Source organism: Lampetra planeri, chromosome 45, assembly GCF_965212315.1.
Source record: "Lampetra planeri chromosome 45, kcLamPlan1.2.h2, whole genome shotgun sequence".
Taxonomy (NCBI): domain Eukaryota; kingdom Metazoa; phylum Chordata; class Hyperoartia; order Petromyzontiformes; family Petromyzontidae; genus Lampetra; species Lampetra planeri.
In genome coordinates, this window is record NC_136151.1 from 2,758,926 (window position 1) to 2,878,324 (window position 119,399).

Below are 119,399 nucleotides of genomic sequence, written 5' to 3' on the forward strand. Positions count from 1 at the left end.
TTTAAATTTCGTCAGAGCCGAGCGGAAGCGGAAACTGGCCACCGCCGGAAGAGGCGGGGCTTACGCGCTGTGAATGTTTTTTTTTAAGATGCATTCTGTTACGAGACTTTTCGCGCAAGGTCCTTTTTTTGTTTCATTTAGCGTGACTATTAATACGTAAACACCGTCGTTAATTAATATTGCACATTAATTATTCATTATTTGCTCACTCGAAGCCACGACCGGAACCGGAAGTGATAAATAATTAATTAACACCGGCGCCCAAGATGGCGACGGCCGATCGAACGCCTCCCGCCAAGAGGCGGCGCCTCGAAGCGGCGGCGGACGACGACGGCGACGAGGAGGAGCAGACGACGACGCGGGAGGCGAGCGGGGAGGAGCAGCGACTGCCGAGCGTGGCGGCTGCGACGGCTGCCGTCGTCTCCTCGATTGGTGGGGGTCTCCCCTCTGCGTTTCCCCTGCCCCCTCCCCCCCCCATGTCGCACCCCTCGCCTCTCTTTGGCCTCCTCCTCATTGGTTGGCCGCTCGTCACGTGGGGCGTTCAAACCGGCCAATCGCGATGGCGGCACACGACTTGGGTTGCGCGAATGAAGGGGGTGGCCATGTTGGGTAAGGGTTGAAATGACGCATGCACGCGCCAGGTCTCTGGCTGGTGACGTCACCTCCCCTACCAACATGGAGGCTGTGCCCCCCTTACTAACATGGAGGCCGTAGTGGTATACCAGGTTGCATTCAGAATCAGAATATTTTATATTTATCCTGGAGAAATACGATTAACTATGAGGCTCTTATTCTTGGTTGTTTCGGTAAAGTCACGTAGAAGGGAAATAATAAAAATAAAACAATTTCTCACGACGTTTCGACTGCAACACAAGAAATCATCAGGTGTGAAAATCACAGGAAGAAAATTTTAAAAAAGTGGCGTTTTTTTTCTTAAAGATGTTCCGGACAGTTACGGGCACACGGGGGTCAGACATTTACAACAACAAGCAATAGAAGACAAACAGGATAGGGGCGCAAAGCAGAGGAAAGGTAAACAAATCACAACAAATATTAACGTATAATAGATAAAGTGTATAAGCACAACTTAAGGGACCGTCCATAAATGACGTCACGCACCTGGGGGGGGGGGGGGTCAGACATTTGTGACGATGTGTGACGAGGGGGGGGTTGAGAAATTAACAACACGTTCTACTTAATTAAATATACTTTTTAATAAATGTTTTCTACAACATCAGAGTGCAGCGCCACATTAAATACGCACTACAATGACAATAGTTTAAAGCGATTTGAAGCATGTGTGTTTTTTTTGGGGGGGGGGCAGAGCTTTGTGACGTCATATTTGAGGGGGTGGTCTGACTTTTTGTGACGCCGTGTGACGATGGGAGGAGGGGTAAAAAATCGTCCAAAATCACGTGATGTTATTTATGGACGCCCCGAACGCGTGGTGACGGTTCTAAATATGGACGAGAAAAACTGGAGTACCACGGAGAAAAAAAAACACGCAGTGACCACCATGAGAGAGAGACGACGCGGACTCAAAATATACAGCAGCAGCAGGCATCGTCGGGATTGAACCCACGACCTCCTGTATATCAGGCGAGGTAGTTAACATCTCCGAGCCACCGTGATGATGAGAGATAGAGACGCAAACTCCAAATATGCACAATATAGGTTTTGTTTGTGGGTTTGATCGCGTAAATATAAAGGTGCCGCTAAACCCGCCACCACCTGACACGGCCAACTAGTAAGGCTTGTCACGCAAACAGAATATGCCAACTCCTTACTAGTACAAAAAATATACAGCAGGCATCAGGGTTAGTATTGAACCCACTACCTCCGGTATACCAGGCGAGGTAGTTAACATCTCCTAGCCATCGTGATGATGATGATAGAGACACGCAAACTCCAAATATACAGCAGGCATCGTCATGGTTGGACCCGAACCTACGACCTCCTGTACACCAGGAAAGGTTGTTAACATCTCTGAGCCACCGTAGTGCCCCATCCAAGAGGTCCCCGGACGCCAGGTTCTTTTCACAGTAGCTAATACTAACTCAGTGGGATTTACCCCGTGTCTCCCCCTCCTCCCCCTGCATCTCCTCCGTTCCACGTGTCCAGTTTGTCTGGAGAAATCTGTCCCTGGTGTCTCTGCGAGACACGTGAAGAAAGAGGAGGAAGAGGAGAGACAGAGACACAGGGATGGTGGAGATGGTGCTGGTGGACGAGGTGGACCTGGAGGAGAAGATGGTGGAGGAGGAGGTGGACCTGGAGGAGGAGACGATGGTGGAGGAGGTGGAGCTGTAAAAGTTGGACCTGGTGGAGGCGGACCTGAAGGAGAAGATAGTGGTGGAAATGGAGGAGTTGGAGGAGCGCCTGTAAAAGTTGGAGGTGGAGCTGGGCCACTACCTCTGTGTGCGGCTGCCGCCGCAGCTGCTTCCCCCACCACCGCCTCCTCCGCCTCCTCATCATCGCTGTGGCAGAGGCTGCTGCTGCTACGGCTTCTGTCTGAGTCGGAGGCGGCCTCCCGTAGGCGCCGGCGGAAGGAGGTGGCACTGATGAGGAGGACGAGGAGGAGGACGAGGAGGAGGATAGCGGACGGGGGGGGCATCGACGCTGTCGTCGAGCTGCTGAGGAACGCCAAGAGGGTCGTGGTGCTCACGGGAGCCGGGGTGAGGGATGGAGACAGAGTGGTGGAGAGAAAGGGGGGAGAGAGATGGGTAAGGAGATAGGAAGACATGAGAGATGGAAAGAGATGGGAGAGAGATGGGGATATGTGGATGGAGAGAGATTGGGGGATGTGGATGGATAGAGAGATGGGGAGAGAGAAGGGGCGAGAGATGGGGAGAGAGATGGGGAGAGATGGGGAGAGATGGGAAGAGATGGGAAGAGATGGGAGAGAGATGGGGGGATGTGGATGGAGAGAGATTGGGGGATGTGGATGGATAGAGAGATGGAGAGAGAGATGGGAAGAGATGGGGAGAGAGATGGGGAAGGAGGAGATGGGGAGAGATGGGAAGAGAGGAAGTGATGGAGAGAGATGAGAGAGTTGTGGTGCTCACTTGAGCTGGGGTCAGTGATGGAGATCGGGAGAGAGATGGAGGGAGTAGGTGGGGAGAAAGATGGATAGAGAGATGGGGGGAGAAAGATGGGGGAGAATGGGAGAAATTGGGGAAAGAGAGGGAGATGGGGAGATTGATGATTTTTCCCTGGGATCCTATGTTTTTTGCCTCCGCATGTCCAGTTTAGTTTGTAGAGCGCATGTAGTTGAGGCAAATCTACAATTAATCTTTGAGCTACGGGTAACAGGTGGGAGACCTTATGAAAGGAATCGTATCGGGAAATTGTAGAATAATTGTAGACTGAAAGAAGAGAATGAACAGAATACGGGAGATGCCATTGTTCGAGACCGTGTCGGGGTGTGTTGTGTGTGATGGCTGAGGTGGCAGTGGCGGTGAGATTGATGGCTTTCTGGCCGGCCATCGAGCAAAGATGGTGGTCGCCGCATCGTAATCATCGCGCGGCGCTTTCAAATTCGCTTCTGCGGACGTCTGGAACGCTCTTCCCTTCCTATAATAGGAAGCCACTGCTGCCAATTTTAAATCATCATCTCGATTGACAAACGAATTTCTTTAGAACTGCTGCTTGTTGTTGTTTAGTTTGTTGTCCTTCCCTCTGCACCTCGGATTAGCACGGTTGGCTACGTACGGTGTGAAGGAAGTTCTACATACACACTAATTTACACAACAATATACACTACTATACACTACACTACTATATACTGCACTACTATACAGTTCACTACTATACACGACACTATTATACACAAAACTACTATACACTACCTCTGATTAGCATAGTTGGCTACTTCGACATACATACGTACAAGTCTTTTGCTGCTGGGCAGCAATAAACTCTCCCTCCCTCCCCCCTCTCCCTCCTGTCCCACCACTCTCCCCAGGTCTCAGTCTCGTGTGGCATCCCGGATTTCCGGTCTCCCGGCTCCGGCCTTTTCTCCCGGATTCACGCCGAGTTCCCAGACCTGCGTGACCCTCAGGCTCTCTTCGACCTCCAGCACTTCACCTCCGATCCGCGACCTTTCTACAAGTTTGCCAGGGTCAGAGTTCACGGGGGAGCGGTGGCGCTAGCTGTGTGTGGAAGTCTCTGTGTGAGAGGGATGGAGTGAGTGTGTGAGTGAGTGTTTGAGCACTTTAGTTGATTCTCGCCATGCCTCTCTGTTTTTCTCAGTCTCCCTGTCTCTCTCCCCACATATCTCTCCCCCCATGTCTCTCTCCCCGTGTGTCCCTCTCTCTCCCCATGTCTTCTTGTCTCTCCTTGTGTCTTCGCAAGTGTCTCTCCCCCCACGTGTCTCACCCCGTGTATCTCCCCCCATGTCTCTCTCCACGTGTCTCTCCCCCCGTGTGACTCCCCCCGTGTCTCTCTCTCTCCGTGTCTTTCTCATTGTCTCTTTCTCTCCTTCTCTCCCTATGTGTCGCTCCCCCCACGTGTCTCACCCCGTGTATCTCCCCCCATGTCTCTCTACGCGTGTCTCTCTCTCCGCGTGTCTCTCCCCCCGTGTGACTCCCCCCGTGTCTCTCTCTCTCCGTGTCTTTCTCATTGTCTCTTTCTCTCCCTGTATGTCGCTCCCCCCACGTGTCTCACCCCGTGTATCTCCCCCCATGTCTCTCTCCGCGTGTCTCTCCCCCCGTGTCTCTCCCCCCATGTGACTCCCCCCGTGTCTCTCTCTCTCCGTGTCTTTCTCATTGTCTCTTCTCTCCCTGTGTGTCGCTCCTCACACGTCTCTCTCTCTCACAGGAGATGTTTCCCGGGCGCTTTTCTCCCTCCCTGAGTCACCGTTTCGTCGCACAGTTGGAGAAAGAGGGGCAACTGCTAAGGAACTACAGCCAGAACATCGACGGCCTGGAGACGCAGGCCGGGGTGACGCGGGTGATTCAGTGCCATGGTGAGAGACACAGGGAGAGTGACACGGGGAGAGAGACACGGGGAGAGAGACACGGGGAGAGAGACACGGGGAGAGAGACACGGGGAGAGCGACACGGGGAGAGAGACACGGGGAGAGAGACACGGGGAGAGAGACACGGGGAGAGAGACACGGGGAGAGAGACACGGGGAGAGAGACACGGGGAGAGAGACACGGGGAGAGAGACACGGGGAGAGAGACACGGGGAGAGAGACACGGGGAGAGAGACACGGGGAGAGCGACACGGGGAGAGAGACACGGGGAGAGAGACACGGGGAGAGTGACACGGGGAGAGAGACACGGGGAGAGAGACACGGGGAGAGAGACACGGGGAGAGAGACACGGGGAGAGAGACACGGGGAGAGAGACACGGGGAGAGCGACACGGGGAGAGAGACACGGAGAGAGAGACACGGGGAGAGTGACACGGGGAGAGAGACACGGGGAGAGAGACACGGGGAGAGAGACACGGGGAGAGAGACACGGGGAGAGAGACACGGGGAGAGAGACACGGGGAGAGAGTCACGGGGAGAGAGACACGGGGAGAGAGACACGGGGAGAGAGACACGGGGAGAGAGACACGCGGAGAGAGGCACGGGGAGATGCACGGGGAGAGAGACACGGGGAGAGAGACACGGGGAGAGAGTACACGGGGAGAGAGGCACGGGGAGAGAGGCACGGGGAGAGAGACACGGGGAGAGAGACACGGGGAGAGAGACACGGGGAGAGAGACACGGGGAGAGAGACACGGGGAGAGAGACACGGGGAGAGTGACACGGGGAGAGAGACACGGGGAGAGAGACACGGGGAGAGAGACACGGGGAGAGAGACACGGGGAGAGAGACACGGGGAGAGAGTCACGGGGAGAGAGACACGGGGAGAGAGACACGGGGAGAGAGACACGGGGAGAGAGACACGAGGAGAGAGACACGCGGAGAGAGGCACGGGGGGAGATGCACGGGGAGAGAGACACGGGGAGAGAGACACGGGGAGAGAGTACACGGGGAGAGAGGCACGGGGAGAGAGACACGGGGAGAGAGACACGGGGAGAGAGACACGGGGAGAGAGACACGGGGAGAGAGACACGTTGAGAGAGACACGGGGAGAGAGACACGGGGAGAGAGACACGGGGAGAGAGACACGGGGAGAGAGACACGCGGAGAGAGGCACGGGGGGAGATGCACGGGGAGAGAGACACGGGGAGAGAGACACGGGGAGAGAGTACACGGGGAGAGACGCACGGGGAGAGAGGCACGGGGAGAGAGACACTGGGAGAGAGACACGGGGAGAGAGACACGGGGAGAGAGACACGGGGAGAGAGGCACGGGGAGAGAGACACGGGGAGAGAGACACGGGGAGAGAGACACGGGGAGAGAGACACGGGGAGAGAGACACGGGGAGAGAGACACGGGGAGAGAGACACGGGGAGAGAGACACGGGGAGAGAGACACGAGGAGAGAGGCACGGGGGGAGATGCACGGGGAGAGAGACACGGGGAGAGAGACACGGGGAGAGAGTACACGGGGAGAGACGCACGGGGAGAGAGGCACGGGGAGAGAGACACTGGGAGAGAGACACGGGGAGAGAGACACGGGGAGAGAGACACGGGGAGAGAGGCACGGGGAGAGAGACACGGGGAGAGAGACACGGGGAGAGAGACACGGGGAGAGAGACACGGGGAGAGAGACACGGGGAGAGAGACACGGGGAGAGAGACACGGGGAGAGAGACACGGGGAGAGAGACACGAGGAGAGAGACACGGGGGGAGATGCACGGGGAGAGAGACACGGGGAGAGAGACACGGGGAGAGAGACACGGGGAGAGAGACACGGGGAGAGCGACACGGGGAGAGAGACACGGGGAGAGAGACACGGGGAGAGAGACACGTTGAGAGAGACACGGGGAGAGAGACACGGGGAGAGAGACACGGGGAGAGAGACACGGGGAGAGAGACACGGGGAGAGAGGCACGGGGAGAGAGGCACGGGGAGAGAGGCACGGGGGGAGATGCACGGGGAGATAGACACGGGGAGAGAGTACACGGGGAGAGAGGCACGGGGAGAGAGGCACGGGGGGAGATGCACGGGGAGATAGACACGGGGAGAGAGACACGGGGAGAGAGTACACGGGGAGAGAGGCACGGGGAGAGAGGCACGGGGAGAGAGGCACGGGGAGAGAGGCACGGGGAGAGAGACACGGGGAGAGAGACACGGGGAGAGAGACACGGGGAGAGAGACACGGGGAGAGAGACACGGGGAGAGAGACACGTTGAGAGAGACACGTTGAGAGAGACACGTTGAGAGAGACACGGGGAGAGAGACACGGGGAGAGAGACACGGGGAGAGAGACACGGGGAGAGAGACACGGGGAGAGAGACACGGGGAGAGAGACACGGGGAGAGAGACACGGGGAGAGAGATACGGGGAGAGAGACACGGGGAGAGAGACACGGGGAGAGAGACACGGGGAGAGAGACACGGGGAGAGAGACACGGGGAGAGAGACACGGGGAGAGAGACACGGGGAGAGAGACACGGGGAGAGAGACACGGGGAGAGAGACACGGGGAGAGAGACACAGAGGGACACGGGGAGAGAGACACGGGGAGAGAGACACAGAGGGACACGGGGAGAGAGACACGGGGAGAGAGACACGGGGAGAGAGACACGGGGAGAGAGACACGGGGAGAGAGACAGGGGGAGAGTGACACGGGGAGAGTGACACGGGGAGAGAGACACGGGGAGAGAGACACGGGGAGAGAGACACGGGGAGAGAGACACGGGGAGAGAGACACGGAGAGAGAGACACGGGGAGAGAGACACGGGGAGAGAGACACGGGGAGAGAGACACGGGGAGAGAGACACGGGGAGAGAGACACGGGGAGAGAGAAACAGAGGGACACGGGGAGAGAGACACGGGGAGAGAGACACGGGGAGAGAGACACGGGGAGAGAGACACGGGGAGAGTGACAGGGGGAGAGTGACACGGGGAGAGAGACACGGGGAGAGAGACACGGGGAGAGAGACACGGGGAGAGAGACACGGGGAGAGAGACACGGGGAGAGAGACACGGGGAGAGAGACACGGGGAGAGAGACACTGGGAGAGAGACCCTGGGAGAGAGACACTGGGAGAGAGACACGGGGAGAGAGACACGGGGAGAGAGACACGGGGAGAGAGACACGGGGAGAGTGACAGGGGGAGAGTGACACGGGGAGAGAGACACGGGGAGAGAGACACGGGGAGAGAGACACGGGGAGAGAGACACGGGGAGAGAGACACGGGGAGAGAGACACGGGGAGAGAGACACGGGGAGAGAGACACTGGGAGAGAGACCCTGGGAGAGAGACACTGGGAGAGAGACACGGGGAGAGAGACACGGGGAGAGAGACACTGGGAGAGAGACCCTGGGAGAGAGACACTGGGAGAGAGACACGGGGAGAGAGACACTGGGAGAGAGACCCTGGGAGAGAGACACTGGGAGAGAGACACTGGGAGAGAGACACGGGGAGAGAGACACGGGGAGAGAGACACGGGGAGAGAGGGAGAGACCCGGGGAGACAGAGTTATGGGGAGAGGGACATGGAGAGAGAGACACGGGGAGAAATAAACACGGCGACATGGGCCGATTGGAGAGAAAGGCTAACTTTGTGTTTTACTGTCTCCGTGTCACTCCGTGTCTCCTTGTCTCCCCATGTCCTTGTGTCTCCCCGTGTCTCCATGTCTCCCCGTGTCTCCATGTCTCCCCATGTCCGTGTGTCTCTCCGTGTCTCCTCCGTGTGCCTCAGGCTCGTTTGACTGGGCCTCGTGTCTGGTTTGTGGACACAAAGTGTCAAGCGACGACATCCGCGACGACGTGGAGAGACAGGTGGGGGGGGGGACAAGGGGGGGGGGTTTGGGGGGGGACACTGGGGGTAGTTTGGGGGGGGGGGGGTACGGAGGGGAGTCGCTGCGATTTACTCGTCACGATAATTAACGATTTTGGCAGTCCCTGTTGTGTTTACGACTCCACTCCTCAATCACCAGAAGCCCCCCATCCCTCCACCCCCCCCCATTCCTCAGACTCCCATCCCCCATCAATCATTCATCCACGTACGGTCAGTGAAGGAGCGTTGCGCCAAACGTGTGACCTCTTGCGACAGCGTCCTATTAACTTTAAACATTTTTTTTATTTTACAAGGTAAGGCCCCACTGAAATGATAGCTCAAACAAGTGGCTGATATCATCATCATGTTGAAATTTATTGCAGCAGCCAAACACTTTAAACGCGTAGGGACATTGATTCTAAATGTCTCCCTGCCCTCCCCCCCATCTGTGTCTCCGTCTCCCCATGCCCCCCCCACTCCATGTCTGTCCCCCCCCCCCCATTCCGTGTCTCTGCCTCCCCCCGTGCCTCCCACTCGGTATCTCTGTCTCTCCACGCGCTCCCCCACTCCGTGAGGTCTCTCTCCCCGCTCCGTGTCTCTGTCTCCCCCCGTGCCTCCCACTACTCTGTGTCTCCTCAGCGGGTCCCCTTGTGCCCCGTGTGCCCCCCATCCGAGCGGGGGGCCGTGCTCAAGCCCGGGGTGATTTTCTTCGGGGAGAATCTTCCCCCCCAATTCCACCGAGCAGTTCGGAGCGACCGCGAGAGCGGCGCCGACCTCCTGCTCACCATGGGCTCCTCACTGAGAGTGAGGCCTGTGGCTCTCATACCCAGTGAGGCTTGCACAGATACTCACTCGCACAGACTCACAGATACAGACTCGCTCAGAGACTCACTCAGAGACTCACTCAGAGATTCACTCAGTCACACAGAGACTCGGACAGATACTCGGACAGATACTCGAACAGAGACTCACACAGACTCACAGACTTAATCAGAAATCAGAGACTCACAAAGAGACTCACTCAGAGGCTCGCACAGAGAGGCTCACACTTACGCACAGACTCATTCACACAGAGACTCACACAGAGGCTCACTTGCATAGAGACTTGCGCAGAGACTCACTAACACAGATACTCACTCACACAGAGACTCATATATTGACTCGCACATTGACTCACGCAGAGACTCGCGCAAAGACTCACGCAGAGACTCACGCAGAGATTCAATCAGTCACACACAGACTCGGACAGCGACTTACGCAGAGATTCACTCACACAGACTCTCAAACAGATGCACAAAGAGACTCCGTCAGTCACGAAGACTCATTTGCATAGAGACTCACACAGACTCATTCAGTCACACAAAGACTCAAGCAGAGACTCACCCAGAGACTCACTCAGAGACTCAGTCACGCCGAGACTCACTCAGTCACGCAGAGACTCAAGCAGAGACTCACGCAGAGACTCACTCACACAGAGACTCACTCAGTTACGCTGAGACTCGCGCAGAGTCTCAGAGGCGACTCACTCAGAGACTCACAGACTCACACCTCACAGACTCACACCACAGAGACTCCCGCAGAGACTCACGCAGAGACTCACTCAGTCACACAGAGACTCGCTCAGTCACGGAGAGACTCGCATTCTCACACAGAGATTCACACAGAGACTCACGCAGAGACTCACGCAGAGACTCACTCACTCAGAGACTCACTCAGTCACGGAGAGGCTCACACAGAGACTCACTCAGTCACGGAGAGACTCGCACAGAGACTCACTCAGACAGAAACTCACACAGAGACTCTTCCCCTTCTCCCCACCCCCCCCACCCCTCGTTCCAGGCTGGCTGGCCCCCTGCGTGCCCCGCGTGCTCATTAACCGCGAGCCTCTCCCCCATTTTGGGGCCACCCCCTTCGACGTGGAGCTGCTAGGGGATTGTGACGCCGTGGTGGGGGAGCTCTGCCTGCGTCTGGGGGGTGCCTGGGCCCGGCTCTGCCCCCCCGGGGCGCAGACGCTTTGGCAACGGACGCACGTGGGTGGGGGGAAGCGGCGGGGCAAAGAAGCGCGGGTGGGGGGAGGGCAAGCGAGGGGGGAGGCCGCGGGAGAAGCGGCGGGAGCGGGGAAAGAATTGAGGGGGGGAACGAGGCGGGGTGGAGACGCGAGGGGGGGAGAAGCGATGGAAGCAAATGGCGAAGCGAGGGAATCAAGGGGAGAAGCGAGGGAATCGAGGGGAGCAGAAGCGAGAGAATCGATGGGAGAAGCAAGGGGTGAAACTCGAGACTCAATGAAAGGAGCGACAGAAGCGAGGGGAGAAGCGACAGAATCGAGGGGAGGAGCGACGGAATCGATTGGAGGAGCGACGGAATCGAGGGGAGGAGCGACGGAATCGAGGGGAGGAGCGACGGAATCGATTGGAGGAGCGACGGAATCGAGGGGAGAAGCGACAGAATCGAGGGGAGGAGCGACAGAATCGAGGGGAGAAGCGAGGACCGAAGAAGCGGACACAAGGGGAGGAGCAGTGGAAGCGTACAGAGAAGCGAGAGAAGCGAGAGAATTGGCAGAAGCGAAGAGGAATGCGAGAGAGGGAGCAACAGAAGCATGGCGAGATGCCATAGAAACACGGAGGAAAGCAACCGAAGCAGAGGGAGAAGCAAGGGGGGAGGTGCGTAGGGAAGCGATGGAAGCATACAGAGAAGCCAGGATAGCGAGAGAAGCGATGGCAGCGCGGAGGAGAGTGGGGGGAGGAGTGGGACGAGCAGGAGACACAAGGGGAGGATCAGTGACAGGAGAAGCAGGGGGGGAAGCAGGGGGAGAAGCAGGGGGAGAAGCAAGTGGAGAAGGAGAAGCAAGGGGGGAAGCAGGGGGAGAAGCAGGAAAAGCAAGGGGAGAAGCAGGGGGAGAAGCAGGAAAAGAAGAAGGAGAAGCAGGAGCAGCAAGGGGAGAAGCAAGGGGAGAAGCAGGGGGAGAAGCAGGAGCAGCAAGGGGAGAAGCAGGGGGAGAAGCAGGAGCAGCAAGGGGAGAAGCAAGGGGAGAAGCAGGAGCAGCAAGGGGAGAAGCAGGGGGAGAAGCAAGGGGAGAAGCAGGAGCAGCAAGGGGAGAAGCAGGAGCAGCAAGGGGAGAAGCAGGAAAAGCAGGGGGAGAAGCAAGGGGAGAAGCAGGGGGAGAAGCAGGGGGAGAAGCAGGGGGAGAGGTAAGGGGAGAAGCAGGGGGAGAGGTAAGGGGAGAAGCAGGGGGAGAGGTAGGGGGAGAAGCAGGGGGAGAAGCAGGGGGAGAAGCAGGGGGAGAAGCAGGGGGAGAAGCAGGGGGAGAAGCAGGGGGAGAAGCAGGCGAAGCAAGGGGAGAGGCAGTGGGAGAAGCAGGCGGAGAAGCAAGAGAAGAAGCAGGGGGAGAAGCAGGAGCAGCAAGGGGAGAAGCAAGGGGAGAAGCAGGGGGAGAGGCAAGGGGAGAAGCAGGGGGAGAAGCAGAAGCAGGAGGTGAAGCAGGGAGAGAAGCAGGAAAAGCAAGGGGAGAAGCAGGAGAAGCAGGGGGAGAAGGAGAAGCAGGAGAAGCAAGGGTGGTGAAGGCCGCGAGGAGTGCGATGTTGGAAGCGGCGATGGAAGCGACGGAGGAAGCAATGGCCGAGGCCGGGGCGAGGGAAGCGGCGGCCATGATGAGCCGGAGACGGTGGAGGAGGAGAAGGAGGAGTGGGGGTGGTGCTGCCGCCCCGGTGCATTGTGGGAAGAGGGGACAAGGGTCAGAGGCTCACGGGAAAGGGGCGGCCGTGCTGGGAGGGGGGCGCCCCCAGCCCGCTGCATTCTGGGAGGCCGATACGAGAGAGCCAATCGGCAAGCAGCTCAAAGGTACCATCATCGACACAGTCCACCCCGGTCTGATTTTGGTGTGTCTGAGTTGCCGGTCGGTGGTGCTGTGGTGGTTGACTGTCGGTGATGGTGGTTGACTGTCAGTGACGCTGTGGTGGTGGTGGTGATGATGGTGATGGTTGACTGTCGGTGACGCTGTGGTGGTGGTGATGATGGTTGACTGTCGGTGATGCTGTGGTGGTGTTGGTGATGATGGTGGTGGTTGACTGTCGGTGACGCTGTGGTGGTTGTGGTGATGATGGTGATGGTTGACTGTCGGTGACGCTGTGGTGGTGATGATGGTGGTGGTTGACTGTCGGTGACGCTGTGGTGGTCGTGGTGATGATGGTGATGATTGACTGTCGGTGACGCTGTGGTGGTCGTGGTTGCTGGTCAGTAACTCTGTAGTTGTGGTGTATGGATGTGTGTATGTGTGTATATGTTGAACTTTTTTTGCACCGTACATAGCCAACTGTGCTAATTTGAGGTGCGGTGTTGGTGGTGATGCTGTGATGGTGGTGTTGGTTGCCGGCCAGTAACGCTGTGGTGGCTGTGAGCACTGCCATTGGAGGGAGGCCGACATCCTTCGAAGGGCTGGTGACCCCCGCCACCTTCAACTCAATCACTGCTGAACTCACAGAGAAAAGATCCAAACTAAGCCTGTGCCAGAGGCCGCGGGCCAAACCCAATTTGGCGGAGCCAGGAGAACAATCACCCCACTTCCTTCTCTGGGTTCGTCCACAAACAAGAGGAAACTACTGAGGGTGGCCACTTGGAATGAGAATCTATATTTATGCTGGAGGAATGCGATGAGCTTTACAGCTCCGTTTCCCAGATGCCCAATTGGAGCGGGTTAGAATGTTTCAACAACAAACAATAGAGAAACACGATGGAAGCCTAGAAAAAGGTAAACAAATCAATTAAACTGAAATTTAACTGTTTTCATCATTGGTTCTTTGGGTAAAGTCACGTCTGTAGAAAAATTATTTTGAGAGAAAAAAATTGTGATCTATTATTTTTCTACCCACGTGACTTTCCCAAAAGAACAAAAGAGTATGGATTCCTGCAGTCACGAAAGCTTCAAATCAAGATTGTTTTCATATTACCTGGCAAAGTCCACTGAGCGATTAACTGCAGAGGAAAGGCTGCTGCTATTCAGGAGCTAGTCCAGTACCGACTGGATCTCTGTGGAATGCAGGAGGGTCCGGTGGACTGGTTCTGGCTGTAGTCACCATGGCGTTGGACAGTCCTCCATTCGGAGCAGGAGACTGCTAAACAACAGGGAGTGGGTCTTCTGAACAAAAGAATGAAGGGGACGTGGAAGCGTGGCAGTGAGGTGTGGGAAGCTGTGAGCCCCAGGCTACTGTGGACTCTCCTCCCCATTAATGGAAGGTGAGGAATGGTGGTGGTAGTTGCTTATGCCCCCCACTGAAGATGAACATCAGTGGATGGATGCAGGCAAGGATACCTTCTATGACCTCTGAGTGGGTCATAACGCAGGCATCTGGGCTGGAGTGACTGGAGTGAAAGTATGGGCCAGATCAGCTCAATAACAACAGTAGGCCTATATAGTGACAGAAAAGCAGATGCGGATTGCTGAGGAAATTAAATCTGCCTCAGCTCACGGTCACAAATCACTTTTTAATGCACCTATCGGCATCCTTAAGGGATAGAATGGTCAACCGATCTCTGACCCCCAGGAACAGGTTTGCAGGTTTTCTGATCATTTCTGTGAGGTCTTTTCTGTGAGGTCTTGGCTGAGGGGAAATCCCTCATCCCAGATAACATCTTGGGGAAAGGAAGGGTTGACCCTGCTAGGACTGCCATGGCTCAAATATTGGAGGAAGTAAACAAACCCTGTGAGTGTTTGTCGAGGTGCCATCTGTTGAGGAAGTACAGAAAGCGGTCCAGAGTCTGAGACCAGGAAAAGCACTGGGCAGAGATGATCGCCCAAGAAAACTGCTGAGGGAGCCTGGCGTTTGCAGACTGCCCTATATTACATCATTACAACTGGCTGGACAGGTTCCTCAGGATTGCAAAGATGCCCTGTTGGACCCCTATTTAAGAAGGGGAACTGCACGGACTGTTACAACTACACGGGCATGGCAAGGATTATTCAACATCGCCTTGCCACCCCCCGCCCCCACTGGCTCTGCCAGTGGGTAAGACAGGGATGTCTTCTGGCTCCTACATTATTTTATATTTGTTTCGACCACGTGGTTCGAGAAGTTTTCTATGGCTGCACCGGAGGAATTTCCATCTGGTACAGATACAATGGGAGGCTGATCGATGCCCGGGTCTGGTCACGGGGTGGCTCCCTATTGGTCAACCATGTCATGTTTGCTGTTGATCTGGTGATTGCTGTTCACTCGGAGGAGGAGTTGCTGCTGAACCTAGAGCGTGCCACTAAGAGGTGGAGCCTTACCATGAGCCCGCCAAAAACTAAGCTCCTGCCTGGGTAATTTTTGTCATAAAACACTTCATGCGCTAAATTCCTGATGAGTAATGGGGCAGTTGTGGAGAGAGTCACGGAGTTGGGCAGTGTGTTTATGACCAGACTCCGAATCAGCTGAGCGGCAATATCTTTTTATTTAGCTGCGTAATGCTCCGTGGAAACTACCCGGTCTGTCGCTCCACACGAAGCTCTGGATTTTATTGGCCTCAGTTATGCCCTCCCGTCTCTATGCTTGCAAAATGTGGATCCCTCTGAAGGAGAAACATATAGCCTGGCCTGCCTCTGATCCTTCCTGGGTTGGATGCTGATTACGATTGTGGTTATGTTGCTGATAATTGTGGTGGTGATGATGATGGTGATGTGTATGATGTGATGATGAGGGGAGCTGTAGTGTAGCTGCACTACGAACCCGGCAACCCGAGTTTGATTCCCCCAGGTGGAATCGGCCTCAAATGAGCACCTGGTGTGGTGTGTAAACATCACCACTGGGGAGAGAACGGTGGCTGGGTGTGGTACTGGCACTCCACCCCCATCGTGCATATGCCACAGTTCCGGCCTTCATACGTGCTACTCGCTAACGGCATTTGCCCCTACAGTCTGTTAAGGGGATCTTTACTCGTTGGTTCTTTTGGTAAAGTCACGTATAAAGAGTAAATAATATATTAAATACTAGCATACGACGTTTCGATTGCAACACAAGCAATCATCATCAGGTATAAATGAAATAGAAACACAAATCTAGTATACTTAGAAATGTAATGTAATACAACAGAGAGTCGGATACCATAACAGTCAACACCCTACCTGGTTGATTATGTTCTTCATGAGAATGCAAATTTAATTTATTATTTTCTCTTTATTACGTAACTTTACCAAAAGAACCAAAGAGTAATTCCTGCAGTCACGAAAGCTCCAAATTAAGGGGATCTTTGTTTGATGTGATATGATGGTGGTGGTGATGATGATTGCTTTAGCAGTGCCATCTCTTTAACATCACCTCTTCCCCTCCCCTCTTCCAAACCTCACACCATCTCTTCACCCCACCTATTCCCTCCACCTTGTCACCCCCCTTTTCCCCACACAGAAGACGAGTTCCTCTTCATCCCTCCGAGTCGCTTCATTTTCCACGGTGCTCAGGTTTACGACGAAGACGTTGAGAATTCAGCCACGTCGTCGTCATCATCATCATCACGATCATCATCACCATCTTCATCAACATCTTCCTCTCCATCTTCATCATCGCCGTCATCGCCATCGTCGTCATCGCCATCCTCAACCTCTCCAGCATCACCGCAGGCTGACATTGATGAGGTGGACCTGAGCAACTACATCTTCTCCTTGGACGAAGAGGTGGACGGGGACGACGACGACGAGGAGGGTAGTGGTGGTGAAGGTGGCAGTGATGATGAAGGGCAGGAGAGGGATCCCGAACATCGTCCCGAAGATAACGGAGCCAGCGGTGGCGGTGATGATGATGATGCTTAGATCGTTTGACCTTGAATTGACAAGGTGGACGAGGTGGTGGTTGGTGTGTGGGGAGGTGGAGGGGTGGGTAGGGAGGAGATGGAGGGGTGAGGGAATGGGTGGGTGGAGAGGTGGAGGGGTGTTGGCAGTTTTTTTTGGCAGATTCTCGATGGAGCCACCATCCTTTCCATCACAAATACTACCAACGCGACGAAAGAACCCCGTGTAGCCTGGAAAACACTCTGTATGCGAGCGCCTATGAAGGCTGGCACTGTGCACACGAGGGGGTGAGTGGCCAGCACCACGCCCGGCCGCCTATGTCTCCCTAGTGCCGATGTTTTCACACTGGATCAGGCACTCATTTTGAGGCCGAGTCGGCTTAGGGGAGGCCCAGGGCCGTTTCAGATAATCGCGATCACTGGTGTTGGTGGCCGTGAGTGGGCTTCGAACCCGGGTCTCTGCCGGGTTCGTAGTGCGGTGCATTTACCGCTGTACCGCCATCACCAAAACCATTACCGTAAGCATCGTCATCGTCACCACCACCACAATTACTACCGCGCGGAGTGTATGAGTGACGCCTTGTTCTGCCAGCAGTGTTTATTTTTGTACAATCAGCAAAAATCGCGATCCAATAAAAAAAAAACTCCACCCTGAACGCTGCTCCACTGTGTTGTCCACCTCCAATGTCGTCACTCAGCCACCGAGTACTCAAAGAGTCTATGTGAGTCTGTGGGTCTCAATGAGCGTCTATGGGTCTCAGTGAGTCTCTGGGTCTCTATACGAGTCTATAGGTGTCTTGATTCTGTAGGTCTCTTGGAGTATATATGTCTCTGAGAGCATATGCGTCTCTGAGTCTGAGAGTCTGTAGGTCTGATTATATGGGTTTCTAAGTGAGTCTATGGGTCTCTGCGAGTATGTAGGTCTCTGATTATATCGGTCTCTGAGTCTGGGTCTCTGGGTATATCTGCGACTCTGTGGGTCTCTATGTGAGTCTGGGTCTCTGAGAGTTTTAGGGGGTCAGGGTTGGACTTAGGGGATCAGGGTGTATAGCATCAGGAACTCAGCCAATACAATTCCTTGCTCTCATCACACGTACACAAATATGAAGACAAAGACCCCCCTAATAGACTTGGCGCAAGTTCTGTTAGCGAGCAACTATGAAGGCCGACACGGCACACGAGGGGTTGGTCGCCAACACTACGCCCGGCCGCCTTTGTCTCCTCAGTGGTGAATGTTTACACACCACACCCAGTACTCATTTGAGACTGAGTCGACTTAGGTGGAGGCCCATGATCATTTCAGATAATCGCTATCACTGGTGTTGGTGGCCGTGAGCAGGAATCGAACTTGGTTCGCTGGGTTCGTAGCACTGTGTAGCGCTAACCCGCTACACTATCGCTCGCACGTACACAACAGCAACAACAACTGACATTCGCCACTAGGTGGCGGTGATGTCACCGCGGCACTTGTGTCATGCTATGTGCCCTTTAAGGCCACGTGAATTGTTGAAGGCCCGCTAGCAACTTGCTGTGTTCCAACGAACGTATGCACGCGTATAAAAGGTAACCCCCCCCCCCCCAGGTAGCCCACACAGGCTGCGAGGGGGTGGGGGTAAGTGCCATTCTCAGGGTGGGGAAATTTCATAAACGGAGTCCATCTCTTGAACCCCCTTGTCGTTGCGACCCCCGTGGGGTTGTGGAGGAAATAGTGCGCTCTTCGGACGCCTGGGCCCATCGGCCGAGGGGCCTTGATTCTGGATATTGCAACCCGTAGATCCAGGGCCTTGGCCCTCGCGAGATGGACCTCCGAAGCCTGCAACTTCTGTGCCCGGACCTCGCAACGGTGGAAGATGAGAAGCTGGGGATCTGTAACCTTGAGCTGCAGGAGATGGAGCCCTCAATCCTGGAAGACCCCCTTGTTGCGGTGGAATTCGGAGTGGCAGCGCTCCCGATCGCAGAGGTTTGGAAGCCGAATCTGGGACCTGTCGAAGCCCGTGGCCTGGAGCTCTCGCCGGCGGAGGAGGCTGGGACTTTGAGGCCGCGGATCCCAGAGGTTGATCAGCCTCAGGTTTGGGTGGAAGTGGCGGCAGCTGCAGCTGCTGCTGTAACCCTGTGCTGTGGTCGTGTCGCTTGACTCGGGGGGCTGCTACTGGTTGGAAGTCCTGGGGGGAGGATGAGGAGGTTTCAGGCTTCAAGCCCTGAACTCCACGATTTGGGAGGACGGTGGCACTGCCCGGTCTGTACGGGAGGATGTCGTCGTAGTTATCGTCATCCTCATTCACCTGCCGCTGATCTGGGTTCACATAGTCCTCGTCTGATGGGTCCATGTAGTCACTCGTTGGCGAAACCTGAAGAGGGGGGTGGAGGTGGAGGGGGTGAGAAAGAAATGTATAGAATCGATGTCACCATACGTTCAAGAATATTTGGCCGCTGCTGTACATTTCTTCGCGACGATTTCAGCCACGTGCTTGAGCTGCTGTCGTTTGTGATGGTGGCCAGGTGGCTTCTGAAGAAGAGCTACACAGCTCAGTGGACCTTACCTGGTAAAATAAAAATTAATTAGTTTATTTTAGTTTCATGTCAGGAGGAGAAGCCTGTGGGGGAGCTTTGTACGTGGCTTAGTGTGTGGTGCTCTCTCACCGTAACACTATTTATTTTGAATGTAACATCACCTCCACTCAAGGGGGATATCAAAACATTGTACACTGAAATGAAATGCAAAGACAATAAAATTACGTTCAAGTAAAAGCCAATGAGAAAATAGTGAGTGTCGCACTCCCTCCTAAACACACACTGATAAGGGAAATAAAAAAAAACATAATAAAATAATTCTCACGACGTTTCGGCCACAACGCAAGCAGCCGTCCTCAGGTGAAGAACAGGTCTGTCGGGAAGACAGCGTCTGAATGTCTTCCCGGCAGACCTGTTCCTCACCTGAGGACGGCTGCTTGCGTTGTGACCGAAACGTCGTGAGAATTATTTTATGTAATTTTTATTATTATTATTTTATTATTTCCCTTCTACGTGACTTTACCGAAAGAACCAAGAAGATGAATCCCTGCAGTCACGAAAGCTTTAAATCGAAATTTAACACACTGATAACTCGTTCGTGTGCCGGATCACAACCGGCGAGGCATTCCAGATCCTTTGGGCAACACTTGAGAAGGCGTGACACCCCCCCCCCCCAGCGTCGAGCGCAAGAGCCGAGGCTGGGGGAGAGGAGGTCCTGCTCTGCAGAGCGTAGTGGATAAACCCCGGTCGCATGGGGCCGTCCATAAATGACGTCACGCGGGTTTGGACGATTTTTGACCCCCTCTCCCCTCGTCACACGGCATCACAAAAAGTCAGACCCCCCCTCAAATATGACGTCACAAAGCTCTGCCCCCCCCCCCCCAAAAAAAACATGCTTCAAACCGCTTTAAACTATTGTCATTGTAGTGCGTATTTAATGTGGCGCTGCACTCTGATGTAGGAGAAAACATTTATTAACATGTCTATTTAATTAAGTAGAACGTGTCTATATTTAGAGTTGCGCATTTCCATGTGACGTCACATTTCTCAACCCCCCCCTCGTCACACATCGTCACAAATGTCTGACCCCCCCCTAGGTGCATGACGTCATTTATGGACGGCCCCTATGACAGATCAGCCGGGTCCGCAGGTACATTTTTCCAAGAACATGCAGAGCTTCATAGACCACCTGGGAACCGCTGCTCTGTGTCCTTGCGACGTATCTGACTTTTTCGTGGGTCGCCTCTTGTCCTTCCTCCTCCTGTAGGAAGTGGGGGGGGGTGGAAATGTTAAGCTACAGCAAATAGGATACAGCCTGGCAGCCTGGCCTCCCATTGCCAGGCTGGGGTGGTGGAGGTGGTGGTGGATAGTTGAGTTTGTGGCTGACTGCGTGATTGGTAATGCATGCATGTATGTGTGTTGAACGTCTTTGGCACCGTACGTAGATATACGCAGTTCTAAAGAAATTAGTTTTCACTCGAGATGTAAAAGTGAATAGCTCCAGTGGCTTTCTAATATCGGAAGGAAGAGCGTTCCAGACGGCCGGGTGAGTGGGCGGGTGAGTGTGTGACTCTCACAGGAGGGGGCTTGGAGGTTGTGCGTGCACACCGGCCACGCAGGAGAAGATAGCAGAGCACGGAGCTCACAGCCAGCAGTGGCAGCCCCAATCCAAGGCCCAGACCCAGGCCCAGCGGCAGCAGCTGGAGGCCACACAGACTTAGCACTGAGACACACAAACTCAACACTGCACCATAGACTCAACATTGAGACCCATATACTCAACACTGCCCATGGATTCTACACTGAGACCCATATACTCAACACTGCCCATGGATTCTCCACTGCCTATATACTCAACACTGCCACTCATAGATTCAATCCTGCCCGTAGACTCAACACTGTGTGTACCATAGACTCAACACTGAGACCCATGGACTCAACACTGCTCATATATTCAACACTGCCCATCGACTCAACACTGAGACCCATACACTCAACACTACACCCAGAGCACTGACCGATGTACAGCTGTTGCTGCTGTTGGCAGGGGCCACGTAAGCGGTTGGGGTGTGCGAATCTGTAGGGGCAGAGGTCCAATTGGTGGAGTTGGCCGTGTACCAGGACGGAGAGAAGGTGGAGGCGCCTCCAGGGCAGATTTTGGCCTGTGGGGAGAGAAAGTGATGCACCCACTCATTCACCCACCCACCCACTCACTCACCCACTCACCCACTCACTCACCCACTCACCCACTCACTCACCCACTCACCCACCCACTCACTCACTCACTCACTCACCCACTCACTCACCCACACAATCACTAACTCACCCACCCACTCACATGCTCACCCACCCACTCACATGCTCACCCACTCAATCACCCACTCACTCACACACTCACCCACTCAATCACTAACTCACCCACCCACTCACATGCTCACCCACTCACTCACACACCCACCCACTCAATCACTAACCCACTTATCCACTCACCCATTCACTCACTCACCCACTCAGTCACTGTCTCACCCACCAAATCACCCACTCACAAACTCACCCATTTAATCACCCACTCACCCACTCAATCACTGACTCACCCACCCACTCAATCACGCAACTTTCCCACCTATGCAGTTGCACACATACCCATTATCTCACCCACTCCACCACCCACTCACTCATACACCTACCCATACACCCACCCACGCACGCACGCACTCACTGACTCACTCACCAATTATTTCACCCACTTACTCACCTACTCACTCACCCACTCACTCACCTACTCACATACTCACCCATTCACTCACCCACCCACTCACACACCCACTCATCCACATACTCACCCAACCATCCACTGACCCACCCACTCACACACCCATTCACTCACTCACCCACTCACTCGCTTACCCACCCACTAACCCACTGACTCACTTACCCACCCACCCACTCACCTACCCACCGACTGACCCAACCACCCACTCACTCACCCACACACCCACTTACTCAACCAACAACAAAAAAAATAATTTGCCACTAAGTGGAGGTTCCGTCACGAGAGTGCTTGTGCCCAGATATGTGCAATTTGAGACAACGTGAAGTTTAATAGACTCGCTGGCAGGTCACGGTATTGAGTTAGTTGAGATGACTGGCTGATGCACCACCTGTGCCAACTTTCTGCGTTTTAGCTTCCCGGTGCTCCGCTCGTTGTTGTGAGCGTCACTCCTCTGCCCTCCGTTGTTGCTGGAGGGCGCCTGTCTACAACTGCCCAATAGTGTCCTTCACAAGCTTCCTCTATAGAGAGTGATCTTGACACCGCTGGTACCAGTCATTTGGAAGTCCACTCAGCTCCACACCCTCCTGTATAGCGTTAGACCATCTTTTCTCCAGTCCGTGTCACCCACGCACTCACTCACTCACTCACCCACTCACTCACCCACCCATCCACCCACCCACATATGCATTTATCCTGTCACATCATTACCAATGTGTTGATCATAACCACCACCACCATCATCTTCATCTTCACCATTGTCAGAGCTCTGGTGGTGATGAACAACATCATTATCATCACTATCATCATTAACATCATCATCAACATCATCATCAATATCACTATCATCATTAACATCATAAACATCATCATCAACATAATCTATATCATCATCAACATCATCATCAGAACCAGATAAAGTCCGCTACTGCTATGCAATATTCCTAGACCTGTCAAAAGCCTTTGATATTGTTAACCATGATATTCTACCCACGGTCAAATGAAACGTTCATACGGTACAATAAACTGGTTTGAGAGTTACCTATCAGGCCATTCTCAAAAGGTACAGAGTTTTGGCATTGTTATGCTCGTCTCGGGCAAATCTCTATACGAAGTCAAACAAAATCTCCCACACGATTTCTACTTAATGCAATGTAAATTGTCATCACGACCATTGCTCCTGAATTAACGGGGGCAATTGAATCCCAAAAATAAACTCCAAGATCGTGCTCCTTCAAACCAAAATCCGGTTTCATTGCCTCTCCCCTATTACAGATATCATACACCACATCATTGAACAAACGGAGTGCTTCAAATACTTGGGTTTACTGAATAAAATCTTACATGGCTTCCCAATGTTGTCACATCTAAAAAAAAATAGGGTTTTTATACAGAAACAAATACTGTACAGTTTTCCCATTCGATTGCACCTGCAAATTGTGGAAGCTGTCATTCTCCCACTGATTGACTACTGTGACACTGCTTACCAATCAGCTACGAATGAATTACTAAGCAGACTAAACCCACTTTGATCATTATGATCTTCGATGTTCACTGGATGTGCCATACAGGACCCACTAATGTGACCTTTACTTAAAATCCAATCTCATATCACTTGATGGAACAAGAATTCTACATTGGTTCCTGTTAATCCATAAAATCCTTCTCGGCAAATCTGCGCTATATACTTAGCTAATTCATTAACCCCATTGTCAAACCGAAGACTTACATCTACAGTGAGGGAAATAAGTATTTGATCCCCTGCTGATTTTGTACGTTCGCCCACTGACAAATAAATGATCAGTCTATGATTTTAATGGTAGGTTTATTTGAACAGTGAGAGACAGAATAACAACAACAAAATCCAGAAAAAACGCATGTCAAAAATGTTATAAATTGATTTGCATTTTAATGAGGGAAATAAGTATTTGACCCCCTCGCAATCAGAAAGATATCTGGCTCCCAGGTGTCTTTTATACAGGTAACGAGCTGAGATTAGGAGCACACTCTTAAAAGGAGTGCTCCTAATCTCAGCTTGTTACCTGTGTAGGACTTGGAATATGGCGCGCCACGCGTTCTCTTGCGCTGTTGCTATGCAAGAGAGCAGTGTACAGTGGGGGGGTATTTGAGGACGATGTTGTTGTTGCTGAGGCATGAGGGAGATGCCGTTAAGTGGCATAACAGGTGTTAAGGGTAACCGGGGATACAGGCCGGTGATTGGTTAAGAGGGTGAGTGCTTAATGACTGGCGTTGCCCAGGCGGGAATAACAAGGCCACGTGAGGCTGGGGGCCTGGGGGGCGAGGGGTAAAGCGGGGGGTGAGATAATTAATATAGGGACTAATTGGTGCGGGGATAAAAGGGACAGCGTAACAGAGAGACGGGAGTCTTGGTCGGAGTCTTGGTGGGAGCTGGAGCGACGGGGAGCTGGAGTGATGGTGCCCGGGGAAGAGAGGAGCAGGAGTAAGTAGGGAGATACGATAAGGGGAACAGTGATAGATAGAGCAGAGCAGAGGTGGGACAAAGTCATTGTTATGCAAGTCCAAGTCGAGTCGCAAGTCATCAAATTCATGACTCGAGTCTGACTCGAGTCCAAGTCACATGACTCGAGTCCACACCTCTGGAGCAGAGAGTATGGTAACGGTGATAGAAGAGCAGAGAGTACGGTAACAGTGATAGAGAGAGCAGAGAGTACGGTAACAATGATAGAGAGGACAGAGTAGGGTAGCAGTAGATAGAGAACACGGTGTGCGGTGACAGTGGTAGCCATGCATCTGTAGGGTAGCAGCGGAGTATACGGACCTTGGGAGAGACGGAGAGAGAGCGGAGCGGAATCGCGGAGCGAGCGAACGGAGCAGGGAGTGTCGTTAAGGACGGACGGTGGAACGGAGCGAACGGAGAGACACGGAGCGGTGACGATGAGGAGGTGAACTCTAAGTGTGAATAAACGGAATGGAAAGACATCTGGAGTAAGAGTCCTACACCTGTATAAAAGACACCTGTTCACAGAAGCAATAAATCAATCAGATTCCAAACTCTCCACCATGGCCAAGACAAAAGAGCTCTCCAAGGATGTCGGGGACAAGATTGTAGACCTACACAAGACTGGAATGGGCTACAAGACCATCGCCAAGCAGCTTGGTGAGAAGGTGACAACAGTTGGTGCGATTATTCGCAAATGGAAGAAACACAAAAGAACTGTCAATCTCCCTCGGCCTGGGGCTCCATGCAAGATCTCACCTCGTGGAGTTGCAATGATCATGAGAACAGTGATAAATCAACCCAAAACTACACGGGAGGATCTTGTCAATGATCTCAAGGCAGCTGGGACCATAGTCACCAAGAAAACAGTTTGTAACACGCTACGCCGTGAAGGACTGAAATCCTGCAGTGCCCGCAAGGTCCTGCTCAAGAAAGCACATATACATGCCCGTCTGAAGTTTGCCAATGAACATCTGAATGATTCAGAGGACAACTGGGTGAAAGTGTTGTGGTCAGATGAGACCAAAATGGAGCTCTTTGGTATCAACTCAACTCGCCGTGTTTGGAGGAGGAGGAATGCTGCCTATGACCCCAAGAACACCATCCCCACCGTCAAACATGGAGGTGGAAACATTATGCTTTGGGGGTGTTTTTCTGCTAAGGGGACAGGACAACTTCACCGCATCAAAGGGGCGATGGACGGGGCAATGTACCGTCAAATCTTGGGTGAGAACCTCCTTCCCTCAGCCAGGGCATTGAAAATGGGTCGTGGATGGGTATTCCAGCATGACAATGACCCAAAACACACGGCCAGGGCAACAAAGGAGTGGCTCAAGAAGAAGCACATTAAGGTCCTGGAGTGGCCTAGCCAGTCTCCAGACCTTAATCCCATAGAAAATATGTGGAGGGAGCTGAAGGTTCGAGTTGCCAAACGTCAGCCTCGAAACCTTAATGACTTGGAGAAGATCTGCAAAGAGGAGTGGGACAAAATCCCTCCTGAGATGTGTGCAAACCTGGTGGCCAACTACAAGAAACGTCTGACCTCTGTGATTGCTAACAAGGGTTTTGCCACCAAGTACTAAGTCATGTTTTGCAGACGGGTCAAATACTTATTTCCCTCATTAAAATGCTAATCAATTTATAACATTTTTGACATGCGTTTTTCTGGATTTGTTGTTATTCTGTCTCTCACTGTTCAAATAAACCTACCATTAAAATTATAGACTGATCATTTCTTTGTCAGTGGGCAAACGTACAAAATCAGCAGGGGATCAAATACTTTTTTCCCTCACTGTAATTGCCCTTTGACTATCCCTAGAACAAGAATTGGAATAGGTGACAAAGTCAGTTATAAGTAAGGTTTAGCGACCAATATTATAATTCATAATAAAGCTTTTTTTTGGGGGGGGGGGGGGGTTAGATCACGTTAAAAAGTCAATGACAGTAACAACGTTTTGGAACAACCTCGTTACCTCCCTAAACATCGTAAATATTCCTGAAACTATTTTAATCCCCGGAACAGAGGATCAGTGCGCGATACAGCAGCTATTTGGTATCTTGAACCTCAACCCCTGTGTCGTCGATCGTTAAAGTTCAAAGTGCAATGCATTCCATCGAGGGATTGTTGTGCGTTGTTTGTCTTGGTGTGGTCTGGTGCTGCTGTTGTTCTTTTGCTGCCGTGCCGCAAGCTTGCACTTGGGGTACGGCGAATTTGCAGGAAGGCATTTACTCGTGCAATTTGTACTTCAATATTTTATCAATAGTTTATTTATTTGGTTAAATGCGTAGTAGGGCTTTAGAGATCAATATCCATACGAAATGCTTTTTTTAATTAGATTTCGTAAACGAATATTTTCTTATAACTGTTAAGAACATCTTAACAGTTACATGGGACTATCGTTTTTAATGGAAAAAGAACTGATAATATACTGTAACATGATAACAAATGTATGTTAATAGCTTCAAAAAGTCAAAGTCTCCACTTGTTCGCCATCATTGTCAACACATGCCTGGAATATTCTCAAGGTGGTCGCCAGAGCCCCGAGGCACATTTCTCGTGGTATTGTTGCAAATTCTCGGAAGTGTTCACATTTTTTTAAAGCACCCTGTGTAAATGTGTCGTTAAACGCCGCCACAACCACCACCCGACACAGCCAATCGATAAAGGTTTGTCACGTAAACAAAACGTGGTGCTAACTAGTTTACTAGTTCGGCACTACATTGGTTGTTGTGTGTTGGAGAGTTAAACTCACACCAACATTTTACACATTTCAATAATTGTGACGTTTCACTGGTGATTACAAGAACACTACGCTCCCCACCCCCCTCCCGATGCTCAGTCACGTTTCCGCTTCTTTGCCCTCCTGGCTCCCCTCCATGGAATAAACTCCCACTCCACGTCAAACAGGCAACTTCACTCATCGGTTTTAGTTCCTCCCTTATATCTCATCTCAATAGCATATTCTCGTCCTTAAAACCTTAACCATTCTTTGCCTTTCTAACCACGCTAGCCCTCCCTTTCCCTATCACCACCCTTCCTTACCATCCTCCCCATTCTCCCCTCCTCACCTCATCCCTCTCTCTCCCTCTCCCTATCATCACCCTTCCTTGTCAAAACTTCCCCTCCCCAACAATAAAATCACATCCGTTTCCCCCATCAGCCAATAACAAATATACAATTCATCTTCTTGGTTCTTTCGGTAAAGTCACGTAGAAGGGAAGTAATAAAATAATAAAAATTAAACAATACAATAATTCTCAGGTGAAGACCAGGTCTGTCTCCCCGACAGACCTGGTCTTCATCTGAGGACGGCTGCTTGCGTTGTGGCCGAAACGTCGTGAGAATTATTTTATTATGTTTTATTTTTATTATTTTATTACTTCCCTTCTACGTGACTTTACCGAAAGAACCAAGAAGATGAATTCCTGCAGTCACGAAAGCTTTAAATCGAAAAATATACAATTTTTTATTCTTGTAAAGTGCTCTGACAAAAGCGCAATATCAAATCCTAGATTAGATAAGAAGAACAACAATATCAACCAGCAGCTTCATCAGGGTGATTATCCAGAATGGTGAATAAGGCTTTCCGTTTCGGTCTTAAAGAAAATGTACAGTAGACCCTCAATTATCCGCGCAAATGACGGGGAGGATGGCCGCGGATAATTCAAATATCGCGGATCTCTTAAAACAAAAACTGACAATCGACCGGTCAGTGATAATAACACTTTCTTGACTCCCGCCCTGCAGAAGACTCGGCCCACTGAGTGGATGATAGAAGCAGAGCCACGCCAATCAACATCCATCAAACTCCGCCCCACTGTTGTAAAGATATTGCAACTACTGTACTGTGGAGGCGATCCTGTGGATATCGGATTAGCTGTAGCAACACATTTGTTCGCTTTAAGCACCATGTGACTTCTAATATACATTTCCAAGAATAACAACGTATAACAATGTTTTTACCTTATTAATTTAGGCTGAAGGGAATATCCACGAGTTATTAATTTACGTCGAAATCTAAGGTGCGTGGTTAGTCCGGAAATCGGATAAACCGGACGTGGATAATCGAGAGTTTCCTGTATTTGTCTTGATTTAGTTATTTTCTTGCTTCTCGATACCTATCGCTCATCTTGCTCTTCTTATGTCGTTCTTTGTATCGCGTTTGTTGGTGTAACTACCCCCTGTCCCGATAGGACGTCTGTGGAAATCAAGAGTTTCATAGCTCATCGGATTTCTTCCTCCAGGATAAATAACGATTCTGATTTTAACTTTTTTTTATTTCACCAGGTACGGCCTCACTGAGCTATGTAACTATTTTTCAGAAGCGACCTGATAGCTGCTCAAAGAATTAGCATATCATGTGGGCATCTATAGCAGCCGGAGGACCTGGACACAAATCTACACGACCATGGGGAGAGAGAGACACCTCAAACTACAACTATACAGCAGGTGTCAGGGTCGGGATCGAACCCACCACTTTCTGTATACCAAGCAAGGTAGTTAATATATCACAATCACGTAGTGCTCAAAAGAGTGGGATTCGAGCCCGGGCAGCCGGTGTTCAAAGGCCACAAATGTTACCACTGCGCCAAACAACCGTTGTGCTTGATTTAGTGGTAGGGGTAGGGTAAGGGTTAGATTATGGATAGGGTAGGGGTAAAGTTGGGGTAGGGGTAGCATAGGGGTATAGGTATGGAAGGGGTAAGGCTAGGGGTAGGGTAGGAGTCGAGTATGGATATGATAGAGGTAGGTTAGGGATAGAAAAGTAGTAGAATAGGGGCATGCACGTATGTACGTTGAACTAATTTCACACCGTACGTAGCCAACCGTGCTAATCGGAGGTGCGGGTAAGGATAGGGTAGGGTTAGGGCTTGGGTTAGTGTTTGGGGTAGGGCAGAGTTAGAGTGGTATTTGTGCCGGGTCCATTTACAGCTGTAATCCTGAGTTAAATATTAACCAGATGGGGTTTCACCACGATATGTCATATACACCTGTCCCCCTGGGCTCTGGCATACGGCTTTTTTCGGATACATTTGTTGCATATGTGTGTATGTATGCTTAAGCGGTAGTGTAAGCGGTTCGTGCGCTTCGCTACGAACCCGGTGACCCGAGTTCGATTCCCACTCATGGCCACTACCACCAGTGATAGCGATTATCTGAATCGGACCTGGGCCTCCCTTAGGTCCGCTCAGCCAAAAAAATAGTACCTGGTGCAGTGGCCGGTGCGCGTTTTTGACCACGCACCCCTCGTGTGCCACAGCACCGGCTTTCATAGGCGCTGCTACTCACTAACAGCACTTTACACACCGCACCAGGTTCTCATTTGAGGCTAAGTCGACCTGGGGGAGGCCCAGGACCGGTTCAGATGATAGTCACCGATGGTGGTGGTGGCCGTGAGCGGGAATCGAACTCGGATCTGGGGTTGTAGTATGGAGTACAGCGCGTCACTACCCACTGCACGACCGCTCCCCCAGAATCAGAATCGGAATTATTTATACTGCAAGAGGAATCTGATAAGTTACAAAGCAGTTTTTTTCACAGATGTAACGTTCTTATCACGGGATATAAAACGTTACAACAACACACACAACACACAAACACTACAGTAGTTCAAAGTACAAGAAAGGTAAACAAATCACCCAAACACCGACACATACAACGAATCCATCCCCATCCTACCAGGTAAAGCCCACTGAGGCATTAACTTATTTTTCAGAAGCGACCTGGCCACAAAAAATAACTCAACGATGTGGCTTATCATGTGCAAATTTATAGCAGCAAACTAATCTAAATAATCTTAACCACACACTCCAAGGCCACGTGAAGTGTCGAAGGCTTGTTAAAAGTAGATCAGACCCAGCAGGTGCCATGGGTTGACTGTCTGAGATGACTGACAGATGCACCAACTGTGCCAACTTGGTGTGCATCAGCATCGCTCCTCTGTCCTCCGTTGTTGTTGGAGGGCGACTGCTTCCAACTGCCCAGTAGCGACCTTCACTAGCCTCCTCCAAAGAGGCCGAACTTAACACTGCTGGTACCAGTGATTCGCAAGTCCACTCTGCTCTACATCCTTCTGTACCACATCAGTCCATCTCTTCTCTAGCCCGTGCCACGCACATTTAGCCCCTTCTATTCGGCCAAACAGAAACTGATTGGGCATGCGGTGGCTCGGCATGCTGGCTACATGACCCAGCCAACGCAGCCTTGCCTGTCGGAGGAGCTCACAGATGGTAGTATCCAGGTCTTTCGAGGATTTGTGAGCTCTTCACAATCCAGCCTGGAGGTTAAACCCAGGATGGATCGCAGGCAGTCCAGCCTAAATGTTTCTAACCGACGCAGATCTTCACCCTTTACAGGGCTCCGCATTTTACAAGCTTACCGAAGGAAGGGCATGTCTGTGACCTTGACAACCGGAAGCTTCCTGTGGAGTGACAGGCCAGGTGGCTTCCACACAGCATTACACATCTGATGATAAAGTAAGGCCGCTCGACCGATTCGGAGTGAGATCTGTTGAATCGGAGCGGATCATAAGCACACTGCCCAAGTATGGAAACCTCGCCACTCTCTTCAGAACTGTCCCATCAATCTCAGAAATTAATACTAAACGATGAAAACATAAGAAAAGGCTTTAACCTTTCTGGCAATTAAACAGAAGGTGTAAAGATGTTCAAACGCCAAATAGAAACCTATTGCAAGGCATCATCAAGTCTGCATTAACCACCCATACTTGTGGCAAAACATACATACAAATATGCTCTGATATTATATGCATTGTATTTGAAATTGATCGGCCAACGCCAGGACAGCCTTCTTTATGGGTAATCTAAACTACGTTGTATTTTCCCAGGTAAGGCCCACTGAGCTATGTATCTCCTTTTCAGAAGTGACCTGGCCACAAATGATAGCTCAACGAAGTGGCTTATTATATGTACATGTATAGCAGCCAAACACTCTATAAACGCATGTTTCTAAATGTGGAGGGAAAAACCGGACGACCCGGAGAAAAATACACATGACCACAGGGATAACATACAAACTCCACGTATTCAGGCATCAGGATCAGGATCGAACCCACGACCTCTTGTTTTCCAAACGTGGTAGTTAACATTTCTCCATCTTGGCGAGTGGAGCGGGTGGAGTGTTTATTGACACAAAATACCGAGGCAGGTGCTTCGTTTTTGGTGGGGCTGATGGTAAGGCTGCACCTCTCAGTAGCACACTCCAGATTCAACAGCAGGGCCTCCAGATCATCAAAATACATGACATGGTTGACCAATAGGGAGCTGTCCCAGGACTGCACCTGGGCATCGATCAGCCTCCTACGGTATCTGTACCAGATGGAAATGCTTCTGGTATAAGCTATGGAAAGCATCTGGAACTACGCGGTAAAATAAAATGTTAAATAATGTAGGAGCCAGAGGACATCCCTGTCGTACCCCAACGTCAATAGGAAATAGCTCTGACTCCCGGTCACGCAGATCCCCCGCACCTGCCCACCATCATAAATTATTCTGGGCAGAGAGTCACACACACTAACACACACTCTCACTCGGGTACCTGTTGCGTCGCAGTCTTTAGATGCCAGAACAGTTTGCGAGCTCCTATTAAGGGGCAGGTGGATTCTACTAAAATGCCATCACTCGGTCTCCCTCATTCTCTCCTGTCTCCTCCGTCTGTCCTCTCTTCCTTGTCTGTCTTACTGGCACTAATATCTGCACTTTAGACCTCCCCCCCCCTCTCTCCCCTCTCTCTCTCACTCTTCATTCTTTCTCTCCTCCTTCCCCTTTCTCTCCCCCACCTCCTATACCTCTCTCTCTCGTCTCACTGGCTCTAATCTATGCACTTTGCACCTTCGCTTTTTAATTATGCAAATCAGCCAGCCGGAGATAAACCAACTCCTCACCTAAGCAACAGCGTTGGCTGGGCATGCGGGCTACATCACCCAGCCAACGCAGCCTTGCCTGCTGAAAGAGCTCATCGATGGGATTGTGTCCAGATTTTTCAAGGATTTGTGAGCTTCTCACACAATCCAACCTGGTTAAATCCAGGATGGATCGTTGGCAAGTCAAGCTAAATGTTTCTAACCGAGAAAGATGTTCCATTAGGGGGGTCCATGTTTCGGAAGCATAGTAAAGGTAAGTCATGACTATGGCCGAGAAGATGCGAAGCTTAGTGTAGAGCAACAGACCAGGTAACTTCAACACAGCATTACGCAGCTAATGAAAATATAATGCCGCTCGACTGATTCGGAGTGAGAGCTCTGCTGTCAAACCAAAGCAGGTCATGAGCACACTGACCAGGTATGGAAACCTCTCCACTCTCTCCATAATTACCACATCACCAATGAGGAGTTGAGGGAGGGGGGTGTTTGGTGGCATAAAATACCCAGGGAGGTGCTTCATTTTGGAGGGCATGATGCTAAGTCCCCACCTCTTAGTACCACGCTCCAGGTTCATTAGCAGCGCCTCCAACTCATTTTATGAGTGAGCAGCAATCACCAGAGCATCAGCATATAAAACATGGTTTATCAATCCGGAGCCATCCATCAACCACACCCAGGCATCGATCAGCTTCCCATTGTATCTGTACCATATGGAGATTTCTCCGGTACAGCCATGGAAGGTTTCTTGAACAATGTGGTCAAACAAATGTTACATTATGTAGATGCCAGAGGACATCCCTGTCACACCCCAAAGTTAACAGGGAATGGCTATGACTGCCGGCCACATAGTCTTACCCGGGCCTGCCCACCATCATGAAGGTACTTCATGATTGTGAGCAGAGCATCACGGACTACGAAATCACGAAGAAAAACGCAGCGCACAGGCCTATTGATGGTATCATAGGCATTGACCAGGTCAATACATCAGAGATGGAGGCTCTGTTGGAATTCCCTAAACCTCTGCTATGACACCTGTGCAGGATCCCCCTGGCCTGAAACCACATTGGGGCTCGCCAAGCCTCTCCTTGGCAAGGCAAAGTTGAATAATCCTTGCCAGGACCTTTCCCGGTACACTGAGGAGGGAGATGCCCCTGTAGTTGTTACAATCTGTGCGGTCCCCCGTCTTAAAGAGGGGGATCACCAGCACATCCGTCTAATCCTATGCAACCCATCCAATGGTCCAGACTGTTGTTATGATGTCATATAGAGCAGTCTGCACACAAAAGTCACCTTCCCTCAGCATGTTGCTTGCGAGTTCATCTCTGCCCGGCACTTATCCTGGTCTAAGACTCTGGATTGCCTTCTGTACTTCCTCAACAAATGGCACCTCAGTCAGCCACTCACAGTAGGTGACTACTTCCAATATTTGAGGCAGTGAAACCTCAGCAGGGTCATCCCCACTTTGCCCCATGATATTTTCGAGGTTGAGGGATTTCGCCCCCCTAAGACCTCACAAGAATGCTCAGCAAACCTGTTCCTGGGAGATGGAGATCAGATCACCCTTGTTTCCTCTAAGGATGGTCATAGGTGTTGCACTGCAAGTTACTTTTATAATTGAATTAAAGAGTTATTTGTGATCGCTGGCGAGTGAAGCAGATTCCATCTCCTCAGCAACCCGCGACCACCACTGATCCTTGCAGCACCGCACGGCTCTCCGAACCTCCGAGCAGAGTATCCTTCCTCCTCATTCTCCGACATGGGATGCTGTCGATGCCTGATGATGCTGGTTGTAATTTTTGGCAAGAAATCTTTCTGATTGAGAGGGGGTCAAATACTTATTTCCCTCATTAAAATGCAAATCAATTTATAACATTTTTGACATGCGTTTTTCTGGATTTTTTTGTTGTTATTCTGTCTCTCACTGTTCAAATAAACCTACCATTAAAATTATAGACTGATCATTTTTTTGTCAGTGGGCAAACGTACAAAATCAGCAGGGGATCAAATACTTTTTTCCCTCACTGTAGTAGCGTAGTGTATAGTAGTGTGGTGTATAGTAGTGTAGTGTATAATAGTGTAGTGTATAATAGTGTAGTGTATCGTTGTGTATTGTGGTGTTGTGCATACTCTTTAACTCCATCAAAAAAGTAACTTGTAGCGCCACACCTATCGCCATCATGAGAGGAAAGAAAGGTGATCCAATCTCCGACCCCCAAGAATAGGTTTGCAGGATTGCTGAGCATTTCTGTGAGGTTTTTGGTGAGGGAGAAGGCGATCCAGAGTCTGAGACCAGGAAAAGCACCTGGCAGAAATTATCTCCCAAGGGAGGGTGGAGTTTGTGCGCAGACTGCCCTTCATGACGTCGTAATAAGTCTGGACCACTGGACGGGTTCTGCAGGATACCCTAGTAGTCCCCCTATTTAAGAAGTGTATAAGAAGGGGGACTGCATAGACTGTAACAACTACAGGGGCAAACAATATCGTGCAAGCCCAATGCTAATCTTTCTCCCTAATCTCTCTCTCCCTAATCTCCCCCATTAACACAACTGACGTGCTTGCATCCGGGGATGGAATTCCTTTCCAACTCAGACCCCGCCTGCTTGCCCATCGCCACGTAAATAACCTCTTGTTGTAACAGCTCTCTCGCTGGTTCAGCCGTTCCACTGCTGGATATTTTTTTCTGCCTGAGGACGACTGCCTGTGAGATAAAAAAATTTTTGTTTTATTTTATTATTTTTCTACCTACGTGACTTTACCGAAAAAAGCAAAGATTACAGACAATGCTTCTTAAAGTCCCACAATGAACAGATGCACCTGTCTTCACTGAGGCGCTATTTGTGCCTCCATTTTGTACTCTCTGTAATGGCTGACACCCTGCCTCATGGCTTAGAGAATCTTAAATCGTCACTTCCTGGTCACGTGACCAAACTCAACACCATATCAGGAAGTTCCTGTATAATCAACACCCCCATACCTGCCGTGAGGCAGAACACTCCCCGTCTGGTATCTAGGAGATACCACCATTTGTTTTCCTATCTTATAAACAAATGTACAACAAACTTCAACGGGTCAACTTTTTTGTCCTAATCTTTGCGAGAGAGAAGTCGTACTGTCTCAGCTATAGGCCCGACGAAAGTTCTTGCGACACCAGTTACGACTTAAACTGGTTAATAATGTCCTTCCAATGATTGCTCCGTTTGTACCCATATTCTTGGTTGAAATTGTGTCTGTGTCTATATATATGGATGGCTTCATGAACGCATCTTTGTTGAGAGCCAGTGGGCTTGCAAAGTACCTTCGTCTTAGAGAAATCAATTTTGAGTGAGCCGACGCATTAAAACAATGATCAGCCAGAACCGAGGTATTGGTCCTACCGTGTTTCAGATCTGCCTTGTGTTCACGAACATGGTCCGAGACATGTTGCCACGGACACAGCTTAGTTTGTAGACACTAGGGTATTGCATGTCAGGGATCACATCCTTCACAGATGGGATCAGTTCACGAATTTTATGTACTGTGTTAAATCGAACCTGGATCTTGTGTTTGCTCAGATGCTGAGGGAAGAATTCCCTCATCAAAACTCTACACCATAGAGCTCGATGTATTTCCGACCGTCATCACCTAGCCAGTGAACTAGGACACGTACACCAAGCTCTCAAGATAAATGGATATTCTGACCACACAATCCGAAAAGCTATCACCCCAACTGTTGGGAAATAATCATCTGAGGACCCAATCAAAATCCTCACCTTGCCATACATAGCAGGGGTCACTAAAAATATTTCCAAAATCATGAGCAAACAGAAGATCCAGGTTCGATTGTTGCTCCTGTTGGATAAAACACAGCAAGTTGTCACAGTTGGGGGAACAGGTGGTGCATCGGCCAGTAATCTGAGTCAGTCGACGCATGGTACCTGGGTCTGCCCCGTGACCTCTTGCCAGCAGGCGTTCGACACTTCCCGTGGCCTTAACATGCACCGAGCCTGGCACAAGTGCTATGGTGGCGTCACCACCACTTAGTGGCGAACGGCGGATGATATTGTTGTATAGTAGTGTAGTTTTTAATCATGTAGTGTATATAGTGTAGTGAATAGTAGTGTAGTCTATAGTAATGTAGTGTAGTGTATAGTAGAGTGGTGTATACTGACGTGAGGCTGTAACAGTTCGACCTTTGGTGTCCGAAGATTTTTTTTAGTGAGGCTGCGTAAAAATTCTACTATGAGCCTTCCGTGCAAGGTGAGAGTAGTGAGGCGGGATATGGTTATGTCAACCATTCGTTTCTCTACACAATGTCTTGCCCCTGCCTCTTGCTATTGCTTCTCTACCCTTTGGCACCTTAAAAACAACAATAATAATACATACTTACAAAACACAACAAACAAAAAAAGGGAGACTCGTACGAAAGCAGGATATGAATCTGCAATGCCAGCAGAGGTGAATTATTCGAGCAGTGCAATTGGACGGGGAGACGACAGTAATTGGTGTTTTGGAGCACACCCTGTTGGAACTGATGTACTCACCGTATGGAGTCAAAGTACCCACAGAGTCGGGATTTGTGACTGTTTCCATAGGAAAAAACAGTGCGCTACAGTCACGAGAAATTAACAGGCTGCTCTGGCGTAGTGATCAAGTGAGGACCGGTTTCTGATTCATAATTTTCTTTTATCGTATGACATTTTTGGAGATTCCAATGGATTACAAATTGTTGTCAAGATTTGATATCCATTCCACCTGCTTCAGCAGTATCTGCGTGGATTTGTTTCAAATCCCCGTTGAATGATCAATTGGGGCAGTCGTTCATGATATGTTGCACAGTCTTAGATGTCGCATCACCTCCACATTCACAAACTGGACATCTCGTTAATTTTCCATTCACGGAGAAAGTGTCCCACATCTTCCTTGGAGTGTCCGGATCCGATTCAAGGAGGACCCAGGATCTCTCTCGGGAGGTCATATCCTGGTTGGAGGATTGTGGGGGGTCGCTGACGATGGATGTCTGCAGCAGATTGGTATTTTGCCCCAGGCTTCCCTCCATCGTGTTTCGGTGGCCTTGTCGACATCGTCATGGGGGTTCTTTGCATATTGCCAGAAAAGTTTTCTGTATTTGAGCCACCTGTGCAGTGGTGGCTGCATGGAGATGTCCTTGTTTATTGGGAGGTGTGGATTTCTGATGGCCTAGCGGTACTCCATCACACACGCAGCATCATCGTGGCAGAGCTGCAGAGGAGGAGTGATGTTTGCCAGGACTGGAAGCGACGGCAGCGGTGTTGCTCTTTAGCATCCCTGAGATGATCATCATGGTTGCATCCAGCTGTATATAGGAGAAGAATGTACGTGTGCAACTATGCTAAAATGCCCCATTGCCAAAATTACACTTGAGTGTCTATACCTCACCGGAACTGTGCATGGACAATTCATTTTTACGATATAGCGGTAGGCATCGTAAAAAAAAGCCACAAAGCTATAAGACACTAAAAACGATTATATATTAACCAACATTTATAATGGTGATATTTCCAGAGAAAGAGTGTACTCGGAAGCAGTGGCGGCTCCTGCAAAATCTCTCAGGGGGGGCAAATGTCTGGATGATTGATAAGGATAAGGTCCACCCATGGACCTTATCCTTAGCTCTCTACAGCACAGCCCGAGCTAACCTGAAGAGAGGCATCCGCGAGGCCAAAGCAGAATACAGGAGGAGGATTGAGGAACGCCTGGACAGTAACGACAGCAGGCAGGTGTGGCAGGGAGTCCAGCACCTCACCAACTACAGGGCCAACCGCGGAGCTGCTGATGGTGACACCGCTCTGGCAGAGGAGTTGAACCTCTTCTTTGCCCGCTTTGAGGTGACACCACAAGGGACAGCATCACCAAACCTCAAGGTCCACAGCAGCTTAAACCTCACAGTAGAGGAGCATGAGGTGAGGCACACGCTGCGGGCCGTCAACCCGAGGAAGGCTGCGGGACCTGATGGCGTCCCGGGACGTGTGCTGAGGGACTGTGCTGACGAGCTGGCTGGAGTCTTCACAAGGATTTTCAACCTGTCTCTGGAACAGTCCACTGTACCACCCTGCCTAAAGTCCTCCACCATAGTCCCCCTGCCCAAAAAAACCCACATTTCCAGCTACAACGACTACCGGCCAGTAGCACTCACGCCAGTTGTGATGAAGTGCTTTGAAAAACTGGTCCGGAGTCACATCATAGGAAGCTTGCCCCGAAACCTTGACCCCCACCAGTTTGCCTACAGAGCGAACCGATCCACGGAGGACGCCGTGGCCACAGCACTACATGCTGCACTGTCACACCTGGAGCAGCAGGGGAGCTATGTGCGGATGCTCTTCGTGGATTACAATTCTGCGTTCAACACCATCTTCCCACACAAACTGGTGGAAAAACTGGGCGACCTGGGGATTCCACATTCCACCTGCATGTGGATACATAGTTTCCTCTCGGGCCGCAGACAGAGGGTCAGAGTGGGCCGTCATACATCCACAGCCCTGAGCCTCAGTACCGGCTCCCCCCAGGGCTGTGTACTGAGCCCCCTGCTCTACTCCCTCTACACACATGACTGTGCCGCCGTCCACCATAGCAACACCATTGTGAAGTTTGCTGATGACACCACAGTGGTGGGGCTCATCTCTGGGGGGTATGAATCTGCCTACAGGGACGAGGTGGAGCGGCTGACAGCATACTGCAGGGGCAACAACCTGCTCCTTAACACCGCAAAGACCAAGGAGCTCATAATAGACTACAGGAGAAAGAAAAGGGACACTCCACCACTAATCATCAGCGGGGACTGTGTGGAGAGGGTGGCAGACTTCTGCTTCCTGGGAGTCCACATTGTGGAGGGCCTGACCTGGAGCGCCAACAGCACTGAGCTTCTGAAAAAGGCCCAGCAGAGACTTTACTTCCTGAGAATCCTCAGGAATAATAACATCACACAGAAACTGCTGGTGTCCTTCTACCGAGCCTCCATCGAGAGCATTCTCACATACTGCATCTGTGTATGGTACACCAGCTGCACAGTGGCTCAGAGGAAAGCGCTCCAGAGGGTCATCAACACAGCCCAAAAGATCGCCGGCTGCCATCTCCCCACACTGGAAGAACTACACAGTTCACGTTGCATCAAAAAAGCACAGAACATTATAAAGGACTCTTCTCACCCTGGACACTCACTGTTTGAGCTGTTGCCATCAGGCAGACGATTCAGATCAGTCAAAACAAGGACAAACAGATTCAAACATAGCTTTTATCCTACAGCGATCACCACACTCAATAATGCTAATTAATTATTAAGTAATAGTATTTTCAATTGACTGTGAAATAGAGATGTGCAATGACAAAATGTAACCTTATGTGGGTATGTTGGTATACTTGGGCTGTTTTTATATATAGTATAAATTGATTATCTTTCATTTAATTTTATTTTTATTTTCTTGTTTTATTTAATTTAAATTTATGAATGATGCCCTGACTGGTGAGCATTTTAAATTTCGTTGTACTGGTGACAATGACAATAAACGATCTATCTATCTATCAATGGATAAATTAACAGCTTAAGCATGTAAAGGCAACTTCACTTCTTTAATATTAATGAAAAATAAAGTGACTCTTACAATACATCTTGTTTGTTTCTATGCTCACTATTAAAACAAACCACTCAAGTTTCTTTTATTAAAGATTCCACTAGGTGGCGACAAATTATATTGTTGGATGAAACGTGCTTTCGTATGATGACGTAAGCACGTATGATGACGTAAGCACGTTAGGGCGAGCCCTCCCGGAAGCCATAGAGAATGCATTGCAGCGCCCCCGTTCGAAAAAAAACATCTTTGAATGTAAGTCTATGGGACCACTCGGGGCGATTCTCAGCTGGAGGGAAATCGCCCAAAAAGAGGCGGTACTCCACAGAACGTAGCATGACGCTGATTGGACTATATCCAGAGGCACAGTGACGGCTAGTGTGACTCTGTGGTTGAATGACATTGGTGGTGCGTCGCCCAATCGCCCTAATGAAGAAACCGCCCCTGCTCGGAAGGTAAACTGTCTGAACTATTTCTCAGACAGGAATGTCCGGAGAAGTTTTGCAATAAATTAGCAGAGCAAACAACAATTGATATACAACTGAAGGGAAATTTCTCAGCATTTTGAGGAAGCCAATGCGGTGACCACTCAAGTATCGGAGATCTGTAAGTTGCAGGGTGGGTGTCAGGTTCCCTGCTGAATCTTGGAACCGCCAAACGGCTCAGCATTAATATAAAAAGGCATAGAAGCTCCATTGTTTTTAAAGACATTGTACTCTCCGCAGAGAACAGTAGATACATGACCGCTGCACTCTACGGTAGCTGGAACTAAAATGTGCCACATTTCCTCCCGCATGGCCTTGTGGGAGCCTTAGTATATATGCTGCACACTCGAAATTAAGGACGTGGGCAGGTGCTCCAAATCGAGGGCAAACACATTTATTGTGGTTAATCTGTAAGATGCAACAGCACGTGTGTCACACACAGCAAATCTTGAACCGAGTAGCCATTAACCATGTGACTGGTGTGCAAGTCCGGTTAATCAATTACAGTTTTCTTAAACCCAATTCTACTACTGATAAGCCATCTTTGTCTTTGACAATAACCTTTGCACTTCACTATTCGCATCTTACTTTAATCCTAAACTGTATGTCTATCTATACCATCGACTTATATCGGTATCTTACACCCATTACCTGTACTGTATGTGTACAATATACGTACTGTACGTGTCACCATTGTACCACTTACAACTATGCATGTGTTATATTCTCAATATCATTGCAAGTAGTCATACTCTGGGTGCATGGGCATGGTTATAGGCTAAACAGTATTAGGGTTAGATAATTACAATTACATAATGTAATCACAGTGCGTCATCCTTTACAATGCAGAGTGCTAAAACCCCTCCAATTGAATATATCACAAACGAACAATTCAAAGCCAAGCTTGAAGTCTAGAACAAGTCTAGAACAAGTCTAGAACATTTATATAACGATAAAAATAATCTTTGGGTCCTTTACCTGTGACATGCAACAGCTCGTGTGTCAAAAACAGCAATTATTGAACCGAGTCGCTATTAACCATGTAACTGGTGTACAAGTGCGGTTATTCAATTACCCTGCCAGCAACCTACAGGCCCAACTCTGTCATCACATGCTGTTGTACACACGTGCATTGATGTACTGCACAGCACATAATGACTTTCACAGAACCAGACTTTACTCCCTTGCTGCACAAGGAAATAATTAAAAGAGTGGTCCATTCCTAATGTGCCACATCTATAAAGTTATTTTACTGGTAGGAACGAAGTGGACCAGACCACCAATAGATTAATGTGTCCGTCCGTCTGTCTGTCTGTCTGACAAGATGGCCGCCCGCCCCCCCTGCGATCTGTGAACTAAACAAGATGGCCGTCGCTTCCGGCGCCTCACGGCGAAACTTAAAACTTCGCTTCAAATTTACTTTACTGAAACGCAGCACGTTTTTTTAACACAGATACATTTATTAACACAGAGACGAGATACATTTAATCGCCTTATTTGCGCACGAAAAGCACGGCCCGAGGCCTAGTGTGGCAGGCTTCGCGAGGCCTAGTGCGGCAGGCTTTGCGAGGCCTACTGCGGAAAAGGCATCGCGAGGCCTACTGCAGAGAAGGCTTCGCGAGGCCTACTGCAGGGAAGGCTTCGCGAGGCCTACTGCAGAGAAGGCTTCGCGAGGCCTAGTGCGGCAGGCTTCGCGAGGCCTACTGCAGAGAAGGCATCGCGAGGCCTACTGCAGAGAAGGCATCGCGAGGCCTACTGCAGAGAAGGCTTCGCGAGGCCTACTGCAGGGAAGGCTTCGCGAGGCCTACTGCAGAGGCTTCGCGAGGCCTAGTGCAGAAGGCTTCGCTAAGTCTACTGCAGAGAAGGCTTCGTGAGGCCTAGTGCGGCAGGCTTCGCGAGGCCTAGTGCGGGAGGTTTCGCGAGGCCTAGTGCAGAAGGTGGTGGTGGGGGGTGGTGGGGTGGTGGTGGTGGGGTTGGGTGGTGGTGGGGGGTGGTGGGGGGGTGGTGAGGGCTGGTGGGAGGGGTGGTGTTGAGGGTGGTGTTGGGGGGTGTTGGGGGGGGGGGGGCTGTCAACTGCGCGTCAAACAAACACTTTTAATTAACGTTACACTAGAATACAGTATTTTTTTCTTTAACTCCTCTATACCCGGTCGATATCCCTGTACCGGTACTAAGTATTATTCCTACCAGGCCACCCCGCAGGGTCCTGTTATTTCAGTTTTTATTTCAATTCCGGGTACGTCATCAGAATGGAATCGAAATAACAGTTTACAACGTTCACGTACATTATCAGACTGGAAAAGGTGTTAAAAAAATAAATGTACACCAATTCAAGGAATAGGGGTAGCCAAATTGAAAGAGACACAAGAACAGGGCCCAAGTTTGGAAGATCTGTGGAGAAAAATCTGCCATTGATCAAAAAGTGCACAAAGGAAAAATGTATTGTGGAGAAGGGATTGCTATATCGATTATTTCAGTCACCAAACAATTGAGCATGGGGGAAAATTCAAGCAATTAATTCTGTCTCAGACCATGCGGAAGTATGTGTTGCAGCTGGCACGTGATTCATTGATGGGAAGATGTCTGGAAAATTAAGCGGACGCTAAGCAAAGCATCATCTCAATTTTATTGGCCAGGTACAATTGGGGATGTGCGCAGATTTTGCCAATCCTGTGACGTGTTAATAGACATTAGGAAAGGGGAGGGTACTGCAGGTGCCATGAGACAAATGCCAATTCTAGGCGTACCTTTTAAAGGAGTTGCAATAAATTTAATTACCAGTATTTAAAAGGGGGCACAGGTACATCTGCAGCTGTACCTGTATCTACAAGGGGGTAAAGATACATCTGTACATCTGTACCTGTGCTCCCTTGTAGATAATGGTCAAAGGACAATTTAAATCGACTGCAATTCTTTGAAAAGGCATGACTAGACGATGGCACGTGATATGCTGAGACAGTACCACTCAAAACCCTTGAAATAATAAAAGTTACGGCGGCACTTGTGTAAATGTTCTCACGAGCTGGCATACCAAGGGAGGTACCGAGCGACAGAGGAACACAATTTATGTCTGAGCTCACCAAGGAGGGAGGGCGACTGTTGCCAGCACGGAGATTGCTGATGACGACAGATAATCCAAAATGCAATGGATTGATGGAACGTTTTAATGGAACATAAAAAAAACCCAGAGAGTGGGATAGCTTCCTCACACTACTTGATATTTTCATACAGAGAGGTGCCACAAGAGAGAGTTTAGAATGTTTACCATTTGAGTTACTGCTTGGCACGACTGGAAGAAGACCCATGGCAGAATTGAAGCAATTACCGACCTCGAAAGAATGCTGCTGCAAAAGTTTAAACTACTCACGAGTACGTCAGTTTCACACGCAATAGGCTATCACGATCAATATTATCCATAATAGAGTATGTTTGGGCTAGTTTACATGGATATAAATACGTCGTTAAACCCGCCAACACCCCACACAGCCAATTAGTAAGGTTTATCACGTAAAGAAAACATGCCAATTAGTTACTAGTTCAACACACCGGTGTATTGGAGAGCCAACACACGACAACATTTACAATCCGCCTGATGAGGCTGGTTGGAATTACTGAAGAAACGTCACGCTACTTGAAGGTTGTGGGTTTACTCTCCAACAGACAATCGGTTAGTGGTGAATTAGTCACTAATTGGCCACGTGTTGTTTACGTGACAAACCTTTTACTAATTGGCTGTGTCGCGTGGTAGCGGGTTGAACGACACAACAATTATATTTACGCGATCTAACCCACAAAAAAAACTTCTATGACAGCGACCAATTTACGTGAGGCGCAAAAAGAAAAAACACAACGCGGCTTTACAATCGCAAAACTAAGAACAGGGGAAAAAATTACGCAGGTGACAAAGTTTTTGTTTTGTTGGCAACTGATCAGAAGAAAAAAATATCAGTGGAAAGAACCACACCCCTTATGATACGGAAACTTGAACTGACAAGACTATGCGGTCAAAGTAAAGGACACAGATAAAATGTACCAAGATAATATGTTAAAGAAAAAATATACATCGATTGAGTACGTCAACAGCAACCACTCCCTCTCACTCCTCTCTCTCCAAACACATATCTGCCCACTACCTTCACTTGGCCCCCTGTCACCTATTCAACATTCGTGTAGTCGGGTGTGAGCTTATCTGTGATTAATCACACGCATAATTGTGCACTCTGCTAATAGCTACGGAGTGCCAGGTGCGTTTAAAAAATATATTATTTAAGGCAGTGGTTCTTCTTAACCTGGGGTGCACGCACCCCCTGGGGTACGAGATGCCCTTTCTGAGGGTGCAATACATAGCCAGATTTTTTTTTAAGGTCAATAATCAAAAACACAAATTAACCACGGGCAGGTAAGTACAATTACTTTGTTTCACCAAACCCTATGTATTGATTAACATTATACATTTCTGATTTTACGATTGAGAACCATATCGGTGCAAGGCTGCAGTAAAAGTTTAAGAACCACTGCTTTAAGTTAATGCATTGGTGATCAGGGATTGGACTCTGAGCCTCGAGTGCACAGTAGAGTAACGGGCACGCCCCCCACCCCTTAATTTAAATTTGGGCGGACTTGTTGCTGAGTAATTGAGCAGCGGTGGGGAGGGTCATGCGAGTGTCTGATCGCCGTTGCAGATATGCACGCAAACTGCCCTTCTGAAGAAGACCGCTTTGAAATACTAAGTTTCGCCCTTTCACAAACCCCACCTCGCTCCCCCGTTGTTGGAGAGGAGCAAAGAGTCGCTCCCCCACTTCTCCGGAGGAGAGGACGTAACGCGGAGTTACAACTCACTCGTCGTCGTCTCCAAATAGCATTATTTGTTATTGTTGCTGTTATTGTTGTTGTTGACCCTTGCAGAGGACCTGTCGCCTCGTGAGCATTCACTGACCGGAGGAGAGGGACAGGGCATCACTCCTCTCCGACAACAGCAACAAAATGCCTCTGCCCGGATCATGTTTAACCTTCCCCTCACCTCAACAATGCCAACACTTCTGCTCTACTTAGCAAGCTACAGATTGAAACTAATTTATTTAGAACTGCTTGCTCTTGTGTTTAGTTTGTTGCCATTCCCCCCGCACCGCCGATAATTATAACACGGTTGGCTACGTACGGTGCGAAAGAAGTTCAACGTACTGTGCCTGTCCTTCCCCTGGACGCCCTGCTTCAGAGACTAATTCCTTGTCTCCTCAAATAGCATTCGTCCCTACCCCGCTCGAGTATATATGGGCTGCTACTGTGTATTTACACGCGATGATGGCAATGGTATCAGCCACTTCGTTGAGCTGTCATTTGTGCTAGCCAGGTCGCTTATGAAATAGAGCTACGTATCTCCGTGGGCCCCTTACACTTGATACAACTAAAATGGTTTAGTTTTCTTATGGGTGTCGATGAATATGGGTCTCTATGAGTCTGTAGAAACGAGCGTTTAAAGTATTTGGCTGCTACTATGAATTTCCACGTGATAATTATATTGTAGTGACTGGGAATGTCACTGTGTGGTGCCGGGCTTGTGAGGCCAAGGCGGGGATGTCTACTGTTGTGTGTCCACCCTGGACACGGGGTGTAGTACCAGCCCTAGTGGGGGCTTGGGTGAGCGCTGGTTAAGCGCGGTGGCACCACGCACAGCGTGCAGTGCGGGCTCTCGTTGAGAAAGCGAGTGAGTGTAAGCCACCCGGGGTTACGTTGGGGGCATGATACTCTGGCTGACCTGGGGACATGTGACCGGATGATACTGGAGGGGGCCACCGGGGGAGGGGAACAATGGGTGGTCACATGGTCCAAGAAGAACTCTCAAGAGCCTTCGGGCAAGGGCGAGAGAGATCGAGAAGGTGGGAGGGGCGAGAGGTGGAGCCAGCCCCAGCCCCAGCCCGGCCCGATATAAGGGGGTCCCTGAAAGGGGCTCGGGGTTCTTACTATTGGAGAGGCAGGAGATCCACGTCAAGCTTTAAGAAGCCTTCAGCCACGCGGTCCGGGACCCAACTTGTGGTCCTGACCGGGATAGTGGAACCGTGTCTAGTTCCACTGTAGCGTGAGAGTGTGTTGTGTTTATAGCCTGGAGTATTTTGTGCTAAGAGTTTAATAAAACGTGTTGCTCCCAAGACAACGTCTGCGACTCAGTTGGACTCACTACAATATCATAAACGTTGAACTATTATTTGATAGCCAGGTCGCATCTGAATGGGAGTTACATAGCTCAGTGTGGTATTACCTAGTAAAATAAAAAAAAAATGTTTAGTTTTAATAGTTTATATTTCATGCTCAGTTCTATGCCACGAGCATAGAATGTTTTTTTTTCTATATTCGCTTGCTGAGTTGCGATCGAGTGAGACTGAGACAGAGAGCGAGACAGGGAGACAGAGGCACGGAGACGTTGTGAGACAGGGATGTGAAGACGGAGTGAGACAGAAAAACAAATAGGGACACACGGGGATACACTCAAGAGACCCAGGGTGGTACACAGAGCCACAGGGCGGCACACAGAGCCAGGAGGAGACACAGAGAGACAGGCAAACAGAGTCACACAGAGAGATAAACAGGGACACGGGCTGACAGTGACTCCGCTAACAGAGATATCGGGGTAACAGGGGACAGCGCTCAGTGAGAGTCCAGGGTTCCAAGTCTAACTCGACTCATCTCGTGACAGTTATCCGGAGTCCCAAGTGTGAACACGAATTGGAGTAGCTGGGCGTAGCGAAGTCCAAGGATTATTGGGCTACCTCTGCTTACCCTGCAACCATGACCGAGTAGGACAGGGGGCAGTGCATCTGAGCAATATGAATATGAAGCGGCTCATGTCTTGGTTACACGTTCGGTGTCACAGTGGACCCTAGACAGGGGATATTCACGTTTGTCAGGCGCTCTTAGCCACGGCGTGCTCCTGGAAGATGCGGGAGGGGGGGAAGACGCGGTGATATATTTTTGTACATTTAGAGAGGGGGAATGAGACGAGAGGGACTGGAGAAAGAGGGTGGAGAGTTTGGAGACGTTTATTTATTTATTTTTTATCTACGAGGATTTACCGAAAGACCCAAAGAGTGAAGGACAGTGTTTTGTGTGTATGTTAAACTGATTTCACACCATACGGAGCCAACCACGCGAATCGGAGGTGCGGGGGATAGACGACCAACTAAACACACACACAAAAACTGTTCTAACGACATGGGGTTTCTGTTTAACGTCGTAGTGTGGTGGTGTATGGTGTTGTATCGGAGGCGCACAAAGCTGGGGACGAGGCGATTCACCCTCGGTGGAGTCCAATCCACCCCGTTTCCACGCGTCCCTGACCCACCCGGGCGTGGAGTTCACGGCCACGATGCACCTAAGGGGGCCTTTTGTTGTTGTTATTCTTATTATTACTACTAAACACTTTTATTGAAATTGCTGTGTGTTGGTTTATGGTCTTTGGAATCTTCGACGTTTAATATCTTCGGATTTACGAAGCCAAACGAGCTGACATTTTCTACACAGACTCGTTTCGCGTGAATTTCATGAAAAAAAAACTTCGTTTTCCCTTGTAGTTAGGCGCGACTATTCGAGATATCAAAATGGGGGGGGGGGGGGGGGGGGGTGTAAATTAACGATGATTGATTATAATTAAGAAAAAAAAGTGATTTTTTGGTTAGATCACGTAAATATAAATGTGTCGTGAACACACCACCACCCGACACATCCAATTAGGGTTTGTCACGTAAACAAATCGTAGCCAATGAGTTACTACTTCAGCACTAACCGGTGTGTTGGAGTGTAAACCCGCAACAGTTCCCACTTGAGTACTGTGACGTTTCGCTGGTGCTCCTCTGCACTCTGCTGTTGCTCGAGGGCGACTGCATCCAGCTGCCCAGAGCGTCCTTCACGAGCCTCCTTCACAGAGGCTGATTTTGTCCACGCAGCTCCATATCATCCTGGACCACGCGAGTCCATCTCTTCACTATCCCGTATTGCACCCATTTAACCCCCTCTATCCGGCAAAACAAAAGTTGTTTGGGCATGTGGTGGCTGGGCATGCAGGCTACGTTACCCAGCCAACACAGCTTTGCTTGCCGGAGGAGATCACCAATGGGACTGTATTCAGATCGTTCAAGGATTTGTGAGCTCCTCAAACAATACAGCATGCAGATTAAACCCAGGATGGATCGTAGACAGGCAAGCCTGAATGTTTCTAACCGGCACAGATGTTCCATCTGAGGGGTCCACGTTTCGCAAGCGTAGAGAAGAGAGTGCATGACTTTGGCCGAGCAGACCCGAATCTTTGTGTGGAGCGACAGATCATCATCACCACCATCTTCACCACAACTACCACCACAACCAATGTCACCATCACCAGTAATATGTTTAATTTACAGGAGAGAAGCCTCATGATATTCATCACCACTATCACCATCACCAAAGACAAATATCCCCTGTAAAACATTAACAGGGTGTTGGGAAAAGTGCTGTTAGAGACCACCTATGCTGGTGGCCAGCACCACACCCGATCGGCTTTGTTTCCAAAGTGGTGATGTTTACACACCATACCAGGTACTCATTTGAGGCTAAACCGACCTAGGGGAGGTCCAGGACCTGTTCATATAATCGTCACTAGTGTTGGCTGCGAGAGGGAGTCGGACACGGGCCGCGACTCCCGCTGCTTAAATAATAGTCGAAGCCTCCACGATATTCATAACCATCACCACCATCACTAGCAGCTACTGACAGGCAAGGTTTTCTTCAGGGCACGCAGGTGATGCTGCACCAATTCCCAAATCCATTCACGAGGATTGAGAGACAGAAAGTGGGTGAATACATTGAGGATTTATAGACGGGAAGTGAGTATATGAATTGAAGATCAACAGACAGGAAGTGGGTGTATGAATTGAGGATTGAGAGATAGGAAGTTAGTATACATTGTTGATTAACAGACAGGAAGTGGGTGTATGAATTGAGGATTAACAGGAAGTGGGTGTATGATTTGAGGATTGAGAGACAGGAAGTGGGTGTATACCTTGAGGATTAACTGATAGGAAATCGGTGCATTAATTGAAGATAAACGGACAAAGTGAGTGCATTCATTATGTAATCACTGTGGTTTTCATTAGGCTCACTGGCACTGCTCGCCTCTCTCTACGTGTGTTTGATGAAGAAGGGTCATTGCCTGAAACGTTGCCTTCTGTACACTTTTCCTTTGAATGAGGGGGTGAGTGGGGTCTCCGTGGTGACTAGCAGATGTTAACTACTTCGCCTGGTATGCAGGATGTTTCGAGTTCGATTCCAAACCTGACGCCTGCTGTATATTTTGAGTTTAAGTATTTCTGGACGTGGTTGAATGGATTTTTCTCCGGCTCCAATTTTTTCCCTCCATATTTAGAATCAACATGAATTAAGAGTATTTGGCTACTATACATTTCCACGTGATAAGCCACTATATATATCAGTAGGCTTTACCTAGTAAAATATTCAGTTTAGTTTAGTGAGGAAGTCGGTGGGTGAGTGGGTGGATGAGTGGATAGGTTGGTGAGTAGGTGAGTAAGTGGATGAGTGAGTGTGTGGGTAATATGGTAGGTGAGTGGTTGAGTGAGTGATTGGGTAATATGGTGGGTGAGTAGTTGAGTAAGTGGGTGTGTGGGTAGGTGCGTGGGCGATAGGGTAGCTGGGTGGGTGAGTGGGTGGGTGAGTTACTAAGTGAACGATTCGGTGAGCGAGTAAATACGCGTATATATATATATTCCCCTTGTAAGCCTCCTCCTCCCCCTCCCGCTCCTCCTCCTTCTATCCTTCCTCCTCTTGACCCTCGAGCCCAGGGTTGTGCGGGGGGGGGACAAAGCTCAAAGGTACACATCAGATTTAAACCCCAAGACCTGAAACATAAGATTCCACGCGACGCCAGTGAGTGACTGCATAGCGCAGGCTGGAACGGGAACGTACATCTAGATAGTGCAAGTCGCGAAACCAGCCATTGCCTATGGACATCTGCTGGCAGTTAACCAAAATTAGTCGGTTCTGTGTGAGTCTGTGGGTCTTTGTGGGAGTCTGTGTGAGATTGTGGGTCTCTGTGTGATGAGTCTATGGGTCTCTGATGAGCCTGTGGGTCTCTTTCTGAGTCTATCCGTCTCTGTGTGATTAATCTATTGGTCTCTGTAATGAGTCTGTGGGTCTCTGTGTGATGAGTCTGGATCTCTGTGTGGCGAGTCTGTGGGTCTCTGTGTGGTGAGTTTGTGGGTCTCTGTAACGAATCTGTATGTCTCTGTGTCAATCTGTGGGTCTTCTCCCTTCTCACTCCTCATCCTCCCTGCTCCTCCTCATGCCTCCTCCTCACTCCTCACAGCTCACTGAACGGTAAGATCCACGTACGGGCTCTCCACCCCTGGCTTGGTGGTGGCGCTGTCCAACTGCGAGTCTGGGCATTCGTAGGGCGACGCCGAGTGCTGAACCTGAGCCTTGTAGTTCAGGTAGTGAGGCTCCGTCTTCTGGGCTCTTCCCTCATCCTCCAGCTGGAGATGATAGAGAGAGATGGAGAGACGTGGAGGGGAGGAGATTAGAGTTATAAAGAGATAGTAATAGAGAGAGAGAGATAGAGGGATATGTGGAGGTGATGAGAGAGAGAGAGGTGAAGATATAGAGAAGTAGAGGAGATGAAAGAGAGAGATACAAAGAGGGGTGGAGGAAATGAGATAGATGCATAGATACGAGATAGAGAGAGGAGAGATCGAGAAAGAGGTGGAGGAGATGAGAGAGATACAAGGAGGGGAGGAGAGATGATGGGTTAAGAGATAGGGAGAGGCACAATGAGAAACGGATATGTTGGGGAGACATGGCTCTTAGGCGAGTCTCTACGTGGGTCTCACCTCTTCGTAGATTCCATCTTCATTATCCTGATGGGGGGAAGAGAGAGATTGAGTCATGTGGGTAAATGTAACGTTCCCCGTATCGTTTCAAGGAGCAATAAACCATCATCATCACATGACATAATCTTCTTTAGAACTGCTTGTTGTATTTAGTTTGTTGCCCTACATCCCCAGCACCTCCGATTAGCGCAGTTGTCTATGTACGGTGCGAAAGAAGTTCAAAACACATACTTACAAAGACAAAGATCCCATTTATAGCCTTAACAGACTGTTTGGACAAGCCCTGTTAGCGAATAATGGCTATGAAGAAGGCCGGAACAGCAAACGAGGGGGTGGGTGGCCAGCACCATGGCCGGCCGCCTTTGTTTCAGTTACTTATATGAGGCTGAGCAGAGTGGTTGAGTGAGTGACAGAGTAGGTGAGTGGGTAAGTGAATGAGTGGGTAAGTGAATGAGTGGTTGTGTGAGTGGGAGAGTGGGTAATCTAATGGGTGAGTGAGTGGCTGAATGAGTGGGTGAGTGAGTGGTTGAAAGAGTGGGTGAGTGGATGAGTAATTGGGTGTGACATTGCCACTGGTGTTGATAATGATGATGGTGCTGATTGTACCTTCATCGCCTCGCGCTGAAACTTTATACCAGGCAGTTCATCACTCTGTGGTGAACACAGAGATCAGGTTCAGTGGATGTGTGGGTGGGTGAAAGTGTGTGAGTGAATGAGAGGGTGAGTGAGTTGGTGGGTTGTTGAATGATTGACTGAGTGAGTCTGGCAAAAAAAACCAAGTCTCTTCGGTGGTGCCGGACGGTAACGCTGTGGTGAACAATGTCATGGGGGGAAAGGCCAATTCCAATCGGCTATTCCGCTCGTGGCATTTGTAGGCGCTACAGCTGCCAAATGGGCTCTGGATAGGTACGCAGGGCTGCTAACCCCCTCCGCCTTCGATTTAATTATACAACACGTAAAATGATCAAACTAAGCTTGTGCTGGAGGCCCTGGGGGGGGGGGGGGACAGGCGTCAATGACGTCTCCTGGCCAAACCCCATTTGGCAGAGCCAGGAGACTGAATCCTTACCCTCAGGATTCCTCGAGAAATAGCAAAGCTCTGCGAGTGGCCACGTGCAATGTTCGAATGCTCACTGCAGAAGAGAGGCTGCCCCTCCTCTATTGGGAGCTGGACTAGTACCCCCTGGATGTATGTGGCAATCAGGAGGTCTTGTGGACTAGCTCTGGCTCCAGTCATCATGAGGGGTGGACGTCCTCCACTCAGGGCAGGAGACTACTAAACAACAGGGAGTGGCTCTTCTTCTGAACAAAATAATTAAAGGGGCGTGGGAGCATGGCAGTGAAGTGTAGGAAGCTGTAAGTCCCAGGCTACTATGGCTGACCGTCGCATCAACGGTAGATGAGGAATGATGGTGGTGGTTGCTTCTGCCCCCACCAGAGATGAACATCAGTGGAGGGATGCAGGCAAGGCCGATGAGTGAGATGCCTTTTATGACCTGTCACAGCTGCTACCTAATGTGGTCCCTCGAGATAAATATATTCTGTTGGGTGACTATAATGCCCAAGTGGGTCATGATGCTGGAACATGGGCTGGAGTGATTGGAAGGCATAGTCCAAATACGCGAAATAACAGTGGTAGGAGACTGCTATAATTATGTGCAGTCCATGGGCTTGTAATTACCAACCCGCTGTTCCGGCATTGGCACATCCACACAACATCATGGGTGCACGCCAGGTCCAAGCAAGAACATCTGCTGGAATATATTGTGACGGAACAGTGGATGCAAGCCCATGTCCTTGACACCAGGACCTACCATGGAGCTGATCGACCCACTTACCATCGGGTTGTCACCTGTAGGATGCGCCTGCCAATCTTCCACTCTAGTGGTGGGTGTCCATCTAGAACCCCATTAAAACCCATAGTGGCCTGGTCTCAGCTAGCCGATGAAAGTTGAAAGTGAGAATTTCATCATCGCTTGCAGCTGAGGTTGGCATCGCCCCCCTCCTCCTGAAGCAGAGCGGAAATGGGTGAGTTTCAGGACTTTGGCTCATGCAGCTGAAATGGCTGCATTGGGTACAGGGCCCAGACATCTCCAGAGATCTTGGCTGACAAAGGAGGGGTTCGGGCTGGCTGTAGAAAAAGCGACTGGCCCACTCCCACTGCCTACAGCATCCCTTGTGAGAGAATGAGGCTGATAGCAGCCTTCGCTCAGAAGTTCGGAGAGCCGTGCGGCAATGCAAGAATGGGTGGTGGTCGCGGGTTACTGATTTTCTGAGGAGATGGAGTCTGCCTCAGTAGCCAGTGATCACAAATCACTCCTTGATGTCCATCAAAAAAGTTACTTGCAGCAGGACACCTATTACCATCCTTATGGGAAAGAAAGTTCATCTGATTTCTGACCCCAGGAACAGTTGTGCAGATTTGCTGAGAATATCTGTGAGGTCTTGTGGGAGGGGAAATCCCTCAGCCTAGAAAACATCATGGGGCAAGGTGGAGATGACCCTGCTGAGGCTGCCATGCCACCAATATTGGAGGAAGTCGCCACTCTCTGTGAGTGGCTGGTTGAGGTGCCATCTTTTGAGGAAGTACGGAAGATGATCCAAAGTCTTAGACCAGGAAAAGCGCCAGTCAGGATCTTCCAAGCGGACTGCTGAGGGAAGCTGGTGTTTGTTTGCAGTCATCAGAATCACAGTCTGGACCACTGGATGGGTTCCACAGGATTGGAAGGATGCACTGGTAGTCCCCATATTTAAGAAGGGGGACTAAACAGTCAGGGGCATCTCAATGCTCGGTGTGCAAGGAAAGGTCCTGGCAAGGATTATTCAACATCGCCTTGCAGGCACGTTGAGCAGAGCCTTGGGGAGCCGCAATGTGGATTCAGGCCAGGGCAGTCCTGCAAAAATGCCATATTTTCTGTCCGGCTGCTATATCCGAGGTGTAGGGATGTCCAACAGGACCCATATCTCTGGTTGATTGACCTGGCCAAGGCCAATGACACTATCAATAGGCCTACTCCCCGACTCTCTGCTCACAATCATTAAAGACCGTTATGATTGTGGGTGGGACCGGATTAAGTTACATGGCCGGAAGTCGGAGCCATTCCCTCTTCACCTTGGGGTGTGACAGCGATGTCCACTTGCGCCTACATTATTTATCATGTTTTTAGAGCACATAGTTCTATAATATTTCCATGGATGTACCAGTGGAGTTTCTCTCATACAGATACAATGGGAGGCTGATCGATGCCCAAGTGCGGTCGATGGATGGCTCCCTATTGGTCATATACAGTATGTTATGTATGCTGATGATCTGTTGATTGCTGCTCACTGAGAGAAGGAGTTAGAGGTGCTACTGCTGGACCTGGAGCGTGTTAGTAAGAGGTGGGGACTTAGCATCAGCCTCACCAAAACTAAGCACCTGCCTCGGTATTTTGTACCATCAGACACTCCACCCCCACAACTCCCAATTGGTGATGGGGCAGTTGTGGAGAGAATGGAACGTTTCCCATACCTGGGCAGTGTGCTCAGGTTTACAGCAGAGTTCTCGCTTCGAATCAGGCGAGTGGCATCTATTCATCGGCTGCGTAACGCTGTGTAGAAGTTACCTGGTCTATCGCAAGGCTGCGTTGGTTTGGTCATGTAGCCCGCATGCCCAGCCACCGGATGCCTAAAAAGCTTTTGTTGGTCCTCATAGACTAAACGGGCGTGGCATGGGCTAGAGAAGAGATGGGGTGATGTGGTACAAGAGAATGTGGAGCTAAGTGGACTTATCGATGACTGGTACCAGCGGTGTCAAGATCGGCCTCTGTGGAGGAGGCACATGAAGGACACTACTGGTCAGTTGGAGGCAGTTGCCCTCCAGCAAAAACTGAAGGCACAGGAGCGACGCTCACAACAAGCAGAGCGCTGGGCGGATAAAACGCAGCAAGTTGACACAGTAGGAGGCACAGGTGGTGCATCGGCCAGTCATCGTTGTCAGTAAACCATGGCACCTGGGTCTGTCCAATGATCTGCCAGCAGGCGTTCGACGATTTACTTGCCATTAAAGTGCACATAGCCTGGCACATGAGCTGTGGTGATGTCACCACCACTTCGTGGAAAATCGCGGTTGTGGAGTGAGGGGGTAAGTGTGTGAGTGAATGAGGGGAGTGAGTAAGGGGGTGAGTGAGTGTGTGAGATAGATAGTGGGTAATTGAGTGGGTGGGTGACCAAGATCATCCATAATATAGTTTTTTTGGTTTATATCACATAAGTATATAAATGTGTCATTAAACTCGACACTACCAGACACAGACAATTATAAAGGGTTGTCACGTACATCCCGGTGTGCTGTACTAGTAACGAATCGGCATATTCGGTTCATGTCACAAACCTTACTAATTGGCTGTGTCGGGTGGTGGCGGGTTTAACAACACATTTGTGTTTATGCGATAAAAAAAAAAACTTATATTATGGATTGTCACTGTTCATGATGATGATAGTGCTGATTGTACCTCCTGCTGCACCTTCATACCAGGCAGTTTACCAGGCACCTGTGATGAACACAGAGATCAGATTCAATGGCCGTGTGGGTGGATGCATGTGTAATGGTGTTGTTGGATGGACGTGCACCATCTCCGGTTAGCACCCAATGATTACCTGTAGGGGGCAATCACGATATACCTAGCCTCGGGCAAGGGAGGGTTGTGGGGTGTCCTGGGATCCCCTGGGGCCCCTCCCGGGGGGGAGGGGGCTGTGGGGGGTTTGGATTGAGTAAATGGGTGGATCAGGAAGAGGGGAAGCGAATGTGTGAGTAAATGAGTGGGAGAGTGAGTGGCAGAGAGAGTGAGTGAGTGGGTAAGTGAATGGGTGAGTGAGTCAGTGAGTGGTTCAGTGAGTGTGTGAATGAGTTCATCATGCAGATGTGATGAACACAGATCATATCAGTGGGTGGGTTCGCAATGGCTGTGTGGGAGGGTGGGTTCACAATGGCCGTGTCGGTGGGTGGGTTCACAATGGCCGTGCCAGTGGGTGGGTTCACCATGGCCGTGTCGGAAGGTGGTGTGGCATAGTGCATGAGGCATACCCATTAAGCTGGAGAGAGAAACTCGTGTCCTTGGGCGCGGTCTTTTGTGTGGAGCCAGGAGCAGCCACAGCGTGGTCATACCGGCGTTGGGACAGGTTTTGAGTGGAACAGGCCAACCAGTGGGAGGGAATCTCAGACCATTTATAGTCGGACCTCTCACGTGATTGACTCAGGGGCTAAACAATGGGCTGAGAGCAGCACTATAAAAGGAGCACCCAAGTCGGCAGTGGGGGGTGGGACGAGCTGGACGAGCTACCACCCTCAAGCAGCAACACGAGTGAGGACCAGAGGATCTTCACTGTAAGTAGCAGTTGACAGCTCTCTCCCACTCCATGGAATATATATTTTATAGGGAAACGTTAGGTGACGTTAATATTATTATCTGTTTCCAGTGGCCGATCTGGGGATTGATCCAAGGCAGGTGGGACTTCTGGGATGGAGCAAGGGCATGACAGGAGCCGCAGAAACGGGGAACCAAGTGCACTGCAGCCTGGCACTAGCCAATCTTGGAGAGTGTTGCCATCTGGTTCCCTGGGTGGCTGCTTGGCTAACTGTTGACATCTCCCACTGCTCGAAAAGGAGATAAGCTCGAGGCACGAGCTGCCCACTGCGAGGGGTTAGCAGGTGAGCGGTGGAAACCCCCGAAGAGGAACACAGAGCCGTCTGTAAAGCAGATTTGTATGTGGGAGAGAAGGGAGGTGTATTATCCCCTCCCCTAAAGTTTATCTGTGAGTCTCAGGAACGCATTAGGAACACTAGGTGTGGTTGGATGTTTGTGAGTGGTTTTCTGTTTATTCTATTCATTTTATTTTCTTTGTGGTAGCCTACTACCAGGCTATAGCTCCTCTGCTTGGGGTGGTTGGTGTCATCTTATGTAGAAATAAAAGCTGACATCCCTAACAGCCAGGTATCTTAGTGGTCTAACACCAGTTCGACTTTGCACCCCAACCGTCAGCCCTCGTGGATAGGCAACGTGACTGTGGGTTCGCAATGGCCATGTCTGTTGGTGTGTTTGTGATATCCGTGTCAGTTGGTGGGTTCACTTAGTCCATTTCGGTGGGTGTATGGGTTCATGATAGCTGTGTTCGTGGGTTCACGATAGCTGTGTTCGTGGGTTGGTGGATTCACGATGTCCGTGTCGCTAGGTGGGTTCACGATGGCTGTCAGTTTGTGGGTTCAGGCTGGCCGTGCCGGTGGGTGGGTTCAGGATGGCCGTGTCTGTTGGTGGGTTCACAATGGCCGTGTCGCTAGGTGGGTTGAGGATGGCCGTGTCGGTGGATGGGTTCACGATGGCCGTGTCGGTGGATGGGTTCACGATGGCTGTGTCGGTGGATGGGTTCACGATGGCTGTGTCGGTGGGTGGGTTCACGATGGCCGTGTTGGTGGGTGGATTCACGATGGCCGTGTCGATGGGTGGATTGATGATGGCCGTGTCAGTAGATGAATGGGTTCACGTTGTCCGTGTCCATGGGTAGGCTCACCGGCAGTTGGCCCCGGCCAACTGGACTCGGGATGTATCGTGAGGGATCCTCTGTAGCAGAGGTGTTTTGACGCTTCTGTAGGGCATGGGGCTGAGGCAGGAGAGGAGAGAGGAGGGAGGGGGGAGGTGGAGGAGCGGTTTTTGAGAGAATGAATAGGGAGTGAGTTGGTGAGTGAGTTGGTGAGTGAGTCGATGAGAGATTGAAGAGTTTGTGAGTTAGTGAAAGATGGAATAGTGAGTAAGAATGTGATGGTGAATAGTGAGCATGTTGTTGAGAGAGAATAGTTAACGAGTTAGTGAGCGATTTATTTGTGAGTGCGTTGGTGAGAGAGTGGATAACGAGTGAGTTGGTGAGAGAATGAGTGACATGGTGAGTGAGTGAATAGAGAGGGAGTGACATGGTGAGTGGATAGCGAGTGAGTTGGTGAGAGAGTGAGTGACATGAGCTGTGAGAATCTGTTGGTGTTGATGATGATTATGATGATGACGATGATGATCATGCTGTTGATGACTATGATGATTATGACGATGATGATCATGACTATGATGATCATGCTGATGATGACAATGATCATGACGATGATCGTGATGATGTGATGACGAGATCTTTAATTACCAATGCTCACCTCATTGCGTCGCTTGCAGTAGCAGACGCTGAGCGTGATGACGAGGATGAGCAGAACCCCAGCTCCCACCCCGACTCCCACGCCGATTCCCAGGGCAGAGCTTTGCGTGGGAGTCTGGGGGTGGGAAGACGCGTGGGGGGGGGGGGGAGACACGGGGCGGGGGGGGAGATGCGGGGAGGGGGGGGCAGATGCGGGGGGGGGGAGACACGGTGGGGGGGGGGGGGAGAGATGTGTGGGGGTGGGGGGGAGACGCGGGAGGGAGATGCAGAGGGGTGGGGATGTGGAGGGGGGCGGCTCGGGGTGCTGACCCCATCCTACCAGTGTGCTTAACCCTCATAGGGGAAAGTTCCGCCCGCGTGTCGTGTGTGGGTGTATGTGTACAATATTATTCTACTCACTGTAGGTCGAGTCGTCGTCGTCACCTGCAAAACAACATAATCGTCCTAATTAGTAACATCATCATCGTCAGCGGCATCATCATCAACATCATCATCAACATCATCATCAACATCATCATCGTCAGCAGCATCATCAACATCATCATCGTCAGCAGCATCATCTACATCATCATCATCGTCAGCAGCATCATCATCAACATCATCATCATCGTCAGCAGCAACATCATCATCGTCAGCAGCATCATCATCATCATTGTCAACAGCATGATCATCACTGGGGCGGGCAGGCGTGATGCTGACCACCCACCCCCTCGTTTGCCACAATGCCGGCCTTTCTAGGTGCTTCTTCTTTTGTACAACGTCACGTTCAGGTGATCAAAGCCAGTAAAACCTCGTCAGGAGTAAGCGCAGTTAGTGAGTGTATCATCGTTGCTCTCCTTCAGTGTATTTTCACTATTTTTTTCAGGGGGGGGGGGGGTGGGGTGGGACATTTGCCAAAAATACATCAGCAGTGTGAGTGAGGGGCCACGCCAAACGTTTAGGAACAACCATTGGGGGATTTGACAGCAAGCAGCAGGATGTTGATGTTGATGGGGGGGGGGGGGGGGGATTGGTGTGGTCCCTGTTTGCGTGTTGTTGGGGGTGGTCGCACGTCAGGGGCCCACGCTTAAAGGGCCACCAGGGGGGCAGCCAGTGGCCCCGCGGGGCCTTGCGATTGTAATGACAAGGTGCCATCTGTTGACCAGGAGGGGTAATCACGAGTATGGGTGCGTTATATAATAACCAACTAGAAGCGGGGCGTAACTGGGTTTAAGGTAAAATGCGGGGTCAGACGGAAACCTGCTCGAAGGTTCTAGAAGGGGGCGTGGCCGGAGGCGGGGCCTGGCCACGCCGGAAAGTATATAAGGGGGACGTGACCGAAGGTTCGGGGCTGTCCTTGGGTCTGGGTCTTGGCTGCTGTCGCTGTCTTCATCATTATTTTTCTTCATCGTCCGGCCGCATGGCCGATCCTTTGCATGGCTCTCATCATCGTCATCGCTATCCGAGTCAGCCAGCTATATAGATAGACGCCGACGATGGGGCTGTGTCGATGGGTCAGCTATGCGTAGCCGTGTATATATATATATAAATATGTCGCCCAATGATTGTGCATAAAGTGTGCGAAATAAATAAGGTAAAGGGGGGTTTTACCAATTGATAGAATTTATATCCCACTAAGGTGGGGTATTAATTCTATCAGGCTTCATCGTCAAAGCGTGTTCAAAAGAAAGTTACATTTGCAACTCCATTATTTCAGACTACATAATGACGGAGAAAGTTTATTATAAGAAACTTAGCCGTCCTTGTTCGTACCATGTGTGGAGGCAGTGTGTTTGTGGAAGCAGCGTGTTTGTGGAGGCAGCGCGAGTGCAGGGACAGTGCATGCTCTAGTGGTCACTAGGGGTAATTAAAGAGTGGAACCATCTGGGAAGTTAAGGAACACGCTCGAGAGTTCGAGAAAGGGGGCGTGGCCAGGAGCAGAGCGAGGGCCATGCCGGGGATAAAAGGAAGAGGCGAGGTTCGGGGCTGGCGTGAAGTCGGGGTCGACTGTTTTCACGCCGTCGCTGTTTTTGCATCATCGCTGTCTTCAGGTCGTCGCTGTCTTAATATCGTTGCTGTTGTTGCAGTCTTCATATTGTCGATGTCTCTGCGTCGTCGCCATTTGCTTGCCATACCTGGCCCAAGTTATCTGCGCGTCATCCCTGGCCAAGTCAGGTTATCTGCGTGTCATCCCTGACCAAGTTATTTGATTGAAGCACCCTAAATAATACGTAAAAGAACCCTATACAGTTTGTGTTGTCCGAGAATCATTACACTAGTATGGGTGCGGAACGTTAAAAATCGCCACGGCCCATCGGGGAAAGAAATTCATGTCTGGATTGTGCCATATGCACAACCACCCTGCCTGGTCTGGTCGGGACAAACCCTTGTGGAGTGGGGGGCTGATTTGAAGGGGGTGGACTATAACGGTGTGGCCCAGCACTGTTGTGCAGTGGAGAGTCGAGGTGGCTGAGTTTACATGAGGTAAAGGGGGGGTGGTGAGGGGGGAGAATCCTCTAAAAACCCCAACTTCTGGAAGCAACGGCGCCGTTCGGTCTGGTTTTAATTGGCGGCAGGTGTTGCCAATTAAAAGTTTAATACAGTACAACGAATTTTCGAGGTTCCGATTCGAGGACGCTGCATGTGCCAAGTTGATTGACATCATTCCATAGGCAAGAGATGAATGTCTACTACTCAGCAAGAGGCAGTGGATTGGCTGCTCATGAGGGAGAGAGGCCGTGAAGGTGGGACTACATTTGTGGACTTCAGCGGACACCACTGGACTACAGGGGAAGATGACGACCTACGATCACCACGACTACAGGACTCCAGGAGAAACCAGTGATGACTACCGGGCAGACGGCTCCGAGGCCCAGGCTGCAGCCTTGTTGAGTTGTTCAACGTGGGGATAGAGGAGCCGGCTGGGTCTCTGGACTGTCGTCGCGTGGAGTTTTAACTTCATAACCACGACTGCAGCTGTGCAGATTTGTTCAACGTGTGGTTGCAGGCTTCTACCAAGTACAAAGGCCGTCTTTTGTGTTGATCCTTCAAGAATACAATTGTAAATGCAAAACAAGATACTCCAGTTGGGTCCTGGGAATCCTTGAGGCTGCACACGATCCTGACTGCAGATTTGTGTACTTATGCTGATTTATGCTGCGTTTTCGCTTTGTCCGAGACTGGAACGTGTGAGTGTGTACGAACGGTCGTCGTGTTTTTTGTATGGTTTATTACCACGGTGCTCTGTTATTGTCACCACACGGGGGCGATGCGTAGCCGTGTGTTCGAGGTTTAAGGAGTCGGTTCTATTCAGCCTTCAGTATTTTTTAACACGCGGGTAAACTCTGCGATAATTTTTTAAAGTATTTTACTGATTTTTCTGAAGTTGTTACCCTGTGAGCTAAGAAGTTATTGAATTGGGTTTCATCAACAAAACAAAACTGTCAAATTTTTAAAGACGTTTGCAACAGGTCGCATAAACATGAAATGCAATAAATACAGCAATGAAAAAAGTCAACAAATAAAACAAATGTACAATATCTTACTTAATTATTAATTAAATTTCACTAAAGTGAACATTAAGGTTAGAGAAACATTGTAGATGCGGGAAGTTATTATCCGCCAGTGTTTGATACGTGTCCTTGAATAAAGTGTCACATTCTAAATCTTAAGACTCTCTGTATTCCGGATTAAAGCACGTTCAAAAGTCCACATTGGTGCCCTTGAGGGAATTGCATGGGAGAGAGAATGGAGCCGAATCCCTCTCCCATCTTAATAAAAAAAGAGCAACCCTCACAATAGCATAGTTTATAATAGTGGTGTATAGTCTCGTGTAGTGTGTATGCCTGTATGTTGAACTTCTTTCGCACCGTGCATAGCCAACCATAAACATTCGATAGGCGTGTGGGTCAGTGGCTATGTGAGTGGGTTGAACTTCTTTCGCACCGTACGTAGAAAACCATGCAAATGGGATGTGCTAAACCCATGCTTCTAGTGAGTTGAAATCTTAGAAGGAAAGGTGCATGCGTGTGTGGTGTGCGTGCATGTGCTGATGGGATGTGTACAACGTTCTTCTACTCACTATAGTTGGAGGGACTGTGGTATCCTGCAAAAACAGCATAATCAGCATTATCAGTAACATCAATCATCAGCGATATTTAAACTTATTTTTTTTTACTATTTTTTTAATTTTACAATGTAGGGACCCCTGAGTTGACCCCTGAGCTGTATGACTCTTTTACAAAGTGACATGGCTATCACAAATGGTTGCTCAACGAATTTGCTTATCATCGTTGTGTAGAAATGTATAGCAGCCAAATACTCAAACGCTTGGTGACGTTGATTCTAGATGTCGAGAGAAAAACCGCAGGGCCTGGAGAAAAATCCACGCGACCACCACGGGCAGAGAGACACGCAAACTCCATATATACAGCAGGCCTCATGGTCGGGATGGAACCCACGAACTCCTGTATACGAGGCGAGGTAGTTCACATCTCGCATCATCATCGTCACTGTAATCGCCACCACCGTTATCACCAGCCCCAGCATCACAACCAACGACAAAAACAAGAACCGTCGTCTGTCACTAAGTGGCGATGACATCACCATGGCGTTGTGCCATGTTCGATGCACCTTGGCCACCTGACGTGTTGTGATGAGGTCATGGGATAGATCCAGGTGCCATGGGTTGACAAACAGATGCACCACCACCTGTGCTCCCTACTGCGTTTTAGCCTCCCAGCGCTCTGCTCGTTGTTGTGAGCCTTTAATGTTTCTGGAGGGCGACTGCCTCTAGCTGGCCAGTAGCGTCCTTCATGAGCCTCCTTTTTAGATTTGTTTACAACAGTTTTTTGTATTTAGTTTGTCCTTTCCTCCGATTTTCCACGGTTGGCGTATGGTGCAAAATAAGTTCGCTATACGTACATACGTAGAGGTTGATCTTGACCAGGGGCGGTTTCTTCATTAGGGCGATTGGGCGACGCACCACCAATGTCATTCAACCACAGAGTTTCGCGAGCCGTTACTGTGCCTCTGGATATAGTCCAATCAGCGTCATGCTACGTTCTGTGGAGTACCGCCTCTTTTTGGGCGATTTCACTCCGGCTGAGAATCGCCCAGAGTGTTCCCATAGACTTACATTCAAAGATGTTTTTTTTCGAACGGCGGGCACTGCAATGCATTCTCTATGGCTTCCGGGAGGGCTCGCACTAACGTGCTTACGTCATCATACGAAAGCACGTTTCATCCAACAATATTATTTGTCGCCACCTAGAGGAATCTTTAATAAAAGAAACTGAGTGGATTGTAATAATAGTGAGTAGAGAAACAAACAAGATGTATTGTAAGAGTCACTTTATTTTGCATTAATATTAAAGAAGTGAAGTTGCCTTTACATGCTTAAGCTGTTAATTTATCCATTGCATGGGTGGACCTTGTCCTTATCAATCATCCAGACATTTGCCCCCCCCTGAGAGATTTTGCAGGAGCCGCCACTGATCTTGACAACACTGGTACTGAACATTGCCAATTCCACTCAACTCCACATCCTTCTGTACGCATCAGCCTATCTCCATACTCTAGCTCATGCCGTACCCTTCTCGTCTCCTCTATCCAAAGAGAATCTGCTTGGTTGGGCATAAATCATCACCCAAACTCCGGTCATCCTCGCAGCGGCTTTTGGCTGGCCATCTAACAAAGACGGTCATTGCATCGCGTGCTTTGAGATGCGCTTCTGCAGCCGTCTGTAATGTTCTTCCTTTCGATATAAGGAAGCCAGTGGAGCTATGCACTTTAAAATCATCTAGATTGAAAACGCATTTATTTCGAACTGCTTTTTGTGTTTAGTTCACTGTCCTTCCCCTGTACCTACACTTTGGACGGTTGGCTATGTACGGTGCGAAAGAGGTTCAACATATATGCTACTATACCAGTGATGTGCGGTCAATGGCTGGGGAGGCACTGGCTAGTGTCAGAGCCCGATTCACACACGGAGGGGGGCGTGGCCTCACTAAAGGGGGGCGTGTTAGACACGTCCCCCTCAGTAGGCAGATGTGATAGCTGCCTCCTCTGGTGCTTTTTAATTGCAGTTTCATGACGATTTTAGCGAGCCTAAATATATTTTCCACATACGTGAAATAAGTTACCTGGAGTATGGAAGGCAAGGACATTAAATGAAGGGGTCTACAAACATGACATTGGTGACATACTGAGATAGTAACAGGCACGTGCTTAAATTTCGATTTAAAGCTTTCGTGACTGCAGGGATTCATCTTCCTGGTTCTTTCGGTAAAGTCACGTAGAAGGGAAATAATAAAAAAAACATAATAAAATACAATTCTCACGACGTTTCGGCCACAACGCAAGCAGCCGTCCTCAGGTAAAGAACAGGTATGTCGGAAAGACAAGTGTCTGAATGAACACCACCAAGCTTGGCAGCGTATATTTAAGCTGGGTTAGATAAGGAAGGTCGCCTTGACAGAGGAGCATTACGGAGGGCTGCGTTGAAACCTGCAGTCAGGCCACCAAGATTATATGGCTTGCCAAAGATACATAAAGAAGATACACCTCTTCGTCCCATTGTCTCTACTATCAACTCCCCCACCTACAAACTGGCTCGTTTTTTGTCTGAAATCCTGCGGCCTTTCACTGGAAAAACCACATCTGTGGTACTAAACTCTACTCACCTGGTATCGACAATCAAGGGAATTTCCCTGTCCCCAGACGACCTGCTTGTCAGTTTTGATGTGGTTTCCTTAATCACCAAAGTTCCTGTACCTGACACCATCGCAATCATTGAAGACTTGGTTCATCAAGGACTGAATAATGAGGTACCCCCCCTTGTGAGACACTGCTTAACCAATACATACTTCACCTGGAATGGAACTTTCTACAAACAAACTGAGGGCACCCCAATGGGCTCCCCCCTATCATGGAGAAATTGGAGACTGACGCCATCCAGACTGCCACTCTACGCCCGATCTTATGGAAGAGGTACGTAGATGACACTTTTGTCATCTGGCCACATGGCCGGCCTGCTCCAGACCAATTCCTCGACCACATCAATTCCATACACCCAGCCATCAGATTCACCATGGAAGTCGAAAAAGATGGCAAGCTACCCTTTTTGGATGTCCTAATTCAAAGGAGACCTGATGGTTCAATGAGCCACTCTGTCTACAGGAAAGCTACCCATACGGATGCTTACCTAAAACCGGATTCCCACCACCATCCATCCCAGAAGAATTCCCTCATCAAGACTCTACACCATAGAGTCCAATGCATCTCCGACCAGGAACACATTGCCAGTGAACTCAAGCATGTACGCCAAGCTCTTAAGGCTAATGGTTCCTCCGACTACACAATCCGCAAAGCCATCACTCCAACCATCAAGAAGGATCTTGTTGAGCCATTCAAAACCATCACCTTACCCTACATTGCGGGGGTCACAAAAAATATCTCCAAAATCCTGAATAAACACAAGATCCAGGTCCGATTCAACACAGTACATAAAATCCGTGATCTGGTCCCGTCTGTAAAAGATGTGGTTCCAGACATACAGTACCCTGGCGTCTACAAACTAAGTTGCCTCTGTGGTAGCAGTTCATTGGAGAAACCAAACGACATGTCTCGGACTGCATCCGTGAACATTAAGCAGACCTGAAACACGGTAGGACAAACTCCTTAGCCGTGGCAGATCACTGTTACAATTCAGTGGGCTCACATGACATTGACTTCTCCAAGACAGAGGTTCTCTGCAAGCCATCTGGCTACCATTAGAGATTCGTTCATGAGGCGATCCACATATACAAACACAGAGACAATTTCAACCGAGAAGATGGATTCTGGCTCAGCAATCATTGGAAGGACGTAATAAACCATTTCGGATCTTAACTGATTGTGTTCACGTTTACGGTGACTTTCAGACCGCAGTCCACTCACTGGCATTGGCTATATATCTTTTGTATTCTCCGCAGGGAATGGAGTCTTTGCTCCGCTGCAAGTCTCCTTTCACCACTCTCCCATTGACATATTTTGTTGCTTCCTCTTAGTACCTTTCACGCGACGGTCAATGGTATAATGTATAGCAGATTGTATAATAATAAATAGTATCAAAGTGTAATGTTTAATATAATGTATAAGGTAATATATAGTATCGTCAGTTTAACACATAGGCTTTCGCGACCAATATTGTTCATAATCAACGATTTTTGGGGTTAGATCGCGTTATTTATAAATGTGTCGTAACCCTCCACCACCCAACACGGCCAATCAATAAAAAAGTGTCACGTTGACAAAAGACAAATAGTTCACTGCTTTAGCCCACCGGTGTGTTGAAGCGTGAAACCACAACATTTACAGTTTGAGTACGACGTTTCGCTGGTAATTGCATCCAGCATCATCGGGCAATTCGCCAGAATGGTGAGGCTCTGCTGTGTCTCCCGTTCTTATATAGAGCAGCAGCAGGGTGACGTCATCATTAACTCATTAACTCATCAGGTGCAAAGATTTGAGGGGGGGGTTATTGTAATTATATACTTGATTAGTAATAAGGCTATTGTTACGATGCGAGTTGTAGATTAGTAATCATTTGGAATGTGTTCTATTGTGATTATGCTACATAATCACAATAGAACACATTCCAAATGATTATTAATGTATAAGAACGGGAGACACAGCAGAGCCTCACCATTCTGGCGAATTGCCCGATGATGCTGGATGCAATTACCAGCGAAACGTCGTACTCAAACTGTAAATGTTGTGGTTTCACGCTTCAACACACCGGTGGGCTAAAGCAGTGAACTATTTGTCTTTTGTCAACGTGACACTTTTTTACTGATTGGCCGTGTCGGGTGGTGGAGGGTTACGACACATTTATAAATAACGCGATCTAAACCCAAAAATCGTTGATTATGAACAATATAGTATCGTAATTGTATAGTGAATATACAGCAGTATGGTATAGAGTAGGGTGGGTAGAATAATACATAGTGTAATATTACAATGTATAGTCTAAGGTATAGTAATGCAGTATATAATTTAATGTTGGGTTTATCTATGGCAGTATATAGTACGGGGTAGATGTGTGTGATGTTAGGAAAAAGTTTATCTGGAGGCATATTATATTTTTTGCGACATAGAATTAAAATGACTTACTTTTCGTAGCTCAGCATATTGGAGAGTATATTTAGTATATTGATGATATTGATGCAGTTTATATATTTTTTTTTACGTGGTGGTTTGGCTGCTGCAGCTCCTTACTATAAAAATTCCTTCCCTTTATTACTGCTAACCCTCCTTCCTCCCTTTGTTGATGCTAATCCTACATAATGCACGGGCATAATATGACTTTGAGACCCCCCCCCACGCATTCCACAAGTAGTGACTAATCCCATATCTGCATTTTCCATAAATATGCTAAATTCCTCTGTTGATATGCAAATTCCTTTGTCAAGGCGCCCTTCCTCCTCTAACCCAGCTTAAATATACGCTGCCAAGCTTGGTGGTGTTCATTCAGATGCTGTTTTTCCGACAGACATGTTCTTCACCTGAGGACGGCTGCTTGCGTTGTGGCCGAAACGTCGTGAGGATTGTATTTTATTATGTTTTATTTTTATTATTTTATTATTTCCCTTCTACGTGACTTTACCGAAAGAACCAAGAAGAAGCACACGCGTATTGCCCACACTCCATCCAGTTACTGAGGCGATGCACAATCAGAGGGGAGGCTGAGCACATTGCTGCCTCACCTCTCGTCTCTTCCTGTATTTGCAGCGGAGCTCCACAAATTTGGCAATTTTTACTAATAAAATGATTGGAATCATACAGAAATTACATTTATAACACAGATCAGTGGAAAAATCTTTATGTAATTCGATTTTTTTTTTACTTTTCGTAGCAGCTATTTTCATTGGAGTATGACAGGTGAGGCTCTGCCTCCCCTGACCGCACGTTCCCTGTACTATACTCTACACTGCTATATACTACACTATACATTACACCACTGCTTTTAGCACAGTTGACTACATATGGTGCGAAAGAAGTTCAATAAACATAGTAAAGACTTGCCTGCTGGAGCTCACCTTCCAGCAACGATGAGCGCCTCACAAAATCTAGACTAGTTCAACCCCAGGATGGATTGTTGGCAGGTCAGCCCTGAAGCTTCGAGAAGGGAGTGCATGACTGACCGAGAAGTTCCCCTGTGATATACAGTAATCTGTGCTGAGGGATTTTTCCTCCCCCAAGGCCTTGTAGAAATGCTCAGAAATCTGCGAACATGTTTTAGGGGCCCGAAATCGGATCACTTCCCCTTAAGGACGTTAACAGGTATGGAATTGCAAGTGACTTTTTTATTGAAGTAAAGTGACTTATTATCGCAAGCTTCTGAAGCAGATTTCATCTCCTCAGGAAACCGCAACCACCACTCATCCATTCAGCGCAGCATGGCTCTCTGAACCTCTGGGTGAAGGCTGGGGTAAGCCTCCTCATTCTTTGACGTGTGATGCTATAGACGGTGGGAGTCGGCCTGTCGTTTTCTCGCAGGCATCCGAAACACCACCTCTGTTAGCCTTTGCATATCCATGAGCCAAAGTCCTCTGAAGCTCTCCCATTTCCCCTCGGTATCATGAGGTATGTGGGAGGGGGTAGGGCGGTCGATGCCAACCCCAGCTTCAATCAGTGATGAGATTCCTCTCTCAGCCAGGGTGCCTTGGGAGGTCTCGACCGTATACTGAATGCAGCCTTTGCATCTCCATGAGCAAAAGTCCACCATCATCTTACAGATGACAAGTCAATTGTCAGTGGGCAGATCAGCTCCATGGAAAGTCCTGGTGTCAAGGAAATGGGCCTGCATCCGCTGTTCTGTCACCATATAGTCCAGCAGACACTCTTGCTTGGACCCAGCATGCATCCATGATGTGTGGATGCGTCAATGCCGGAACAGCGTGTTGGTGATTACAAACCTGTGGGCTGCACATAAGTCTATAAGCCTCCTGCTGTTGTTATTGAACTGATTTGAACCATGCCTTCCAATTATGCAAATCCAGGTGTCTGGATCATGACATTTTGGGTATTAAAATCACACAACAGGATGACTCCATCTGGAGGGGCAACTTTAGCTCGCATATGTGACAGGAGGTCCTAGAAGGCACCTGACTCGTCAGCCTTGCCTGCATCGCTCCACTGATGTCCATTTTAAGTGGGGGGCATAAGCAACCACCACCACTTACTAATGTCATGTTGTTCTGAAGAAGAGACACTCCCTGTTGTTGGCAGTCTCCTGCCCTGATTAGAAGACTGTCCACCCCTCATGGTGACTGGAGCCAGAAACTTTCACCGAATTTCCTGTACTCTACAGAGATCCAAGTGATACCAGTCCAGCTCCTGTCAAAGGAATGGCAGCCTCTCCTGCGAAGTGAGCATTCAAACATGTAACATTGCCACTCGCAGTGGTTTCCTGCTGTTTCTGATGGAATCCCGAGGGTATGGGTTTAATCCCTTGGTTCTGCCAGATCGGGTTTCGCCAGAAGACATCATAGACGCTTGTCCCCAGGGTGCCTCCAGCACAGGCTTAGTTTAACCTTACATTTGTGGTTTCGCAGTGAAGTGGTTTTAGGTGGAGGGATCACTGGCTCCTCGCTTCCGTGCAGAGACCCCCGTTGGTCACTGTGGAGGCTGTGAGCACCATGAGGGGAACAGCTGATTGGTATCGGCCTCTCCCCCAATAGCATTGTTCAAAGCAACCAAAGCATTACCGACCAGGAACCATCACCACCAACACCACTATCACCACTGACCGTTGGGTAGGGTTCACACGCATCTGAGTAGCTGGCTCCAATAGGTCGTTTCAAAGCACTCTGTAGAGAGATCAGCAGAATCATCATCATCAACAACATCACCATCAAAAGCTGCATCAATAATGCCATAATAAACATCATCCTCATCAGTAGTAGGATCAGCATGTACCTTATCGATGATAGTAGCTAAATTCTGTGGGACAAAAAACAGAACATCATCAGCAGCAGCATCACCACCATCATCAGTATCACGACCACAATCATGACCACCAACACCATCACCACAAACACTACCGTCATCAACACCACTTACCACTGTAGGGGTGTTAGAGAGAGAGCCGTTATGCATGGCAGCTTATGGGAAACAAACACAGTGGGCGGGGCTACGTGAGTGCACGGGGGGGGGGTGCTCTCAACGACGTCCGCACCAGGCAGCCCGGGGCCCCACCCCTCAGCGGGGGTGCAGTATAAAGAGGAATGTGTCAGAGGGCTCGGGGCAGAATGTTAAAGCTAAACCAGTGAAGACCGAAGATCGTCTAGCTAGAGCCCTGGACTCCCCTGGGACGCCGCCCTTGTCAGGGCCGCGCAGGACCGAGCCAGCGGCGTGGTCCCGAGAACCAGAGCTAGTGCTCTGGGACTCCGGGTACCGTAGCCCGACTTACCAGTGTCGGGCCAGACAGCCTCCCCTAGCCCGTTAGTGGAGGACTAGGAGGTAGGTCAGAGATAGCTAGCAGTGTATTCCCAGCTAGCCGGGTGAGGGGGCCGATACCCCCTCTAGTATTGTATGTCCACAGTTGTGACTACTTGTACGGAATAAATACGTGTGCCTCACCAACGGTGTCCAAGAGTCATCAACGGTACTTCACCACCACCAAAACCATGAACCTCAACAGAGATGGTGACGTGACCAACACAGTACTAAGTGCATTTTGAGGCCACGTGAAGTTTCGAAGGCTCTCTGGCAGGAGGTGTCGGGACAAACCGAAGTGCCATGGATTGTTTGGCTGAGATAATTGCCAAATGCACCACCTGTGCCCCCCCCCCCCCCCATTTTAGCCGTCCGGCGCCCCACTCGTTGTAAGCGTCTCTCCTCCGCCCTCAGTTATTGTTGGAGGGGTGACTGCCTCCAACTGCTAAGTAGCATCCTTCACGATTCTCATCCACAGAGGGTGAAAGATTTGCCTTTCATAGAGGCAGATAATTTCAAGGATTTGAGAGCTCCTAACACAATCCAGCCTGATTAAACCCAGGATGGATTCTATCATAGCATCATATATCTCCAGCATAGAGAAGGGAGTGCATGCTCGTGGCTGAGAAAACCCGAAGAAGAGATACGAAGCTGCTTATGGAGCGACAGGCCAGGTAGCTCCACACAGCGATACAATGCTGATGAAAAGATAATGCCGCTCAACTGATTCGAAGTGAGAATTGTGCTGCCAAACCGGAGCTGGACATACGCACACCTCACAGGTACAGAAACTCCTCCACTCTCTCCACAACTGCCCTATCACGAATGGGGAGTCGAGGGGTGGAATGTTTAATGACAACGCCCAGGCAGGTGCTTAGTTTTGGTGGGGCTGATGGCAAGAACATCACCTTTTTGTGGTGTACTCGAGGTTCAGCAGCCGCATACTACTTCTCAGTGAGCAGCAATCATCAGGACATCAGCATACGTAACATGGTTGACCAATAGGGAACCATGCCTCGACCGCACACTGGAATCGATCAGTATCCCACTGCGACTCTTCCAGATAGAGATTTCTCCAGCTCCGCCATGGAAATCTTTTCGAGCTACGAAGTCTATTTTTTTATAATGTAGAATCCAGAAGACATCACAATCTCAATCAGAATATTTATATATACTGGGGGAATCTGATGAGCTATGAAGCTCTTTGTCACAAATGTCCCATTGATGTCATCTAGGTGTTTGAGTTCACTGGTTAGTTGTTCATGGTTGGAGATACTTTGAGTTCTATGGTGTAGCGTTTTGATGAGGGAATTCTTCGGGGATGGATGGTGGTAGGAATCAGGTTTAGGTAGGTGTCAGTATGGGTTACTTTCTTGTAGACAGAATGGCTCATTGAGCCATCTTGTCTCTTTTTGTTTAGGACATCCAAGAAAGGTAGCATGCCATCCTTTTCTACCTCCATGGTGAATTTGATGGCTGGGTGTATGGAATTGATGTGGTTAAGGAATTGGTTTAGAGCCAGTCGGATATGTGGCCAGATGACAAACGTGTCATTCACGTTCCTCTTCCACAAGTGGATGCCTGGATGGCGTCCGTCTCAATTTTTTCCATGAGAATATTGGCTACAACTGGAGATAAGGGAACTCATTGGGCTACCTTAAGCTTGTTTGTAGACTGTTCCATTCCAGGTTAAGTAGGTATTGGTGAGGCAGATTTCAAATCCTCCACCATCCATGCAGCGCCAAATGGCTCTCCGAACCTCCGAATGAAGGGTGCAGTAAGCCTCATCATTCTCCGACGTGGAATGATGTAGACAGTGGGAGTGACCCTGTCACTTTCTCAGCCAGCTGGAACACTTCCTCTGTCAGCCAGGGTTTCTGTGGAAGTCTGGACCTCGTTCCCAAAGCAGCCATTGCAGCTGCATGAGCCACAGTCCTGAACATCGCCCATTCTCCCTCGGCATCAGTAGGACGATGCCAACCTCGGCTGCAAACGATTATAAAATATAGGCTTGCAATTTTCATCAGCAGGATGGGACCAGGCCACTGTGGGTTTGAATGGGGTTGTAGATGGGCATCTATAACCAGAGTGGAAGAATGGCAGGTGCATCTTACAGATGACAAGCCGATTGTTATTGGAAAGATCAGCTCCACTGTAGGGCCTGGTGTCAATAACTTGGCCCTTTTCCACTGTTCTGTCATAATATAGTCCTGCAGATGTTCCTTTTAGGACCTGGCGTGCATCCACGAAGTTGTTTGGATGCGCCAATGCCGGTACAGCTTGTTATCACCACAACCATGATCATCGGTACTATAGTCATCATCGTCATCAGCAGTATCACCACCACCACTATCATCTCCACTCACCCATTCGGGGGCTACACAAGCATCTGAGTAGCTGGCTCCAGGAAGTTCGCTCAAATTCCTCTGTAGAGACATGAGCAGCAACATCATCACCATCAGCTGCAACATCATCATCAGCATCATCAGCTACATCATCAGCATCTTAAAAATATATGATAACAAACATTATCAACACGTACCTTGTAGATGATGATGACTAAAGTCTGCGGGACAAGAAACAGGACATCGGCATTAACATCAATACTGTAATCAACAACAAAAGCGGCATTGGGCCACTGAGTGGCACTGACATCGCCACGGCGCTTGTGCCAAGCCAGGTGCACTCCGAGGCCACATGAAGTGTCAAAGGCTCACTGACAGGAGGTTACAGGATAGACCATCACCACCGTAATAAACCTCAGCAGCATCAACACCATCACCACCATCATCACTTCCACCATCACCACCACCATCACCACAACCCCTGAGATCATCACCATCGTCATCAACATCATCATCAGCAACACCATCACTATTACCAACATCACCACCATCACCATCCTTACCATCATCACGGAAATCATGAACATTAACAGTCGCTTTTCACCACTAAGTGGTGATGCCACCACGGCGCTGGTACCAGGTTAGCTCCACTTCGGGGCCATGTGAAGTGTTGAAAGCCCTCCCTGCTGGCAGAAGGTCACGGCAGAGACCCATGTTCCATGGGTTGACTGCTGTTCTAGGCTAGGTGCAGGATGAGGTCACGGGACAAGCCCAGCAGGTGCCATGGATTGACTGAAGAAGATGACTGGCAGATGCATCAGCTGTGCCCCCTACTGTGCCAACTTGCTGCGTTTTAACCGTCTGGCGCTCCGCTCGTTGTTGTGAGTGTCGCTCCTCTGCCCTCCGTTGTTGTTGGAGGGTGACTGCGTCCAACTGCCTTCACAAATGTCGTTCTCAGAGGCCCAATATTGGTCATTGACAAGTACACTCAGCTCCACATCCTCCTGTACCATATTAGCCCATCTCCACTTTAGTCCATGCTGTGACTATTTAACCCACTCTATCCGGTTAAACTGAATCTACTTCGCCATGCGGTGGCTGGGCTTGCGGGATATGTGACTCATCCAATGTAGCATTGTCTGCCGGGATGAGCTAACAGGTGGTGCGACTGTGTCCAGATCTTTCAAGGATCTGTGAGGCCCTCGCACAAACCAGCCTGCAGCTTAAACTTAAAACTGATCATAGGCAGGACGGATTGAATGTTTCGAACCGGCAAAGATGTTCCATTAGGGGGTCCATGTTTCGCAAGCATAGAGAAGGGAGGGCATGGCAGTGACTGAGAAGAGCCGAAGCTTCGTGTGGAGTGACACACCAGGTAACTTCCACACACAGCATTACGCAGCCGATGAAAAGATAATGCCAACCGATTGGGAGTGAGACCTCTGCTGTCAAACCATAACTGATAATAGTTTTTTACCCTTTTATCTTTCAACAAAACTGACACCTTTTTTATAAGGAGTCATGTTTGCATAGACCACAATACCTGCAGTCGTAATGCAAACAAAAACATAACTCTGATAATGCATGTACTGTCCTTGAAGTAAGTTGATTGGTCCACACCCGAGACAGCTTTCCTTAGAGCCTAGTCTCACATGGTGTTGGACCAGGTGACGCCAAAAGGCGCACTTGTAAAAAAGGTGTCAGTTTTGTTGCCAGATTAAAGGATAAAAAAACTATTATCATTTTTTTTACTGGCAAATGAGGTTCCAATGGTGTAAACCATAACTGGTCATTGGCACACTTCCCAGGTATGGAAACCTCTCCATTCTCTCCACAACTACTAGTCAAAATGCAAACATGTGTGCAAACATGTTTGCATTTTGACCACAAGTATTGTGGTTAATGCACACATGATTCCTTATAAAAAGGTTTCAGTTTTGTTGCCAAAAAAAGGGGAAAACCCCTATTATTAAATTTTGGTACTGGCAAAGGAGGTCTAATGATGTAGATGCTTACCCCGAGTCCTCATTACTTTGATAGTGCATTGTATTTGAGCTGTACGCCTTTTGGCTTCCTCTGGTCTAGCACCAATTGAGACGAGGCTCAAAAGAAAGCTGTCTCTGGTGTGGACCAATCAGTTTCAAGGACAATGCATATATTATCAGTGTGTTTTTTGTTTGCATTTTCACCACAAGTATTGTGGTTAATGCACAAATGATTCCTTGTAAAAAGGTTTCAGTTTTGTTGCCAGAAAAAAAGAGGAAAAACCCTATTATTATATTTCGGTACTGGCAAAGGAGGTCTAATGATGCAGATTTATTTTATTGTTATTAATCTTGATGTCTTGATCGTGGCTACACCCATTGATATTTGCATTTTATTGTATAGAACAGCACCATCTGACCCCCCTTTTGGCAATGTGGTGTAGCCCTTACCACCATTCCCCTATATATAATAGTGTAATTGCCCAAAACGTGACGGGTTTATAATTTTTTTTTAAAAAGACCAAAGGTTTAAGATTGTATTGAATTAACAAAATAAATCACTATTATATTTGGTGTAAATTTACGAATAGATTATTATTAGTATTCTGTAATGGTGTGCAAAACCAAAAGATGAAATCCAAAACAAAGCGCACTTGGCTTTATCAAAGGTTTGGAGTAAATTAATTATTCGTGTCACAAACTAATAACTAATAATTTGTTACAATTAAGAAAAAACATGTTTTTTTTATAATTGCATGAAAATCAACGTAGCCTACCTAGCGTTGCACACACAATACAGTGTCAGGAGTTTGGCACAGATCACCAAAACTATATGTATAATATATTTTTTGCGTTTTTCTAAGAATATATACGTAGCTGTGGCATGTCGGCTACTCTGATTCACTTCAGCGTGAATGTTTGAATAAACGATTTATTCTTATTTGAATTACGTCACTATATAGTCCAGCACATGTTCTTGCTTGTAAACGGTGTGCATCCACGATGTTGTGTGGATGCGCCAATGCCGGAAAAGCGTGTTGGTGATTACGCTCCCGTGGGATGCACACAAGTCGAGCAGTCTCCTACCGTTACTGTATAATTGAGCTGATCCGGCCCATGCCTTCCAATCACTCCAGCCCAGGTGTCTGCATCTTGACCCGCGCATTAAAGTCACCCAACAGGATGACTCTATCCGAAGTGGCCGCGTTGGCTAGAACCTGAGACAGGAGGTCGTAGACGGCATCTGACTCATCGGCCTTGCCTGCATCCATCTACTGATGTTCATCTTTGGTGAGAGCGCAAGCAACCTCCACCACCGTTGATGAGGAGGTGAGCCCACAGTACCCTGGTACTTAGAACTTCCCACACCTCACCAACCCCTTCATTATTTTCTTCAGAAGAAGAGCCAATCTTCTGAATAAAATATCCACCCTCATAGTGTGTAACTGTGTGTGTAAGTTACTCACATCTGCAGTAACCGGAGCCTAAAAAACAAAATCAAGAACATAATCAGCATCATCATTAACAACATAAGCATCATCAGCATCCACAGCATTATCAGCATCACGTTACCTCAACCACCATCACCATTACTGCCACCATCATCACCGTCAGTGACGCCATTTCCGTAAGTTATTATTACTTGACATATGTCACTATATAGCCCAGCAGATGTTCTTGCTTGTAAACGGTGTGCATCCACGATGTTGTGTGGATACGCCAATGCCGGAAAAGCGTGGTGGTGATTACGCTCCCATGGGCCTCACACAAGTCTAGCAGTCTCCTACCATTATCATTGAGCTGATCTGGCCCATGCCTTCCAATCATTCGAGACCAGGTGCCAGCATCTTGACCCACTCGCGCATTATAGTCATCCAACAGGATGACTCTATCCAAAGCGGCCATGTTAGCTAAGACCTGAGACAGGAGGTCGTAGACGGCATCTGACTCATCGGCCTTGCCTGCATCCATCTACTGATGTTCATCTTTGGTGAGAGCGCAAGCAACCTCCACCACCGTTGATGGGGAGGTGAGCCCACAGAACCCTGGTACTTAGAGCTTCCCACACCTCACCAACCCCTTCATAATTTTTTTCAGAAGAAGAGCCACTCTTCTGAATTAAATATCCACCCTCATAGTGTGTAACTGTGTGTGTAAGTTCCTCACATATGCAGTAACCGAAGCCTAAAAAACAATAACATCATCAGCATCATCATTAACAACATAAGCATCATCAGCATCCGCAGCATTATCAGCATCACCTTACCTCAGCCACCATCACCATTACCGCCACCATCATCACCGTCAGTGACGCCATTTCCGGAAGTTATTATTATTTGAAAGATGTCACCATATAGCCCAGGAGATGTTCTTGCTTGTAAAGTCATCCAACAGGATGACTCTATCCAAAGTGGCCATGTTGGCTAAGACCTGAGACAGGAGGTCGTAGACGGCATCTGACTCATCGGCCATGCCTGCATCTATCTACTGATGTTCATCTTTGGTGAGAGCGCAAGCAACCTCCACCACCGTTGATGGGGAGGTGAGCCCACAGAACCCTGGTACTTAGAGCTTCCCACACCTCACCAACCCCTTCATTATTTTTTTCAGAAGAAGAGCCACTCTTCTGAATAAAATATCCACCCTCATAGTGTGTAACTGTGTGTGTAAGTTACTCACATGTGCAGTAACCGTAGTCTAAAAAACAATCAATAACATCATCAGCATCATCATCATCCGCATCATAATTAACAACATAAGCATCATCAGCATCCGCAGCATTATCAGTATCACGTTACCTCAGCCACCATCACCATTACTGCCACCATCATCACCGTCAGTGACGCCATTTCCGTAAGTTATTATTACTTGACAGATGTCACTTTATAGCCCAGGAGATGTTCTTGCTTGTAAAGTCATCCAACAGGATGACTCTATCCAAAGCGGCCATGTTGGCTAAGACCTGAGACAGGAGGTCGTAGAAGGCATCTGACTCATCGGCCTTGCCTGTGTATTGAGTCCAACTGAGTCGCAGACGTTGTCTTAGGAGCAACACGTTTATTAACTATTTGCACAACATACTCCAGGCTATTAACACAACATACCCTCGGGTGGTGACCACCCAACTAACCACGCTACGGCAGAACTAGACACGGTTCCACTATCCCGGTCCGGACCACAAGCTGGGTCCCGGACCGCGTGGCTGGAGGCTTCTTCAAGCTTGACGTGGATCTCCTGCCTCTCCAACAGTAAGAACCCCGAGCCCCTTTCAGGGCCCCCCTTATATCGGGCCGGGCTGGGGCTGGCTCCGCCTCATGCCCCGCCCACCTTCTCGATCTCTCTCCCCCTTGCCCGAAGGCTCTTGAGAGTTCTTCTTGGACCATGTGACCACTCATTGGCCCCCTCCACCGGTGGCCCCCCTCCAGTATCAGCCAGAGTATCATGCCCCCAACGTAACTCTAGATGGCTGACACTCTCTCGCTCTCTCAACGAGAGCCCGCACTGCACGCTGTGCGTGGTGCCACTGCACTTAACCAGCGCTCACCCAAGCCCCCACTAGGGCTGGTACTACACCCCGTGTCCTGGTTGTACACACAGGCCCGGCACCACGCAGTGAAATTCCCAGTCACTACACCTGCATCCATCAACTGATGTTCATCTTTGGTGAGAGCACAAGCAACCTCCACCACCGTTGATGGGGAGATGAGCCCACAGTACCCTGGTACTTAGAGCTTCCCACACCTCACCAACCCCTTCATTCTTTTGTTCAGAAGAGCCACTCTTCTGAATATACACCCTCATAGTGTGTGTATCGGTGTGTAAGTTACTCACATTTGAGGTAAATTGAGCCTAAAACACAATCAATAACATTATCAGCATCGTCGTCATCAGCATCATCATTTTTAACATAAGCATCATCAGAATCCGCAGCATAATTATCACCTTACCTCAGCCACCATGACCATTGCCACCATCATCACCATCACCTTCAGTGACGCCATTTCTGTAAGTAAAAATAACAATCATCAACACACCCATATTCAAAACCATCACCACCACCATCATTAACACCACCATCACCATTAACACGATCAACACTATCACCACCTCATCACCACCATCACCACCAATACCAATGCCCACCATTCGCCACTAATTGACGGTGATGTCACTTTGGCACCTGTGCCATGCTAGGTGCACTTTGAAGCCACGTGAAGTGTAGAAGACTCACAGACAGGAGGTCATGGGACAGACCCAGCAGGTGCCATGGGTTGGCTGACTGAGATGACTAGTACAAGTGTAGAGGACTCGTTGGGGGGCATGGCGTCACGCTCGCTGGCTGGGGCGATGACGCCACGGGAAGTGCTGTCATGCGTGCCGGCCAGCGGGATGAACTCATGTCCCTGGGGGATACTTAAGGGAGAGCCCGGGACATAAGCGGGGTCATAGCTAGGAGCGGGAAACGTGAAGGGTGGGTGTTAGGACCAGGGTTGAGGAGAAGGGTCTGGAGAAGGGCAACGTAAGCGCTAGGAGTGGCTGCACTCCTCGGCCGGCCGGAGTTGGATCAGCCCTTGGCCGGTGCGGAGGAGGCAGCCCGGACAGCCAGCTGAGCTAAGGAACAGACCGTGGGGAAGGTCCGAGTAGAGGACCCAGCCTAGGACCCCTAACCCCTGGGAAAGTGTTACACCCTTAGTGTTAAATTGGTATAAGCCCTTAATAAAACACGTCATATACCCTTACTGAAAAACTTGCCTCCGAGTCGTCCGACACTCTTCAACACATGCACCAGCTGTACCCCCTCCTATGCCAACTTGCTGCATTTTAGCCGCCCAGCCTTGTAACGAGCGTCGCTCCTCTGCCCTCAGTGGTTGGAGGGCAACTATCTACAACTGCTCAGTAGCATTCTTCACGAGCCTCCTCCATATTTATCTATTCAATTTCGATAGATTATCTAATTAGTCTTTGCCAGTAGTAGCTAGTTTTGCACATAACTTCAACATTATCAAAATCAATTGAGTGTCCTTGTTGGCCCGTGTGTTCTGCTACAGCTGACAGTTGTATTTGGGAGAAAAATGAAAAACTTAAACTCTTCGGATAGCTACCGCCTTAGCGCTGCATGGAAGCGAATCCTCAAATAATACAATATTTAAATACATGCCTACAAAGGGCAGCATACTTCAATACGGATTACCGTTGGTACGGCTATTTTAATACACAATAGACAGGAAGGACAAGTTCAAAGGGCTCGCATAATGCACATCCATAATGTACGTTGCCTCAGTAACCCCCTCCCCCCCCCGCATGGTGCAAGAGCGCAGAAGCGTGGTCACCACATCTATGCGTATATATGTAGTGGTGGTATTGACGTGCGCCGACTGTGACAGTGATGGATCACGGGGCGGCGCGGGGTGCGGGGTTGGGCACGCGTTGTGGGCGTGGTGTGGACGCGCGCGCCGGGAGTGACAGATGACGAGGCGGCGCGGAGTGAGTGGTGAGGCACGATGAGATGTGGGAAAAGAGGATCGTAGCCAGCACCCGGCGATTGGTCGAATAAGTGGGTGCTCGCAGCGACGTCCGCAGGTGGGGTATAAAGGGGGACGCGCGAGAGCACTCGGGGAGAGTTACCCAGTTGAAGACCCGAAGACGGAGCTGAAGACCTAGTGAAGCCGAGTAGCTCAGTGGCGTTAGTCGCCGAGTAGCTAAGTGGATGTTGGTCATCCGAGTAGCTAAGTGGATGTTGGTCATCCGAGTAGCTAAGTGGGCGTTAGTCGCCAAGTAGCTAAGTGGGTGGTTGTCACCCAAGTACTAAGTGGATGTTGGTCATCCGAGTAGCTCAGTGGCGTTAGTCGCCAAGTAGCTAAGAGGATGTTGGTCATCCGAGTAGCTCAGTGGGCGTTAGTCGCCAAGTAGCTAAGTGGGTGGTTGTCACCCGAGTACTAAGTGGATGTTGGTCATCCGAGTAACTCAGTGGGCGTTAGTCGCCAAGTAGCTAAGTGGGTGTTTGTCACCCGAGTACTAAGTGGATGTTGGTCATCCGAGTAACTCAGTGGGCGTTAGTCGCCAAATAGCTAAGTGGGTGTTTGTCACCCGAGATACAAAGTAGGTGTTAGTCACCTGTAACCAAGTTTGATAAAATAAAGATTGTGTTACCCGTGAAGTCGTCTCCCGTGGAGTTACTACATTACATATATAAGGAACGAAACAGGTGGACTTCTCCACAAATATGGCTGTCGCCTAATGAATCTAGTTGTAATTACTGGCGAAACGTCGTACTCAGATTGTAAATGCTGTGTCTTGCTGTACTCGTGACGATTTGGCCACGTTCTGTTTACGTGACAACCCTTATTAGTTGGCTGTGTCAGTTGATGGCGAGTTTTAACGGCACATTTATATACGTACACGATCTAACTCAAAATAAAACCTCAATTATTGATGATATTGGTCGCGAAATCCTGCTACGTGTTAAACGAACTCGAAGCTGTTTATGCATGCGTTGGCTGGGCATGCGGGCTACGTGACTTTCACACAGCCTGCACCACACGATCACCACCTGCGCTGCACTCTACACGCTGTAGTGCACTACACACTGCGCTATACAAGCCACAATGCACCACAGACTGTAGTACACCACACTCTGCAGTGCACTCACTTATAGCACACACGATACAGAACACCCCACGCTCCAGTACACCACGCGATATAAAAACATGCACAGACAAGAACACACGCACACATAGATACACGCCGACACGAGGATAGATAACCACCATCATCAACGCCACCACCATCACTATTACCACCACCACCACCAACATCACCACCATCACTAAAACCGTCATCATCACCACCACCATCATCACTATCATCACCATCATCATTTACACCATCATCACCATTACCACCATCGTCATCACCCCAACCGTTACCACCACCGCCATGTTCACTGCACACACACACACCATATGAACCATTTAAGGCTGAATCGACCTAAGTGACGATTCCAGAACAGGATTCAGATATTCGATGTGGTGCGCTAACCACTGCGCCACCGCTCCACGCTTTATAGTTGTAATGTAGTAACTCCACGGGAGACGACTTCACGGGTAACACACTCTTTATTTTATCAAACTTGGTTACAGGTGACTAACACCTACTTTGTATCTCGGGTGACAACCACCCACTTAGCTACTTGGCGACTAACGCCCACTGAGCTACTCGGATGACCAACATCCACTTAGTACTCGGGTGACAAACACCCACTTAGCTACTTGGCGACTAACGCCCACTGAGTTACTCGGATGACCAACATCCACTTAGTACTCGGGTGACAACCACCCACTTAGCTACTTGGCGACTAACGCCCACTGAGCTACTCGGATGACCAACATCCTCTTAGCTACTTGGCGACTAACGCCACTGAGCTACTCGGATGACCAACATCCACTTAGTACTCGGGTGACAAACACCCACTTAGCTACTTGGCGACTAACGCCCACTGAGCTACTCGGATGACCAACATCCACTTAGCTACTCGGCGACTAACGCCACTGAGCTACTCGGATGACCAACATCCACTTAGCTACTCGGCGACTAACGCCACTGAGCTACTCGGCTTCACTAGGTCTTCAGCTCCGTCTTCGGGTCTTCAACTGGGTAACTCTCCCCGAGTGCTCTCGCGCGTCCCCCTTTATACCCCACCTGCGGACGTCGCTGCGAGCACCCACTTATTCGACCAATCGCCGGGCGCTGGCTACGATCCTCTTTTCCCACATCTCATCGTGCCTCACCACTCACTCCGCGCCGCCTCGTCATCTGTCACTCCCGGCGCGCGCGTCCACACCACGCCCACAACGCGTGCCCAACCCCGCACCCCGCGCCGCCCCGTGATCCATCACTGTCCCAGTCGGCGCACGTCAATACCACCACTACATCACCCCCTACCACATAGCTCGCAGCCGCCCCGGCTGCTACAAAAATATACAAACCCTCCCTGTGTGCCCCGTAACACAACACAACAACAAGAACAACAACTAAGCTAACAACTCAACACGACGCGAACACCACCATCCGCAACCCTCAACCAATGCCACCGCGACAATAGAACAATATATACAAACCGGCGAGTGACAATAGAAATGTGTATACAAAAAAAATAAATGGAAATTTTTTTTTTTTCTTTCGACTCGTGCAGTGTCCCCTTTTCTTCCGAGCGTCCCTACAACGGGACATTACCCCGGCAGAGGGGAACACCGGGCGAGCTCGGTGTAGAGCACAAAAAAAAAAAAAAACCGTCCTCATGAAAATTGTTGAGACCTAGCCCGAGTCCGCCTTGCCGGTCCGTCGTACGGCACCAGACGCGGTTGAACGTCCGGTGGTGCCGGCGGTTCAGGAAGACATCGGCCAGGCATCGAGGACTCGTGCGTGCCCCGGGGTTCAGGCTCTCGACGGTCAGCAGCCGTCAAGCCCGAGGCACCTGGGGGTGGGTCAGGTGGAGACACGTAAGGATCAGCCTGCGACACCTCCCTCCCCGAGTCGACGGTCACATCACACGCCCGGTCGTCACGGCACAGAACGGGGTCACACGGTGCCGCATAGGGCTTCAGTCGGGAGGGGTGCACATACCAACGGCGTTTCCCCCATTTAATCTGTATACTCTGGGGCCGTGCAACCCGCACAATTTCCACCGGTCCCCTCCAAGGTCTCAACAACTTGGGGGACGTAGCCAACGGTGCATGTGGACAATGCAGCCAGGCCTTATCGCCTGGTTTCCAATCATGCGTATGCACCCTCCGCTCATGCAATTTCTCGTTTGCAATTTGCCGCGACCGCGAATTCAACCTTGCCCCCTCCCGCGCTTCAGTCAATTTGGCGATATTAAATTTGATGTGGTCTGCCCATTTAGATTTTGCACGTGGCTGGGAAATCCCCAGTTGGACGTCCATGGCCGGATCGGCCTCCCGCCCATACATGAGAAAAAATGGGGAAAACCCTGTCGCCGCATGAGGGGCCATTCGATAGGCCGCGAGTACCCCCGGCACCTGTAAGTCCCAATCAACCTGATCGTCGCAGACCTGTTGGCACAACATAGACGTAATCGTTCTGTTCAGACGCTCAACCATCCCGTCAGTCTGCGGGTGGTAGGGGGAAGTACGCACTTTCTTTGTACCCAACAGGTCGCACACCTCGCGCAACAAAACGCTCGAAAAATTCTTCCCTTGATCCGTCAGCAAGCGTTCGGGGGCGCCCTTGTCCAACACATAACCCTGGACAAAGGCGTCCGCCACCGCCGCAGCCGACTGGTTGGCGAGCGGCCATGCCATAGGCCATCGGGTGAAGTATTCCACGCCAACCAGCAGGAACCTATTTCCCCTTGGTGTAACCGGAAAGGGCCCCAAGATGTCCAACGCTACCAATTCGTTTATACGCGAAACCTGAATGGATTGCAGCGGTGGATTAGCTGCCAATGGTGGCGGTTTCCTTTTGGCGCACCCTACGCATCCCTTAAGAATATTCGCCACGTCGTTACCCATCCCCGGCCAATAATAGTCTCGCTGGATTAGGGCGAGCGTTTTGTGAAAACCCAGATGCATGAGCCGTTCATGAGCTGCCAGAACAACCCTACCCCGCATAGCAACAGGCACCACGAGCACGTGACGCCGGGACATGTTGTCCCACCTCATCAACAGGCCCTGTCTGCACACCCAGGAACCGACCCGCGCCTCCCCTTGTTCGGGAGCGCCAACTTTCCGACGCAGCGTAAGTAGGGAGCTGTCGGACATCTGGAGGCGGCCCCACTCAATGAGGGGCAACGACAACAGCGAATCCCTCCCCGTGGGGGCGTCCTCTCCCGGGGTGTCAGTGGCGGCGAGCGCAACTCCCGGGGTGCCGGCGACCGGGGGTTTGCACCGCGCTGATCCCAACAAACATGTGCAGTCCGTGCACGGCGGCAACCGCGACAAGGCGTCCGCGTTTGAGTGCCGCAACCCTTTTCGGTAAATCGTCGTGAATTGGTAGTCTTGAAGGACCTCCAACCATCGGGACAATTGGCCCGATGGCTGCGCCACGCGCATAGCGTATTGTAGAGCCGCATGGTCCGTCCGGACCGTAAAATGACGGCCGTAAAGATACGGCCTGAATTGCTGTGTAAAAAACACAATGGCTAACAATTCACGACGAGTTACGCAATAGCGTTGTTCTGCGGGGGAAAGAACCCTACTACCGTAGGCGACCACCCGTTCAACCCCCCCGACCAACTGTGAGAGCACCCCCCCGATACCCGTATTGCTGGCGTCCGTGTCAAGCAAAAACGGTTGTGTGAAATCGGGGTAACACAAGGGGGGAGCCTGCACCAAAGCGTCACGGAGGGAGCAGAACGCATCCTCCTCCTCTGCCCCCCAGTGAAACCTCACACCCTTAGCCGTCAAAGCGTGCAGGGGCTTGGCTATGGTGGCAAATTGCTTGACAAAACGACGGTAATAGGAGGCAAAACCAATGAAACTACGAACCTCCGTGACCGAGGTTGGCGTTGGCCATGAGCTGACGCAATGCGTCTTAGCAGGGTCCGTCGAGATCCCTGAACGACTCACGATATGGCCCAAATACCTGACCGATTCCCGAAGCAGAAAACATTTAGCCAGTTTAAATTTTAGCTTAGCGGAACGCATCCTGAGGAACACCGCTCTCAGTCGCTGGAGGTGCTCCTCGAAAGTCCGACTAAAGACGATAATATCGTCAAGATAAATCAAACAGGTATCCCATTGGAGGCCCGACAAAACCAATTCCATGAGTCTCTGGAACGTGGCGGGAGCGGAATGTAAGCCCATGGGCAAACGGTTGAATTCAAAAAGGCCCCCAGGTGTCCGGAAAGCAGTTTTAGGTTTAGACTCGTTATCGAGTGGCAATTGCCAAAATCCAGAAAGCAGATCGAGTGTGGAAAAAAAAACTGCGCTCCCGCCAAGGCATCCAGCGACTCATCCATCCTGGGGAGCGGATACGCATCCGCCATCGAGATTTTGTTTAAGCGGCGGAAATCGACACAAAACCGCAAGGACCCGTCCTGTTTCTTTACTAGGACAATAGGAGCACCCCACGGACTAGAAGAGGGCGAAATGATATCGGCCGCCAACATATCATTAACCCCCGATTGCACATGTTCCTTCTCGGCCGGGCTGAGCCGGAAGGGATTCTGACGAATAGGGGCCGCGTCCCCTGTAGCTATGTGGTGGCGCAACAGGTCAGTGCAGCCGATATCGTACTTATGTTTGCTGAACACGTCAGCAAACTCGATGAGCAAACCCCTCAATGCTCCCAATTGCACCCCGGACAAGTTAGCAGAACCCGCACACAGCGAGTCCAACCACTCAGTCCCCTCATCACTTTGAGGATGCGACTCGACAGTAAAATCTGCTTGAGCCACGAGCCGTTCCTCAACGGGCAGCGGCGCGGCGTGAGCCAGCACCGTTCCCTGCGCAATTACGGCCGGCCGCGACCCCGTATTCAGGACCATTACGAACGGCTCACTGTCCCCTCTCACCACGGTTTGAGCAACCGCTAAGTCGAGGCCCTTACTGGCTCTGTTTGACGGCCCCAACAGCACCCCCTGTGCCTCCGCACCCACCTCGAGTGGCTTCCTGAACCGAAGGGGTACTAACATTTGCGATCCCGGGGGTACCCGTACAGTGTGAGTCGCCAGCGCCTGCACCGTCGCACAAACCGTGCGCACTTTGATAGGGCTCGACAAGAAGGCAACCCGCCGACCTGACGGAAGCTCTATGCAGGCCTGATCAATAAGAATTTTGATGGGCATTTTTGACAAAAAGTCCGTACCCAGCAAACAGGGAACGGCCAGCGATGATGATACAAAAATAGGGCCCGCTAATTTAATGTCCCCAATGCAAATAGTCGCCCGAATCTGGCCGATGATCCCCAGGGATCCCCCATTCGCCGCATAAAATGGCACGTCTACCGGCAGAAGGGGTCTACTTTGGACGGGAAGAATGTTATAAATAAGGTCCGAGATGATGGTGGCCGACGCACCCGTGTCAACAAGCACCCGGACCTCAACCCCGTCAATGAACCCCGTTACCACGGACGACCCGGCTGACGCAGCCACGATCCTGTGGGCCAATTCGGACCACTCGACTGCTTGCGGGCCGCGTACGGACCCCCCTCGCCGAATTGAACCCCCGGCACCCAGCCGCGAACCCCCCACCGCGAAGCGGCGACCCGAATGTGCCGTGTTTGTGGACCGAACGTGTGAGGTGCCGCGACTTGCCGGGTTTTGTTGGGATGACTTGTGGCCCTGGTCGTCGTCCCGACGTGGTCCTGGGGCGCGCGGACGCGGGGCCCGGCACCCGGCTGCGACGTGACCCCGAAGGCCGCAGTTGTAGCAGACGACGGACGTCGTAGGTTTCGGTTGCTCCAGCTTGCGGGGCGAACGTGTGGGCGAACGACCTCCCGTTCTCCACTCCCCCGGACACGATGCAGCGAAGCCCCGCTCCTGCACCGCAGCTGGCTGAGGTTCGGCGATCGTGGCGGCCAGTGCCGCATTCCCCGGCCATTTGCAGACGACCCCCGGCTTGCGTTTGAGGACCTCGTACGCGTGAATGCTCGTGGCGATCGCCAGGGAGCAGATCTCCATCTCGTCTGCCACGTTGATGGGGACCCCCAACTCGTGGGCCAACACCAGCAGCTGCTCCGTCACCATGGCGTCCTTCCCCTCCTTATCCATGCGGGGAAAAGCCGCGTCCGCCAAGGCGAGCAGTGCCGTGCGGTAGGCTAGCGTCGTTTCCCCAGCCATCTTCCGCCGATCGTAGAACTGGTGGCGGCACGTGGAGGGCGGCCCGAACACCTTCGCCATCAGGTGTAGTGCGGCCTGGAGCGTAGAGCGGGACGACCTTGCAGCAGATGTGAAGGCTGCAAGCGCGTCGTCGTCAAGCATCGCTGGCAACGCACGCAGGGCAGTGGTGTCGGACCACCCCGACATCTCCTGATGAGCGAGGAACCTTCGTTGGAAGGCTCCCCAGTCGCCCCCATCCGCCTTGAACGCCGACAGCGCGGGCAATCTTTGCTGGAGGACCCGATCGTCGTCGACGTCGGAGAGATTTTCCCGCGCTCCGCTGGAGTTGTGTAAAATGTCGGCTCGGTTGTCAGGCGCAAAATGGAGGGCTCCGGCGCGCGCCGATGACGTGGGCTGCGCTGCGCGGAGGTGTCCGGCCACGTGGCGTCCGTCTTTCCCGCCAATCGGTGGCGGCCCCCCAAAAACGGCGGCAACTTCCAGGCTTTTGGCGCGAAGCGCCCTTTGGCGGGAATCCTCCACCGTCGCTTCCTCCACGACCCCCGCAGCCGTTTTTTCCGCTCGCCGGAACGGAGATGTCGGCCAAGACAGCGGCGGCGGCGAGTAGCAACTCCGCCAAGCGGGCGTGCGCGTCCTGGAGGCCGGTGTCGGAGGCAAGCGGAGCGTCGGCCATCACCGCGAAGTGCTGCATCGGCGGCAACTCCTCGTCCTCTACTCCCGAGGTCGGTGTCCCCGGTACGCCGTCGTCATCCCGACCTCGCTCGTGGGTACGGGTAGTCTTCCTTGTGTCCATACTTCTTGAAGACAGGTTTACTTCTGACGCCAGTTGTAATGTAGTAACTCCACGGGAGACGACTTCACGGGTAACACACTCTTTATTTTATCAAACTTGGTTACAGGTGACTAACACCTACTTTGTATCTCGGGTGACAACCACCCACTTAGCTACTTGGCGACTAACGCCCACTGAGCTACTCGGATGACCAACATCCACTTAGTACTCGGGTGACAAACACCCACTTAGCTACTTGGCGACTAACGCCCACTGAGTTACTCGGATGACCAACATCCACTTAGTACTCGGGTGACAACCACCCACTTAGCTACTTGGCGACTAACGCCCACTGAGCTACTCGGATGACCAACATCCTCTTAGCTACTTGGCGACTAACGCCACTGAGCTACTCGGATGACCAACATCCACTTAGTACTCGGGTGACAAACACCCACTTAGCTACTTGGCGACTAACGCCCACTGAGCTACTCGGATGACCAACATCCACTTAGCTACTCGGCGACTAACGCCACTGAGCTACTCGGATGACCAACATCCACTTAGCTACTCGGCGACTAACGCCACTGAGCTACTCGGCTTCACTAGGTCTTCAGCTCCGTCTTCGGGTCTTCAACTGGGTAACTCTCCCCGAGTGCTCTCGCGCGTCCCCCTTTATACCCCACCTGCGGACGTCGCTGCGAGCACCCACTTATTCGACCAATCGCCGGGCGCTGGCTACGATCCTCTTTTCCCACATCTCATCGTGCCTCACCACTCACTCCGCGCCGCCTCGTCATCTGTCACTCCCGGCGCGCGCGTCCACACCACGCCCACAACGCGTGCCCAACCCCGCACCCCGCGCCGCCCCGTGATCCATCACTGTCCCAGTCGGCGCACGTCAATACCACCACTACATAGACATGAAGACAAAGATCCCCCGTGAGCAGCACCTATGAAGGCTACCGGCACTGTGGCACAAAGGGGGTGGGTGGCCAGCACCACACCCGGCCGCCTTTGTCTACACACCGCACCAGGTACTCAATTGAGGCTGAGTCGACCTCGGGGAGGCAAGGGACTGGTACAGAAAATCGTCACTGGTATTGGCCGTGAGCGGGAATCGAAACCTGATCGCCGGGTATTTCAGGTCGCTAACCGCAACACAGATCGACAGATACACAGAGACACAGAGACAGATAGACAGACAGAGACACACAGACACAGAGACACAGAGAGACACAGAGACAGATACACAGAGACACGCACAGAGGCAGATATACAGACACACACAGAGACAGATACACAGACATACACAGAGACATACACAGACAGAGACACGGAGAGACAGATACTCAGACAAACACACAGAGACAGATACACAGACAGATACACAGACAGAGAGACATACAGAGACAGATACACAGAGACATATACAGAGACACAGATACACAGATAGAGACACACAGAAATATACAGGCACAGAGACACGCAGAGAGACATACACAGACACACACAGAGGCCGATAGACAGAGACACAGAGAGACACACACAGAGATATCTATACACAGACACACATTGAGAGACAGAGACGCACAGATACACACGCACAGACAGATACACAGATCCAGATTGATAGATACACGGCAACAGAGACACACACATGTATACTCACGTAGACGGTGTCCCTGTGAATCTTTCTAAGAGTCTCTCTCCGAGTGTCCCTCTCACACCGCTCTCTTATCTCTTTTTGTCTCGCTTTACCTGCGTCTCTGATTTGCATAATTCGCATTCTTGTCATCGCTTCCTCCTCTTCAACCGCCTTGAAGCTCCAGCGACAGCTTTTTCCGCTCTGCCTCCCCCTCTCACTCCAGAACAGCCAGGTTGGGGCAAGTGCTGTGAGCTTGAACCGGCAAATACCTGGTTAGCTACCAACCACCCAACCCAGCCGCCTTTGTCTCCCTCGTGGTGATGTTTACACGCTGCATCAAGGTACTGCTGATGTTGGCCGAGTGAGAATCGAACTCGGGTAAATCAGGTACGATGTTAGTTGAGCAGGGCGGTAGTGCGAATCACTGCGCCACGGCTACCGACTCGCAACCTCTCTCACTCACTAACCAACTCACCTACCCACCGACTCACTCAACCACCCACCCTTTCACTCACCCAATCACTAACTCACCCACTCTTTCACCTACCTACCCACCCACTCTCTCAAACTCACCCACTCACTCACCTAACCACTCTGCTACTCACTCGCCGATTCCTTCACCCATCCACTCACCCACCCACTCACTTACCAACTCACGAACCCACCCACCGACTCACCCAACCACCCACTCTTTCACTCACCCAATCACTAACTCACCCACTCTTTCACCTACCTACCCACCCACTCTCTGAAACTCACACACTCACCCAACCACTCTGCTACTCACTCACCGATTCCCTCACCCATCCACTCACCCACCCACTCACTTAACAACTCACGAACCCACCCACCGACTCACCCAACCACCCACTCTTTCACTCACCCAATCACTAACTCACCCACTCTCTCACCTACCTACCCACCCACTCTCTCAAACTCACCCACCCACTCACCCAACCACTCTGCTACTCACTCACCGATTCCCTCACCCGAGTCAAGAACCGCATGGCTCACAGGGCTATACCTAACTAGCATGAAGTACCCGGCGTTGCCCGGGGGAAATATATATTTAAAAACTTCTCAACTCAAAAACATAACATGTACAAATGAAAATAAAACTTTAATCATTACCTTATTAATTAAAATTAAAATAAGACCCAACGCTCGCGGGCCAAGATTCGATTCTTTAAATCGCGCAAAGGAATCGAAGGTTGTAGATTTCTTTAGAATCGGCCTATTCCCGCTTAATCGATATCACAAACGCTCACCAGATATCGATTCTCGCCAGTTCTGTATGCGGGTTGACGCCACACACTTCATGGTCATTTCCCCCCCCACCCCAAAATACAAAAGTCTATTTTTATACTTTTTGCATTGTGTACAGACTGGAAGCTACCCACATGCCACATTTCAAGTTTGTTGCATGTCGGGAAGTATGCTAAACATTTCGAAATGACATACATATTCACAAATTTCCCTTTTATATATATAGATACATGAAACTGAAAACTGAACGATAGCTCAACGAAGTGGCTTATCATATGTACATGTATAGCAGCCAAACACTCTAAACACATGTTTCTAAATGTGGAGGGAAAAACCGGAGGATTCGGAGAAAAATACTCGTCACCACAGGGAGAACATACAAATATTCAGGGATCAGGATCGAACCCACGACCTCTTGTATACCAAACGACGTAGTTAACATTTCTCCACCTAGGCGATTGGAGGGGGTGGAGTGTTTATTGACACAAAATACCGAGGCAGGTGCTTAGTTTTTGGTGGGGCTGATGGTAAGGCTGCACTTCTCAGTGGCACACTCCAGATTCAACAGCAGGGCCTGCAGATCATCAAAATACATGACATGGTTGACCAATAGGGAGCTGTCCCTGGACTGCACCTGGGCATCGATAAGTCTCCTACGGTATCTGTACCAGATGGAAATGCTACTGGTATAAGAAATCGAAAGCATCTGGAACTACGCGGTCAGATAAGATGTTAAATAATGTAGTTCAGTTCAGTCCATTTATTAGGTATAGCCCTGTGAGCCATTCGGCTCTGAATCGGGTGCAACCACAACAAACAAAAACATGAACAAGAAACATCTTAAAATGACTACGGGCAACAGAAAAATCCAGGAAAAAACAGCAAAGTCTTCCAGAAAAAGCAGCGTATATCAATGCTGTGTGCCAAAAATCCCAGTTAGATGCAAGTCAAACAATAACAACCATAAGACAATTTAGATTAAGTTATCAGTCTAACTCTGTACTCCAGTTGTAATAAGCGACTTCCGCGACGGAATAGGACTTGTGTGTTTTTTTTTTATTTTGACTGCTCGGCTCCGCACTCACTCCTGTTGGTTCCCCTCTCTCCGTTCACGCGCGGCCGCTCCCTCGCTCCGCGCGGGTCCCCCGCTCTGCCTCTCTCTCTCTCCTGCACACCGCTGATTGACGGCGTGCTGGGAGGAGAAAAGCTTCGGGCCGGGACCGCCACATGGCCGGTGGCGGGACGAGGCAACGGAGATGCAGCCCGGACTCTTGCTCTTCACACCAACCCCCGAGTCCTCCTGTTGCCTCTCCTTATATCTCCCTCGGCGGGGCAAGGCTCTGCCTCTAACCACACCCCCCTCAGAACCTTCCTGATGGTTCCCGTGCACTCCTCTGAGTTCTGCTCATGAACCTTGACCCAGATATAATCCGTAGCCCTTATTGGCTATCCCCATTACAGCAGTGCCTATGCAGTCCTCCGACGCCCGTCGGTGTGCTCTCTCTATGAAGAGGATATACCTAGACAATGGGAGAGCAGCACCGGTAACCCGACGCTATAAGAACAGAACAACAGAACACGTAAATCAAACGCAACGAGCGCAACACGCATCACCAGCATGAACAGGAAGGTTTAACGAAACCGGGTCGACCTGGAACGGGTCCGTGACGCCGGACTTTCCGCAGCATCAACGTGCAGCCTCGCCGGCTCCAGCGCGGCGAGAGGCGGAAGCGCCGACGGTGCAGCGGTAGATGCAACCGACGTAGAGCTGTGGTCGGCAACAGCAGGATGGCTCAGGTCCCGGGTGACTGTGGGCGGCAAAACAGAGTCCTCTGGGGAATCAACCATCAACTGGGCAGGCGCGTCGGACGCATCAGACCCCGGCAAGCCAATCTTTAGAGATGACGCTTCGACACGCGAGGGAACAAAAGGTTTCAACCGGGACGTATGGACAACCCAATGACAGGATCCCGCCCGGACGCGCACGCACTGAGGATGCAGAATCTCAAACAACTCCATAGGCCCACGCCACAGCTTATGCAATTTGGGAGAGGTGCCCACCGGCACCTGAGGGCAATGGAGGCAGGCCCAATTCCCCACAGACCACGGCATTTGACGGTCGGATCGCCACGCACAATGCTCGTTACGAGCTTGCGTCTTGGCGGTGCGAATGTGCGCCGCCTCCCGTGCCTCGGCAATATGCTGTAAGGAGTCCCGGACGTGATCAGGAAGGGTCCGTTTTGGGCCCTATCCCGGCATCCCCAACTGTGCACCAATGGGCGGCACATTCTCCTGTCCATACATGAGAAAAAACGGCGAGTATCCGGTGGAAGCGTGCGGGGCCATCCGATAAGCCGAGAGCACACCGGGCATATGCAATTCCCAATCAGTCTGCTTCTCAGTGACAGTATGGCAAAGCATGGCAGTCAAGGTACGGTTCAGTCGCTCGACCATCCCGTCGGTCTGTGGATGGTAGGGCGACGTCCTAATCTTTAAGGTGCCCAACGCGTCGCAAACATGACGCAGTAATTTAGACGAGAAGTTCCGACCCTGATCTGTAAGCAACCGTTCCTGGCATGACGGCCGACGTCGCTAACGCTATCCGTATATAGTACTGTATATGCTAAGAGAATAAAGTTTAGATGGAAGTATATTATATCCTTCTTACGACGTAGAATTGTAATTTATTATTTGTTGTTAGTAACTCAGCTTATTGTAGAGTATAGTAAGTATCAGTTTATATTTTAGTTTTTTATGTAGTTTTTACTTTGGTTTTCTACGTGGTTGTTTGGTAAATGCAGCTACATATCATTAACATTCCTTTCCTTTATTAACGCTGTTCCTTGCGCCCCCCCGTGGTGCTGTTGATCCTGCATAATGCATGGGCATAATGGGACTTTGAAACCCCTCCGCCCACCTCCTACGCATTGCCCATTGGTATGCTAAATTCCTCTTCATATGCACATTCTTTTGTTAAGGCGCTCCTCCTCGCTACACCTATATAAGCTCCTAGCTTGATAATGTTCTCATTCTTCGCCTGAGGACGGCTGCTTGCGTTGTGGCCGAAACGTCGTGAGAATTGTTTTATTATGTTTTATTTTTATTATTTTATTACTTCCCTTCTACGTGACTTTACCGAAAGAACCAAGAAGATGAATCCCTGCAGTCACGAAAGCTTTAAATCGAAATTTAACCGCCTCTACGGGGAGGGTTTCCACATAACTTTGAGATCCTTCAACAAGCTCCGGGATAAGAAGGCTCAGCTAATCGAGTCTCTCACCTTTCTGAAGAGATGCCGCGACTCTAAGGTAATACCAAGCGCATTTACACTAACATCTGCTGCTGTAACTTCTTCTAATGCGAAACGAATTCTGTCTAGAACTAGCTTAGCTCTTATCTCAGAGAAAATCAGACTTACGCGCACCGAACTAGATCAGTTAGACAAGACACTCTACAAATCACACTTATCTTTGAGTGCAACAATGTCCACATCGGATTGGGAACACGTGGAAAAAATGACTGCCTCTTCAGCTGCCGCTATGTCGACTAAATGTAAGGACAACTTGATTTCCAAATTCAACCGCCTCTCAAACAAGAAACCGGACCCACACATTGAAAAGCTAGATGTTAACAAAGTCGTAATTAATCGCAGTAACAGTCCTATTTCTGAAGGTTTGAAATCCGTTTTAGCTAAAGGACTAAACTTTGCAGTCACACCTAGACACATACCAGTTAATGATATAATTGCTCGAGTAGATGTAGCTCTCAAGGGCTTGAGTCACATCGCTGCAGACGTAGCAAGATCTGAAATCTCTGTAACCCTCAAAAACGCTAAGATGCCAGCTAGCAACATCAGCAAAGATGAGCGTTTTGAATTAGCTCAATTAAAAAAGAGGGATGACATTGTCATCCTCTCAGCCGACAAAGGCAATGCCACTGTCATCATGGACAAAATAGAATACAACAACAAAATTCAAGAACTACTCAACGATGGCAGCTATACAAAAATAAAAAGAGACCCCACCAACAGCCTCGTCTCCAAAACCAACAACATCATTTCTGCTTCAACCGCATTAATTGATCAGACCAAACAGTTCTCGTTGAAACCTTCTGCAGCCAGGCCACCAAGATTGTACGGCTTGCCAAAGATACATAAAGAAGATACACCTCTTCGTCCCATTGTCTCTACTATCAACTCCCCCACTTACAAACTGGCTCGTTTTTTGTCCGAAATCCTACGGCCTTTCACTGGAAAAACCACCTCTGCAGTACTAAACTCTACTGACCTGGTATCGACAATCAAGGGGATTGCCCTGTCCCCAGACGACCTGCTTGTCAGTTTTGATGTGGTTTCCTTGTTCACCAAGGTGCCTGTGCCTGACACCATCGCAATCATTGAAGACTTGGTTCATCAAGGACTAAATGCTGGGGTACCCCCCCTGGTGAGACACTGCTTAACCAATACATACTTCACCTGGAATGGAACCTTCTACAAGCAAATTGAGGGCACCCCAATGGGCTCCCCCCTATCTCCGGTTGTAGCCAACATCTTCATGGAGAAATTTGAGACGGACGCCATCCAGACTGCCACTCTACGCCCGACCTTATGGAAGAGGTACGTAGACGACACTTTTGTCATCTGGCCACATGGCCGGCCTGCTCTAGACCAATTTCTCGACCACATCAATTCCATACACCCAGCCATCAGATTCACCATGGAAGTCGAAAATGATGGCAAGCTACCCTTTTTGGATGTCCTAATCAAAAGGAGACCTGATGGTTCAATGAGCCACTCTGTCTACAGGAAAGCCACCCACACGGATGCTTATCTAAAACCGGATTCCCACCACCATCCATCCCAGAAGAATTCCCTCATCAAGACTCTATATCATAGAGCCCAATGCATCTCCGACCATGAACACATTTCCAGTGAACTCAAACACGTACGCCGAGCTCTTAAGGCTAATGGTTACTCCGACTACACAATCCGCAAAGCCATCACTCCAACCATCAAGAAGGATCCTGTTGAGGAGCCTTTCAAGACCATCACCTTACCCTACATTGCTGGGGTCACAAAAAAGATCTCCAAAATCCTGATTAAACACAAGATCCAGGTCCGATTCAACACAGTACATAAAATCCGTGATCTGGTACCGTCTGTAAAAGATGTGATTCCAGACATACAGTACCCTGGCGTCTACAAACTAAGTTGCCTCTGTGGTAGCAGTTACATTGGGGAAACCAAACGACACGTCTCAGACCGCATTCGTGAACATAAAGCTGATCTAAAACACGGTAGGACAAACACCTCAGCCGTGGCAGACCACTGTTACAACTCAGTGGGCTCACATGACATTGACTTCTCCAAGACGGAGGTTCTCTGCAAGCCATCTGGCTATCATGAGAGATTCGTTCATGAGGCGATCCACATATACAAACACAGAGACAATTTTAACCGAGAAGATGGATTCAGGCTTAGCAATCATTGGAAGGACGTAATAAACCATTTCGATACACATTAGGGTGAGTTGAATAATACATAGTGTTATATTAAAATGTATAAAGTATAGGGTGGTTTACAGCAATACAGTATATAATTTAATGTTGGGTTTATCTATGGCAGTATATAGTACTGTATATGCTAAGAGAATAACGTTTAGATGGAAGTATATTATATACTTCTTACGACGTAGAATTGTAATTTATTATTTGTTGTTAGTATCTCAGCTTATTGTAGAGTATAGTAAGTATCAGTTTATATTTTAGTTTTTTATGTAGTTTTTACTTTGGTTTTCTACGTGGTTGTTTGGTAAATGCAGCTACATATCATTAACATTCCTTTCCTTTATTAACGCTGTTCCTTGCGCCCCCCCGTGGTGCTGTTGATCCTGCATAATGCATGGGCATAATGGGACTTTGGAACCCCTCCGCCCACCTCTGCCCATTGGTATGCTAAATTCCTCTTCATATGCACATTCTTTTGTTAAGGCGCTCCACCTCGCTACACCTATATAAGCTCCTAGCTTGATAATGTTCTCATTCTTCGCCTGAGGACGGCTGCTTGCGTTGTGGCCGAAACGTCGTGAGAATTGTTTTATTATGTTTTATTTTTATTATTTTATTACTTCCCTTCTACGTGACTTTACCGAAAGAACCAAGAAGATGAATCCCTGCAGTCACGAAAGCTTTAAATCGAAAAATAAATGTATTGCCCCGGGGCGTGGTTGGAAACGGGCCCAGGATATCCAGGGCCACCTGCTCGTTAATGCGTGTAACCGAAATGGACCGTAAGGGCGGAAGATATTGTTGCCGCGGCGGTTTTTATCGAGCACAGTCGGGACAGGCACGGATAGCGTTAGCGACGTCGGCCGTCATGCCAGGCCAAAAATAACCCCTTTTAAACGTGAGCAAGGTTTTCTGCACGCCCAGGTGCAACAACTTCTCGGCATGCAACACACAAATCAATTCGTGCCGAAGCGCACCAGGAACCACGACACGCCACCGACCAACCAAATACTCCTGCCACAGCAAAAGGCCGTCCTGTAACGCCACCCGACCCATGTCGCCGGCGCAGAGGAGTCGGGCGAGCGATCAGCGCGATGGTGCAAGGGGACCAAGGAGTCATCCAGCAGTTGTTTGCGCACCCACACTGAGCCCGGAAGGAGCAAGACCTCATCAGCCAGCCCCGAACTGGCATGTGCCGCGGGCTCAGCCACCGCGGACATGAGAGGTCAAGGAGGCAGAGGAACCCATGTGCATCGATTGGTGCCCGACAAACACGCACAAGGAGAACCACGTGACAGTCTAGAGAGAGCATCCGCATTACTATGCCGAGAGCCCTTGTGGTAAATTACATAAAAAAACTCCTGTAAGGTCTCAAGCCAATGGGACAGCTGGCCAGATGGTTGCTCAATTTTCAAAGAGTATTGGAGGGCCGCGTGGTCAGTACGCACGATAAATTTCCTGCCATACAAGTAAGGGCGATACTGACATACGAAGTGGACGATTGCCAATAGCTCCCTGTGTGTCACAATAGCGGCTATCAGCAGGCGACAGAACGCGACTACCATAGGCCACAACCTTTTTCACCCGTCCTTAATTTGCGACAAATCGGCGCAAATTCCCGTATCGCTGGCATCGGTGTCCAATACAAATGACAACAAAAAATCAGGGTAATAAATCGTCGGTGCAGCCGTCAAGTGATCGTGAAGGGCCACGAAAGCTGCCTCCCCCTCAGGTCCCCATTTAAACCTCTGATTATTAGCGGTGAGCACATGTAGTGGTTTAGCGATCGTAGCAAAATGTGGAGCGAACCGACGGTAGTATGACGCGAACCCAACAAAACTTCACACGTCTCCGAGACAAGTGGGGGTCGGCCATTGGCGAACACAAGAAGTCTTGTCTGGGTCAGCAGCAATACCGTTGGAGCTCACAATGTGGCCCAAATAACGCATGGAACGTTGCAGCAGGTGACATTTTTTCGGCTTAAACTTGAGGTTAGCGGAGAACATCCTGTCAAAAACTGCTGTTCGTCGAACGTGTGACTGAACACGATGACATCATCTATATATATGAGGCACGTATCCCACTGCAAACCCGCCAAAACAAGCTCCATCAAGCGCTGGAACGTGGCGGGAGTGGATTTCAGCCCCATCGGAAGACATTTAAATTGGAAAAGTCCCTGAGGGATGCGGAACGCGGTTTTCGGCTTATAAGAGTCATCCAGGGGCAATTGCAAGAACCCGGAAGACAAATCGAGAGTCGAGAAATACCGCGTACCAGACAACGCATAAAGGGAGTCATCCACCCGTGGCAGAGGGTACTCATCGGCCACGGACACCTTATTAAGTTTACGGAAATCAACGCAAAATCTAAGCGTGCCATCCTTCTTTTTGACGAGGACGACCGGTGCCCCCCACGTGCTATTAGACGGGGAAATTATGTCAGCAGCCAGCATCTCATCCACAGTGCTCTGCACCCATCCCTTTTCCGTGGGGCTCAACTGGTGTGAATTCTGCTGAATAGGACCAGCATCCCCTCTATCAATGTGGTGAGACAAAAGAGACGTGCATCCCAAATCGAAGTCATCCTTGTGAAACACGTCAGCAAACTCCATCAGCAGCTCACGCAGCTCCCCACGTTGAGCTGCGTCCGACAAATAATTCTCATGGCAGAGGTCGGCAATCCAGTGATTGTCTGATAATGAACCTGGACGAGCCACCCCCACTAATCGACCGGACAGGTCTCCGTCATGGACCGAAAAAGCGGTGGTGGCATGAGCCAGCACCATTACCAGCAGGGACCAAAACCCCTTCTGGAAACCTGCCCGGGACGAACAATCGTTTAAGCGCCCACCAGTGAAAGACCCTTGGTAGCGGTTTTGTAGGGAGTAAGGAGTATACCCGCCGCTGTATCCTCTCCGCCAATCATTTTCCGATATCGCAACCGGACGAGCATCCACAAGTGCTTGAATGGCCGCGCACGGCGGCGAACGACAGAGCGGAGATGGCATAAAAAACAATTTGCGACCCGCCGGCAATTCCAGACAACCTTGATCAACAAGGATTTTAACGGGCATCCTCCAGAGAAAATCCATGCCCAACAAGCAGGGCACCGCCAACGATCGAGAAATCAAGACCGGTCCCGACGCAGCGACATTCCCAATAGCAATATGGACATCCACCTGACGGATGATGCCCATGCTACCCCCATTGGCAGCAACGCAAGTATCAAAAGCCGCACCAATTCGCGAAATGGGAATAGATAGGAGTTGAAAAATTACATCTGAGATAAGTGGCGGACGTGCCAGTGTCAACCAAAATTCGAACCTCCACCCCTTGTATGGAGCCCGGCACTGTCGAAGACCCCGCCGCTGCAGCAACGACACGGCGCGCCAGTTTTTTGCATTGTGTCAACGAGAGTGCCCGATCGACAAGAACATTTTCCAAATCGCACAGCGATGGAAGTGCACACGCGTCATGAGATGGTTGAGGGGAGAAATTAGGCCGGGTGTCTGGTGCGTACCGACTTGCCTGGCCGGGGTTGCTGTTCGACGACGGAGGAGCTGGACCTGGAATCAGAGCTGCGGGAGGCGTCGGAGGACGAGGGTGACCCCGTCAATCACGAGCGAAGTGGCCCAAGCGGCCACACTTGAAGCAAGCAACCGGAGCTCGCCGGGCAGACCCCTCATCACCCCCGCGTGGACCGTGAGCCCAACGAGGAAGAGCGGCCGCCATGTCTCCGTCCTCCGTGTCGTCCGGGATATGGACGACCTTCAGCGGTGACCACCCTCTAGGCTCGCTGTCACGGGCCGGGTTGCTAGTCCAAGCAGCCATCTGAGCCCAACGCTGCAGGTTGTCTTGTGTGTTGAGGCATCTGGCGGCCCACCGGGACGTCAGTGGCTCATGACCGCATACAGGCAGCGTAACCCCCATGACCTTCGCCAGCTCCATTATCTTACCCAAGATGAGAGGGTTAAGCGTGTCAGGATTGGAGTCAGGATTACCAGCCACCGCCAGCAAGGCACCGTGGTAGGCCAAGGGAGACTCATTACTCCCACGAGTACGCTGCATGAACTTCTGCTGGGAATCCGACGGTGGTTCGTAGACCTCAGCCATCTCGGCATACACATCCTTCAACGTCTTCTTCTTCTCCAGAGGGATGGATCGGAACACCGCCAGCACCTGGTCGTCGAGCAGAGTGGGTAGCGCGTCCAATGCCTCCTCCTCTGTTCACCGCACAGAGCGGAAAGCCGATGCAAAACGCCACGTGAAAGTGCTCCGGTCGCCGCCCAATGCGACAAACTCCTTGATGTGAGGGAGTCGGTGGCTTTGTCGCGCCCCGTCTTGTTCGGCAGCAGCAGCACCTGGCGTTGCGCCGCACGGCTCCCGCGAAATGGCGGGCTCCGACCGCACCCCAGCGGCCGTGCCCAAGATAGCGGCCTCCTGCCATGTGGCGTCCACCGCGCCCGTAATGGCGGACATTTCCCCCGCGACCGCTGCGGAGGTGGAACTTGCCCGCCGCCCCCCGGCACCGCCGGTGCCACGACCAGCATCACCAGCTGAATGAGGATGGTGCAGAGTGAGTCCAGCTGCTCCGCAACGTGCCGCCAGCCGTCATCCACACGCGGAAGCGGCGCTCTCATGCCGTCCGTACCTGGCGCGGGTAAGCGCACCAGCCGCGGTTTCCATAACCGGGTCCACAGAATCTGGGGTCGGCAGGTCCGGGCAACAGATTTGTTGGAAGATAGCATAGATGGGTTCTTCTTCTTGAGATGTTTAGACATTTCCGCACCTCACTGTATTGTCTTGTCTCAAAAAGATCCACTTCTGACTCCAGTTGTAATAAACGACTTCCATGACGGAATAGGACTTGTGTGGTTTTCTTTATTTTGACTGCTCGGCTCCGCACTCACTCCCGTTGGTTCCCCTCTCTCTCTCCCTTCACGCGCGGCCGCTCCCTCGCTCCACGCGGTTCCCTCACTCTGCCTCTCTCTCTCTCTCTCCTGCACACCGCTGATTGACGGCGTGTTGGGAGGAGAAGAGCTTATGCCCGAGACCGCCACGTGGCCAGTGGCGGGATGAGGCAACGGAGATGCAGCCTGGACTCTTGCTCTTCACACCGACCCCCGAGTCCTCCCATTGCCTCTCCTTATATCCCCCTCGCGTGCGTTGTAAGGAAACAGCAGCCGAAACTTGAAGACAGTTGGTTCATGATGGAAAAAGGCATTTATTTTGTTTAAAAATAACCCGTGGCTAATCGACCACTGATAATTATAAAATGCCGGAATGTTGTATATATAGGCCTTTTTCCAAAAATGTATATTAAGAATAATTCTGCCAATAGTTTTTTTATAATCAATCGCGGGGTCGCGTGGAGCAAAAGGGGGTGATGCAAAACCCTCCCCTTACGAGCAGCCGCCCTTCACACTCGGGACCAGAGAGCCGGAGATAAGCCATAAAAAGTAAAAAATACAGGCGTCACCAACTTCCCAGGCAGAAAAAACCAAACAGGCAAGTTTTTTTTTAGGTTATTTTAGTTCATGGAAAAGTCCAAAAACTTAGCGCCAAGAATAAGTGAACATCATAGACCCACACACTCACTCCGATTAAAGACCAGGCTACAATCTACATTAGTGGATTGTTATTTCTCATTTACTATTTTAATACTAATGATGCACCTTTTTTAATATTCTTCTCCTACCTACGCGACCTTACCAAAGCACCAAAGAGTGAATTATGGCAGTCAGGGATGCGTTTAAGCCAAAACGTAATTCTCCAACCTCGGGATATCAAATAATAATAACTCGAGAATAAACAGCACAAATCCCGGGATACAGACGGGGGAACGAAGGTTAATAAAACCTTAGGAATATACGTGGTAATAACAATGCTAAATCATAAATCTTGGATAAACATAATAATAATTATGAAATATTGTAGCGAGGGTCATCCACAAGAATAAAAGGCGAAATAAGTCAACCACACATAGAGAGAGAGCCTCACAACCGCCTTTGTCTCCCAGCAGCACGTATGGCGGGATGGCCCGAGGAAGGCGACAGAAACCAGGCTTTGATGAAACTTATATTACCTCAATAAAATCCGAACACACGCACACACGGACACGCGTACAGTTGTTCTCACAGGCTGAGAGCGACATCAAAGGAAGCTCTGGTCCTTTGTGAGAAGGCGTGCCGAAGGGAGAGAATTTCACATAAAAACAGAGACGCGACCCATACAACCCAGAAGACTCCAGCCAGCTACAGAAGATCACCATAAGCTACAGAAGACTACACAACACAGAAGGGCTCTGCAATCAACCAAGGATGGTGAGGCTTGCTGAGTAGCGATGTGTTGCCCAGTGCGAGTTCAGCGCTGACAGAAGAAGTATCGCTCGAAAGTCATTCTACACGGAGTACTAGCTCCCACAAGCAGCTGCAGCTCGAGTTGAACTGACGAGCAACGTCAAGCAATCAACCTCGGGAAAGGGCGGAAAGTGCCAAGCATCGACCAAGCCAGCATCACAGAGAACCAGCGGCACGCGCAGTTGTGCACCGAGAGAGAGCACGCAGCAGTGCCACTGAGTGCCACCGAGCGCCATCGAGGGCCACCAGCTCCATCGAGCAAGAGTGTCTGCCACCAGCGAATGAACTGCGAGCGCATCGTTCATCGCCAGAGAGTGCGTGCAACCAGCTCATCCAGCAGTGGATGGAGCCGGCAGCTAATAGCAGACACGCCCCGAGCGAGAGGGAGCAACGAAGCTGTTCGTATGACACACCCACATTCACACGCTACCAAGCATCGCCCGGCGTCTGTTTGACGCGAAGAATTGATCCAGGGAACCAAACCACACACACACATAAACATACCCGGACTAATAATAAGGATCAAGGAGACAAATCCCTACACACATGAAACACATACCCGGACTGATAATTATAAGGCTAATGATAAAAGTGCGTCAACTATTATTGATAACAAAGAACCTCGCTGCCAATTGAGTTACGTGATACGGTCGTTTAGAAGTATCTTAGTCGTTATTTTTTTATTTGCACAAAAATTAACAGTTAATTCATTGATGAAAACTAAACGTTTAGAAACCTACGTTACGAAGCTATACACTCGCAGGGAGAATATTGTGTAAAATCTTTCTTTTGATCACAGGATCTTGCAGCGAATGTAATGAAGCCTTAGCATCTGCACAAGCAGGCACACTGCCGCACACCATTGGTCCAAAACAATTCGTTAAATACATAATCTTACTGATTAATTTATTGACATATGTTGTATCCTAACCCTTCTTCCAAACTTGATATTTTTATATATTATCATCATTGATATATAATGAATGAAAACACACCAAAGCGCAGTAAACTGCAAAACACCAGGTGTTGTAGTAATGAACGGGAGGAGGGCTAAGATGGCAGAATTGCAACCTTGCTTCAGGGATAGATAAGGCCTGATAAACGGGCATGTCACCCGTGCAGGCGGCAGAGACAGTGGGAAAGTCAGCCAGACATAGCTAAGGCAAAAAGCCCAACCATCTATGACCTCAGCACATGGGCGAATAATGGAACAGTGTCGACTCGAATGCAATGAAAGGAAGCAGAGGCGCCTTTGTCTGGATCACGGCCACAGAAGGCCGGGGGGGTCATCACTGATTGTGTGTTAGGGATTTCGAGCTAATTGGAACACGTGCACACAGGGAGGAGGAACACGCCTTGTTCTCTGCAGCTGAAAAAGCCAAGATAAACTCAGCTCAAGGTTGTGTATACAGGAGAGGGGGCTGATTAACAACCACTGCACGTCTGAACGTGAGGGGGCCTTGTCCTGAAATTAATCACACTCCCAGAGCAGAAGGTTGGATGACCACAGTGAGGCGAAAATAAGGGTGTTGCTCTCTCTCTCAAGGCTGCAGGCTCAGCTGAACAGCGAGGCTGCGGGGGGGGGGGGGTTACCAAAAGTTCGTGTTTGCCTAGTTAAGTCGAAAAGCTCAATTATTCTGTATTGCTATTAAAATAACGTTAAAGTCGGAGTTTAACAACAGGGTAGGCTAAAGTTATTGATACAACTCGACCCGAAGCATAACGGGATAAATCACCACCAGGTCGAAATAAAATACCTAATAAAAGAGCGATGTTAAACCCAGGGTCGGAGAGAAAGGGAGATCCCGGCCGTCTTTGTATCCCCGCAGCGCGGGATATGAGTGTGTACACGCTCGGGGAAACCTCCACTTGAGTCAAGCACCACGATGGGAAATGACAGACCTTAGGTTAAATACAGAATCATAACTGGGAAATGGTAAGGGACAAATGTTAAAACTTTTAATCATTTCTTCATGCGTCAGCGAGGGTCGGGGGGAGTGTGCCCCTCCCTCCAGGTGGTGCAACACGGACAAAGACGCCTATGAGACGATTTGTAACGTCTGTGTTTTGGTTCATGAAGAAGGCCAAACAAGGGATGAATCGCACCCAGACAGAGAGACGACCTCGAGGCAATTTGTAACACCTGATTGTTTGCTCGTGGATTTTATGGAGGGAATATGACCACGGGATATATCGTGGGTGATGCACACAAGGACACACGGACGTACGGACACACACAAATGAACACACCTACACACGGACAGATCCTGACACAGTAAATCAAAAGAAACCCCGCCTTGTGGGCAGGACCCAAAGGGATTTTTCGGCATAAAAGAAAGGACTCTGAGCATTGGAAACCAGTTGGACCAGGAGAGTCAACTCATCACGAGTGCGACCAACGGGTCGACTCATGAGCGAGCTCGACCGGAAGGGTCGGCTCGACTCATCAGCCGAGTTGGACCAGAGGAGTCAACTCATCACGAGGGCGACCAACGGGTCGACTCATGAGCGAGCTCGACCGGAAGGGTCGGCTCGACTCATCAGCCGAGTTCGACCAAGAGGGTCGAACTCACCAGCCGAGCTGCGACTAACGGGTCGGCTCGACTCTTCAGCTTCTGGGACTCAGCCGAGTTCAGCTGGCTCTCGGGGCTCGACTCAAGCAGCTCCCCGTCTCCTCTGCAGGCGGGCAAGACCCGCTTGACAGCTCAACCTGCCGCGTCAGAAGCCCCTGCTGGCAGCCAGGGTCGCGGTCTGGTGACGAGAGGACGACGGTGCGCTGCGAGCGAGCTGCGGGCGCCACCTACCGACCGGGTTCCGAACTACGACAGCTTATCAACAGGCATCCAACCAATTCCCCACGGCGACAGAGGAGCGACTAATACGTATGACGCGCACCGCCCCTCACCACACGACCACCAGGCGTTTGTTTGACATAAAGAACCGACTCCGAACACTGACTATTGAAGACAACTCTTACCACTCAAACCCACTCGAACCCATAAGCCATCCGTGGCTGTGAAGAAAAACTCGAGACCGAGTGATGGCCATCCGTCATTTGTAAGAGTATTATCTTTAATATTTAGTGGACTGTACTCTTAATCGCATAAATTCCCAACAGATCCATCAATACGAATTGATTCTTGGCACCTCCTTCCGCCGAGCCACTCTGTTGTCAGATAACCTGCGATGTATCTGTTGAGATTGGTGCCTTTAAGAATAATAACTGTTTTGATTGTGTTTTATCGCCGTATAATCTTTCAAGTATCTTTCATTCATTAACGTTAAGGTTTTCTTAGCATAGTATTTGCATGTTTTAACGACTCTCTCCCACTAACAACCATCGCGTTACGCGGGATCCATGTGCCGTTGTCAAGTGAAATCAGACAATCATTGATGATACTGTATTGATGCCGTGTTGACGTTCCGGGATTGAGAGTTCGCATACTATATCATAGTCGAAGTTGAATTAGTAATAAATTGATTAATACAGAAGTGGTTGTGTGATTCTTTCCTGAAGTCTATGCATAAGATCTGCTTCTGCGTTGAGATCTGAACTTGGTGACCTTAATAAACACACTAACACATACTCAGTAAATGTTAAAGCGATAACGGGGCGAACCGGGGACCTAAATAAGCGAGAATGAGACGAACCTAGACAACGAGGCCGAGTTAATCTAAGTTAATCTTGTATACTTACACCACACCTGCATAACTGCATACGATTAATTGCCTTATTCCGATCGATAACCCACCCTCGTCACCGAGGCGGGGTCTGGTTATCATAACGACTTGCATTATCATAATTACACCCACTCGCATAATTACTACAATTACCTCTCGAATTGGCATAATTAAATGTGCGTAATTACATGGATTAAAGTATTTCCGGATAATTACACCTTTGGCCAAATTTCGATTGATTATTATTATTTTCACTGAATATTCATAACCCACATATACAACATAATAATTTCACCCACGCACGCATACAACACATCAAAATTTTCACACCCAACATATACAACACATATACTTTGCCTTCGGGATATGTTTCTTTATTGCCGTTCGTATGAATATCGTCGCATGCATGTTTAAGGACTTTTTCCTATCACCGTATATGCTCTTGTTACTCCGAGGAATTAATCGAATGTTCTGATTACCCAGTTTGACAACGTAATCATTGAAGATTTAATATATGGATCAATGAGGAGAACATCTCCAGCAGTACTGTGTTAACAATTCCAAGCATAAGAGTTCGCATATTAGAGTGTATATTTTCGTTTAGAAATTTAAGTTGCTTAACACAGAAGTGTATCAGTGGTTCCTTCCTGAGTTCGTGCATAATAATCTCAATCATGAGAACTGTATCCTGTGATGATATTTGAATTTGTAGACCTGATGTAAAAACACTAAGACATAATCAGTAAATGTTAAAGCGAGAATAATTGTATTATCCCGATTGATAATACGACCCTAGACAACGAAGCTAAGCTTAATTATAATAACTTCATACATTTGCATAACGTATAGACCACATCCCTCATTAGCATAATTTATGCGCATAAATACAGATATTATCATGGTCTCTGATAATTACGCATTTTTCCGGTTTTCATTTAAGTTTTATTATTTTAATGATTTTTCTAATCCCAATATATACAACAGGGCAAGGCTCCGCCTCTAACCACGCCCCCCTCATAACCTCCCCCTGAGTTCCACCCATGAACCTTGACCCAGATATAATCCGTAGCCCTGATTGGCTATAACCATTACAGCAGTGCCTATGCATTCCTCCGACGCCCGTCAGTGTGCCCTCTCATTGCACTGCAACAAACACATATGGTGAAACCAAAACGTTTTCGAAATCACCAAAATAAAGCTATACATACAATGTAACAGTGATCATAGAAACTGTGATTCAAATTTAACAATAAACGATATACATAACATATACGACCAAACTTTGCAGCCATAGCTGGCAGCATGAGTCACTCCATAACTCTCTGTTTTACATTAACAGGTTAAATGTCTCACACTAACACAGCCACCGTCGCTCGTGTCCTCAAAGTTGGTGGTGGCTCTGCGATCTTACATTGACATGCAAATTTCCCACTTTAACATCACTAGCCCCGCCCACTTCGTTTATGACCCTTGGGTTACACCCATTTCAAATCTTTAAAACAGCCTGTCAGCAGCTTTCTCGCTCTTTTTTCTCCCGATGATGATTGCTTGTGTTGCGATCGACAAGTCATGTTTTTTAAAAATAATTTTATTATTTTCTTTGAACCTATCTACATGACTTTACCTAAAGACCTAAGAATATGAATTCCTACAGTCACGAAAGCTTTAAGTCAAGATTTAAAATTGAAAGCCTGCCGAGATCACCTGTTGATATTCCATCTCTCAGGCGACGCAAACCTTTCGTAAAATACTGTAATTCACGTCTGCGGGAGGTGATTTGGTGGCTTTCAAGTGTCGTTTCACGCAGAACTGTGACTTGGCGGGGCAGACAGAGGCGGAGGCGCTGAGAGCGCTTCCCACCGCTTTGGACGACGATGCCCTGACGGCGTTCTGCACCATTCCGCCGACGGAGAGGGCCATGCTTCCACGGGCCTTTGCCCAGATGGTGGCCATCTATGACCCGCCATCGAATGTTCGCCACAAGTTCGCTGCGCGGAGGAGGGGGGAGACCGAGATGCCCCTCGCCTTCCGGAGTGCACAGTTGGCGCTGGCAAAGGCGGCCTTCCCGAAAATGGACCACGCTGGAGTCGACTCGTTGGTCCTTTAAAGGTTGCTGATGTTGGCGAGGGATTTCAATATCGTCCTGCCAGCTACAGAAGAGGATAATTTATCGTCACTAAAAGTCGCAAGATGCATTCAGGCACGCCTGCTTTTAAAGCAGCAGCATACGGCATTGGTGGCATGGACAGTGCCCCTGGAGACACGCGGTGCACCTGAAGATACGGAGCCCGTCCAAGCCTGCACATCAGTCTATGGCGGAGGCTGGCGGGGACGTAACATGGAGTGACGGCGAGGACAAGATCGACGCCGGGGGTCCTTCTCTCGTTCAGGGAGCAGGTCTGTCGTGTGCTACAACTGCGGCCTCCCATCATCCTTCCGCATCTCCGCTGGATCCAAAGGCGAGTCGCGACACACCACACACTCGGCCCTTGCCTCCACCTCACCCATCATGTTCAGATGCTGTTCGTTCCCATCGAGGGTGATGAGTGAGGGTTCGTGGCAACCACTTGCCGTGGCAACCACCGGGTGGTTGCCGTAGCGGGTTGATACAGGGAATTGAAATTAGAATACTTGTCAATACTGGTGCATCCGGGAGTCTGTGTTTTGCCATGAATGGTGGTTTATTGGGTATTATCGGTCAGATTAACCCCTAACCCCTGGGAAAGTGTTACACCCTTAGTGTTAAATTGGTATAAGCCCTTAATAAAACACGTCATATACCCTTACTGGAAAACTTGCCTCCGAGTCGTCCGACACTCTTCAACACATGCACCAGCTGTACCCCCTCCTATGCCAACTTGCTGCATTTTAGCCGCCCAGCCTTGTAACGAGCGTCGCTCCTCTGCCCTCAGTGGTTGGAGGGCAACTATCTACAACTGCTCAGTAGCATTCTTCACGAGCCTCCTCCATATTTATCTATTCAATTTCGATAGATTATCTAATTAGTCTTTGCCAGTAGTAGCTAGTTTTGCACATAACTTCAACATCATCAAAATCAATTGAGTGTCCTTGTTGGCCCGTGTGTTCTGCTACAGCTGACAGTTGTATTTGGGAGAAAAATGAAAAACTTAAACTCTTCGGATAGCTACCGCCTTAGCGCTGCATGGAAGCGAATCCTCAAATAATACAATATTTAAATACATGCCTACAAAGGGCAGCATACTTCAATACGGATTACCGTTGGTACGGCTATTTTAATACACAATAGACAGGAAGGACAAGTTCAAAGGGCTCGCATAATGCACATCCATAATGTACGTTGCCTCAGTAACCCCCCCCCCCCCCCGCATGGTGCAAGAGCGCAGAAGCGTGGTCACCACATCTACGCGTATATATAAGGAACGAAACAGGTGGACTTCTCCACAAATATGGCTGTCGCCTGATGAATCTAGTTGTAATTACTGGCGAAACGTCGTACTCAGATTGTAAATGTTGTGTCTTGCTGTACTCAACTCAAAATAAAACCTCAATTATTGATGATATTGGTCGCGAAATCCTGCTACGTGTTAGCAGTTTATGCATGCGTTGGCTGGGCATGCGGGCTACGTGACTTTCACACAGCCTGCACCACACGATCACCACCTGCGCTGCACTCTACACGCTGTAGTGCACTACACACTGCGCTATACAAGCCACAATGCACCACAGACTACAGTACACCACACTCTGCAGTGCACTCACTTATAGCACACACGATTCAGAACACCCCACGCTCCAGTACACCACGCGATATAAAACATGCACGGACAAGAACACACGCAAACACGCGGACACGAGGATAGATAACCACCATCATCAACGCCACCACCATCACTATTACCACCTCCACCAACATCACCACCATCACTACAACCGTCATCATCACCACCACTATCACACCATCCTCATCATTAACACCATCATCACTATCATCATCACCATCATCATTTACACCATCATCACCATTACCACCATCGTCATCATCACCCCAACCGTTACCACCACCGCCATGTTCACTGCACACACCATATGAACCATTGAAGGCTGAATCGACCTAAGTGACGATCCCAGGACAGGATTCAGATATTCGATGTGGTGCGCTAACCACTGCGCCACCGCTCCACGCTTTATAGACATGAAGACAAAGATCCCTCGTGAGCAGCACCTATGAAGGCTACCGGCACTGTGGCACAAGGGGGGTGGGTGGCCAGCACCACACCCGGCTGCCTTTGTCTCCCTCGCGGCGATGTTTACTACACTCCGCACCAGGTACTCAATTGAGGCTGAGTCGACCTCGGGGAGGCAAGGGACTGGTACAGAAATCGTCACTGGTGTTGGCCGTGAGCGGGAATCGAAACATGATCGCCGGGTATTTCAGGTCGCTAACCGCAACACAGATCGACAGATACACAGAGAGACACACATAGACAGATAGACAGACAGAGACACACAGAGACAGATACACAGAGACACACACAGAGACAGATGCACAGACACACACAGAGACATACACAGACAGAGACAGAGAGACATACACAGACAGACACACAGACAGATACACAGACAGAGACACACAGACAGAGACACAGAGACAGATACACAGACAGATACACAGACAGAGACACACAGACAGAGACACAGAGACAGATACACAGACAGAGACACACATTCACAGACAGAGACAGAGAAATATCCAGGCACAGAGACATGCAAAGAGACATACACAGACACACACAGGCAGATAGACAGAGACACAGAGAGACACACACAGACAGAGATATATACACAGACACACATTGAGAGAAAGAGACGCACAGACACACGCACAGACAGATACACAGATCCAGATTGATAGATACACGGCAACAGAGACACACACATGTATACTCACGTAGACGGTGTCCCTGTGAGTCTTTCTAAGAGTCTCTCTCTGAGTGTCCCTCTCACACCGCTCTCTTATCTCTCTTTGTCTCTCTCTACCTGCGTCTCTGTTTTGCATAATTCGCATTCTTGTAATCGCTTCCTCCTCTTCAACCGCCTTGAAATTCCAGCGACAGATATTTCTGCTCTGCCTCCTCCTCTCATTCCAGAACAGCCAGGTTGGGGCAAGTGCTGTGAGCTTGAACCGGCAAATACCTGGTGAGCTACCAACCACCAAACCCAGCCGCCTTTGTCTCCCTCGTGGTGATGTTTACACGCTGCATCAAGGTACTGCTGATGTTGGCCGAGTGAGAATCGAACTCGGGTCACTCAGGTACGGGGTTAGTTGCGCAGGGCGGTAGTGCGAATCACTGCGCCATGGCTACCGACTCGCAACCTCTCTCTCTCACTCACTAACCAACTCACCTACCCACCCACCGACTCACTCAACCACCCACTCTTTCACTCACCCAATCATTAACTCACCCACTCTCTCACCTACCTACCCACCCACTCAAACTCACCCACCCACTCACCCAACCACTCTGCTACTCACTCACCCATCCACTCAAACACCCACCCACTCAGCTAATCACTCACCCGAGTCAAGAACCGCATGGCTCACAGGGCTATAACTAACTAGCATGAAGTACCCGGCGTTGCCCGGGGGAAATATATATTTTAAAATTCTCAACTTAAAAACATAATATGTACAAATGAAAATAAAACTTTGATCATTACCTCATTAATTAAAATTTAAATAAGACCCAACGCTCGCGGGCCAAGATTCGATTATTTAAATTGCGCAAAGGAATCGAAGGTTGTAGATTTCTTTAGAATCAGCCTATTCCCGTTTAATCGATACCACAAACGCTCACCAGATATCGATTCTCGCCAGTTCTGTATGCGGGTTGACGCCACACACTTCATGGTCATCACCCCCCCCACCCCAAAATACAAAAGTCTATTTTTATACATTTTGCATTGTGTACAGTCTGGAAGCTACCCACATGCCACATTTCAAGTTTGTTGCATGTCGGGAAGTATGCAAAACATTTCGAAAAGACATACATATTCACAAATTTCCTTTTTATATATAAATTAAACTGAAACTGAATGATAACTCAACGAAGTGGCTTATCATATGTACATGTATAGCAGCCAAACACTCTAAACACATGTTTCTAAATGTGGAAGGAAAAACCGGAGGACCCGGAGAAAAATACTCGTCACCACAGGGAGAACATACAAATATTTAGGCATCAAGATCAGGATCGAACCCATGACCTCTTGTATACCAAATGAGGTAGTTAAAATTTCTCCACCTTGGCGAGTGGAGGTGGTGGAGTGTTTATTGACACAAAATACCGAGGCAGGTGCTTAGTTTTTGGTGGCGCTGATGGTACGGCTGCACTTCTCAGTGGCACACTCCAGATTCAACAGCAGGGCCTCTAGATCATCAAAATACATGACATGGTTGACCAATAGGAAGCTGTCCCTGGACTGCACCTGGGCATCAATCAGTCTGTTACGGTATCTGTACCAGATGGAAATGCTACTGGTATAAGAAATCGAAAGCATCTGGAACTATGCGGTCAAATAAGATGTTAAATAATGTAGTTCAGTTCAGGTATAGCCCTGTGAACCATTCGGCTCTTGAATCGGGTGCAACCACAACAAACAAAAACATGAACAAAAAAACATCTTAAAGTGACTACACGCAACAGAAAAATCCAGGAAAAAACAGCAAAGTCTTCCAGAAAAAACACCGTATGTCAATGCTGTGTGCAAAAATCCCAGTTAGATGCAAGTCAAACAATAACAACCATAAGACAATTTAGATTAAGTTATCAGTCTAACTCTGTACTCCAGTTGTAATAAGCGACTTCCGCGACGGAATAAGACTTGTGTGGTTTTTTTTTTATTTTGACTGCTCGGCTCCGCACTCACTCCTGTTGGTTCCCCTCTCTACGTTCACGCGCGGCCGCTCCCTCGCTCCGCGCAGGTCCCCCGCTCTGCCTCTCTCTCTCTCCTGCACACCGCTGATTGACGGCGTGCTGGGAGGAGAAAAGCTTCGGGCCGGGACCGCCACATGGCCGGTGGCGGGACGAGGCAACGGAGATGCAGCCCGGACTCTTGCTCTTCACACCGACCCCCGAGTCCTCCTGTTGCCTCTCCTTATATCTCCCTCGGCGGGGCAAGGCTCTGCCTCTAACCACGCCCCCCTCAGAACCTTCCTGATGGTTCCCGTGCACTCCTCTGAGTTCTGCTCATGAACCTTGACCCAGATATAATCCGTAGCCCTTATTGGCTATCCCCATTACAGCAGTGCCTATGCAGTCCTCCGACGCCCGTCGGTGTGCTCTCTCTATGAAGAGGATATACCTAGACAATGGGAGAGCAGCACCGGTAACCCGACGCTATAAGAACAGAACAACAGAACACGTAAATCAAACGCAACGAGCGCAACACGCATCACCAGCATGAACAGGAAGGTTTAACGAAACCGGGTCAACCTGGAACAGGTCCGTGACGCCGGACTTTCCGCAGCATCAACGTGCAGCCTCGCCGGCTCCAGCGCGGCGAGAGGCGGAAGCGCCGACGGTGCAGCGGTAGATGCAGCCGACGTAGAGCTGTGGTCGGCAACAGCAGGATGGCTCAGGTCCCGGGTGACTGTGGGCGGCAAAACAGAGTCCTCTGGGGAATCAACCATCAACTGGGCAGGCGTGTCGGACGCATCAGACCCCGGCAAGCCAATCTTTAGAGATGACGCTTCGACACGCGAGGGAACAAAAGGTTTCAACCGGGACGTATGGACAACCCAATGACAGGATCCCGCCCGGACGCGCACGCACTGAGGATGCAGAATCTCAAACAACTCCATAGGCCCACGCCACAGCTTATGCAATTTGGGAGAGGTGCCCACCGGCACCTGAGGGCAATGGAGGCAGGCCCAATTCCCCACAGACCACGGCATTTGACGGTCGAATCGCCACGCACAATGCTCGTTACGAGCTTGCGTCTTGGCGGTGCGAATGTGCGCCGCCTCCCGTGCCTCGGCAATATGCTGTAAGGAGTCCCGGACGTGATCAGGAAGGGTCCGTTTTGGGCCCTATCCCGGCATCCCCAACTGTGCACCAATGGGCGGCACATTCTCCTGTCCATACATGAGAAAAAACGGCGAGTATCCGGTGGAAGCGTGCGGGGCCATCCGATAAGCCGAGAGCACACCGGGCATATGCAATTCCCAATCAGTCTGCTTCTCAGTGACAGTATGGCAAAGCATGGCGGTCAAGGTACGGTTCAGTCGCTCGACCATCCCGTCGGTCTGTGGATGGTAGGGCGACGTCCTAATCTTTAAGGTGCCTAACGTGTCGCAAACATGACGCAGTAATTTAGACGAGAAGTTCCGACCCTGATCTGTAAGCAACCGTTCGGGAGCTCCCTTGTCCATAACGTACCCATTCAAAAATGCCTCCGTGATGGAGGATGCCGATTGATCCGGTAATGGCCACGCCATCGGCCATCGGGAGAAGTATTCGACCCCCACCAACATAAATGTATTGCCCCGGGGCGTGGTTGGAAACGGGCCCAGGATATCCAGGGCCACCTGCTCGTTAATGCGTGTAACCGAAATGGACCGTAAGAGCGGAAGATATTGTTGCCACGGCGGTTTTCATCGAGCACAGTCGGGACAGGCACGGATAGCGTTAGCGACGTCGGCCGTCATGCCAGGCCAAAAATAACCCCTTTTAAACGTGAGCAAGGTTTTCTGCACGCCCAGGTGCAACAACTTCTCGGCATGCAACACACAAATCAATTCGTGCCGAAGCGCACCAGGAACCACGACACGCCACCGACCAACCAAATACTCCTGCCACAGCAAAAGGCCGTCCTGTAACGCCACCCGACCCATGTCGGCCGGCGCAGAGGAGTCGGGCGAGCGATCAGCGCGATGGTGCAAGGGGACCAAGGAGTCATCCAGCAGTTGTTCGCGCACCCACACTGAGCCCGGAAGGAGCAAGACCTCATCAGCCAGCCCCGAACTGGCATGTGCCGCGGGCTCAGCCACCGCGGACATGACAGGTCAAGGAGGCAGAGGAACCCATGTGCATCGATTGGTGCCCGACAAACACGCACAAGGAGAACCACGTGACAGTCTAGAGAGAGCATCCGCATTACTATGCCGAGAGCCCTTGTGGTAAATTACATTAAAAAAAACTCCTGTAAGGTCTCAAGCCAATGGGACAGCTGGCCAGATGGTTGCACAATTTTCAAAGAGTATTGGAGGGCCGCGTGGTCAGTACGCACGATAAATTTCCTGCCATACAAGTAAGGGCGATACTGACATACGAAGTGGACGATTGCCAATAGCTCCCTGCGTGTCACACAATAGCGGCTCTCAGCAGGCGACAGAACGCAACTACCATAGGCCACAACCTTTTTCACCCGTCCTTAATTTGCGACAAATCGGCGCAAATTCCCGTATCGCTGGCATCGGTGTCCAATACAAACGACAACAAAAAATCAGGGTAATAAATCGTCGGTGCAGCCGTCAAGTGATCGTGAAGGGCCACGAAAGCTGCCTCCCTCTCAGGTCCCCATTTAAACCTCTGATTATTAGCGGTGAGCACATGTAGTGGTTTAGCGATCGTAGCAAAATGTGGAGCGAACCGACGGTAGTATGACGTGAACCCAACAAAACTTCACACGTCTCCGACACAAGTGGGGGTCGGCCATTCGCGAACACAAGAAGTCTTGTCTGGGTCAGCAGCAATACCGTCGGAGCTCACAATGTGGCCCAAATAACGCATGGAACGTTGCAGCAGGTGACATTTTTTCGGCTTAAACTTGAGGTTAGCGGAGCACATCCTGTCAAAAACAGCTGTTCGTCGAACGTGTGACTGAACACGATGACATAATCTATATATATGAGGCACGTATCCCACTGCAAACCTGCCAAAACAAGCTCCATCAACGCAAAATCTAAGCGTGCCATCCTTCTTTTTGACGAGGACGACCGGTGCCCCCCACGTGCTATTAGACGGGGAAATTATGTCAGCAGCCAGCATCTCATCCACAGTGCTCTGCACCCGTCCCTTTTCCGTGGGGCTCAACTGGTGTGAATTCTGCTGAATAGGACCAGCATCCCTTGTATCAATGTGGTGAGACAAAAGAGACGTGCATCCCAAATCGAAGTCATCCTTGTGAAACACGTCAGCAAACTCCATCAGCAGCTCACGCAGCTCCCCACGTTGAGCTGCGTCCGACAAATAATTCTCATGGCAGAGGTCGGCAATCCAGTGATTGTCTGATAATGAACCTGGACGAGCCACCCCCACTAATCGACCGGACAGGTCTCCGTCATGGACCGAAAAAGCGGTGGTGGCATGAGCCAGCACCATTACCAGCAGGGACCAAAACCCCTTCTGGAAACCTGCAAGAAGGGGGCCTGCCCGGGACGAACAATCGTTTAATCGCCCACCAGTGAAAGACCCTTGGTAGCGGTTTTGGAGGGAGTAAGGAGTTTACCCGCCGCTGTATCCTCTCCGCCAATCATTTTCCGATATCGCAACGGGACGAGCATCCACAAGTACTTGAATGGCCGCGCACGGCGGCGAACGACAGAGCGGAGATGGCATAAAAAACAATTTGCGACCCGCCGGCAATTCCAGACAACCTTGATCAACACGGATTTTAACGGGCATCCTCCAGAGAAAATCCATGCCCAACAAGCAGGGCACCGCCAACGATCGAGAAATCAAGACCGGTCCCGACGCAGCGACATTCCCAATAGCAATATGGACATCCACCTGACCGATGATGCCCATGCTACCCCCATTGGCAGCAACGCAAGTATCAAAAGCCGCACAAATTCGCGAAATGGGAATAGATAGGAGTTGAAAAATTACATCTGAGATAAGTGGCGGACGTGCCAGTGTCAACCAAAATTCGAACCTCCACCCCTTGTATGGAGCTCGGCACTGTCGAAGACCCCGCCGCTGCAGCAACGACGCGGCGCGCCAGTTTTTTGCATTGTGTCAACGAGAGTGCCCGATCGACAAGAACATTTTCCAAATCGCACAGCGATGGAAGTGCACGCGCGTCATGAGATGGTTGAGGGGAGAAATTAGGCCGGGTGTCTGGTGCGTACCGACTTGCCTGGCCGGGGTTGCTGTTCGACGACGGAGGAGCTGGACCTGGAATCAGAGCTGCGGGAAGCGTCGGAGGACGAGGGTGACCCCGTCAATCACGAGCGAAGTGGCCCAAGCGGCCACACTTGAAGCAAGCAACCGGAGCTCGCCGGGCAGACCCCTCATCACCCCCGCGTGGACCGTGAGCCCAACGAGGAAGAGCGGCCGCCATGTCTCCGTCCTCCGTGTTGTCCGGGATATGGACGACCTTCAGCGGTGACCACCCTCTAGGCTCGCCGTCACGGGCCGGGTTGCTAGTCCAAGCAGCCATCTGAGCCCAACGCTGCAGGTTGTCTTGTGTGTTGAGGCATCTGGCGGCCCACCGGGACGTCTGGCTCATGACCGCATACAGGCAGCGTAACCCCCATGACCTTCGCCAGCTCCATTATCTTACCCAAGATGAGAGGGTTAAGCGTGTCAGGATTGGAGTCAGGATTAGCAGCCACCACCAGCAAGGCACCGTGGTAGGCCAAGGGAGACTCATTACTCCCACGAGTACGCTGCATGAACTTCTGCTGGGAATCCGATGGTGGTTCGTAGACCTCAGCCATCTCGGCATACACATCCTTCAACGTCTTCTTCTTCTCCAGAGGGATGGATCGGAACACCGCCAGCGCCTGGTCGTCGAGCAGAGTGGGTAGCGCGTCCAATGCCTCCTCCTCTGTTCACCGCACAGAGCGGACAGCCGATGCAAAATGCCACGTGAAAGTGCTCTGGTCGCCGCCCAATGCGACAAACTCCTTGATGTGAGGGCTTTGTCGCGCCCCGTCTTGTTCGGCAGCAACAGCAGCACCTGGCGTTGCGCCGCACGGCTCCCGCGAAATGGCGGGCTCCGACCGCACCCCAGCGGCCGTGCCCAAGATAGCGGCCTCCTGCCATGTGGCGTCCACCGCGCCCGTAATGGCGGACATTTCCCCCGCGACCGCTGCGGAGGCGGAACTTGCCCGCCGCCCCCCGGCACCGCCGGTGCCACGACCAGCGTCACCAGCTGAATGAGGACGGTGCAGAGTGAGTCCAGCTGCTCCGCAACGTCCCGCCAGCCGTCATCCACACGCGGAAGCGGCGCTCCCATGCCGTCCGTACCTGGCGC

At 50.0% G+C, this 119,399-nt stretch overlaps 3 protein-coding genes across 17 annotated transcripts; 1 reads left to right on the top strand and 2 right to left on the bottom strand.

Moving 5' to 3' along the window:
• The first annotated feature begins 236 nt into the window (after positions 1-236).
• On the top strand, positions 237-17,251 carry LOC144733187 (uncharacterized). Its single transcript, XM_078614979.1, has 8 exons — positions 237-432; positions 2,122-2,672; positions 3,962-4,117; positions 4,816-4,963; positions 8,763-8,842; positions 9,480-9,669; positions 10,680-12,677; positions 16,217-17,251. Exons 1-8 carry the CDS (start codon positions 267-269, stop codon positions 16,615-16,617), a joined length of 3,690 nt encoding a protein of 1,229 aa, XP_078471105.1. The 5' UTR covers positions 237-266; the 3' UTR covers positions 16,618-17,251.
• Positions 17,176-32,071, bottom strand: LOC144732999 (uncharacterized). Of its 5 annotated transcripts, none has more exons than XM_078614683.1 (7): positions 31,914-32,065; positions 30,736-30,777; positions 22,588-22,645; positions 21,125-21,268; positions 20,684-20,806; positions 20,296-20,367; positions 17,176-18,943 (listed from the first exon to the last, which is right to left on the bottom strand). In XM_078614683.1, the coding sequence occupies exons 2-7, from the start codon at positions 30,747-30,749 to the stop codon at positions 18,221-18,223; spliced, it is 1,134 nt and encodes a 377-aa protein (XP_078470809.1). In that variant the 5' UTR covers positions 30,750-30,777; positions 31,914-32,065; the 3' UTR covers positions 17,176-18,220. The 5 variants fall into 5 exon arrangements, with proteins under 5 accessions (XP_078470809.1, XP_078470807.1, XP_078470806.1 ...); XM_078614681.1 differs by having other exon boundaries at positions 30,736-30,800; XM_078614680.1 differs by having other exon boundaries at positions 30,736-30,863.
• Positions 32,072-48,661: 16,590 nt separating this feature from the next.
• On the bottom strand, positions 48,662-90,752 carry LOC144733000 (uncharacterized). 11 transcript variants are annotated; one of them, XM_078614686.1, is made up of 17 exons: positions 90,460-90,752; positions 79,078-79,133; positions 78,962-78,979; positions 77,810-77,827; positions 76,597-76,614; positions 73,343-73,366; positions 73,167-73,226; positions 70,282-70,305; positions 70,113-70,172; positions 62,398-62,425; positions 58,741-58,757; positions 58,343-58,456; positions 57,718-57,807; positions 55,665-55,703; positions 51,778-51,822; positions 51,172-51,198; positions 48,662-50,817 (listed from the first exon to the last, which is right to left on the bottom strand). In XM_078614686.1, exons 1-17 carry the CDS (start codon positions 90,494-90,496, stop codon positions 50,653-50,655), a joined length of 840 nt encoding a protein of 279 aa, XP_078470812.1. In that variant the 5' UTR covers positions 90,497-90,752; the 3' UTR covers positions 48,662-50,652. The 11 variants fall into 11 exon arrangements, with proteins under 11 accessions (XP_078470812.1, XP_078470811.1, XP_078470817.1 ...); XM_078614685.1 differs by having other exon boundaries at positions 58,741-58,764; positions 62,402-62,425; positions 90,460-90,751; XM_078614691.1 differs by having other exon boundaries at positions 58,741-58,764; positions 62,402-62,425; positions 90,371-90,464.
• Positions 90,753-119,399: the final 28,647 nt, after the last annotated feature.

Bases quoted from the DNA above. Each gene is read 5' to 3' on its own strand.
- LOC144733187 (XM_078614979.1), top strand. From the start codon at position 267: ATGGCGACGGCCGATCGAACGCCTCCCGCCAAGAGGCGGCGCCTCGAA. The intron at 4,964-8,762 runs GTGAGAGACACA...CGTGTGCCTCAG, and splicing joins GCGGGTGATTCAGTGCCATG to GCTCGTTTGACTGGGCCTCG. The intron at 12,678-16,216 runs GTACCATCATCG...TTCCCCACACAG, and splicing joins AATCGGCAAGCAGCTCAAAG to AAGACGAGTTCCTCTTCATC.
- LOC144733000 (XM_078614685.1), bottom strand. From the start codon at position 90,496: ATGACAAGAATGCGAATTATGCAAATCAGAGACGCAG. The intron at 58,765-62,401 runs GTGAGTAGAAGA...GTTGTTTTGCAG, and splicing joins CCACAGTCCCTCCAACTATA to GTGACGACGACGACTCGACC. The intron at 55,704-57,717 runs GTGAGCCTACCC...TGTTCATCACAG, and splicing joins TTGGCCGGGGCCAACTGCCG to GTGCCTGGTAAACTGCCTGG.
- LOC144732999 (XM_078614679.1), bottom strand. From the start codon at position 22,755: ATGTTGATGATGATGTTTATGATGTTAATGATGATAGTGATATTGATG. The intron at 20,368-20,683 runs GTGAGAGTCACA...CACTTCCTACAG, and splicing joins CAACCTCCAAGCCCCCTCCT to GAGGAGGAAGGACAAGAGGC. The intron at 18,944-20,295 runs GTGGTCTATGAA...CCCCCTCTTCAG, and splicing joins CACAGAGCAGCGGTTCCCAG to GTTTCGCCAACGAGTGACTA.